We start from the raw sequence: 115560 nt of genomic DNA, 5'->3' as shown, positions 1-115560 counted from the left end.
AATTGACAGTGTGGATGGCTTAAATAGGTTTGAAATTTGTGCTTTTAGTAGCAAAGTTTGCTCGGAGTTTCCCTTCTACTGGGTCGGTGGCAGCTAACTTTTCAAGCTTGTTTTCCCCTCCTCCTCCTCTCAATCCTTCCCTTCTTACTCGGCTCCTGTGATGGCCTCCTTATTCGTCCTTAACTTGGGGATCGCCCCACTTTTTTCGGAAGGAGTGGATGGAGCACCATCTATGGGCCTTTTGTCTTTCCCCGCACTTGCGGTGGCCCCGTTTCCCTCCATGGAACGGTGGAGCAACCCACCATCTACGGGTAGTGTGGATGGAGTATTATCTCCAAGTCATTTGCCCATGGATCATGGTATTTTGATTTGGAGCTTTTGGGCGATTTGGGGCCCTGTGCTCAAGATCTTGCAAAACATCGAATCAAATTCCAAATTTGGTGGATCTCACCTCACCACTTGCTTGCTGCTTCTTTCGTGCTTCTCTCCGATTAAAGACAACTATATGTTGTCACCCCTACAAAGGTTTGGTATCTCTTCAGAATGGTGTTTACACCACTTGACCTTTTTGGTTACAGCTTGCTTTTGGGCATTTAGATGCCCTTTGTGTGTTTGGTATCGGCTGAGGGCTAGAAATGTGGTGTTCGGTATTGCTGTGGTTTCTTTAGATCTGAAGATTTGGCACTTTTTCCCCAACATAGTGACTACGATGGGTTCGAGCCGTGCACCTTGCGACAGTGTTTTCACGGATTTGGCCGCGTATGTGGCGGGCGAAGATTTGTTTAGGATTTTTAGGTTATTTTGTGTGGCCACTTTTAGGCCTCTACGATTGGACCTTGGCTTTTGGAATTCTATGTTTTTTTTTTTTTTTTGCTTTTGGTATAGATAGGAACCTTTACTCATGCATTGTGTGCATATGTGGCATCCTGTCTGTACCGTCCTCTTTTTTGGGCTGTTTTTATTTCTCGCTTTTACTTGCGGAGTCTTTGTAATTTGTCCCTCTGAACTTTGTTATAAAAATTCTCTTTTACCAAAAAAAATAAAAGATGTAGTGGGCCTAGTTTCTACACTAGCTAGCTAGTGGTTGCCAAGATTTTATGACTTTGATTTTTCAAACAGGGGCGGGCGATATATGACACGCCTCGACCCTGATATTCCCTGAATACCAGGATAGACACGTGTTGGCCGACACCCGAGGGTGACGAAAGCCAGTAATTGATACAAAAGCTAAGGATAAGAAGTAAATAAGGGTTAGAAATTTAAAATACAATGAAATAATAATTTAGGAACGTGTTCAGAGCATACAACTAAACCTAATCACTAAAATAATTAAGATAAAAATAAATGAAATAAAGAGATGGGTCGTACTCCGAGAGGACTTGAAGATACCGCTACGGAAGTGCCTTGATGCCGGGATTATGTGCCTTGATCCTAAGTCCTGAATGGGGGCGCAAAACAAAGGTGAGTGGACCAAGTTTATATATATAATAATAATAAAACAGTTATCAATGTACTAACCCCCACAGTTTATATATAATGAAAACTACTAGCATAATAAGTGATGGATTAGTAAAAAATCCTAGCATGACAAAAATATCTCAAAAGTCACATCGCGGAAACGCATTGCGGAAATCAAAACAGTAAACGTATCATAAATCGTCTCGTAGACGCGGTGTGCTGCTAGAAAGATCACTGAATAAATAATACTCCCGGCCCAATGCCTGCACCTCAGTTTCTGTGCCCGTAGCCAGAGATAACTCCTTCTCGGCCCAGTGCCTGTCACCGTGGCCCTCAACCTTTCGCTAGGGATTATTTCTCCTGGCCTAATTGCCAACACCAGATCCTCGCCCCAGGCGGCATAGTGTCTACTAGGTACGCACAAATAGTTACGTCTCTCATAAATAACCACTTCATACTATAAAGTCATCCATCGTCTATACTATAAAGAGAGGTTTCTAAAACATGTTCTAGCATCCTATTGTCATCCATCGGATAGTCTACCAGTTCATGGTTTTTATAGAAATTACGATATATATATATATATATATATATTAAAATACAGCTCAATATAAGCTAACAATTATTTCCTCACCAAAACACGAGACGAAATCCATAAATTCAGTAAACAAGATTGATATAAATCAATTCACAAAATTCATAGGCATGCTAATCATTTATGCAATTACGATAAAATCATGTAATTTTAGAAGGGGTCCACTCACAGTACTTAGTTGTCAAAAGCTGCGCCACTAGCGAATTAAATTGAATTTGAGAAAACGGACATTGGAAACGGATTCAGAATGTTGAATTACCCTAAGAAGGGTCCCGGACGAAAACCCGAAAAGTCAACCCTAAAGTCAACGTTGACCGGGGGTCAACGGTCAAATTAGGTCTAACGGGTTTTAGGTTTGAAATCCAGATTAGGGTTTAGGTTAAATAAAATAGGGGATTTGGGATTGGGTGGGTTTAGGGTTTTAAAGGACTTTAGGAACCTAGGGTTTTGGGTTAAAAGGGTATTAGGGTGAGAATTAGGGTTTGGGCTTTAGCCCAAACACACACACACCACAAACCCACACACACATGCACAACATGCACATGCACACGCACACACCTAAACACACACACACATACACGGGACAAGGCCTTAAGGCCTCACAAAAACAAACAGAGCTTTAAGCCCTTTGAATTAAACCGGCCCAAGGCCATTTTAAAATAAGGCCCGAAGCCTTTAGGGGTTTTAAAAACAAAATGAACAAAATTAAAAAAAAAAAAGGGGCTGGGGGTTTTGGGCTAAGACAACACGGGCTTAAGGCCTGAGGGGAGGAAATGAGAAAGGCCGGATGGCCTGGTGCCGAGGAAGAAGAAGGCCGGAGCTGCTACAACTCCGGTCACCTAAAAACGGGGGCTTCAAGCTCCGAACTAAGTACAAACATGAAGAATAAAGAGAGAGGAAGAGGTTTCTACCTTCCAAACATCATAACTCGGTCGGAGGTGACCGGAAAAGCCCTCAGAGTGCACGGGTTCGTCGGAAAAATGGGTGTGCTCACCCACAACGATTCCGAAGCAAATCCTACGTAAAAATGGAAGGATCTAGTTCATAAAACACATCCAAGCATCAAGATAACCACGAGAATGAGAAATTCGACTTACCTAACGAAAAAAGAGAGAGAGAGTTCACTGGAGCTTTGCTCCGTGCCGTTGAACTCGCGGGCAGGGGGGTCCTGGGCTTGCTACGAGCCTCTCCTGAAGGTGCTAAGGTCCAAGTGAGTCCAGGGGGAGAGAGAGAGGTGCGAGAGGTTGAGGGAGAGGGATACGGGAGAGTTGAGAGAGCCACGGGAGGGAGAGATGAAGAAGAAGAAGAGAGAGATCAGAAAACATAAAAATAAAACAAGGTGGCCAATTAAGGCTTTAAAACAATTTTTAAATAAAATGGGGTTGGGTGTTTCAATATAGCTATTCACTATTGAGTACTGAATATATTGCAATTTGCATAAATAGACTGGTCACATGAGCATACACTATTGCTCACGAAGTATAGTTCTTATTCGCGCACACACACAAAAAGGAGCATATTACTTAAATTGAGGCCAGTGGCCACCAACATTTAGCCTTAAATTTCGTGAAATACTAATACTATTAAGGTAGAGATATACTTTTAAGTGATGCTCCAATTTCAGCATTATTAAGGTAGAGATACACTTTTAATGCGGCCAATGGCCATCTCCAACAAAAGATAGAGATATAAACATATTCAAGCACATTGATGCATTTTATTGATGAACCAAGTAAAATTACGGATACATTTCCACATACAATTAAACAATGGAATATTAATCCCACAAACTCGTACGTTTAAAAATTTGGAAAAGCCAGCATATCAATTGCATGGCTTCTGATCCAAATTATGCACTGGTACACATCGCATTAACTAAACACAAGGGCATGCATGAAAGCAGGCCATTCCACTATGAAATTATTTAATTACTTAACCATACTTTTTGATCAAGAAGAATACTCGATCTTAAACCCACCAATGGTGATAGGCGAGTTCGAAACCCTAGGCACCAACGTCACCAGCACACTGCTATCATCCTCCACACCCAAATCCTCCAACAAGTCCGTGATCCCCAGTTTTAAGTTCGTCTTTTTCTTCGTCCCAGTCTTCTGGTTATGCGGCACGTGCACAAAACTCCCAGCAAACTCGGATTTGTCCTTCCTACTGAGCGACTCAGCATCATCATTAATAAACACATCGAACTTCACCGCCTCGTTGCTCTCGAATTCGATGTCCTTAATGATCAGCACCTCCTCCTCGTCGATCTTCTCCTTCTTGGTCCTCTTCCGCGGCTTCGGCCTCGCCACCTCCACCGTCGTCTTCGAATCAAACGTGGCCGGGAACTTTGTCGTCAGCTGGGTAGCCCCCACCTTGGCTTTTGTCTTGCTCTTTGGCTTACGAGCGGTTGGCTTGGTGAACAGCCACGGAACACTAACAGGCTCGTAAGTATAACGAAGATCTTTCTCAGGTTTGAGGCTGTCCCGAACTTTACAGCTCACAAGCTCGGCGTTTTCATCGTAGAACAGAAACTCAGCGTCAAGCCAATCGGTGTCGGTGGGGTCCTTGCGCTTGCCTCCGAGGGTTTTCCAAACGTTCCACATGCGGTCCACGTTGCAATGGTGGGCGTAAAACAGGGGATCCCGACCGGCGGAGTAGAAGTTACCCATGTCTTCTTGGTGGGTCTGGTTCGGGTCACCGCACCAGAGATGGATGTTATTATGAGGACTGTTCTCAATGGTGCCGGCGTAAGTCCCTGTTGTTGTGTCTCCTGCCCGGTACTCATGGCCGAAAAATAGATGGGGAGTTTTGGCACCGGAAACCATTTGCCGGTACATGATGGCTAGATTCTCATCTATTCTTGTCTGGTCGTCCACGTCATCATCGGTTCCACCGTAGCTGAGATCCACCAGCACGGGGGGCTGGTGGTCGGCGTTTCGGTACTGATCATAGAGTGGGGAAGTTGTATCTGTGTAAATGTCGGGAATTGGAAAACCTGCACAACGGACAAGTATATTATGACATATTGTACACATACATCTTGAATATAATGCAGTTAAAAAAAAAAAGGTCGTACCCAGTGCACAAGGCTCCCGCTTTACGCAGGATCTGGGAGAGGTGAATGTCGACTAGCCTTACCCCCATTTATGGAGAGGCTGCTCCCAAGAATATAATGCAGTTATATTTTATCTAATCATTTGCTAGCTACATCATGGCCAAAGATATATGTTTACATACGTTGTTTGTCAAAAAACAAAAAATAATAAAAAAAAAAGGGTGGTCCATTAAAGAAACATATTTATGTTGTGAAATTTTAGCTCTGCAGCACAAATTATTAACATACCGTCAGGAGAGTCCCAATTCCAGTATGGGAGAGCGAAAGTTGGGTCATCAATGAGCTTGCCAAGGATTCTCTCGTAGAAATACAAGTACATGCGGTGGAAAGGAAAGAAAAGCCAGGAGAAGTGGATTTGGATGTCAATGTCCGGAAACCCTACTTGTGGATAAGCACCATTGCAGTAGGCACAGTGAACTTTAGCTTGTTGAACCATGCTACGCGGGTCGTCTTCGGGTAAGGCACGCATGAGGGCTTGAGCTTTCTTGAACTTGGCCAAGTACTCGTCCGTGACCAAATGGGCGGCAGGCCTCGTCCGCAGTGGGATAGACCGATCCGGAGTGAAGGTTTTGATCTTTGTGGAGACCGGTGGACAGCATTCCACAGTTTCACCTCCGGTGGTGATTTCGGCCGGCTTACATTTGGTTAGGTCGGGTGGAGCCAGCGGGTTGGCAAAGGCCAACGGCTTTGGGGCGAGGGTGGTGGCCCCGTAGAGGCCGCCCAGGCCAATTAGGACATTTCTCCTGTCCAATTTTCCCAACAAATTAGAAGATTGTTGTTGATCTTGCTCATTATTATAATTAGGGTTTGTGGCTTTGCAAGAGATTGATGATCTACGTGCAATGTAGTGCTTGCTTTTTCCAGAGAAGGAAAGTTGGGATTTGTTTGGGAGGAAGGCAGAGAAGGAATTGGTGGAGATGATCAAAGAAGAGTAAGTGCCCATGGTGGTGGTGGTAGCAGTAGCGGGAGAGGATGCAGAAGCCATATGGTTTTGCTTGTGTCAATTGTTTGACGTGTTTGCTCATGTTTATAATGGCCAAAATGTTAAGGATAATAATCCAATGGTTTTATAAGCTGCCACTTGTCAATAGATCAGTGAGTTTCTTTTAATAGATAGTTATGAGATTACTTGGTTAATAATTTGGGAGTTTTAAGCGGTACTGTTCACTTTAACGAAAAACCACATTTTTACACTAAAAAATCAAAATTGGTACTATTCATTTTACCCTTTATTTTGTCCTTATCGTTAAAACTCAAAGTTCTCAAACCTTTTTCATTAGTTTTCCTTAATAATTTTCTATAACTATATATAGTATATAAGGGAGACTGAACCATTGTATTGTGAATCATCATTAATCACTCATTTTTCTCCCAAAGCTAAGCGCTCTCTCTATTTCGTTATCTCTCTCTCTCAAGAAATTTTTAATTGTGACGGGAATGCAGATAGTACATCACTTGTTTTTATGCAAGTGGTGGAAAGTTTTAATTTTTAAGTTATTAACCTTTTAACACACATAACCCACCATTTATATAGGGACATGTGGTATACCACTTCGTGTGACAGTTACACTGAATAATCTCTCCTCTCTATCTCTTCTCTGTAATTCTGGTTAGGTTTACATGGTACCTTCGCCGGTATAGCTAATTGCTCGGTAAAATTCTTCGATCTTGGTTGCTTCCGCTCTCAATCTCTGATCTTTGATCTTGAATCTTTTTCTTCTTGATTCTTGGAGATCTTTCTCTTCTCCAATCTTCATCTTCTCGGTATAGCTAAACCACTATACAAAGACTGAAGATGTTAAAATAAATAAATAAACTAATTAATTTTTAAAAACCAACTATTGATTTGATTGTTCGCCTGAGTATGATATGCAGCTGGCAATATTCTTGCCTTGGTAAAGGTAGAGCTTTTCCTCTTTATATCTATCCGAATGTTCTTATCCATTTTCACCTTGCTACTTAGACTAATTGCTCATTTTATTTTATCTTCTATGGACTGATCAGTAAGAGAACTTTGAGTATCATTGGTAAGTTGTGATAGAAAATAGAAGCATCATAATTTTTGTGAAGACAAACAGAAAGAAAATAGATTATGGGCATGATCATGGTCTCAAGAATCTCAGTGTTCGTTCGAATTGGAATATCTGCAGCATTACTATTGTTATGAAAAAAGTATTAAGTATGACAAAACTTGATTGTCTGGATTAATTAAGTATCGACACCAAGGTTACGTTGACCCATTACCCTTTTGTGCTGTAGTTATTAGGTACCAATCTCACAATTTGCATTCGAATCCACAGAGAGATTTTTAAGTGGTTTTGGTCTTGTGTTTAATCCTGCGTGGAATTTTAGAAATATGCCCTAGCTATCCCGATTATGCAATTCACATCTGTGAGCAAGGCAGAGGGTATTCATGGCATATTCAAGGTACGTAGAAGTAATGAGCTTTTATTTTGAGAGAATTAGATATGGAAAGAAATGATCGAAATAAGAATTCATTTTTTACTTTCAAGTTGAGCACAATATTTTTTATATATTTTTTACTTCTACTCTTGATACATCATACAGTGGATTATCCGATTCTAACACTAAACGAACCCAATGGGTGGGTATACTCCGTGATTTTTTCTACACCCGAGGGATGGCCAGATGGCTCGTTTTAGCCCTCTGGCCCTCCAAGATTCCCCAAGATATTAATATTTTAATGAACAGTACAATGCCATATTTGCCTCCGTCTCCAACCGAGGGCCAAAGGGCCAGAGGGCTTGTTTTAGCCCTGTCACAAAAAACCGTCTCTAACCGAGGGCCAAAGGGCCATAAGGCCAAACATAATTTATTATTTAAAAACTACAACTAAAATGTTGTTTAAGTTTCATGTTGTATAATTTTTATGTTGGTTAATGTTATTTAATGTTGTTTCATAATGTTTAATGTTGTTTCATGTTACTTAATTTAATTTAATGTTGTATAATGACTTAGGAAGTTATAGGAAAAAAAATAGAATTTAAAAAAAATATGAAACAAATTTTGTGAAATAGAAGTTATAGGAAAAAAATGGAATTTTAAAAAAAATATATGAAACAAATTTTGTGAAATAGAAGTTATAGGAAAAAAATGGAATTTAAAAAACAATATGAAATAAATTTTGTGAAATAGAAGTTATAGGAAAAAAATGGAATTTTTAAAAAATATGAAATAAATTTTGTGAAATAGAAGTTATAGGAAAAAAATGGAATTTTTAAAAAATATGAAATAAATTTTGTGAAATAGAAGTTATAGGGAAAAAAAATATGAAACAAATTTTGTGAAATAGAAGTTATAGGAAAAAAAATGGAATTTAAAAAAAAATATGAAACAAATTTTGTGAAATAGAAGTTATAGGAAAAAAATGGAATTTAAAAAAAATATGAACCAAATTTTGTGAAATAGAAGTTATATGAAAATTTTTGTAAATAAAAAAAATAATAATAATGTAAAAAAAAATCAAATCAAATGCAACGGCTAGTAGCCGTTTCATTTGAATTTTTTTTTTTTAAATCCTATCGGTTATAACCGACAGGAATAACAAAACTATAAAAAAAAATAGCCAGCCCGGGGCTGGCTGGCTGGTCGAAAGCAGCCAGCCCTTTGGCCCTTTGAAATTCCATGGGGCCCTCCCAGATTCTCGAGCCCTCTGGCCTAGCCCTCGGTTGGAGACGGTTTTAGGGCTATTTTCTGCACTCTGGCCCTCTGGATCATTCGGTTAGAGATGGCCTTATATACTTCACTCCTTTATGAAGTTTAGAAAAATATTTAATTTTAGTCTCTAGACTCTATTTAATGTCATATGCATTCAAGGTCTTTTTTTTTTTTTTTAAGTTATAGTTTTATGGTGCCAATGAATTAAACTTTATAAAAATATTGTAAATTTTAATACTCATTTGAATTCAAATGAATTAGCTTTTATTTATTGACATTTTGCATCACCAATTTATGGTAAGTATCTTATATAAGAAAATACTTTGGTAGAGACTTTCCGGTACATTTTATGTTTTTGCATATTTTCTTATGTGCCACTAATTTATTACAATATATTTGGGTACGGACATTTCGGTACACTAGTTTAGTATAATTTGTATAGGTGCGGACATTTTGGTATACTAATTTAGTACAATATATTTAGGTATAGACATTTCAGTACACTAGTTTAGTATAATATGTTTAGATACAAACTTTTCGATACACTTATGTTTTTGCATATTTTCTTATGTGTCACTAATTCATTATAATATATTTAGGTACGGACATTTCAATAAAATATATTACGGTACGGATGTTTAATTACACTAATTAGAAGAAGCTAGACAAACTAATCAATTAAAATGTGTATAATAATAAATTTAAAATTAATATGAAGACATTAAATAAGATATCCATCAAATATTGAAACATAAATATAATATAAATTTGAATTAAGTACATATTAAGGGACTAAAATCAATGTGTAATCTAATGGTAGATTTTTATTAAATTTTAATATTCTTTAAGAATTAAAGTTCAAAAAGTTCTTTTAAAAATTATTAATACTAAAGGGAGGGGGAGATTCGAAATTGTTTCATTAAGGGAGGAGATACTAAATCACATGCAATTATAGTCTAAATATATCATTTTCAAACATTTTTCTAAAGTATTTGATCCACTCTGATACGCAGACCAGCTGGTCGTCACAAGGATGAAGAATGGTAGTAGTTAGTTACTATCAGGTGAAGGACCACAGAATAATCCATGACACTTTTGTCAGTCGAAATAGTTGAGTTGAGGGTTTTGCTGGTACTTAATTTAAAATAAGTCAACAATCTTTGTATTATTGTGGCTAATAACAAATTAATTACAAGTAATTATGTCTTACTAGAATGATTTTTCAGTGTGACCGTCACATGAGATGATACACCACATGTTATTACATAAATAGTAGAATATGTGTATCAAAAAGTTAATAACTTAAAAAATATATTTTTTTACTACTTACATAAAAACACTTGATGTACCATCGGTGTTCCATCACAATTAAAAATTTCTTATCTTACTGGCTCAGTGAATTAGGCCATCTCCAACCGAAGGGTCCAGAGGGCCAGAGGGCCGAAAATAGCCCTAAAACCGTCTCCAACCGAGGGCTAGGCCAGAGGGCTCGGGAATTTGGGAGGGCCCCACGGGATCGGAGAGGGCTGGAGGGCTGGCTGCTTTCGGCCAGCCAGCCAGCCCCAGGCTGGCTATTTTTTTTTAATGTTTCTTATTTCTGTCGGTTATAACCGACAGAAATAATATAATATATATTATTTCTGTCGGTTACAACCGACAGAAATAACATTTTCAATTCAAACTTCCAACGGCTAGCGCCACTAGCCGTTGTAAATCCTTTTTTTTTATGAATTTAAACCTTTTTTTTCTTTTTTTTTCTATAACTTCCTATAACTTCTATTTTACAAAATTTGTTTCAATTTTTTTTAATTCTATTTTTTTCCTATAACTTATATTTTACAAAATTTGGTTCATATTTTTTTCATATAACTTCTATTTTACAAAATTTGTTTCATATTTTTTTTTTTAAATTCCATTTTTTCCTATAACTTCTATTTCACAAAATTTGTTTCATATTTTTTTTAAATTCTAATTTTTTCCTATAACTTCCTAAGTCATTATACAACATTAAATTAAATTAAGTAACATGAAACAACATTAAACAATATGAAACAACATTAAATAACATTAACCGACATAAAAATTATACAACACTAACCAACATGATTTTTAAATAAAATTAAGTTGTAGTTTTTAAATAATAAATTATGTTTGGCCCTATGGCCCTTTGGCCCTCGGTTGGAGACGGTTTTTTTTGACAGGGCTAAAACGAGCCCTCTGGCCCTCTGGCCCTCGGTTGGAGACGGAGTCAAATATGGCCATGTACTGTTCATTAAAATATTAATATCTTGGAGAATCTTGGAGGGCCAGAGGACTAAAACGAGCCCTCTGGCCAGCCATCGGTTGGAGATGGCCTTAGTAACTTGACAATATTCTCGTACAGTATCTTATTCCTTTTCCGCGTTGGCGCATTCACCAGTACCACTCCCACCTTTATCTGTACGTTTTGGACACACCATATAAACGGTAAAAGGAAAAGACTTCTCTTCGCTGTCGTTTTATCATGAAAGCCTGGCAGGGTTGTACTAGTATGAACCCAATCACTTCGATGTCTACCTCATCTGCAGAATCTAACATGTGGTTTAATATCGACATTTCGTTCATCATTTCGTGTTTTGTTTTTTGTTCTAGAAATATGGTTACGTTAAAATTGAGTAACGTTACTCTTAACATAATTTTACACCGAAATTTACTACAATTTTAAGTGGCCTATGAGTTGGACCTGCCTAATTAAGTTTTCAAATTTCATATATTTTTAATTGAAAATCTAAATCTAAATTAAATTGATTGCCTTTTTTTTGGGTTTTCTTCTCCCACTCTATATCCGTTCATATCTCGAGCTGATCCTCGCGGCCCCAATCCCACCCCTCATTACCCTTTAATTATTCCCTTTCCCATCTCCACTCTCACACAGTCACACTCCACCCAAACTCTAATGACAAAAATTGAAAAAAAACAAAAAGCCTAGAACCATGGATTTTCATCTCGTGATTTTTCATTTTTTTTCCGACAATTTGTTTTCAAATATTTGTTGTTTTTATCATGCAAAACGCATTGAAAGCCAATGTTGCTGATCATGTTTACGATGAGAAACACTTTATAGCAACTTTAAAAGCATGCTTGTTCAAAGACATAAGCTATAATCAAACCAAACAGAAAAATTAAATCTATTTCTAACAACAGCAACCATAATCTCCTACCAAAAATAACACATCTCAACATATATGTTAGGAAATGATTCATAGTGCATCATATCATTCATATGTGAATGAACAAAAACCAGACATATACTGTATTTTAGAGGGATAAAAAAACTGAGTATTTGATTCACAAGGTCAGCACAACAACAAATAATAGGGTAATGAAAAAAAAGGGGCAAATTGCATACAGTTTGATTTATGCAAAGAACCTATAACACTGAAAAACCAACACAACACGAAGAAAAAGGGAAATGAAGAGGAAGTGGTATTATCAGACAATGAAGAAAGCAACACAAAATATATGTTTTGTCCCAATTTAATAATTTAAAAACAAATCTTGCACTCCCAACTAAAAGTTGAATAACCGAACCAGAACCAGACAGAAAACAAAGCAGAAAAAAGCAAGTTTCTAAGCAGCACTAGTAAAAAAAAACGCTTTGTGCAATGCAGGTCCTTCGTCGCGCAAAGTAAAAAAACCATTGCGCAAACATTAGAACATTAGCGCAAGAACCTTCATTGCGCGCCAACCGTTACGGCAAGGTAGTGACAGAAAGGTTTGCACGACGAAGAAGTAACCTGTGTCGCACAAACCTACTTTGCGCGATGTATGTTACGTCTTCGTCGCGTAAACTTACTTTGCGCCACGCAGCCCTACGTCGCGCAAGATGTATGTTACTTCTTCATCGCGCAAACCTTTTTTTTTTTTTTGCAATTTTTTTTATTTACTTTTTAATAAATATTAGAATTAAATTCTAAACAATAATTAATAAACCAAGAAAAAGTATTTAATTATAAAATATATGAAAATGTACATACAAGATGTCCGAATAAAAAAGAAAAATCTACAACAAGTAGTCGTCTAGGTTTGATGCTTACTGTTTTCTTCTATTACAAATTCTCTCCAGGTAAGATTAATTGGTTAAACTGAATTATCAATTAAATTGTACTTTTATTGATAATTTCAGGGTGTAACACGATCATCGGCATGCCATGCATGAGTTAATTCAGCTTTAAACTCATGCAAATTTTTCTGGATCTTCCAGTTCCTCCAAATGCAAACTTATCGAAGATTTCTCATGTGCTGTAAATTCATATCAGTAAAACAAATCAAAGTGACTATCATAGCTGCTCTAGTTGGGCAACAAAAATACTTGTGAAAAGAATACTTGTTCCAAAAAATTATAGGATCAAAGCAAAGGAGGCTGACATATTTTTCCTGCCTTTCGTCACATCGGACATATGTAAGTAATGAGAAAAAGGAAAATAAAATGTTAGCAGATAGGTTACAGCTTTCAATGAGAAACTTAAGGAAGTAAATAGCTTTCAATGAAGGTTCAGAAAAAGATATGTCCATGAGCAACGTTGCTAAATTACAAAATTTGAAAAATTAAAATAAATTGGCATTCAATTGATAGATTGAAGACATATTTAGTAGATCCATCCCCAACAAGCGAAAGAAAGCCATATTTTTTCGCAAAAAAGGCCCAGCGATTCAAAATCTGATCCGCAGTACCAACCATCACAACAGGTCTCAAAATGGTGGCCTATTGATGAAAGTGAATGTTAGACACTGCTCCTTAAATAAGCATGCCAACGTACAAGAAGGAAAGGAAATAACTCTACCTCAAGCAATTCACTTAAAACAGTTTCCTCTGCAGCAACTTTAGTCCTTAGGAATCTGGAGGGAGACGAGGAAGATGCCCCCAAGCAAGAAACTTGAATAAATCTCATGATAACCCCATGTTCTTTGGAAATCTGCAGAAATATAGAGATTAAAAAGAAGACCGATATGTGTCTAACAACAAAACCTGAATAAATGACATCTAACTTTTATATCTCCACCAATTGGATATTGAACAAAATTTCAGATCCCGAAAGACACTTCTATCTATCTTGAAATAAAAGTCCAATTGCAAGCAGGCTAAATAGCTGCATCGCAGACTGCAACCTGTGTGTAGAAGTGTATGATACACACCAAACTATCGTAACTGTGGCAAAATAATCTTGTTAAACACTTTTTTACTATTTTTGTTAAGGATGATGCTTTGGGAACCAACTTTTAAGAGAAGTAGATGGCAGTAGGATCAGAAGCAGCACATGAACGAAAATAATGTCATGAATGTCAATGCAGGATACCTACCGTTGCCAGTTGTTGCGCCATGGAATGATTCACTTCCTCAAAGCTAAAGTTTCTTGTCTTCTAGAGGTATAATTTGACGGTCGTTGGTGATCGGGGGACGGTGGTGTTGTTGTGTGCAGAAGAAGGGGGAGAAAGAGGATACAAGCGGGGGAAAGGAAGGTGGCTGAGGACAAGGAGAGTTTGAGAGAGAGGGGCATTAAGTAGAGTAAAAGTAAATGTAAAGGATAAAAAAAATAATATTTATTTAAATATATTAAATTAGAGGGCACAAAACCCTTTTATTGCTTGTTTGTAAATTAATAAATAATATCTATCTCTGACATTAAAAAGACACATGCAAGCTGGACACAAAATTTTGTGTTCAAACTTTAGTAGGCACAAATACACAACATAAACTAATGTGCTTTTTAGTTAGAGGGCACAATTAAGATATTTGGGTGTTCAATGGACCATATAAAGCACAATTATGTATTTGTGCTCAATGAAAATGAGAAGGGCACAAATCAATTGTGTTATTTGCCCATTTTTCTTGTAGTGATAATATCTAATTAAATGTAAAAGTTAACTATGATTAGTGTTTAGACATGTGACACGACTCTATACGAGATAACACTACACCATGGTTAGAGGATATGAGAAAAACGAACTTAATTATATTTTGTTTCCCAGATATTAATAGTAGTTCGTCCCCAGCTGTCTAGATTACTCAGGACCAGTTAGTCGTTGTCACATTTCTCCATGTTGGAAATTACCTATTTGTGATTCAACAATTTAAACTCCTATTTCCTGCATTTCCTTTAAAAAGAGGAGTGCGTACAGCATGCACTGCAGTACCACCGTGTCTTGAAAGTGTACTAAATGTACTTCAACGGGGTAATATTGGCATTGTACCGAATAAATCTGACTACTAAAACCCTAATCAGCTTAATTTGCATACACACATCGCCATTTATTTAATGTATCATCTCTCTCCTCTTCATGGCCGTTGGCCTCCTCAATCACTACAAGAAAAATGGACTAAGAACACAATTCATTTGTGCCCTTTTCATTATTATTGAGCACAAATACATATATGTGCTTTTTAAATATCAATGAGCACCAAAACCATCTCAAATGTGCCCTCTAAACAAAGGGCATATTGGTTGGTGTCCTGCATTTGTGCCCATTAAAATGTTTGCACCAAAATTTGTGTCATTGTTTATAAATATCAGTAATCATAATTTTTTATTAATTTACGTACACACATAAATATTTTTTGTGCCCTTTCATTTAGTATATTTAAATTATTTAATTTTAGACACATAAGTATCTTGTCTTACTTCAACAATCTGAAGACAAAATCTTATTTTAATATATTTTTATTGATCAAAACCCACCATACACCCCCCTTTCTTTCCCTTTACTCTCTCATCTCTCTCTTCATCTCTCTCATTTCTCTTTTCATGTCTCTCATATTTCCTTCTCTTTTACTTTCCTTATCTCTCTCTTTCATCTCTGCTTCCCCAGATTCAGTTTAACCACCCTTTATATATTTTTATAGATGTATGATTTGGTTATTCATTTTTGAATGATTATGTGGAACTCGTTGGAAAACAAATAAGTTGGTGGGTAATTTCGTCTTTTGTGGGGCCTTCGAGTTCAAGACACTTGGTGATAAATATTATATTTTATTTAAATAATACTTATCGTAATGAACGCGTGGTCACAAACAGATGTGAATTCGAAGTTAAAACGAGTAAGTTACAAAATTTTAAAGTTAGAATGCAAAATGGTAATTTTGGGACTGAGAGTATTCTAGAAGCCAAAGACTTCTCCCATTTTACTTTCCCGGTAGGCAGAAGCAGCAGGGACCCACTCACGTGGGTCTTCACCCTTCCCATGTATATATAATTATTTGTTAAGTATTAATCCAACAGTCTTCCGTCTCCTTCCTAGTTATGTATATAATTATGTTATTAATTTTCTAATGGGTTTTTGTGTCCCGTGGGACCCACCCACGTGCATCTTCACCCTTCCCCGTGCTTCTACTCCTCTCTGCACGCCATCACTCTTTCCATCTCCCTCCTTCACACAATCATCTATCTCACTTTCTCTCTCTACCTCTTCACACTTTTCTCTGTCATCTCCCTCCGCATCTCTGCGTGCTCACTACATAAAAAACCGCAGCATCCATCTCCATTTAACTAGCCACTCCGGCGAACCTTGCCACCACCCAAACACTACACTGCCACCCTTGCTCTCTCACAATCTTTCTGTCTCTCCCTCTCGGCTTCTTCCTTGACACAAAGAAGCACATAAGCAATGACGACATCGGAGTTGGCGATATCCGGCGAGGCAACCACCAGCGGCACCTTCCTCTCCTCACTGGAGACTCCCCATTACCTTTTTCTTTTTGTAAATTGAAACCGACATGACGAAATGACAAGCTCTGTTGCGGCTTGACTCCCCGGTGAGATTTTCCGTCGAATCCAGTATGGGTGAGTCTCGAAAACACCTTAGTTAGGTTCTTTAAGTTGTTTAGAGACGTTTTCGTGCACTGCATTCCTGATTTGGTTAAGTCTGGAAGCAGTTTCAACTCGGGACAAATTCCCCAGATTTCCAGCGAGGGCTATGATTTTCAAGCCGATTTTAGGTTATCACCGGCCACCCAATGGTCCTGAAGAAGGTAAATTTCGAATACTTACCTTTGTAGCTTTGTTTTAGCTTTTGAATTGTTGAAAATGGTTATGTTTTGGACCAAAACAGACTCTGAAACCCCTGGCGTGGCTGCAGGTCGCACTGTTGCTGGTTGTGGTACTGTTATGGATGGCGCGTGGAGCACAGACGCCTCCACCGGAAGGATGACTGCCTTTCAAGGATGAATATACGTTTTCAAATGTTTGTTTCAGATTGTGGAGTATTTCGAATTTGTTATTTTTATTTATTTTTTTTAATTTAATTGATAGGGCACAATTACAAAAATTGTGCTAACATGAATCTGAAATGGCATCTGACACAAGTGTCAGAACAGGGCACAATAAAAACCTTATTTGTGCTTAACTCTTTGAGCACACATGGTCTTATCGTGCCCTCTAATCAATGGTGACGCCCATAGAGGGCACATACTTAAATATAGTAGCTGCACTGTTGCTATTGGTCTATGGGCACAATTGTTGGTGCTCTTTGGTCTCAAAGAGCACATATAATTTATTGTGTGCAGTGCCCATATTTTTTGTAGTGAATCTTCTGCTACTTGGTGCTATTTCTAATTGATTCACTGTCTCCCTTATTTAACACATGATGAAGTATTTCCACGATATCCTAGCTAATTAGTATTTCTCAGTAATCTTATGTAGGAATGCTGTGATTATTAACAAGAGCTAGCTAGGATGGAAATAGAACTGACTAGCCAGTAAGGATATAGATAGTGGCTAGGATTATGCCATGTGTTAAAACAAGACTGAATGTTTAGTTAGTCAGTTAGAAAGGTAGTCTTTTATATAAATAGATCATTGTAATGGCTTAGAGGTTAAGAAAGATTAATACAACAAGTCTTTGCAGCTTCTCTCTCTAAACCTTTCTCTCTCTCTAGTTCTTGAATCCTTATCTTCTCATTCGTTCTTCCTCTGTCTACATTAACATAGCCTACCTCAAATTGATAAGGGAAATGATTTATTTTTCTTTTCATGTTTATTTGTGGCGTTTGGATCAAATCAAATAAATGAGAACAAGGGATCAATGTTAAACAGGGATGCAAAAGGAAAAAATTGGCATACATAAATCATGCCAACGTTGCAGGTATGTATGTTCTATTCCGTATGCAGTTCCAAGAGAAAATCTTAACAGTGATGCAGTGTCATGATAAATTGCTGAGCTTATGTTCCCGAGGAAGCTCAACTGCTCAAGGAAGTAATTTGTCAATCTTACAGTTTATGTTTGGAACTATAAGTTTGATAAATTGGCTTAATCTGACTGGTGTATTTCTCTTCAATCCAAGCTTCCAGGCTTGAGTAGCATATAATACGGTTCGTGGTGATCATGATTCAGCATATAATACAAGCATACATATGGAAAATTTACTCTACACATACAGGTACACAGTTCATTTATTTTTGGGTTCTTTAGAGAAAGGCCCTTGAAACTCCTATTTTCCAAATAAAAACCCACCTAATAGTAAATATTCAAATAAAACCCAAAATTCAAATAGACTACCATATAGACAAATATGTAACCAATTATTACAACATATTTACAACTTATGCCACAAAACTCCTAATTATGTTAATAAATATTATTACTCACCCTAATTATGATTAGCAATTAACCCCATATGGAAAATTTTCCTTTCTTGTATCATAAATATTAGTAACATGCATGTATGTATGTATATATAATTATATATATATACTAATTTATCCATATTCATAAACAATTATGGGCACATTTTTCGTATGAAAAAAGAAAATCCTTTGTATAATAAGTTATTTTCCATCACATAATATTGTTTGATAAAAAAACAAACCAATTAATATTCATTATGTTGTAGGTAAATTATTTTACATAGAGTATTACATAAATTAGACATTTTTTTATTTGTTATTATATATGCGTGTTAAAAATAATTTATCTATATATATGTGTAAAATATATGTAAATTAATTTTGAATCAAATAGCATTTATTTTGTAGGTAAATTAAAATAGTAGTTACATTATTTTGGTCAAGTTAAATAGTGCCTAAATTATTTCGTAAAAACTAAACCAAGACAAATTATCGCCATTAAAATGAAACAGTAGATACATTATTTTTTTATTTGATTAAACAATAGGTAAATTATATTGTAGGTACATAATGTTTGTAAAAAAAAGGAAAATTGAAAGTAGTAGATATATTATTTTTAACCAAATTTCCTTTATTTGTAGGTGAATTATTTGCATGCATTATATATATATTGGGCACATTTTATTCCTAATATATATTTGTGCAATGATTCACCTATATTATTATATAAAATATAGAAAAATTTATGTTGAATCAAATAACATTTCTTTAACTTTATAAGTAAATTATTTTGCATGTATTATTACTGGACAAATTTTATAGTGCCCTTTCAGATTTTCATTTGGGTAAGAAATTGACAAGATTAAATTAAAATTGTCAAATTTTATGCAAATTTGAAAGACAATTACGAAATCTTAAGGAAAGTATAACATTAGTGATTTTTTTTCCATAAGCATTAACATACAATTTGTTATGATATATTAATATGCAATGATTTTAAACGTTAATGCATTTTTTTTTCATTAATCCCTCCCTTCAAATATACATATAATTTAATGTATATATTAAAACTGTGATTAGGAGTGTTTTAGGCATCTAAAATATGCAAAATGTGTAAAGGCAAATATAATTAATGAATTTGGTTATGTGGAGCCTAGTCATTGGGTTTTATTCAGGTAAAAAGACTATGTCAAGTTTTATGTAAAGAAACTTGAATTTTAAGGGCTAAAGTCACATCCCTACATACATATATGTTGTTAAAAGAAATTTTCACTCAAGCATACCTAGTTAAGATCAAATTTTACTCCAAGTGAAATAGGTAATATGCATTTATAGTGATGCGCATAGGCTTTTATGGTACCAACAATCAAGATAAGAGATTAGGAGCAAAGAAATAAAAAATTGAAGCATATTGCTCCAATTATTTGCTTTAGTAATGGCCTTTTATCCATTTCCCAACCTCTCGTTTTACCAAACCAGCAATCCATAAATTAAAAGTGCAGCACCTCATTTGGGATAAACTGTGAACTCTTCATTGTGGCATAGTGGATTAGGTCAACCCTCAATCATCCTATACTTTGTCAACAATATTGCTTTGAAGAGTTCACAGTGCACCCTTGTTTCAAACTCATTGCCACAATCTTATGCTTGGCTGCTGCAATTAACGATCGATGGATGTTCCGTATAATTAAGAGTTGAGATTGTAAGTGGATTCAGTGGTTGGGATTGTAACTTGTACGTGTAAGTGACGGAGGGGTTCAGTTAGGCTGAGTTGTTAGAGAGAGTTGAGATTGTAATGAATGTTTATGTAATTATTAATCTGCAAAATAAATACAAACTTGATCTTCTTCTCTTTGTAAGCAGTTCAATCTTGTTAATGAAAATTCAGTTTTATTGCTCCTCGCTATATCTCTCTTAATACCAGCTAATGTAAACTTATTCAACAATGTTACTTTTACCATATGTTTACCAGCTCTCTAATATGATGGGACACACATGTGTTGGTAGACCCTCCTTCTATATTATAGAGATGGTAGAAATATGTGGTAAGTGTAGCATTACTCAAACTTATTATCACTAAGCATGACTAGTTTAGTAAAGAGTAATGTTATTCATATCATGTTTTTGTATCACATTTTCATACCATCTTAGGTGGAATTTGATGTGCCACGTCATTTGAAAAAGAGTAACATTATGAGAGAAAGACTCAAAGATATAAACATATTCCAACACATTGACCTTAAATTTTATTGATGAACCAAATACAATTACGTACGAATTCCACATACAAGTAAGTACAGTGGAATATTAATTAAACAAACTTGTACGACGTGTTTGGAAAAGCCAGGAAATACAATTGCATGGCTTCCGATCCAAATCACTGGTACACATCACATTAAATAACACAAGGACAACGCATGCATGCATGCATGAACGTAGGCCATGATTCTGGAAACACATTAACATACCGACATTATTTAATTAATTAATCAGGTGCCGGGATACTTAACGATCAAGAAGAATACTCGATCTTAAACCCACCAACGGTGATTGGCGAGTTGGAAACCCTAGGTACCAACGTCACCAGCACACTGCTATCATCCTCCACACCCAAATCCTCCAATAAGTCCGTGATCCCCAGTTTCAGATTCGTCTTCGTCTTCGTACCAGTCTTCTGGTTATGCGGCACGTGCACAAAACTACCGGCAAATTCTGACTTGTCCTTTCGACTCAGCGACTCAGCATCGTCATTAATAAACACATCGAACTTCACAGCCTCGTTGCTTTCAAACTCAATATCCTTGATGATCAGCACCTCCTCCTCGTTGCTCTTCTCCTTCTTGGTCCTCTTCCTCGGCTTTGGCCTCGCTACCTCCACTGTCGTCTTCGAGTCAAACGTTGCAGGGAACTTGGTTGTCAGCTGAGTAGCCGACACCTTGGCTTTGGTTTTGTTCCTCGGCTTACGAGCTGTTGGCTTCGAGAACAGCCACGGAACACTAACAGGCTCGTAAGTATAGCGAAGATCTTTCGCAGGATGGATGCTGTCCCGAACCTTACAGCTCACAAGCTCGGCGTTTTCGTCGTAGAACAGAAACTCAGCATCGAGCCAATCGGTGTCGGTAGGGTCCTTGCGCTTGCCTCCGAGGGTTTTCCAAATGTTCCACATGCGGTCCACGTTGCAATGGTGGGCGTAAAACAGAGGATCCCGACCGGCTGAGTAGAAGTTGCCCATGTCCTCCTTGTTGGGCTGGTTCGGGTCACCGCACCAAAGATGGATGTTATTGTGAGGATTGTTCTCAATGGTGCCAGCGTATTTCCCTGTCGTTGTTTCCCCTGCCCTGTATTCGTGGCCGAAAAATAGATCCGGTGTTTTGGCACCGGAAACCATTTGCCGGTACATGATGGCTAGATTCTCATCTATTCTTGTCTGGTCGTCCACGTCATCATCGGTTCCACCGTAGCTGAGGTCCACCAGCACAGGGGGCTGGTGTCCGGCGTGACGGTACTGATCGTAAAGTGGGGAGGTGGTGTCAGTATAAATGTCGGGAATTGGAAAGCCTGCACATCGGTCAAGTGTATTGTGATAAATTGTACATCAGCAAGTATTTTGAATATAATGCATTTTAATTTTATCTAATAATTTGCTACATTATGTTCACCAATATATATGTTTATGTTGTTTGTTATAAAGAAACATATGTTGTAAACAATTTATCTCTGCACCGAACATTAATAAAGTAACAACATTAACATTTTAAGTTCATGACAACATAAACATACCATCGGGAGAGTCCCAATTCCAGTATGGGAGAGCAAAAGTTGGGTCATCAATGAGCTTGCCAAGGATTCTCTCGTAGAAATACAAGTACATGCGGTGGAAGGGAAAGAAAAGCCAGGAGAAATGGACTTGGATGTCAATGTCCGGAAACCCTACTTGTGGATAAGCACCATTGCAGTAAGCACAGTGAACTTTGGCTTGTTGAACCATGCTACGCGGGTCGTCTTCGGGTAAGGCACGCATGAGGGCTTGAGCTTTCTTGAACTTGGCCAAGTACTCGTCCGTGACCAGATGGGCGGCAGGCCTCGTCCGCAGTGGGATAGACTGGTCCAGAGTGAAGGTTTTGATCTTTGTGGAGACCGGTGGACAGCATGCCACAGTTTCACCTCCGGTGGTGATTTCGGCCAGTGTGCACTTGGTTAGGTCAGGTGGGGCCAGCGGGGTGGCGAAGGCCAATGGTTTCTGGGCAAGGGTGGTGGCGCCGTAGAGGCCGCCGAGGCCAATTAGGACATTTCTCCTGTCCAACTTTCCCAACAAATTAGATGATTGCTCTGGTTGGTTCTGTTTCTCATTATTATTAGGGTTTGTGGCTTTGCACGAGATTGATGATCTACGGGAAATGTAGTGCTTTCTTTTTCCAGAGAAGGAAAGTTGGGATTTGTTTGGGAGGAACGCGGAGTAGGAATTGGTGGAGATAATCAGAGAAGAGTAAGTGCCCATTGTGGTGGTAGAACCAGTGGGAGATGGTGCAGTAGCCATGGCTTTGCTGGTGTTCAGCTCTGAACTGTTAGCTCCTGTTTTATAACGGGTAACTGTGGGTCCAAAGTCTGCAAAATTAGATTATTTTTATATTTATTATTTTTTAAAAAGGAGTCATGGTTGGGAGATCAGGTTTTTGGATTCTGTATCGTATCATCTCCTACTTAAAATTAATAGAGCTTACATCTATTATACCATCTCCAAAGTGAGCATAATTTTTCTTTAAAATGAACTGACAAGGTACTTAATTAAATAAAGACATCAAATTAAGAAGAGCAATGTAGTCCAAATATTTTCATACATCAAATTAAGAAGAGTTTTCATGATCAATTCATCCAACTCATTACATAAAAAATAATCCTCAAGAAATTAAAAAATTCGAATACAAATGTCATATAGATCTGAAGGTAGACTAAAGTTTATGTATATAAAGCTTTTTCGATCAGCCACCCAATTTGCACCACGACTTCTTTTATAAACAGCAAGTCGAAGAAACTCATGATATTTTATTAATATTTTTTAATGCAAAGGATGTTTTATCTACACTAAGGATTTCAACCGTAGTTTGAGTAAGTCTTATACTTATATATAAGAATCATACAATCTCAGCTTGATACCTATAATACTTGTATTCCATTAGTGTGAGTTTAATATGTTAGTACAACACTCATGAATATAGTATATTAAACCAAGTTTGATATATTGGGCTCATGAGTTTAATATTTTTATATCATACTAATTTTTTAGCTCATTGTAGGAGTATGATTCTTATATGAGTTCGATATATTAGTTTCACACTCACTTTTTTCCAACCTACTGTAAAAAGCCTAATAAGACATGTGAGAGTTTAAACATAGAATGAAGTTGGTTGAAAGAAAAACCTAACCACCATGTCAATCCAATTACACAAACAAATATATTCTAGGAAAACTTGATATTAGTCCATTTTTGTTAGCCACAATTAGGGTCTAGTCCAATTACATTTTATTATTGAATTAGGTTCCATGACCGTGATTTAAAGTCACATCCAAGCATCTTCCTTGGAGATAGCAAAGTGGTACCAGTGTGGCCTTCCTAATATTAATCATTTAATGAAATTATGACCCAATAATATTCATTTCTATTGGACCAATTCATACAGTTATTCATCAGGTAGGTCTATGACAGTACTGCAACTACATGCATGCATGCATGAATATGAATGATCATTATTTCTATGTGTGAATAACATTACTATTAACAAAGGATCTTGTTTGTATAATTACTTGCATGTAAAGAGCCATTTCAACATTCATCAGTAGATGATGACAGGGTATTATCTAACTATATACATGTTATAATCTAAACCGTATGTTTACTTTATGATCATTTGAAATCCATCACTGACAATAAGAAGTTTTTTTTCTTCTCTGAATTGTTAATTATAAATGCTGAAGAATTCCTTGTATTTTTTTTTTCTTCCAAACAATTTGATTACTTGCTATGTTAAATATGTAATGTTTATGGGTTACCCCAAAGTCCTTTGGATGAGTCAATGTTTGTCATAAAAGACATGTTTTCTATTTCTCTATTCTTTGCGCAATTATGTTTGCCGTATTAAAACATCTCACTGTTACTGTTGTTTAAAAAAAAGTAACAAATTAATATGGCAACTTGATTGAAACAGAACAAGGAAAATTTATACACGATTTTGGTGAGGTCAATAGGACTATAAGTCCGCTCAAAATAGTTAGAGCTCATAAAGAGTCTTGTTTGTGTTTTGCTTGTTGAAGCTCAGCTTGTAAAAGAATCAAGCCAAGTTAGTTCAACTTGATTAAGAAACAAGCCAAGCTTAAATAATAGTATGTTTGGCTCATAAAGTTCGTGAACAACTCAAATTTTTTTACGAAACAGCTCGAAGTAAGCTTGACCTCGGCTTGATCATTTAACTAATATATAACTCTTGTCCAATACATATTTGAAGGTCCAAATCCCACTAATTTAATTAACCAAACAAAAATAAAAAACGAAAAAGGATATTTTATAAGGAAACTAATGAAAATGACTTGAAAATTTTGAGTTTTAACGACAACAACAAATTAAAGGGTTAGGTGAATAGTACAAAGATTGACTTTTTAGTGTAAAAATGTGGTTTTTCGTTAAAGTGTACATTACCGCGGGAGCTTTTCGTTAAAGTTCCTTATTTTATACCCTAGAAAAGGATTAGTTAATGGGCTTTTCTATCAATAAAAATAGTAAAATAAGAGTTCAAAAAAGGTAATGTTAACTAGAGAGATTAAATTTGTAGATAAAATGTACAAACTAAACGATTTGTCATCAATATAAATAAGTACGTCTATCAATGTTTAGCTAATAATCTAATCCTCAATTTTTATGTTATTTAGCTTATAAAATTTTATCTATAAATTTAGTCTTACTGCCAAAAAACCATAGCTCATACCGTCAAAGTTTTATTTGCCGAATTGTTGATTGTTCTTGTGCTACAGTATCTACTTCAAAACTTTTTACGTTTGACTTTTGACAAATTTTAGTTTGACTGTTTTTACGACATTACGTCCTCTGTATTCTTTTAGTTCGAAAGACCCTATAGGAGTGATGGTCTAGCTTTTCACCGGGTTTCAGCCATCAAAAAAGAAAGAAAAAAAAAGTTTTATGTTTTCTATCTTAAAGCAGTGTGTTTGAAAATTCTGTGTTGCTTTGTTTAATTATATTTCATATATTATTTTCACATGCATTGGTAAGTTACAAAAAAAAAAAAAAAAAAAAATTACAACCGAAGCAACTTATTATAAGAAATTGTTCGAAACAGTTTGATTAGTATCAGACTCGAAATTTTTAAGCAAGCTCGAGCTGGGCTCGTATAAGAACAAGTCAAGCCTAGGTCGAGCTCAAAAAAAAAAAATTAAACAAGACGAACTTAAGCACAATAATATTTAGTTGGACTCGGCTCGTTTATAGCTCTAGAGATCAGTCTAACCATACACGTCATAAGCAAATTAACAAACTTAAGGAAGCTTGTGCATTTGCATCAAACCTCTTTGTAGTTGCAGCTGTGCTAGACCTAGAGCTATTAGGTTACAAAAAAAGCGTTTTGTACAAGTTAATTATAATAATTAAATACATCTTAACGACCTAAAGTGGTTTTAATCTTCTTAACCTCGTTTCGTTGTCTTGTATTTAGCTTGAATATGATAAACCATAGTATTGAATAAATGTTGATGAAGAAATGGGTATTCACTTGTATTTTTTATCTAAGTGAAGGTAGAAGATAGAAATTTAACGTTTATAAGAGATAAAGCTGAAAATTTAACTAAGAGTACCATAAACAATTCAATCCTTTGTTTCGCGACAAATCAAGTTGATTTGTTAAATTTGTTGCAAAAACCTAATTTTGTCAGTCTTTTTCCCTTATATTTCTGTACTTGCTATATTAATAATCTAAGCACTCATTCGTACTAACAAGGATATATGCAACTCTAACATGGTTTTAGATAAAACAAAAATGAGAGGAGGGACACTTAAGAATTTTGTAAATACTTTAACAAAGATTAATACCAAAAGTTTCAAATAAAAAGGGTGAGAGGGGTACCAGCTGCTCTTTGGACCTGTGCTCCATCCGCCCTAGACACTCGTCGAGTATATTGAATCATCCAATCAAGTTAATTTTTAACAATAATTGTTAGAGACCTTAATCCGGTAGTTAATGTTAATGAAAGTTTTGATTCACATATTGTTGATAATGAATCTCACATTGACGAGAGAAATGACATCACATATGCTTATAAGTATTTGAGCTACTTTTCATCTTGCTAATTGGTTTTACAGTAAAACCTTAACTTGTTTCATGATATCATAGAGCAAGGTTGTCCCACGTTTGAAGCCCATTAGTCACACGTGCTCCACGTCACTCGAGTTGTGTTATCCACACGTTAGACATGAAAATTCGTCAACGCATTAGACTTGAAAATTCATCACACGTGAGGAGCGTGTGCTGAGAATGAATTAATCTCACATTGATGAGAGAATAGACCTTGTATGTGTTTATAAGTAGTTGAAATACTCTTTATATTGCCAATTAATTTTATGATGAAACCTCATCTTTTTTCCGATCAGAATTATTTATAGAAGATATGGTAAGGTATGGAGTCATCAATATCATCTCCATCAACTCGAAGCGATAACCCCATATGCGGTATAATCTTTAATCTAGTATGTGAAGCCTGCAAGTCATAAGTGCTGGGCTGACCAACTATGCAGCATTTATTTATCCATGCTGGACTGGATTAGGCTGTTAGGTAAAGTCATAAGTATCATGGGTCTCACTCTCGTATAATATTAATTGCCGCTTTATTTATTTTATTTCTGTACAATTTTTTATTTCATTTTTTTTCTCGAATACGACGACTGGACTTAGACTAATTTATACAATAATTTTTTTTTTTGAGGCTACAAAATGATGTTTGCAGTGTTCCTCGGGTATATGCGTGATGGTAATTTACCGTGACTTTAAGTGTATCAAAATATTAATAACGTAGATGAAGGTGACAAAATTATTTCTTTAAATCATACTAGTTCATTTCACATTACACAAGATAAAATGTAATAATTACAAATTTTCCAATATTTATGATTTTATAGAAACAGTATTTAACTCCTTACATATTACGTCATTTCATTTAATCCTTAAATTATAATTTGAGACACATGCGAAAATCATTCATTAAAACGACTGAAGTAACAGTTGTTGCAAAGTATGGATGAGGAAGTGCCGATATCAGCATTCAAGTGGGAAGATCACACCAACATGTGGAAGGTAGAACCGTAGAAGTCTCCATTATAGCATTTAAATTGTGACGATAGGATGGGAAACCAGTCACGTTGGCAACAATTTAAGACCATTCCATTTTCACGTATAGATTTGGATGAGAAGAGGAGAAGAGAGCCTGAGAAAAGAAAAGAAAGTGTCTTGATTTATCATTTACAACTACCTAGTTTAATTAAAATTGGAAAATGTTACTCACACACTCAATTTTATCTCTTACACATATTTATTAAATTATTTATCATTGATCTTTTTCAATTCATTTGATTACGTTGAAATATCCCACATCGACTGTATCTCTGAAAAAAGAAGAGTTTAAATATCCTAACACTACTCCAACAATACCGAGGCTTTTTGTGATAAAACTCCACACTTGGTAGATTGTACATATAGTAATTTCCAAGTTGGGGACAACACCAGTGTTATTGGAAGTGAGTCTTTGGCCCGTTTATCTAATAATTCTACATAGTATCAGAGCGAGGAAGTGGGCTCGTACTATATTGCCACGTGATGGGTGGGTCCTCTTAGCCACTAGCGATGATGGTGGGTCCCTTGACCTCACATGTAGGGTGAGTACCCTTTGGCTCCACGTGGCTACCGATGTGTGGATCTCCTATGTGTGACGCACTACTTGGGTCATACGTGAGAGGGCGTGTTGAAATATCCTACATTGACCCTATCTTTGATAAAAGAAGAGTTTAAATATCTCACCCCACTCCTACTAATATCGAGGCCTTTGTGATAAAACCTCACACCCTACGGATTGTACAGGTGGTAATTACTAAGTCGGGGACAATATCGGTATTGTTGGAAGTAGGCATTTGACCCGTCTCTTTGATAATTCTACAAATCCAATGGCTCAAAATTAATAAGGTTGTGTGAAAGTAAAACGGGCGTCTTGATATCACTACCCTATCTTATGTATTGTATACCCTATATCTATGGTAGCTAATTTTTTGTGTTAATCATGTATGAATGGTGGATATTGTTATTTAAACATTCAATAATTTGAACAATAAGTCCATAATTTAACGGCTAAATAGTGATTAAATTAGCACAAACTCTCTTTCATTATTCTATGAAAACATAGCCCTCTTATATTTGCAATGCCTTCAATCATCTGAAGGTAGTTAAGCGATGAATTATCTTGGTGGTTAGGGTTTTCTCCTTAATTCATTGTGCTCCTTTTTATGCAGCTAGCATTGGATCCACGTGGTTTAACACTGACGTTTTATTTGAGCTAAATATGTTTTACACCATCAACATTTCGGATCAGTTTTAAAATCAGCCATGAAGTTTTAATTTTGGCCCAATACACCATATCCTTCTGAAAAATTTCAAATTTATACCCTTTGTTAGGATGATTGTATGGTCGATTATTAACAATCAAAGCATGACTCGTCCTCCAAAGTTCCAAACCCACTAACCAAAATACAAAAAACAACTCGAGGACATTTTAGGTTAACTCCGCACTTTCAAGTCATTAGTTAATAGCGGTTTGACCTATCAAAAAGTATAAATTTAGTAAATATCAAAATATTCGGGTGTAATTTTTAAAATAAAAAAAAAATTAGAACCTGACCCATTTTAAAACTGACTCCATACCAAACCATCTCTGGGTGCAAAGCTTCTCGGCCTTTTCCTTGCTCAGTGACAAATTGGTGCTCTCTGTTGATTAAATAAAAAATGGTAATCTTGGTCAGGCCCGTTTGATCCAAATTACCGGGCTAGCCCAATCTGCTCTGATAACAATGTTGGGTTGGGCCTGCACAAGAATGAAATTTTCTGTAATAAATGATTTATTTTGAACGATGAGAAATGATAATAGGGGAATGCTATCCACAATTTCACACGCCCTTTTTAACTCCTCTCACTCACTTCGTTAATTTTTTGTCATTTTAATTTTTTTCAATTCATCAAATCCAACCGTCGAAAATTAGAAAAGTGTGTGAGAAGTAAAAAAGAATATGTGAATATCACACTCTATAACAATATTTATTTTAATACCAATGTAAATCATTTCTGATGTGAGTGGTGCTATTCACACATTTATTTTTATCTCTCACGCACTCATCTTAACTTTCAACTGTTGGAGTCGTTGAATCGGATGGATTAAAAAAGATCAATGATAAAATTAACAAAGGGTGTGAGAGTGGATAACGCTACCTTCTGAGTTCTTATATTTGTTGTTAATTAGCAAAAGAGAACAGAAATACAGAATTCATTAAGAATAGAAAATACAATGCAAGCAACTAATTAAATACATAAAAACATAATAAAACTTAGTTTAAGTGCTTTTTAATTTTTGCAAGTCTGCATTGTTTTGCACGGGAAATCATCTCAGCACACCCGAATATCTCTCTGCGCACCCCTATTTCAGAAACTCGATCTTGATCTGACGGACGGTAACGGGCCGTTTGATATACTTAGGCACCAAGGTAACCTTAATGCTGTCGTCGCCGTCAGCGCCCAAGTCCTCCAGCAAGTCCGTTATCCCAAGGCGGAGGCTCGTCCTCACCTCCTTCCGCTTGTGCGGCAAATACACGAAGCTCCCGGCGAACTCGGCCTTGTCGGGTCGACTCAGCGCGTCCTCGTCATCGTTCACGTGAACGTCGAACTTCACGGTGTCGTCCGCTACGAACTCGATCCCCTGAATCGCCAGCACCTCCTCTTCCGCTTCCTTTTCCGCCTTGGTCCTAGACTTCTTTGGCCGCGGCACGATCACGCTGATAACCGAGTCCAGAGTGATCGGTAACTCACTGAGTTCGACGACCCTGTTTGGAGTAGTCTCGGCGGCCGCCGATTCGCCGGAATTCCCTGTGATTTCGCTCATCTTTGATCCGCCGTATATTCCTAGCCCTCCGATGAGAAGGTCTCGCCTTGCAAATTGTGGGTTGTTCGACGACGCTTTGGATGCAAAGCAAGGATTGGGATTTCGAAGGAAGGAAATTTGGGAGTGGGTTTTGGAGATGGGGGAGATTGAAGAAATGGGTCGGCTAGGAATTGGTGTGGAATGCAGGGGCAGTGAGAAAGAAGCCATGGATGATAGCTCGGTTTTATTAGTTAATTGTTTTCGCCGACCAAGTGTTTGTAGAAATGTTTGACTACTTGATGTCGGTATTAGATAGAAAACAGATTTACTTAAAATGGCATCCTTGGCCACTCGTCACGAAAATGTTAATTAATTGAATACTTTGCTCTGCTACTAAGTTATGTCGGGATTGGGGTTTATATAAACTGCAGATATTTTAAAAATAATTCATTGGAACTTTGCGTGCACATAATGTAGTGAAATTATACGTTTATTTGTGCATATGTATGTATATTGATTTTCAACTTTCTATGTTCGTGAAATTATTCATACTTATAAGACGCACAAATCATAAACATAAGAAGTAAGTCAATTATGTTATTGTAATCATTTATTCTTGTGAAATCCATAAATTATAAGCAACTAAAATCAACATCTTTATGAGGGGGCTAATTCTGACTATTTACATGGAACTTGTAAGTTTATAATGGTTGAAATCACTTTAATAATACGCACATGTGCGACTGATCCTACCACTTCTTCGTAATTAAATTTTTATGTATGGAATGAAATAATCTCTTGTTTTGTGGCGAGTGGCAACTTCTGAACCACTTATTTGTTGCTTTTAGGTTTCTAGCTCTCTCATTTTGTTATTGAGTGTGAGCGAGAACACTCACCAAATACCACAGCAGGAAGCAACGTAAGCCTTCACCGCCACCTTTTTCTAGGCTCAACAACTTTGGGTTACTTCTGACTCTTTAATGCGTGTTAGTATTAATTAATAACGTGACACATGTGAGTTAAGCATGTAAGTAACGTGTGATAAACTTAAGGAAATTTAAGGGATGCAGAGATTTTTTTAGTGTGACGGAACACGAAGTAATACACGATGTGTTATTATACAAATTGTGAGATATGTATGTTAAAAAGATAATAACTTAGAAAATAAAATTTCTCACTACTTATATAAAACACTTTATGTATCATCCGTGTTTTGGTTATAATGAAAAAATTCCTAGAGAGATGGGAGGGATTGAAGAAGTTGATCGGTTAGGAATTGAGGTGGAATGCAGGAGCAGTTAAGGGGAAGCCCTGGCAGAAGGCTTGGTTTTAATACTTAATTTGTCTCGCCTACCGGAAATGTTTGACTAGTTGGTGTCGGTAACGTTAACAGAAAGGGAAACAAAGATTACTTAGCTTGCAAGGACGAAGGGGCGACTTCTTTTTACATGATTGTGTGCTGCTTCCCAACATAATTTCAAACTTTCTTGTGGCAACTTCTAGCCCATTATCTGTTGCCTAAGTTTCTAGTCTTTTCTCATATTTTAGCGAATGATCAGATCAGTGACTTAAATGTCATTTTAACGGTCTCATTTCTAATTTTTTTTTTATTGATCGTTTTCTGCGTCTCATAAGTGATGATGAAAATCACATTCTACGTGCTACTCTAGTCTAGTGTTCATGGATCCAATGAACACGGGGAAATTCATTTCCTTGTCCGAGCAACCTCTGGCCCCCAAAGCATGCAACTTCTCTTTGAGCTTCCTCCCTTGTTATCAAGGTCCTGTCAAGTCACAAGATTATGAACCAGTTGTGGTAGGAGTATATTATGACTTTGTTTTATGTTGCGCAACATGTTTCGTCAATGTGATTGCTATATACATTTGCGATCCATACGCTAAGCTGTGGGATGCTCTTCCTCCCCCTCCTCAGTGTCACAAGGAAATATGTGTAGGATTCGTCTGTGAAAATAAGGAATGCAAGGAAGATGACAAGCCGAATAAAAGAAGAAAGTGGTGGTAGTAGCGGTAGTTAAACATTATTCCAGTTTGATGTTGAGTCTAGGCACAGGGTTCTGCGGATTTTTTTCTGAATTTTTATAAGACTCCTTCCAGTTCAAAGCAGAGATCTTCTCTTCTGAACTCGTAAATGGACAAGCATGAAGCTTTTGTTTTGATAGCTTGACTTTCGAAGCAGGGGTTGCTTACAGAGGAAAGTTGTACCGGGGAAGCATGTACGATGGACATATATGGGGCTGGATCCCAACTCCATTAGTAATAACACAGCAAGCATCACTAGTAATAGCACTGGTGATACGAATGTCAATTGTCGCTTCATTGATATGCCGAAACATGATCAGTTCACTCACACAGCTACAAGATTTGAATTCCTAGGTGTGTGTAACAAAGCTAGATGAGGTGCGTGTCTGCGAATGTGCCAGTTAGCTCAGAATTGGGCGAATGATCTGAGTGTTTGGGAGTTGAAAGATGATGATCAGGTTGACAACTGTGCAGGCAAATGGTGTTTGGCAGGCAGCGCTTCGGTATCCAGAATGGTTATGCGAAATGCATTGATCAACAAAGTAGGGTTGCTTGCTTTCGACCCAAATAATGAAGATATCTTGTATCTAGAACTCAGTGCACACATTGTCATGTGCAACATTCGTGCAAGAAAGGCAAGGAAGACTAGTAGGATCACTCCGGTTAATTATGCTGCAATTGGTAACTCCATGATGGCTGTCTTCCCATACATGCTTCCATGGTGGCCGACACCAGTTACTAGACTCAAATCAGGCTCCAGTACTTCAAATCATGTTGCGGGAGCAGGTAAGAAGAGGAAAGCCAATGACGAAGACACGAAAGTGGACAACAAGCAAAGCACAGCAGCAGATTTGTTGATGAGAACAAGGTACAACTTCCATGCGGACAAATTATTCAAGAGTGGCGTGTTTAGCAGTACTGCTAGTACTCGTACTATAACAGGTGGAGAAGAGCAAAAGAGGAGGCCGCACGATGTAAAAGGTAGTTCAGCCGGCAGTCATCATGGCTACTTGGTATGAAATTCTGAATCTGGATGATCGATATGTAGGTATACTATTGTATTTTGATCCTTGATGATCATCTTCCACAACGTTGTATTACTAACACGAATAATTTACAATAATTTACAAGTGAAGCAAGAAAATTATTGGCATAATGAATACTCATGTTTACCTATATATCAACAAATCAAGATGTATTCAATCCGTGCTCAGTTACACACAAACTGTTTGAAAAGTTGGAACGGAAATTATAAAAATAAAAAACAAAAAACGACCCCATGATTTATCATGTACGCTCTTAATTATCTAGGCAAAATAGTCGATCTTGACCCGACCAATGGTGACAGGCCGCTGGACATTCCTTGGCACCAAAGTTACCATAATACTGCCATCGTCGTCAGCTCCCAAGTCCTCCAACAAGTCCGTAATCCCAAGATGCAGGCTGGTTTTAACCTTCTTCTGGAACTGTGGCAAATACACCAAGCTCCCTGCAAACTCGGACATGTCGGGTGGGCTCAGCAAGTCCTCGTCATCGTTCACATGCACGTCGAACTAGAGAGTCTTATCCGCCAGAAACTCAATCCCTTCAATCACCAACACCTCCTCTTCCTCCTCCTTGTCCTTCTTGCTCCTCGACCTCCTCGGCCGCGGCACGATCACACTCACCACCGAGTCCAAAGCTATTGGCAACTTACTACTCTCAACCAAAACTACCTAAACAAATATAGTGCATAATTGCTATATTTTAATCACACACATAATTCAACAAACTAAAAATATGCAATTTAATTTATGCCCATGAGAAAAACAATGTTAAATAATACAACAAAATAGGCTAGAGAAACATGAAAAATGTTTGACATTCTGTTCTTAAGACATTTCACTACCTTCTTTCACGCCTCTGCCGCATTTGCTGGCCCTGTTTTGTTATTAGTCGCCAAGGCAAGTCCTCCTAGACCAAGGAAAAAGATTTCTCCTATCCAATTTTACTAGACAAATTTGCGGATCACGATTAGGGTTTTGGTCACTATTGATTGTTGTTGCTTTACATGAACCTCTAAGATTTCTGACTAAGGAAATCTGGGATTTGTTTGGGAAGATGTGAGGGATTGAAGGGGCGGTGGAGTAGGTGGTAATCATGGTGTTGGAGGATATAGTGGTGGAGGAGAAGCCACAACTTTGTTTCCATTTTGTAAAGAGCTATGTATCCGGATCCCTTTCTATAAAAGAAAACTAATGAAAATGAAACTAATGAAAACTATTTTGGAAACTTTGAGTTTTAATGATAATGACAAAATAAAGGGTAAAATAAATAATACCAGGTTTGATTTATTAGTGTAAAAATATGATTTTTCGTTAAAATGAACAGTACCGCGGACTTTTCGTTAAAACTCCTTCCTATCAAATCCATCTAGTTCGAGATCAGAATTATTGAATATTGATCAAATAACTACAATTATTATAACTTTTAAAAGATTTTTTATTTGTAACCTTCAGACTAGATTGATTTGGTGGAAAGGGGTATGTATGAACAATTTACGTCATTTGGAGTGATGACTAATTACATTTGCAGCCACACGTTCTATGTTACTATGCTTTAGTCAAGATAAGGACAAGACTTTTGTTAACAGGGCCTACACTTGTCAAAATCACACCTACTTCAATGATTCATTTACCTTGTGTACAGCACTCTTTATGTTAATATGTTCACTTAAGAAATGTAACGGTGGCCTCTTGCATTCGAGTCTTACATGAGCCCAATTTGGTGGATCATCATCCTCGTATATATATTTAATGGACGAGTAAAGTTACGCGTACGACTATACCAGAGTATTTCTACTTCTTTAGGCTATAGTTTTTTTTTTTTTTAGTAAAAACTTGCATACTCTAAATTGCTTAATCACTGAACTACTTTTTTAGCAATTAAAAGCATATTCTAGCCGTCTTTAGGACGAAATCTAAAAGTGATCTTAAATTTTAAGCACATTAAATATTTCCCGTGGGTCTTTTCTAAATAAGCACTTTTAACTGTAAACAAAAAATTGTTATATATATATATATATAAACGGACCCTAACTCATACCAGCAAATTGGGCAGATATAAAAAGTTTGAGCTGCCCCAAATTTTTAACGGAATATGATTCTCTTTCCTTTGTTTTTTTTTTCCTCCTCTTCTTTCCGTTCCTATTTAAACGATTACGGTTAAACCACGTCAACATCTTATATTATTTTTTTATAAACAGAGAAAGATAAATTTTAGAATATAAGAGGAGTGGACGGAAAGAGGATGAGAGAGAATCCTAATTCATTTTTAACATGATTATGTTTCATCAAAGTTATGCTGCCCCAACTCTTCTGTGGAAAGTATTCGGTTTGTTGAATCTTTGATGCAAACGCCATTTCATTTGTTGCCATTTGTTCTTTTATTTTCTCACTCGTACTACATTGCACTGCACGACAATTTGTACTACATCTTACATGTACCTGTACTAAATTCCAGTACTCCACAACCTTGCCTATCTGATTCAGAAATATATTAAATATATATACGTGTGTGTATATGGAACATCAGATATGGATCATTGCAGCAGAAATCTGGCAGTTTTACAGGAGAATCACACAGGCGCTCCTCTACTTCAACTTCAAGTAAGTTATTGCAGTCTCTCTCTTTTCACCCTCTCGTTTTTTCAATCTTCACGCGATTCGATCCTCGTTTGATTTACTCAATTCAATTTCTAGAAAAAAGGAGAGGAGTGCATAGGAGAAAAGTTCGCACTCCCGTTTTCTCTTTATGCACTTTTTTGTTTCCGTCATTTGATTCTTCTTTTTTGATTATATATGAAACTATTGCCGTCGCATTTGTTAATTTGAGCATTTGTTGTCAGGAATTGGAGGCGATCCAATCCATTCTTATGGAGTGAGTTCATCTTTACTCTTCGATCTACATGAATCTGCATGAGTTTATGGCATCCATAATTGGCACCAAATTCATCACCAGAGTGCTACCTTTCTCACCTTCAGCTTCGAAGTCCTCCAACAAGTCCCTTTGTCCTTGACCTCATGCTACTACTTCGATCTCGTTTCTTTTGTTAGTTATATGCAGGCTATGCATAAACAAAGCCGGGCCGGCCATTTTTCATACCTTGGCACCAAAGTCACCACCCGACTGTTATTGTATTCAATTCATCCTCCAACAAGTCCGTGATCTCTATGCGCAATCTCTTAATTTATGATAAAATTAACAAAGAAATGCTATGAAAAGAAAGTAGTTTGCGGATAGAGATAACGGACTTGTTGTACGATGAGCTGAAGATGATAACAGTCTGGTGGTTACTTTGGTGCCAAGGCATACAAGATGGTCACCTTATTTTACTTTTTTTTTTTTAGGACTAGAAATCAAAGATCTTATGTAACATATGGAATTGATTAATTGAGGATGAAGCTTGACAAATGAACTAAAAATGCAAATATTTGATTTATCTACTCACTTTCTAATGTTCGTCTTATATATATATATATTGTGAAAAATATTTATGTGTATATTGAAATGTATCAGCATCATCTTATGGCAATATCAGCCAATAATAAGGTTTTTCAATTGTATAAGAAACCATCTACAATCAAGACGAAGTTGCAATGATAATGATTTAATCCATGACATTAGGATAACTATCAACGCAATTAAGGGTCTTTGCCAGTACTCTTGTAACTTGTTGATTTTTTAGAACTAGTAAACGTTAACAGATAGTTTCCATTACAATTGACTTCATGGTAAAAGTAAATGTCCAAAGAGATTCAGCTAGCAACCAAATGGACCAGCACATCACTTATAAAAAAAAGGATAGTGCTATTCACACTATTTTTTTTTACCTTCTATACACCTTTGTAATTTTTTTTCATTTATCATTTTCAATTCATTCAGTTTGATGACTGTAAATTTAGAAGATATGCGAAAAGTAAAAATAAGTGTTTAGATATAACTACTTATATAAAAAAATATATTAAAAAAAATAAAAACCTTGCTCCCCGGTCCTACAATTTACTGTTAAGCATGACAAGGATTTCGTGATAAACTTGGCAACAAAACCTTTTTTATTTAGAAAAACTAATGAAAATAGTTTGAAAACTTTGAGTTTTAACGATCAGGACAAAATAAAGGGTAAAGTGAATAGTATCATAATTGACTTTTTAATGTAAAAATGTGATTTTTTATTACAGTGAACAGTACCGGGAACTTTTCGTTAAAAAACGTTTTTTATTTTGCATTTTTGGTCAAACTAGCAAGATTGCCAAGTACAACAACGTTTTAACTCGCCATCCAAACTCAAAGCTAATGTCAAATTGTAAAAGCACAATTCACTAATCAGAAAATCATAAATTATATTATTTTAACAGCATGTCAATTTCTTATTAACTAAGGATATTGATATCGATGCATTATCAACTAAACTTTGAGTAGCCGGATGCAAAAGTTTCACCTTTGTAAGAGAGTCCAAATCCCCTTTATTTGCTCGGGAGTGGCGAAGGTTATTAATTTTGGTTTTGTTAATAATATTTGAGCTCCTTTTCTCCTTTTCACCTTTTTCATGTTCTCTTCACCATGAAGTAAATAAATAAAAGTTTAAAAGAGAAAGATAAAGTCACACTTAAAAAATATAAAAGAAGGAAAGTGTTATTCATCATTTTAATTTTACTTTTCACATTTTTATTAATCTTTTGTCAATAAATTTTTTTCAGTTTGTTCAATTTGTTCAATTTGATGATCAAGAATCGAGAGCTAACGTTTAGATAACACGGATCAGGATCCTCTCCTGAGCAAAATGTGAGGATCCTCCTGACCAAGCTCATCGGGACGTTGAAATTTTATCCAACGGTTACAAACAGGAGCCCCTCTAAAAGTTATAATAATTGTAACCGTTGGATAAAATTTCAACAGCCCGATGAGCTTGATCAAGAGGATCCTCACATTTTGCTTAGGAAAGGATCCTGATCCCTGTTAGCACCATTGAAAAAAAAGAAAAGAGAAAGGTCAAAAAAAAAGTTAGGTGCTTTTAACTTTGGGAACTTTAACGAAAAGCTTCTATATTGTTCACTTTAACGAAAAATCATATTTTTACACTAAAAAATCAATCATGATACTATTCGCTTTACCGTTTATTTTATCTTTATTGTTAAAACTTAAAGTTTTCAAACAATTTTTCATTAATTTTCCTTTTAACTTTTACATAGAGAAGCGCGTGCCTTTTGTGCGAGTGGGTATCGACTCTTGATTTGCAACAACGTTATTTAATCTGTTTGATTGTAACTGCAAAGGATAAGGATTGTCTGCCCTTCTTATTCCCGTGTTTTTCCATGCCTTCCTGTTTGTATGGTCACGGTTAAATCACGTCAACATTTTATATTACAATTTATTTTTATCTTATTATCTCTATAAAATAACAATATAAAATGTTGACGTGGTTTAATTATGATTACATAAAACAAGAGAGCACAAAAGGGCACGGAAATAAGGAGAGTAGACTGTTGAGAATTGTCCCACATTGGTGAGGGACACGGTTTGTTATGTGTTTATATGGTCTTGGGCTACTCCCTATATTGCCAATTAGTTTTATGGTGGAACCTCAATTTCATCATGGTATCAGAACGGGTTATCCTCGTGCGAAGCCAAACGGTCACACGCGCTCCACGTCACCCGGTTGTTGTCCATACGTGCTCCACGTCACCCGGTTGTTGTCCATGTGTAGGCTTGAACGTCACCCGGTTGTTGTCCACGTGTAGGCTTGAAAATCCGCTACACGTGCGGGGGCATATTGAGAGTTGTCCCACATTGGTGAGGAATACGGTTTGCTATGTGCTTATATGATCTTAGACCACTCCCTATGTTACCAATTGGTTTTACGGTGGATCGTACAACCCTTGTCCAACTGCAAACGCTTTTATCTTCTTTTTCGTGTCTGTCTGTCTGTCTGTCTCTGCGATTTGTGCTGGGGTTTTTGACGAAATTCGAGTTCGAGAGAAAGAGGTTTTGTGGGATGGCTTCAACGCTGCTTTTAGTTGTCGTTTTTGTGTTCGATCTGGTTGCTTTTGCGCTCGCTGTTGCCGCTGAGCAGCGAAGGTCCACTGTAAGTGTGTGTGTCTTTCTCTTCTTTCTTGGGAGGACTAATATCATATGATTCTTAACTTAGAGTTCTTCAAGTTTTGATCTTTTTTATTTATATATATGTTCCACCATTTTTTTTTCAGAATTAGAGATTGATTACAGCAATATATACTTTAATTTTGCATTCAGACAGAAATAGTCGATTTATTGCTATTTAAAAAAAAATAGTGGGAAATATGAAACAGAGTTTTTAAAGCAAAATAAGGATTGATTAGATTTATAAAGGATTTAGAAAACCTTACAAAAATCCATAAATCAGTGTGTAAATTTTATTTAATTATTGGTGAGGACATAATTTTTCTGTGGAGATTAAACCAATAATACTGCCTTTGAATGGCTATTTAGTTTGGATGGTGCTATTAACCCATCAATTTCTACCTCTCACTCACTCACCTCTTGTTAATTTCTGTCATTTTATCTTCTTCAATCCGACGATCGAAAATTAGAAGCGGCGTGTGAAATGTAAGAAGGGTGTGTAGGTAGCACCATCCTTTAGTTTTTTATTAGACCGTTGGTTTAATTTTTGGCGTTTCTCAAACGAAAAAGTCCAAACCGTAGGGCGTATTTATATTTGTTCAATATTTTGTATGCTAATAAACCATTGTTAGAATACAAAAGTAGGGTTTATCAGATTTATTACATGTCAATTTTGCTGGGAGAGGCAACAAATTTTCAAGATTGTTAATCAACATAACACTGATAGATCAAGCAAGATGAGAGAGGTAAACCTGTCTGGTAGGAATTTTGAGTTGAGACTTGAGATTCACCCTCAAATTCTTGATATTAAAAATCTCAAAAGCCGAAGTAAAGGGGAGAGGTGTGTGTGTCACTGACGTTCTACACGAATCGCAGGGACAGTTCCATTTCTAATTTTTGAATTTGACGTTAACTGGAACGAGGAGGAACACACACTAATAGCTTAAGTTATTAGAATCAGCGGTTTCTTCTACAATTAGACACATTGTTAGTTGACCTGTCGGGCAATTTCAGTCGAAATGATGCACATGTTACTTTATCTAGTATCTCTCCCTTGCAGGCCAAGATTCAAACCGAAGCAGATTCGAGCTATTGTGTATATGATTCTGACATTGCAACTGGCTTAGGTGTGGGATCGTTTCTGTTCTTATTGGCAAGTCAAGCTCTGATAATGGTGGCAAGTCGATGTTTGTGCTGTGGAAGGGCTTTGAGACCCAGCGGTTCTCGGTCGTGGGCAATTATGCTCTTCGTTACCAGCTGGTATGTGCTCCTCATATAATCCGGGCATTCTCAGATATTATAGTTGTTAACACTGGTTGATTATATAAGGTCAATATCATGTGTTGTCGAAAGATATATGCTATTCTTATATTTCAAAACTTCAGGGTGCTTTTTGTCATTGCTGAGGCATGCCTTCTCGCGGGTTCAGTGAGAAATGCATACCACACAAAGTACAGGGCTTCGTTTATGGAAGACCCTTCATGTGAGACATTGAGGAAAGGAATCTTCGGAGCTGGGGCTGCATTTGTCGTCCTCACAGGCATATTCTCGGAGCTTTACTATGTTAGCTATTCCAGGGCTAACGAATCCCCGGCTCCCTACAGCAGAGACGCCGGTGTGAGGATGCAGAACCTTTAGAATAGAGAAACCAATTGGAGGGAAGTGAGAGTGATCTTGTATTGTCACATGTAGTTGGTTGACTAGTAACTGACATGTCTATATGAGTATGGAGTAACTTAACAGGACATATGATTGAATATTTGAAATGCTCATGAGTTATGTATGTTTCGAATATTAGTGATTTATGTATGATATTTGGGGTTTTATGTTTCGTGAAATGTAAGTTCAATTACCATGAGGCTTGTTCGGTGGATGGAACTGGATGAGATTGGAATCGAGTCCAAGTCAGTCTTGTAGAGAGTCTCACTCCTCTTAGTACATTGGATCGTTGTCCAGTGTAACAAGTCCAGTTCCAGTTCCAGCGTTTATAAGCTCGCCGAACAACGGCCAAGACAATAGTCCACTAGCCCGCATCAGACAGCTGACGGGGTAGCCGTAACTGAGTTTCCGTTCTAGATCATTGATCCGGGAAAGGTGCCGCTCCACGCATCCGTTTTCCGTTCGAAAATGGGTAGTCCGTTCGTTCCAACCGAGCCCCCAAACTAATATCTGGCATATGTCCGGTGCCTCAGCCCATTCCTAGATTAGTTTTGCTCACTCGCTTTACAGCTCTAGCATTGGACTGGTGCTTTTGGAGCCATCCATCGATTACAATTTGCTTCAAGGTCCTAATTTTTTACACATGGATCTGAGGAAAATGTAGGCCTGAAGCATCTAAAATATGATTTATATTTAATAAAAAGAAAACAAAAATGTCTCACAATTGTGGCCCCAAAATGGACGTCCTGAATCCGTAGTCTTTAGAACTGGAGTAAGAGGGTGAGAATAGGGATTGAGGTGAGAATAGGGATTGAGAGATCATCTTACTCTCTGGAGCCGACATACTCAACAATCTGGATCATTAAATTTAAATCATGCTGCCCACCTCACACTCAAAATCATGCCCTCATTTCTCTCCAACACCCTCATCTATCTCTTTCTTAAATGGTCCGAATTGCTAGATTCAACGGCTCCCGAGGGTGAAATCCAGAGAGGATCTTAATTATGAGAATATGGCCACTTTGAGACAAGCTAAATTTGGGCTCAATCCAAGAAATTTAAGAATGATCAAATACACAACACTAGAATGGGGAAAATAGTATTACATATGAAACACGTCGTGAATTTTTCACTCTCGTTTTCTTCTCGTGTCGTGCACTTCTTTCTGTGTTCTTTGATTCTCTTTTAATTCATTTAATCGAGATACAATGCGAAATACTTCACTACGATTAAGAACATTAAAAAAAAAGTTGTTAAGAATTTATTTACTTTACAACCCAAAATTTGTCGGGACTAGAACCAGTGGCCATAAAATATGGGGAAACAAATCTGTGCAATCTTATTCAGATGTCCAAATATACATACATATCCACAAGAATCTTCCATCACATTCTTTCAGTGAGCCCTGTTGGTAGTAGGAGTCCCCATTTCTATCCCTATCACAAACCACTCACCAAAATTGAAAATTCTATGACATAAAAAATAAAAAAAATAAACCAATTAATTCTATTCAATTGAACAAAGAAACCGTAATATAAACCTCCTTTACATGCATGTAATTGCATCTTCCATCAAGTTAAATAAAAACCAGGAGATACAAACTTACAAATTAATAAATATATATATTTTTCAAAAATAAAATATCTGGAAGCTGAAACCGAAGGACAAAGATAGCTTCGAACAGTCTACATCTCTGTTTGGAAATTACAAGTTGAGAGAGCAAACTAACAGAAATTATATCACCTGAAGATCGGCACAAGTAGAAAAACTGTGACAAACTTGACAGTGACACATGAGAGAACTGGGATACTGTTTCTGCGTCGTAAAAGTCTCACACACACGCAATCCAAAATTAACATACTGCTAATGAAGATGGCTAATTCATTATTTTACAGATGTATGTGATCAGAAGAATCATCCCAATGAAGCAGGTTGAGATCAGTAGAAACGAGGGTTTCGATGTCTTCCCAATTCCAGTCGTTCGAGTACACATCCACGGCGTTGCTTGGAGAGGGGGCTTTCCAGTTAGGCTGCTGGGGAAGAATATTTGGCATGATGCTTGTGATGGTTGGCTCCTCTACGGTGGCTTTGAACTGATCTTCGGCGCCAGCGTAGTTATAAACGTTTGAGGATTGCAAAGATGTTGAGATTGAAGAGAGGTTTGTGTCAAAGGAACTTGAAGTAGTAGTACTAATTGAGCTTGAGAAGGGATCGAAGGTTATTAGATTTCTACTTTGATGAAGAAAAGGCAAAGTAGTACTACTACTTAAACCTGCTGACGAAAATATGATTGTGTTGTCCAAATTCTGTTGCGGAAGCGAAGATTGGGGACCGATAAGTGCGTGATAGAGAGCATCCGCAGCAGTTTCCCGCTTATGGTGATCATCAATCGCCGCAGTGTTTGCAACGGTTGTGGCAGCTGCTTCTGAGGGAGAAGTGTTTGATGACTTTTTGAGGCGCTTGTTTTTACGGACGCCACCAACCGGGACGTTTCGAAGAGTCCCGCCTTTTGTCCAGTGCCTCTTGCAAGCTCTGCAGAAGTGCCTTGGCTGCGACTTGTTGTAGTTGTTGTAGTAACAAAACTTTGTGTTCGTTGATTCACATCTCGGACACTTTAATGGCTCAGCTTGCTGCTGCTGATTTTGTTGAAGCTGCCTCCTCACGGCGGTTGGTGGTTTTGGCAGCTGGAACGTCTGAGCTTGCAGCAAGCTGGTCTGACTCCAATCCAGCCCGTCACTGTTGACCTGCTTAGTACTCAATCCCATCTCCTCAACTCAAAACCCGAAACAACGAATGGATTGCGAGTAACCCGAATGAAGATGAGGATCAAGGAATAAGTGTGTTTGATTTTTCTTTTCTTCTTCGGGTATTTTTCTAGCCCCTGAAACACGGTCGTCGAAAAGAGAAAGCGGTCTGAAGAAGTTGACGAGGACGAGACTAAGGTTGTTTATAAGCAAAAGGGTAACGTGTTCGTCGGAGGAAATGAGTGATTGTATGGCTTCAGGTGCAATGAAATGCCTAGGAAACTCATGAGAAGTGAGCACGTCTAAGTTGAGTCTCCTTATCTTAATAATTTTAATATATATATAATATAAATAGTAATGATAATTAGTGTAAGAAGAATATTAAGAAATTATGATGGAAGATGAAAGGTTTTGTATGGCCGAGGATAGTTGTGATTGATAGATGTGTGGGGCTTGGCACTGGTGTGTGGTGGCAACCATATAAAAATTGTGCAAACTTAGGTGACAATCAATAGTACCATGCTCTTATTCCTTACTCATCATCCCTACAATTTTATAGAATGAAAACATTCAAATACTAAAGTAAATTAAGAGAAGAAACAACGTGGACAAGACAGAGAGAGAGAGAGAGAGAGTTACTTAACGTCGAAGGTCAAGGGGGGTTGGTGACATGTGGCTACCTTCAACACCACTGATAGTGCTTCATACGTTGGCTATGTAAAAGGAACATATATAAGGTCGAGTGCATTTCTGTTCACTATCTTTAAGTAGTAAAACTTTATTTATTATCATTGTTAAGTTTAAATTTTAAGATTTGTATTTATTTAATACTCAGGTTTTAAAATTTAAGTTCATCTAATAATGATAAATAAGATGATGAACCTTATTATTACTTAAAAGTGGTGAGCAAAAATATTTCCTATTACGCGGTATGTGCAAGCAATGCTACATATAAGAGTTTTAACAAGAGTCTACAGTAAAATACAATAAGGTATGTGATGCATCGATTTTACAAAAGAAAAATTAATGAAAATGACTTGAAATTTTCGAGTTTTAACGAAAATAACAAAAAGATGTTGTAAGTGAATAGTACCAAAATTGACTTTTTAGAGTAAATATGTGATTTTTTGTTAAAGTAAACATTACCGGAGCTTTTCGTTAAAGTTTTATTTTGCAAATGGCTAGATTAGAATGTTAGGATTAAATCAAGCAAATTCAGCCAACTACTAAAGCACTTGTAAAATTTTGGTTTTAACATTTATGCTTTTTTATAGTTTAATTTATCACATTAATACGAGTGACCAGAACTAAATGAGGGTATATAGCTCGAAGACGCAGAACAAAAACTTGTTTATATGCATCAACCTTTCGAGCGGCTCATTCAAGAATTGGTCTAAACATGAACATATAAAACACTACCATATCAATCGATATATCACAAAAATGAGATAATAAGTTGGCTAGTGTCTTCAGTACTGCTCTTATTGTTATCACATCATGTCATCAGACTAGTAGTGTCTCAAGTACTGTTCTTATTATTATAACATCACACCATCGAACTAGCTACTATTATCACATCACGTCATCGGACTACTATTGTTTTCCTAAAATTAAGCTCACTAGTTCTAGATGACATTGTGTGCGGCAATACCATTTACAATAACAATTAGGGAAAATTTGGGAATAAAATTATATGAACATAAATAGGAATCAAGTACACTAGTATCCACGGACTAACTAGCTAGCTCGTCTTGTTGTGCGATCAAAGTGTCGCAGAGGGGGTGTCGGGTAGACCCAATTTTGTAGGGATAAAATTGCACAGTCGAGCATCACGTAGTCACAAGTGGGGCTTTTGTATTACAGTATTTGGAGGGTTTTGATGATCCCATGGTCCTATATATATACATGTGATTACATGTTACAGGTTGGCCTTATGTGTTTTAATCACATCCATGCACCATGCAAATATGTGCAATGTAGCTAGAATGAAGGGTACGTGATCCTTGCAAAGGGAAATAGTTAATCTCTAAACCCTAAATTCTAATTTATGTGAATCTTTATTCGTTGATTTGTTCAATTATAAGGTCCCAAATAAATGTGTATGTAAAAGAAGAAAATGAGCGTGCGATAATCACTTCCCCACAAAATTCATATTTTACGGCTGTTTGTCATTCTTGATCTTTGAACTCAGTGTGTTTTTAATTTGTAACAAAATAGAGACTGAATTTCACTAGATCATTTGATTATGTCTATGTGCATATTGACATGATTCTTAACTTCTTAATTTTGAGCAAAATTATAATATAATAACAAGAAAGTTTTCATCATAAGTACTAGTATTTGCCTACACACTTTGTATGTATGAACACATTTTTTTAGAAAATGAGAAGGAGAGAGGGAGAGAGAGAGAGAGAGAGAGAGAGAACGTGGGGGGTGGGGGGGGTGGAGTGGAAGGTTTTTGTTTTTGGTTTTTTTTATAATTTTTTTATTTATTAATATTGGAGGTATTTTAACATTATTTGTAGGTGAGGGTTCAATAAAAAACAGTAAAATTTGGACCTGTAAAATTACATTATTGCCCTTCATTTTTTTTGTGTGATAGAAGACTAATTTGTCTTTTCATCATCTTTTAGTTGACAAATAGGGTTTTATTAATTAGTAGAGAAGAGATAATAACAAGAAAGTTTTCATCATAAATAATAGTATTTGCCTACACACTTTGTGTGTATGAACACATTTTTTAGAAAATGAGAAGGGGAGAGAGAGAACGTGGGGGGGGGGGGAGTGGGAGGTTTTTGTTTTCGTTTTTTTTTTAATATTGGAGGTATTTTAACATTACCTGTAGGTGAGGTTTCAATAAAAAACAACAAAATTTGAACCTGTAAAATTACATTATTGCCCATCATTTTTTTTGTGTGATAGAAAACTAATTTGTCTATTCACCCTCTTTTGGTTGACAAATAGGGTTTTATTAATTAGTAGAGATATTTATGTTCATCATAAATATGTGGCCAAATCGGATAAATGATCCTTGTGGTCATAAGGTATTCGGAAGATAGCCCATGTACTAAAAAAACTTGGATTTAAACCCCTGTAGTTTACTCCGTTAGCAAATTTAGTCCAAAAGTGATTTTTCCGTTAACTATCTGTTAATACATGGGTAAAATTGTACTTTAACATGTGCACCTTCTTCTTCCTCGTCTTAATATAATCAAAGCTACATTTTCGGGTCTACTCTCCACCTAGGTAACGATGGCATTTGCAGAGTCTGAGACCGAACCCATGATTAAGAAAACATTTTTCATAATTCATCATACATATAAAGTTAACGAAATAACAAATATTAACATGCACAAATGGCATTGATCATACAAATTACTTATTCATCTCAAAAATTATCAAATGGGCAAGCGAACATAAGAAAGGATTAACTTACGACAGCCTCGACATCTTTTGAGGTAAGAACAACAAGAATAGCTCCAGGTATCACCTTCCTCTTGTTAGTTCTCAACTGATTAGCCCAAAGCCTGTTATTGAAACTCCCTCTAACCCTCTCCCCCCAAAACCCATAACCACCATCGCATAAACCACTTGGTCTTCTCAAATGGGTGTTTTTCAAAGCCACACAGCAAGAATCCATTCATGTTGCCTGCCAACTCTAATAGAATTCTAACCGATCAGAAATTGAAAACTCAGATAGCATTTAAACCAAAATCCCAGTGAAAATGTCAAAGTACAATTTTACCCATGTATTAACAAATAGTTAACTGAAAAAATCACTTTTGGACTAAATTTGCTAACGGAGTACACCACAGGGGTTTAAATCCGAGTTTTTTAGCACATGGACTATCTTTCGAATACCTTATGACCACATGGATCACTTATCCGATTTGGCCTAAATATGTTTATGTGTAAAGAGCGAATGAATTAATTATATGATGAGTTTATATTATCGGAGTAGGATTCTCTTTCTTTCAAATTTCCTCATATTCCTTCTCTTCTCTCTCAGTTTTCTCGTTTTCTTTTCTCTCTATAAAGAAATCATTAAAAGATATTGATGTGATTTAATCGTAACCTTTCAAATAAAAAAAAACCGAAAAGGAGAAAATTTAAAAGAAAGAGAATCGTTGTCCTATATTATCATCATTAATGGATCGAGGTTTGGCCGTCAAATTGGTAAGAACTGGGGATCCACGTGCATGAATATGATTAAGGCACCAAACGAAGTGGAAACTCATTAAATAAATAATTTGAAACAAATTCCAATCTTTGTTAGATGCTGATCAAATTAATTAAGATCAAAGACAGGGTGTGAAAGGAATTGAAATCGAACTTGTTGATCGAATTGGTTTGGTTAGGTAAAGGTTCTTGTCTACATGGTCAGTCTCACACACGTTTTAGTTAATTAACTAAAATGTATATGACAGAATATATGTCGTCAACGAATTAAACTAAAAATTGATAAGGAGAACTAATAAAAAATTCTTCACAAAACTTCTTTGGGAAATTTTATTTGAACCCTAAAATCTTCTTTCCACACCCAACCTAAATATTTTTGCCAATAAACTCTCCACTTTACCCTTAAATTAATGTGAGAGAAGAAGAATATATTGAAGGGAGATGAACCCATATCAGCCTTACCAACGTCCGCTGCTTTCCGACGTCTTCTTCATTGATGCAGGTAATTTTTTTTTTGTCAGCGTCTTCTCTTTTTAGGCTCTTTTTTGTTCTCTCTGTTTCCATCCTATATTTTCCTCCTCCTCCTCCTCCTCCTCTTCTTTATTGCTTACTTCCTTCAACTGACAAATGCCGAAAGCAAATCGGGGCCTACACAGTTTTCGAGTGTTACAGAGTCGGCGACGTGGAGAATCACGACCAAGGGTACCTTTGTGTTGTGTGGAAGGCGTTAGATGTCAAATCTTGTGAAAGGTAAATGGGCTGTCATGGAAGACAAAAGTTGCCTTGAAAAATCACCAGCAAATCTTTGGTGGGGTTTGAGGTGGAAGTGCCAATGGGTGTAAAAAGGCATTTTGATTTTGTTTTTTGTTTTTCAGTTTTATGCAAGGGTGAACTAGGAATTTGAATAAAATATTTTTAGAATTGGATGTAAAAAGAGGTTGAATGAGTTTTAATAAAATTTCCCAACTTCTTTTTATCAAAAAAAAAAAAAACACTTAAACAACTTTTCTTATTATAAAGGACAATTTTTGCATTATAAGAACACAAAATAAAAAAGAGTCACACTTCACAAGAATTTTGAATTAAAGAAAATATTTTTAATAATAAACAAGTGTCTTCAATAATAATAAAAAGTCTCTTAATTATAAAGAAAGTTGTCTAAGAGTTTTTGTCACATCCCGACCCGGGATCCCACCACATCCCAGGCTCGACTCCACCGTAACACGGTATTGTCCACTTTGGGCCTCGACCACGCCCTCACGGTTTTGTTTTTGGGAACTCACACGAGAACTTCCCAGTGGGTCACCACTCATGAGATTGCTCTCACGCGAACTCACTTAACTTCGAAGTTCCGATGGAACCAGAAGCTAGTGAGCTCCCAAAAGACCTCATGCTAGGTAGAGATGAGAATATACATTAAGGCTTATAGGATCCACTCCCCTGGGCGATGTGGGATGACACAATAAATTGTCACATCTCAGCTTGGGCCCTCATCACATCCCGGGCTCAACTCCGCCATAGCACGATATTGTCCGCTTTGGGGCTCGACCACACTCTCGCGGTTTTGTTTCTAGGAACTCACACAAGAACTTCCCAATGGGTCACCCATCATGGGATTGCTCTCGCGTGAACTTGCTTAACTTCGAAGTTCTGATGGAACCCGAAGCCAGTGAGCTCCCAAAAAGCCTCGTGCTAGGTAGAGATGAGAATATACATATAAGGCTTACAGGATTCACTCCTCTGGGCGATGTGGGATGTCACAATCCACCCCTCTTAGAGGCCCGATACCCTCGTCGGCACACTTTCGACCAAGAATTGGCTTTGATACCAAATTGTCACATCCCGACCGGGGCCCCACCACATCTAGGGTTTATATTCATTGTAGCACGATATTGTCCATTTTAGGCCCCGACCACACCCTCACGGTTTTGTTTATGGGAACTCACATAAGAACTTTCCAGTGGGTCACCCATCATGGGATTGCTCTCGCGCGAACTCGCTTAACTTCGAAGTTCCGATGGAACCCGAAGCCAGTGAGCTCCCAAAAGGCCTCGTGCTAAGTAGAGATGAGAATATACATATAAGGTTTACAGGATCTACTCCCATGTGCGATGTGGGATGTCACAATAAATTGTCACATCTCGACCCGAGCCTCCACCACATCCCGGGCTTGACTCCACCGTAGCACGATATTGTTCGCTTTGGGCTCCGACCACGCCTTCACGATTTTGTTTCTGGGAACTCACATGAAAACTTCCCAGTAGGTCACCCATCATGGGATTGCTCTCGTGCGAACTCGATTAACTTCGAAGTTCCGATGGAACCCGAAGCCAGTGAACTCCCAAAAAGCCTCAAGTTAGGTAGAGATGAGAATATACATATAAGGTTTACATAATCCACTCCCCTGGGCGATGTGGGATGTCACAATCCACCCTCTTAGGGGCTCGACATCCTCGTCGGTACACTCCCAGCTAAGGATTGATTCTGATACCAAATTGTCACATCCCGGCCTAGGCTGGACTCCGCCGTAGCACGATATTGTCCGCTTTGGGCCCCGACCACGTCTTCATGGTTTTGTTTCTAGGAACTCATACGAGAACTTCCCAGTGGGTCACCCATCATGGGATTGCTCTCGCGCGAACTCACTTAACTTCGAAGTTCCGATGGAACTCGAAGCCAATGAGCTCCCAAAATGCCTCGTACTAGGTAGATATGAGAATACATATAAGGCTTATAGGATCCACTTCCTTAGGCGATGTGGAATGTCACAGTTTTTAAATAAAAAATTTTATGAGGAATTTTTATTAACTTTCTAGACAAATTTTATATAACTTAAGCAAAAGAATAGTCTTAATAAGTTAACCAAAGAAACGAGGGCATCATACCACATTATACATACTTAAATAATAAAATAGTACAGTGAATGATACTTACATTCTCTTTTTAGGAATGAGTTCATTATATCCTTACGAATAACGTATCTTGACGGTACAAATTTCACAATCGGAGTCGTTCATACAAAAAAATCATTTCAAGTAGATATCATTTAGTCATATGAATGTATTGAACAAATTGATAGTGTATGTACCAAATAACATATTCATGATAAACCGTTTATTATTTTGATATATTTAATTAATTAAACAATCTTCAACTCAAATAATTTTTCGTAATAAAAATTAATAAATTGAACAATTTTGATTTGGTATCATTCGTAAATGAGGGAATATATGCATCTCCACGTAGGGATGCAAGTATTATCTTTTAAGAATTCAATCTCACTGATCAAACGAAGAATTCCAAAGGCTTAAAACGCATGCCAACACTTTGGTGGGGTTGCAAAGGAAGCAATCCTTTGTTTTATTGTATACTATCGTTGTCAGTTGTCACACTAATTAAATTATTAAGATGGATTATTATATTTTCCATGTGGGAGTAAGGAACTAGGGTAGGAAGGGTCCAAATATGATTGTTCCATGTGTCGTGATGTCATTGGTACAATAAAAGGGCCTCGTGTTGGACCATGTATGTAATTGATGATGGTAACTATAGGTGTTTAGGTTTGTGCATGTGGAACCGGATCTCTTTCGAATCCAAAAGAACTGAGGTTACTCATCAAATGATCTAGGTCATTGATATTTGATTAAATGGTTATAAATAGGAGGTCATATAAAAATTATAATAATTGTAACCGTTTAATCAAATTTCAATGATTCGGATAATTTGATTCTTAGACTCAGTTCCTTTGAGTTCGAAGAGGATCCGATTCCTGTGCATGTAACACTAATTATGGCTACTTTGATTAATTTGACTAATTAATATGTTTGGAAATCAGGCAAGTTGCCAGCAAGTTACTTTGTCAAATCAGAATTGCTATTGGCTTTTCGAGTTTCTGTTTTTACAGTTATGTTAAGATTCGTGTTGTCCCGTGTCATAAATTTTCAAATGAAATCTGAAACTTCGGTAAAATGGTAGGAAGATACGTGAATAAAACAATGTGATGAGTGATGACCAAGAACCTCCGCATTGACGAAAGGGTGGGACAGGAGAATTCGTGGGTAACTATCTACAAGTCAAGGTCAAATGACATGAAGGGTCAACAAAGTAATTGTGACACCCAAGAAATGAGTGTGGAATATTAAGATTGATAATGGATGGGCCTATGCCCTATTCATCTATAGTTGTACAGGGATCGAGATTCTCTTTAGATTTCACACTTCAGATCCTACATATTAGACAATTCAGACGAAATTGTGTGTAAAGTTGGCCAGTAATATAAGTTAATAGGATAACACAATTTAAATTAAACAGTTTGGATTACTCGACGAAGAAAAATAATTTGGAATGCCTTTGTGAATAATTGAGCCGACTAAAGGCCTTCAACAATGTCCCCCACTTTGCCCTAATAATACTCTTAATGCAAATGTAATCATAATACCGAATATCAGTTCCCTACAAACTAAACTAGAACTCAACTCCATGGAAGAATACAAATACCAGAGGTCCATAGGTCACATCCTATGCCTACTCTGCTGCAATATCTGCATGCAATATCAACTGTCATATATTTTATTCATAAAATTTGAATTTAATATTTTTTTTAATAAAAAAATATATCACTAAACTGAATAATCGTAATTATTCATACATTAAAAAAAAAATGAAAGAGTAACACTTAGAATTGGTCATAAAATTCGAGAAGCAATTTTTGCGGTCCGTATTTTCGATCCTAGTAGTACTCATTTATATTTTCTAACATCTAAATTGAAGAAATTACAATAAATTTAAGTGCAGTGGAGAAAAAGAAAACGGGAGTGAAAGAGGGAAACGCAACATCATTTCTTAGTGGCGAAGATGTCTGTAAAATAAAGTTTATCATCTTCGTGAGACATGACTCAGTTTTCACTTTTGAGATTCCCTTTTCCTTTTTAGCCTTTTTTGGCATAGGATGGGATCCTTTCTCAAATGGTGAACGAATCTTACACAAAACGAAACTGCTAAGGTCTTCATTTTTAAGGATTTAAGGTTATTTTCAATCAAATGGGTTATGTTTAGCTTCTATTCAGATTATAGCTCTGTAAGAAATTATTTTTTAATGAACAATGACATACCATATCTATATACAATCTTCAACTGAAGGTTGCTATTTTTTAGCCCCCTCAATAATTTATTATTATTTTTTTCTTTAATTTTATCGTTTAATTGAATTAAACTACTATATTAAAATAAGGTTGTCGGACATATTTTGAGAGTCACTTGTCGCTAAATGTTACTTTAAATTTCATGTTATTAAATATTTTAATTTTACTTGCATGTTAACAACTTAGACATTCAAATGAGGTAAGATAGTATGGAAGGATGAAAAAGAGGTGAGAAAATGGCTTAGGTATTTATAGGAAAAAAATTAGAATTTTTTTTTTTTTTAAATTACATCTTAAAAAAATGTTACATGACATCAGCTAGTAGCACAACTAGGCCTAACTTTTAGGGTTGGTTGGTTGGCTATGTTTGCCTAGCCCTCTGGCCATTTGGTTATATTTTGGCCTGGTGGATTCCAAATTTTTTTGGCCCAACCCTCCATTGGAGATGGGTTTTATGTCAGATCGGACTATGCTTTTGGCCTGTAACCCTTTGGTTGGCCTGGTTGGAGATGGCCTAAGAGGTCCTTTCTTTTTTACCAGCCCCCATATTAATCTTGTTAATTAAGCTATTAACTTAAATAATTCATGTTACATAAAAACAAAATACTAATTGTCAAAAAAATAAAAAAAAAGAATAATAGAAAAGAACGTTTCACATCACATCGAATTCCTTCCACTTGCAAAACCTAATCTCTTCATTGAATATCTTAAACCCAAGAGAAGAGCAATGGAGCGAGCAATAGAGAGGGGGATGGAGGAAGGGAATGTGGAGGAGAAAGACAATAAAGGAAGAAGACAGGATGTTTCACGCGAGACCAGTATATTAAAAACGCTTTATTAGTAAGTACATTTTTTTAAAGGAAATCTAATGAAAATGATTTGAAAACTGAGTTTTAATCAAAATGACGAAAATATGTTATAAGTGAATAGTACCAGAAATGACTTTTTAAAGTAAAACTGTTATTTTTGTTAAAAATGAACACTACTGAAAGTGTTTCGTTAAAACTCTATTTTTTTATTCAAACCCCTCATGAGGTGTGATTCTTTTGTTTTTTGTCCTTGTAATACAAAAATTGTCCTCATTAATAAAAAAAGTTGTCTAAAATGTTTTTCGATAAAATAAGTTTTGTGAGGAACATTTTATGAGTTCTTCCTAGATTTGTTTTGGAATTGATTTACTCTGAACGGTTACAAATTAACATGAAACAAAGTGAGTATTTGTATTACGACATAGATCACTAAGTGTGTATCAAAAGCGGTACAAGCAGATCAAACATATCATATTTCTCGGAAAAACACCGGCACCAAAATCTTAACGTCAGGAGGGTGGGTGGCTTCCCATCCAGCAATAGCTTGGTAATAACAACGGAGATAGAGCCTAAAACTTGAAGTCCCTCTTCTTGTTTTTCCCTTCCTTGTCTTGCTTACGTTTCCTCTTCTTCTCGTTCTGCACCAAAAACCCGACTCATTACAGTTTCTTAAACGCGTCGAGTAAAGGAAAAAAACAACAACAAAGGTATAGAAGAGGCACGCACCTCTGCGACCATGTCACTGAAATCTTCCTTCTGACTTCGCAGCTTCTCCTCCTCCCTTGCTTCTTCGTACCTGTTAAATGCGACACACTAGTTATAAGCTCTGTTGCTGCCAAGGTACATTGTAAAAGTTCAAAATTTTCATGTCTCGGACTTACTTTGCAGGCAAAACGGTCTCCATATCATCCAATTCTTCGGGTTGTATAGTGACCTCCACTTTATCTGCTTTCTGACCTCTAAGCAGCTCAACCTAAGAGAACAATGACAAATCAATCAATAATACACAATCAAGAAGGAGATTATAGTACGAAGGTATGGATACATCGGACTTGCTTATAGAGCTCACAAAGCGAAAAATTCATGCAGTCTTTCTTACCTTTTTGGGCCCTGCTTTGTCTTGGGTGCCACTCAAATTATACCTGCACGTGGAAAAGACATGCTTAGAAACTAATCAAATTGAAAATTAATATTTAAAAGAAACAGGCAGATTGCATACGTGTGTCCCGTTGCAAGAAGTGTCCCCGGAGCAATTCTTTCCTCTTTTTGTTCAAGTACCTTTGCAAGACAAGTCAGAAGAAGAATTAGATTCTTTTGTTAATCAAACATACTACACAAATTGACAAATGTCTCTAATCACTGAGCTTACTTGGTATAGAGGCTTTTCAGATTCTTTTTTCTGATCCTTGCGCAGTTCAATTTGAGCAGGTGTCTCAACGCCGGTGGGAGTACTGAGGAAAAAAGGTGAAAAATTAGTAAAGCGAAAACAAAGATTTTACATTACAATCTTCAGAGGAAGGAAAAGGTAAAACAACCAATCTGGAAAAATGAAAAAGAAAAAACCTAAGAAACTGACCACCAAAAAAGCATATGTTAAAAACAAAATAAATATGGGAAATGCCGGAAATAAGATACCTTGAGAGGCTGTCTACAGATTGAATGCCATCATCTAAATCTTCTTCCTCAGGCTGTTCTTCCTCTTCCTCCTCCTCTTCTTCTTCCTCCTCCTCCTCTTCCTCCAAATCACCCCAATGCTTTGTCTTGTCAACAGGCTCCTCCTGAATTTAAATGAAAATGTTATTGCAATATAAAATGAAAGGATATGGTCTGATGACAATGCAATGAAGTAAATAACAATAATACAAGTCAATCATAAATATACCTCCTAGTATTTAATGTAGTACTCTAAAGGCTCATTAGACAAATAGAAATTATGTACAATGTTAAATCTAATGGTCAAAAGTGGTACCTCATAATTGGGCTGATCTTGTTGCTGAACGCCAAATACATCCCCATACAACGGTTGGCCATACTGTTAAATGACCAAAGTTAAATGGTTAAAAGACGAATACTTATACAAAGAAGTTTGAATTTAGAATTAAACAAAGGAAACAATACCAAGAATTTAAAACTTACTTCATCAACAGGTGGCTTTCCCCAGCCACCAGGATGGTAACCAAAGCTAGCACCCGGAGGGATTGGAGCATTCAGCCCGGGAATTTTCAGATGTGGATATGATGGTGGAGGACCATATCTCTACAAGAAAAAAAATAAAAAATATAAGGCAATACCCAACATTAATACAAATACACCACAGAGTTGAAAACCAAACACAATATTTTTGCAAACTCACCTGCATATTGATGAGCCACGGGGGAGGAGCACCATCTGGCATACCCAGAGCTTCTTTTAGTTCATGTGAAAGCATGCCTGGTTTCATCTCCCTCAATTTCACCTGAACACAAAACCAGAAAACAAGACAAACAAAAATTAAGTTACACCTTCACACAAGATAAAATATTCAAGCGACCAAGAGCATAAAGATGCTTATGAATAAATGCTGGAATAATATACCTCAAACTCCTTCCCTTCATGGTACAGATCACCAAGAGTCGTCAACTTTGGCTTAGTCTGGTACTTGAAAAATGCATCATGGAGAACCTAACAAACAGAAACCAATCTCATCAGTAAAACAAGATATAATCATTACAGATGCGTGTCCTCTGGAATTACATTAAAACACAAGATTAAAAAGTCTGAATTATAATAAATGAGTACCTGATAATCAATATCCATTTTCCCCATCTTTGGTTGCATACGCTCTCGTTGTTTTTGCTTCAACTTCTTACTATCTTCTTTTTCAATGTATGCCTGCATAAGACAACCAAATAACAACCAACAGGCAACACCGTCAGCAAAGCGAAAAGACAAGGCAGAAAGAACCATAAATATAATTATGCATAAGCAACAAAAAAATTGATGCACGTTTCTTAGTTACAACTTAATTAGCTTCATGAACAAAAGAAATATTTTACTTATATTATGAGCCAAACTTTAACAAACAAGCTGTGCTTGAACAAAACTTGAGATGTTTCAACATAATAATCTTACGAATAATTTACCTGTCTAATTTTCTCAATTCCAGTAGCAGCAATGAAGTCGGGAAGCTGAAACGGTTGTTTCTCAATACCACGTTTACCCTGTAAAATCAATCCAGTCTCGATGAGATATAAGTAATAATTTTTACAATCAGTGGCATAGTTTTCTACATCAAATCAGCAGTAAAATAAATGTTTTTTAGCAGAGTTGGGCCCAATGGCTAAGCATTATGGGAAGGCATCTGAAATTCAAAACAGATATATCAGCGTTTTTAAAGTGAATAAAATCCTAAAATCCATCATGCATACTCAAAATATCCCCCAATAATAGCACTAAATTAGGCCTAGATCCCGAACCCACTAGGAGATAAATAAAGATAAAACATTCAAGGTGTAATTTTCCAAACACCTACAAGTCCAGGCTCCATGGTTGTCACAGCCGCTCCCCTGCAAGAACCACATGTATACATATAAGAGAAACCTCATCGACGTGATCTTCCCTCACTCTATTCCCTAATCCAATCATGTTAATAATACCCATTAATCATGCAACCACCTTTTATTCAACAGTTTGAAAATAAGGGGGATCGCTAACCTGCAGAAATTTCCTTTTTTGACACCAATGTCTTGGCACAGGTACAGTATTGCGATATGATTTTAGAAACACCAGCAGCTTAGGATCAGCTGCAGTTGCATCCCACACCTGAGAACATGTAGCAAGACAATCTTAATTGAACATACATAAACAGACAATAACAAACAACAAATTCAACATATAAATAAAACAAAGCATCCACACCTCAACAACATCAGGCCTTTGGCAGATCTGTTTCAATTCGGCAATCTTCATTCTCCGTTGAAGCTGAAAGATAACAAAACGTTTATTTCAGCCTGAACGAACAAAATGCTTCCAGTAATAATGTTAACAACTTAACAATAAGAAAATATTTACAAACCTTTTTCTTCTTGTTTGATATGCCTTTCTCTTTTTGTTCATTATCCTGCTCTTCCTCTTCAGAATCTGAGTCAGCCTTCTTTTTCGGGGCTCCTTCAGACTCATCCTTCTTATCCTCCTGGATGGATAAAACAATCAATGCATCATTGCATAGTCTCGCAAAGAAAAACTAGTTCAATATAATTCAGATGTTAAACAAAATGCTTTTTTACCTCAACACCCACGGAGTCCTGAAAGCAGAATTTCTCGAAAATTTTTCTGAATTCCTCATCCATGCCATCACTTAGCTCAGGTTTCTCTGGAACATATTCAATTTGAACTTGCTCAATAATCTACACAGTTCAAAAATTACATTAATACACATGATATGATAATAGACCAAAAATAGCAGATTAGAAAATTTTCAACACTATTACAAACTCTTATTCGGTTGTCACATGCTACAGGAAAAAATACATATCTATAAGAAAAAACACTTGAACAACTTTCAAAATGGGTTTTCAACACTAGCATGTACAAAACTGATTAGGAATGCTAAAATATGATTAAGAAAGAACAAATACATAGTTTCGAGTTACTCTTTCCTCGCCACTGAGAAACAGGGTAAAAATGCTATAAAAGAACCTAATGCTAAGCACACTACACCTTCACTGCAAAATAAGAGGTTACAGGGTAACAATTACTTTTCTGAGATTTAATCGAGGGTGTACTTCAATTACTGTCTTGGCATGACAAAAACCCTTCACATTGTTCTTTGTTTTTGTTACATATCTAGCCGCTTCTACACAACTATGGTTTCAAACCCCAAGCTAATTAGGTAAAGGAATTGAACACAAAACCCCAAAACCACCGTTCTACAACGAAATAATCTACCAAACAGAATAGCAACCAAATTAGGGTACAACACTTGATCAAAACCCTTATATCTACCATACAGAATGGCATCCAAATCAGAGCACAAGACTTCTCTAAAACCATAGAAATCAATCAGCAACGAACAATTAGGCACAATGAATCGAACGCAAAACCCTAAAACCACCAATCTACAACAAAACTAAACTACTACACAGAATGGCATCCAAATCAGACCACAACACTTCGTTAAAACCCTAAAATCTACCAAACGAACGGCATCCAAATCAGAACACAATACTTCGTTAAGACACTAGAAATCAATCGGCAAACTAAACAAACATCTCACAAACGAGTCAGATGGAGAGGGACGTGAAGAACCTGTTGAGGATCGTTGTTCTCCTTGACGTCATCGTCGGTCTCGCCGGCGCTGGACTCCGGTGCCTGAGAGGCCTTGTTGTTCTTCTTCTGCTTTCTCCTGCGACGACGTCGCTCGCTCTCCCTCGACTTCTTGGCGGCGGTGGCGTTGTTGGTAGGGATTGCGTTCAGGTCGCCATTCGCGACGACGCCGTTTGGCTGCGAGAGAACCTCCGCAGTCATGGTTCGGGATCGGAAGTGCAGAGCGAAAACCAAATCGAGAGGAAAGAGACTCTCACAGAGAGTCAGAGTGGCTGTGATTTGGGAAAATAATTAGTGGCGGATAATGGGAATGATATTTATAGATTCCAAGAATTGGCACGTGACTCATCACGTGAGAGGCTACTATAATTGGGCCTTTTATTTTGTTAATGAGGCCCATAGCAAAGTTTGTGAGTGCGTAGGTTTTAAAATGGGCTGGACCCTAATCAAGTCCAATTAGGCGAGATAATCTGTCAGTATAGAAAAATTCTTCATTGTAACACTACCCATACATCAAGTATCATAATACAATTAAATAAAAATTTATTTTTCAAGTTTTCAACTAATTGTATTATTACACTTATTTACTAAAGTGGGCCTGAATCTGCACCGATACGTGGTCTGGTTGCCGAACTCTAAAATTTTCTTTTTCCATTCGATGCTGGTGGTCTTTCAATAGTGGTGCAACTGAATTGATGAAGGTTGCTTCAATTTTGTAGGGAATACATCGTCAATACGGCTCCTGCGCAAACAAAGCGCACAACTCAAGTGCATATGAGCATTTATGTCGACTTAAGAGGCTATTATAACGCAAGTGGTCATTTACCACAGTAGTATAAAGGTGTTGAACGTGTACATGATGGCGTGGGTAGGTTACTATAACAATTTGGCATTAAATTTCAGGCCTATATGATAGTTTGTGTGATAAGCCCAAAGTATAATGATTTGTTTGGATGCGCTTTTAAAATGATTAAAATCGCTTTTAGAGAAAATGTTTTTGAGTTCTAACAAGAAGCACTTGTGTTTCTTGCAGGAAGCATTTAAGTGTTTTTTTAAGATTTACTTGCATTTTTACCAAGGATTTGTTCTAAAAATATTTTTAACAAAAACGTTTTTAGTTATTTTAACATTAAGAGAACTTGGCTCAGTTACAAAGCGACATCCAACGCGTGTCCCCACTTTGCTGGCCAGCACAACATCCTCACCAGAATATGATGTGGAAAATGGACCTAATTCAATCTTTTGATATTTATGGTCAACGTTATTTTTTATGGAATGGAAATGGTATTCTCTGTGTTTTTACAGATTTTTGTACTTAAAATATATTTAACGACGTCACTTTCAGAATGCTCATACTTTTCCAATGCATCAGTAGAAATACTGAAAGAATGAATTTACACTTCGGTAGATTTCTGGAAGGATATATTCCGAAGAAGATTGCCTACCAATAAAAGAAGGTTTTAATATTGATGCGGGACGAAGTTAGAAATTTTTTTGCCGGTGGGCTATAACTGTAGGCTACATAACTTGCTAAAGAACCTCCTAATATTGTTTTTTATATTCTCAGTTAAAATACATACAATGCATAAATAAAATCTCAATGAACAAAAAATGATAGCACGAGTGAATTTTATTAATTAATAACTAATATATACCTAATTAGGAGGATATAATGAGCCTTCGGTCGCAGCCCAAGTTTACCCTCAAAAGTTAAAAAAATTCAAGAATCCTTTAATTTGCTTAAGAAAAAAAGGAAAAGACGCATACTGCATAAAGAAAAAAATTATTTAAAAAAAATTATCTACTTAAATCATATAACGTGACAATTAAAAAAAATTCAACCAACAATCGTCATATTATATCATACACAAAATATAATCTAAAAATATAATTTCGTATTTCGTAAAAGAAAAAAAAAAAAAAAACGCGTCGGTCCTCTACCTTATTTCTCACCACTTTCCCTTGTTGTCTTCGTATAACCTCCCTCCTCTCCTCTGCTTCTCAGTTTTTTGTCCAAGTCAAAAAATAAAAAATAAAAAAACATAACCAAAAATAACCAAAAACCCCTCTTCCTCTGTTCCAGATCTGGTACAAAACCCACAAAAATTCTTTTGTTTTTGTCCAATAACTGAGTTCGATCGGATTAAGAACTCGAAAAGACAGCTGCCCACGTAAAAAAGTCCCTTCCTTTCTCTTCCTCCTTGCCAGAACGGAGGGGAGAGAGAGAGAGAGTTAGAGAGAGACGATGATGGGGTTGCTGGGTGGACAGCAAAACGGAAATGCAGCTGAGAATGGGATTGCCGGGTCCGAATTTCAACTCGGAGGGAGCAAGAACAAGTACCAGAGAATGGAGTCCGAGGTCGGAGAGACAGCGGAAGATGTTCCATTGACCGACAAAAATAGCAGGAGATATGTCTTGGCCTGCGCAATCTTTGCCTCCCTCAATTCCGTGCTTCTTGGATACGGTTTGTATTTCTCTTTCTTTCCTTGATCTATGTTTTTCTCGCTTGATCTGCCCGACCATTTTGCTTTTTGTGCATTTTTCTGATTTTTTTGTTATTTTTTATATTTAATATGTTTCTGTAATTCTGTTTGATCTGCTTATCGGGATTTAATGGTTGGAAATATACATATAATTATTTATTTATTTAATAATTGAAATAAACAAGACAACTATATTTAGATGGAGGACAGAGATACTGCAACTTGTGTTTTTTAGTGCATTTTTTGCAAGTGGTATGGAATTGTTAAGGATTTTTTTCCGACTTAATTGTTAAAAAACATTCGTCTGGTTGTCTTGTTGGATACAATGTTACAATCCAAGCGTATAAATGTATCCAATTTTGAGTTAAGTTCCAGAATTTTTGCGTTACAAATTTTACCAGTGGGAAGTTTAATGTGTCATATTTAGTGTTTAAAATATCCACAAAATTGTCGATCTTTCCGTCGAAATAACTGAAATATCAAGGATTGGTATGAAAAGGGGGTGAAATGCAAACTTCAAGCTATATCGGCGAGATATAGGAAAATCAATGAATATCGGTGACATTCACTGATTCACTACAGAAATGAGTTGACCTATATATCGGTATTTTAAACCCTAGTCATATTGCAATTGCAATATCCTTTTTCAATTCTTTGAGCAGTTGAAAATGGTGTAACGAAATAAAGAATCTTGTTTGACTCTTACATTATATGGCTTTTCGAAAAGGGTAGAGATTTAAATACTCCTGTTTTCTACTACTCTGCAGCTCTTCCCTTCGAAAAATGCAGTCACATTTCGTGTTTTTATTTTTTCCCTTGGCTTGGTTCGTTGTGATTTTGGTCTTGTGTAAGAGGAAACTTTAAATCCTTCTTCGTTTATAACCCTTTACTTAGCCGGTAACTTTTATGCAGTACAACTACCTGGTTTATAATGTGTGTTTTTATCACAATGCAGATGTGGGTGTTATGAGTGGAGCAATTATATTCATCCAAGAGGATCTGAAACTCACCAATGTACAACTAGAACTTCTTGTTGGAATTTTGAGTATAGTCTCCCTATTGGGAAGCTTAGCCGGCGGAAAAACTTCTGATGTCATTGGTAGAAAGTGGACAATTGCGTTGGCATCAATTGTCTTTCAGTCTGGTGCTCTTATAATGGCCCTTGCTCCTAATTTCACAGTACTGATGATTGGTAGACTCTTTGCAGGGGTGGGGATAGGATTCGGGGTCATGATTGCGCCTGTTTACATTGCTGAGATTTCTTCTGCAACAGCACGAGGATCTCTTACATCTCTTCCTGAGATTTTTGTAAATTTTGGGATCCTGCTTGGATATATATCAAATTATGTTTTTTCAGGACTTCCCGCACATATAAGTTGGAGAGTCATGCTTGGTGTGGGGCTCATACCTTCCATCTTTCTTGGATTTTCTCTTTTTGTGATCCCGGAGTCCCCGAGGTGGTTGGTGATGCAGAATAGGATGGAAGATGCAAGGATGGTATTGATAAAGACTAATGAGAGTGAAAAAGATGTTGCGGACAGATTGGCAGAAATACAGCAAGCCGCAGGGATGGCCAATGATGAAAACTATGAAGCAAAAGCTATATGGCGCGAAATTGTTAATCCTAATCCTGCTGTTCGACGAATGCTGATTACTGGTTGTGGAATCCAATGTTTCCAACAGATTACTGGTATTGATGCACTTGTGTATTATAGTCCTACGATTTTCAAAGATGCTGGAATTAAAGGCAACACTGAAGTTCTTGCTGCAACTGTTGTTGTTGGGTTTACCAAAACTGTGTTCATCTTGGTAGCCATCTTTCTGATTGACAGAGTGGGGAGAAAGCCTTTGCTTTACGTGGGCACTATAGGAATGACTGCTTGTTTATTTGTTCTGAGCGTCGCTCTAGCATTGCCAGGACAGGGGGAAGTGGGGATTGGAGTGGCAATATTAGCTGTTTGTGGGAATGTAGCTTTCTTCTCAGTAGGAATTGGCCCAATTTGTTGGGTATTGTCATCGGAAGTCTTCCCTCTAAAGCTTCGAGCTCAAGCATCTGCCCTTGGGGCCGTTGGTAGTAGGGTTAGTAGTGGTGTCATTACCATGTCGTTCCTCTCCGTGTCTGGGGCAATAACAGTGGCAGGAACCTTCTTTATTTTTTCATTGATTTCAGGTCTTTCTGTTGCTTTTGTCCACACATGTGTTCCAGAAACAAAAGGAAAGACTTTGGAAGAAATTGAAATGCTTTTCCAAGACAAAGGAGAATGGCAAGGCGGTGGTGAGGTTGAAATGGGAGATGCAGAACGTCTGGTGGAGAACAAACTTCCAACGATAGAGCCTGTAACAAGTCTGGAGCCATATAGGCAGGTTGCACGCTACATAAATTAGTTTTTGTATACTTACGTTTCCTCGATTTGTTTGAGTATTAAATGTACGCGATTGCACATATTACAGCAGAACCAAAAGAGAAATATTTTGCCAGCCATCTTGTTCTTCGCTCACATGTACTTGAAACCTATTTAGAGCTTCCATGGACTTCACTTTGAAGGTTCATCGAGATCGAAATCAGATTGTATTGATTTAGTTGAACAATAAGGACTACATTTCCGGTCTTCTGCATTTATAACCATTATGCTCGCTGATTATTTGAATCGAGGGTTAGTCAAAGGCTTTGTTCTACTCAATTTTCCTACAGAAGTTATCGTATCTACTTCTGTTTATAGTCGTCTTATTAAGCTTGTTCCCTTCTCTGTTTAATTCCTCAAAGGGCACTTCGACTTCTATTAAGGTTGTTACTAGCATCTCCGCACACGCTCTCAAAGACCACATCACTGCAGACCAATCTCTGCCTTTCTTGCTCTCAAATTCCACATCACTCATGACCCTCAACTATGTCTTGGCAAAAAACTGGTATACAATGCTTCTATTTGCGAATGGATTGGTGTCACATGCAATGCTCCTCCAACAAAGTCCATGCCCTGAACCCTTCTTACATGGCGTTGGTAGGCACCATCCCTCCACACCTCAGGGAACCTCTTGTTCCTCGGACAGCTCCGTCTCCAAAACAACAGCTTTTGCGGCTCTCTGCCTATCAGATGGTTCGTTTGCGAAGATTGAAGTTCGTAACTTTTGCATACAACCGATTAAGCAGGGAGTTCCCATCATTTTTCGGGTCACTGCCAAACTCGAGTACTTGCATTTGGGTGGCAATGAACTTTCGGGTTCTATAATTACCTGCAAGCCTATTCAATGCATTCTCCTCGTCACTGCAAGAGCTTGTTCTTCCTGACAATGCGCTATTTGGGTTCGATGCCCTCTACCATTTTCAACATGTCCTCACTGCAGGCCATTGATCTCCCTAACTCCAGCCTATCTGATGAACTTCCAGCTCCAGGGAACATTTTTAGTCAGCTTCCTAATTTGTACGTGATTTATTTGTCACTTGAACATTTTTCAGGCCAAGTCCCAACCAGTTTATTCAGTTGCTCCTAACTCCAACTGTTATCTCTATCCTATAGTAACTTCACCAGAAGCATACCTGCCGGCATTCCAAATCTTGCCGTGCTTACCGAGTTACATTAGGGCTATAACAGCTTAAGACTATATTTTAAATACCCTAATCGATGTTGGAGGACATGTTGTCCCAACCAACTGGCCTAACTCAAGTGTTAAATTACGATGTACATAAATTATACAAAGAAGAAGATATTGCTTGATCTTAGATCAATCAGCTTCATTATCTCTTTGCCAATATTCTATTCACTTGTGCAACAGGAGGTTGAGGTGTTTGGTTGACTTCTACAAATTTAACACCAAGACAAAACTATTAAACACAATTAGTGACACTGAAAGTCAATCGTGGGTTCCATAAACTATTAAGAGATATCTTCATATATTTTAGTCTAATTATAGAACAGACGTCAGCACGGAGAATTTATAATCATCGTTTTATCTTTATATATTTTAGTTTAATTCAACTGTGAACACGTCTAATGTTTTGACTTGTGAAAGAAATGAAAATGCAGAGTACAAATTTCTTTATCTGCAGATGATACACCTAACTTTCAATGCAATATTAATCTGTTTGAATAAATTTCCCCCTTGCCTGGACTTGTTGAGGGAGGCATGTATTTGATTTCAAAGCTTTGGTACTCGAATACATGCCTAACGGGAAACTCGAGAAATGGTTGCACTTGCACTCTCACCACTATTTTTCTGATATGCTGCAGAGACTGAACATAATGGTGGATGTTGCATTAGCATTGGAGTATCTGCACCACGGTTATTCAACACTGATCGTTCATTGCGACATATGGTTGCGCATGTGTCTGATTTTGGTATTTCCAAACTCTTGGGGGAAGGGGAATCCACAACACGAGCCAAGACCCTCGTGACAATCGGGTATATGGCACCAGGTGATCATGTCTTTTTCATTAGCTACATTATTAGTTCACATATAACTTTTTCTTTCTTGTTTACATAATTTTTTTTTTTCGCTTTATGAGCAGAAGGAATTGTATCTACATGAAGTGATGTTTATAGTTATGGCATTCTGTTGATGGAAACATTTACAAGAAAGGAGCCTACTGATGCAAGAGCTTGAAGAGTTGGGTGATCGATGCTTTAAATGGTTCGATAATCGAAGCTGTGGACGGGGATCTGCTTGGACGAGGAGACGAAAACTATGCTGACAAGGAGCAATGCTTGTATTCAATCTTCAGCTTATCCACAAAGTGTACCCTAGATTTGCTGAGGATAAGATTGATATGAAATATGTGGTGGCAAAGTTCCAAATGATAGAAGAAACGTTTCTTGCAAATATCAGCACTTGACCTACTTGGAAGCTTTATATATCGTGAATACTTTAGAAGCATTTGAAGGGCACTGGAAATTGTAATTTGGTATTCAGTATTCAAGCTCCGGTTAGAAGATGCGACTATGAGACGAAAGTTAAGGACAAAAGAGGTAGAAAAAAACTTATGATGACTTTGAAAGAGACGGTAAGAAAAGATACGGAATACTTTGACTTAACCAAAAACTTGGTGCAAAACCGAATGCAATGACGTTATAGGATTCTTACAGGCTTACAGCCGACCCCATTTAATGGAATAAGACTTAGTTTTTTTTGTTATTGTTGTTGAATTTTGTATTAAGTTATCTTGCTCTTTGATTGAATATTCGTCGTCTCAGAAGCAGTCTCGAATATACTCTTTTATCTGTACTGTAAAATATGCATTTGATAAGTACGAACACACTGAAAATGAAAGAAGATATGAAGGCCACATGTGGTGGAGACCAACAAGACCACACAATCCAATAAAGGTTGTAGTTATAGATGTCTAAACATATATAACTTCTAGTACGGATATTTGCCCTTTGGTGAAAACTGGTCCCCATCTAATCCCTTCCTTTTGTAGCCAAGTACATTCAAGAGTTACAATTTACTTCAATCTAATTTACCGTTTAACGAAACTGTCTATCTTTGTCCCAGTTTTAATATCACTCTCTTTCTATCTCTCTCCTCGTGTGATATATGAGAGGTAATAAAACCGGAGCAAAGAAGTTTTGCTCATACCTCAAATCATGAATGCACGTTATTAACAATAGGAGTATGATTTTCTCTCCTCTCTTATTTGGAACTTTAAAATTTATTAGCAAACATGATTTAGAGATTCACAATTTCACTCCCCCATGATACAGAGATTAATTGGAACTCATTAATGTTTGAGATCCGAGGTTAATATTATTACATTAGGAGTGGACACGTGACACTATTTTTTTATACAATTTTTTACACACGTTTTGTGGAGCCTATTCCGTAATACATTTTAGTGATCTGAACCGTCTATCTTTTAGAACATCATTCATAGATCATTCTTGCTAAAAATTAGACAAATTCAAAACTATTAAGACATTCATTGGTAGTAAATAACATGGACGAATACAGGTTTACAAACAAACCCAAAACCCTTAATTTAACAGTCATATGATTTTAGATTTTGGTGATTCTTTGTAAACATGATCTTTAAGGGAAGACCTAAAAGATAGACGGTTTGAATCATTGAAATACATTACGAAATGGACTCCACAAAAACGTGTGTAAAAAAGTAGTATCATAGATTTGTCACCTCTTACATTGGTTAGTTTTATTCATCATGTTCTAATATATATTTTCAGAATTCCGTCAGAAAAAATATATATTTTATATATTAAACAAAGAAACAAGAACATAGAGTCAATAATTTGTTTTTATTATTTTTTTTTTTTTTTTTTCTGATGTCAAATGGCAGATAAAGCATGATAAGGCAGATATGCGGCATGTCTTGTGTGGCTTGTTGCTCTGAACAATTAGCAAGAAGTAGGTGTTTAACCTAAATTAGATGCTTACTCCAATTTAGATAGATCACCAACATTGTTAGTGCTTAACCTCCTCAAACACACATGCCAGACAATTACCCCTTAAACACATTTGCACATGGAAGATTAATCACTTAAACATATTTTAATTAAGTCAAACGAATGACAAGAACATAAACAATTGTAATAGGATGTTTTAAAATAGTGGTTACCTCAACTAGACGCCATGAATTACATAGAATTGATCTTTGTTTTCGACGTTGAAGGGTGAAAATAGAAAATTTGTGTACAAATGATAATGGATGAGAATGAAACCAAACGCGTGATTTCAGATGCAATGATAAAAACAGATTAAAAGTTATTATTTTTATATCTAACTTAGGAGAAACATTAAATTAAACGTTTGATTATGTATCTTGTTCGACCATCTAAAATGTTGTTAAATTGCCATTGACTTTCTATATGGGCTTCCACTAACAAGTATAATTATTTAATTGAAATATAGGCCATATTAAATATATAAACGACCCTTCAATAATAAATAACATTCTAACATGCTCATTAATATTGAATAGTCATACATGTAATGTAATGAGATGTTCTAATGGGGACTAGCGTCTCACGGCATTTTATTTTTTCGAGTTGACATGTATTCAGATGTCTCGACATTCTACTTTTTCGGATGCCGCAAAAACTCATAGAAGTATTTGAATTTTTTCCTGACAATTATCGTGTGATTCACTCGCGTCAAGAATCGAACACAGGACGTACGGTGTGAAATACAGAACTAAAATTCTATCGAGTCACTCCGTTTTGGTTAGGTACCTACATTGATTGAAATCTTATATACCACTTTCACAATAATGTAATCAGAATGGACTTCAAAGATTACAATAAAAAATTTCTTCCCACAATTTGCTTCCCCTGACTACTTCCGTAGTTTTGACTCGTCACTTCTTTCCATAGAAGGGATAAATGAGAAGAAAAGAAAAGAATCCAAACTTAACTGCAGAGAGATATACGATAAGTTTTTCGATCTTAAGCAATGATAAATATTTCTCTTATTCCTTCTCAGTCATAACTCCAAATCCGAATGAACTGAGATGGTAAATTTGAAACATATTCTACGTACAAGTGTGACAATGAACAAATTATCAACCTTATACTACACTGACAAAGCTTGATGCTGAAGAGTTTGAAAACACCGAAAATTCCGACATTATATGATCCATAATGCTGCCCTTCTCAACCTTCAACCGCCGGCTCTGGCTGTTCCACAAGTGAACTCCAAAGCTCTGAGTACACAAATTCCTCAACTTCTCCAGCCGCCACTTCGAGTGAACTTCGTCTGTTGGAGCTCGAAAAAGGCTCCGAATTCGACTCCAGTTCACCGGATAGAACGCCGAGGGCGTCAAGACTGTGAAATTAGAACCCGGGTTTTGCTGATTTCCGATCACTCTTGAGACCACCCTCGAGACCAAGTAAGGGCCGTTGTGTCCCCACTTGTTGCCATCGAATGTGAGGGCGAATTCTTGGATGAACTTGAAGAGCAATGTGTGGTTCTTGTCGAAAACCAACACTGCGTTGTTTAGTCTACTCCATTTCTTCGTTATGGGATCAATTGTCTGAGCTCCAATCACGTTCCTGAGCTTCGACAAGCTCTTTAAAACTACGAAATCCGTGTCTAAGTAAATCCCACCAAACTTGTACAGCAATGCAAGCCTGAGGAGATTGGAGAGATTCTGGCCTATAGAAACTCCACCCGGATTCACAGTCCCTTTCCGGAGTTCGAAATACCAAGATTCTGCAGGTGTGTCCTTCAACAAGTACTCGAAATCGGGAGAGATTGCAATTGCTCTAAAACCCAAATCTTGAAATGGCCTCAGCATTCGGATTCCCTTATCGGAATCCAATGATTTCGACACGATGGCCAGGCAGGTATTCGGATGGGACTTGAACAAGCTCTCCACGGAAAGCAATTCCCTGCTTCCGAAGGACTTGGAGGAAATCCAAGTCATAAAGACTCTGACATTACAGGGAGAGGTGGAGTTTCCGGCGAAGAATGATCGAATTCGTGTCGAAAACAGAGGGGGTTTTGGCTCGGTAGGAACGGATTTGAGCTTCCGCTTGTGCTTCCTCAGACGCCGCCGCCTGTGTGTCGATAATGTCGAGATGGGTACCGTCGGATTCCTCTGGTTTTGCAGAGCAGACAAATGGGGGTTCAAGAACATTGGCGCGTTTTCTTCTTTCACAACGTACATTACAGGCAAAGAAGAAGAAAGCTTTGAGCTTGAGGTGGAAGAAGAAGACGTAAAATGAGGAGGAACCCATTTGGGAACGGAGTCTCCGGCGACTTTTTCAGGAGGGAAAATGGCGCGCTCCGGCGGGGAATCGGGGAGGAAAGGGAGGTGGAAGCAGAAGATGTAGAAGCCGTTGTAGGCTAAGAGGAGGAGGAGGAGGAGAGCGAGAAGGGAAGTGGGGAGGCAGAGAAGAAGAGAGAGAATCTGCCTCTTTAATTCTTGGATATGGTGGATGAGGACATGGAGTGGATTGGGAAGTTTGGAGCTTTCACAATCAAACATGGTTTTTGTGAATTTTGGTTGGTGGGTTTTGAGTTTTGGGTTTAATGGAGTAGAGAGAGACAGAGAGAAAGAGAGAGAGTGAGGAGAGAGAGGGGGGCAGGTGAGAGTTGCAGAGGAAGTTGGAGACGAGTTTAATGGCGGAGGGCGGCAAAAGATTGGAAGAGAAATCTGAAATGTTTTGGGTTTTGCATTGGGAACCAAAAATATATACCGGGTAGTGGAACTGTGGAAGCTCCCACCACTCTCTCTCTCCCTCTCTCTCTAGAGTCAGAGGTGGTGAGAGAGGTGAGAGAGGAGAGAGAAGAGAGAGAGAAAGTAAAGTCTTGGACTCTTGAGCTTTGGCTCGACCGCTCCACTTGGCTCGCTTTTACCGCGTAATATCACATGGTTTTATTTGTTAATATTTTTTATTTAATTACTTCTTCAATTATTAATTTTTATTCAATGACAACAAAAAAAAAAGATTATAAATTTTTTTATCCTTAAATGGGAAATAATCGTTTGCCGCCCTAGAGTATAAAAATTTATAATTCAACAAATAATTAAATAAAAAATATCAACAAATAAGGATTAAGCTTACTAATGACACGATAATAATACTTCCATTCTTCATTATACTTTGGCTCAAGTTGGTACTCATTTTCTCAAATCTCAACATGAGACGTGCTTTTTGTTTGTAATTATTAAGGTTATGGGGATAAGTTTGAGATTTGACAAAAATTAGCTACTCTAGTAAAAAAAAAAAGTTTATTTTTGATGTAGGACAAATGGCTGAATTTAAACAATCACAACCTGAAATCTCATAATTACAATCTTTTTTTTTCGATGGGCTATACAAAATAGGGCCCGACCTATAAGTGCAGACTCTTGTGGTCTGTTACTCTGAGTGTTAGAACGCCACCCTCCAGCCGAAGAGTGGCGTAGGCACAATATGTACAGAGGAGGGCCTTGGTCTAATCCATATGATATGGGTCCTCAAGATGATAACCCCAAGCTATGCAATTCTTCAGACCCACCTGATTCCGGATCTTCAGAGAGTTGGGCTATTTATTATGGAGCCCATGGCCTATTGCCAAGGAAGCACATGATGTCTGAAAGAGATGCAACTCGATTTTGCAAGTCTGGGGGCGTATATGGCGTATCTTGGTATAATGGGATCACAGAGAGAAATTGTTACGCATTTCATTTAATTACAATTGATTTTGCAAGTGGTGTATTATTCTGGTGAATATAATATTTATGTCTAACTATGTTCGTTTCAAATTTATTTCTTCTATTCTCTTAATATAGCTTAACTAAGTAATATCGATTGTGAAAAAATGTACATTTGAAGTTAATAGATCAGTTGTTTTGATACAATTTGAATTTTCAACATTCTAAAGTATGAGCACAAGTAAATCCAATGTGGTTGGGCATATGTCATAGTCATTCTTCAACTATTAAGGTCATCTCCAACCGAAATGGCTAAACATAGTTCTACCCAGAATTATACCTTGCAAAAAAATTGTTTTTAAATAAACAGTGTCATGCCATATTCATATATCATCTCCAACCCCTTCGGTAATTTATTAGTTTTTAACTTTATATTTTAAATTTATTGTTTAATTTAATCGATCTATCGTTTGATGCTTTCAAATCTAGTCATTGAGTTTGAATCAATTATTGCAATTGAGGAGTTGAGCCCCTATAAATAGGCTAAGAGGAGGGCTACATTTGACTAGCCTAATGTCCCTTTTGCGAAATAATAGTCTGGTGGGCTCTATAGAATTATACTCCAGTCATCGGTTGGAGATGAGTTTTTTGACAAATCAAACCATTTTTTAGCCTTTGGACCCTTAGTGCCCTTCAATACAGACCTAAGGCCATCTCCAATGGAGAAAGCTAAAGGTTCAAAAACTAAAAAATGATCTGATTTGCCCAAAAACTCATCTCCGACCAATGACTAGGCTATAATTATGTAGAATCCACAAGACCATTATTTGGCCACATGGGCATCAGGTTGGCCTAACATAACCCCCTCTTAGCCTTTTTTTGGGGCACAACTCCTCAAATGCAATAATTAATTCAAATTTAACGACTTGAATTTGAAAACATCTAAAGGTAGTTTAATTAAATTAACCAATAAATTTAAAGTACAAACTTAAAACTAATAAATTATTGAATGTGCTATATGTAGTCCATTCGGTTGGAGATTGTATATGAGTATGACTTGATACTGTTTATTTAAAAGTAAATTTTTGCAGAGCTATAATTCTGGACTGTGCTATATTTAGCTTTTTCCATTGGAGATAGCGATAATAACAATACTGAAAGACAAGGCCACTAATTAAACTACCAATTTAGATGTCCTTGATGCCATTTTCCACAACTTTGATTGTTTTATACCAAATTCTATATAAATATATAAAGACGGTAGGTTCAACAACATTCATTATTTTATACCAAGTTGTACATACATATACATTTTTACTTGGAAAGGGATCCTCTCCGGATCATTTCCTTCTAATCCACCAAGTCCGAGGATCCGGGCCGTTGAAATTTGATCAAACGGCTAAAATTATTATAACTTTTAAAATGGGTACCTGTTTGTAGCCGTTTGCTCAAATTTCAACGGTTCGGATCCCCGGACTTGGTAAATTAGGAGGAAGAGATTTGGAGAGGATCCATTTCCTTTTTCCTTGATATTTAACCATACTAAAAGTGAGAGCCTTGTAAATATGCATTTGGCACTGTACCAAAGTTGTCAAGTTGAATTAAAAAAAGAGAATTGTTATTAATACTCCAAAAATCTCATTCTACACTCTTCACAATTGTATTTTTCTTTCTAATTATAGAAAGTTTGGAGTGCCAAATAAGATTTTTAGAGTGCTAACAATTTCCTAAAAAATATTGACCAGGAAGACACGTCGTCATAATCCAGGATTTTGCAATAGGATACTTTCAAACTATCCCTCGTGATGCAAAAACTGTCAATCAAAACTCTTGTAGTAAAATCCGTTAACAGTTTTGGTCCATATATATATATATATATATATATATATATATATATATATATTAGAGAAACTTTCAGTTTAATTTCCATGGTGTTTTTATAGGAGAAATGTTATTCACACCCTAATGTCTTATCTTCCCACCCACCTTTTAATGAATTTTTTAATTACAAATTTGTTCACTTGCAAAAAGACTGATAAGGACATTAATTATCTTTTTTTTTAAATTTAAAAATAAATAAAAAAAAGGTTGGGTGTGGGAGACGATTTGTCTACCTTAAAACCCTAACTCATATTTTCATCTCCTTTAATTCAAAGAAAACAAAAAAATATCAATGGACTTAGAAGATGACTTTTTCATTGAACATGTGGAAGATGACTCTTCTACGGAAGAGGTAGAAGATTATGTTTCCATTGAAAAGGTAGAAGAATAATTTGTGTGTATGTCATTTGAATTTGTCCATCGTATTTTTGAATTTGTTGTTGTTGAATTCTTTCGAATTTGGATACCTATGTCATTTCCATATAAATTTGCAAACCTTAGTGTGATTTTCATTTACATATTTTTTGATATATTTTTTAAGGGACAATTTTATAATTTCATATGTATGTATATATTAAAGGTTATTTTGAGAATAATAGTGGGTGAGAAAATAACATTTTAATTTTTTAACTTTTTAAGGTGGGTAAGATTATAATGTCGGTGGAAAAATAAGATAATGAAATGGGTCTAGCAGCTATCTTTTATAGGCTCAAAACACTGTTACTTCTACAATATTATTCTGTTTTTGCCCTCACTTATTTTTTGTTATTTCATGTGTGCCGGTGCTATCCACGTGTTGATGGTGGATGTCTCTCAATCTCTCCAGTCCTGCGTGCTTTGATTTCGATCTCCTCTGCTTGCACAAGGAGCTCAAGCTCCTCCTCACTGACCCTCCACCTCTTCCTTTATGCACCACTTCAAATCGAATACCGCAGCCGCACTATAAACCCATCTGGACGGAAAACACATGAAGAAATCTTGGTCGTTGGCCGACAACCGGACTGCAACATTGTCTTGACTCACTCCAGCATCAGCAGATTCCAGCTTCAAACCCTCTCGACCCTTTTTGCCAAAATCGTTCTCACCGATTTGTCATCAGGTAAGATCCTGGAGTTTTTATTTGGCACTCTAGACCTCATCTTTCTTGCCACTGATCCTTAAAACTTTCATATCGGTACATCAACTCAACTCTCATTTATTTCAACAGCTCAACTCTCTTTCTATTTCAAACCCAAAGATTGATTATTTTCCTTTTTTCTCTGTTTTTATTTTCCAAGGAAAAACACCATCTTAGCCGAAAAAGTTTGAATTTTTCTCGGGAATTCTTGCCCATCTCTGAGATTTTCTTTGTGGGTTTTGGTTCTCGGGTTACGAATTTAAAAGGGTTTTGTCTTTGGAAGGAGATGGATATCGGTGGCGATGATCGGTGTTCGTTGTTGTGTGGATGATCCCAGTGGAGCGTTGGTTTTCAGCTTTGGTGATTTCTACGGTTTTTGTTGCGTGAATTTTTGGGGATTTGGTTTGGGTTTCTGGGTAAGCAGCTGTCACTCTATTCAACTTAAATTTAGTTCACTTTTTTTTTCCCTCAAATTTGTTTGATGGCATGGTTGTTTGATCCTTTACTAAATAGTCATCAAGAAATGTTGGAATTTTTAGTAGTTTTGATTTCTTTTCAATTTTTATTTCAAGCCCTGAGTTTTGTAAGAACCGTCTACCCTGTGCATACACCAGATACTCTTGACATTTCAAATAAACTAACTTCCCAAACACTGGTATTTAGGTTTTTTATTGGTATACATAATGCTACCAGCAAGTTCTATAACTTTACTAATATTTATTTGCAATGCAAGTTAAATTCTTGGTTTTCTGTTTGTCAATGCGTTAGCTTTTCTATTCTCTACCTTGCATTAGAGGTTGCCATGTCAGGTGAGTTCAAGTTCTGCTTAATACACAAGGGTTGTTTTTAGCTTAGTCTCTAATCTGTGTGCTCTTCAGAATGTCTTTAATTTTGGTGGCAGTTAGGTGTCATTAATATGAAGTGTGAGCTGGTTGATCCAAATGGTCTACTAAAGCAGCTAATGGTATTGAAATCAGTTTATGTAGATGGCGTTTATGGTTGATTGGGGAATGGTAGAGGGACATGCTCCACAGAAGTATAATTGGAATGGATACAAGAGGCTCTTTCAGATGGTGTGTGAGCAGCGACTAAAGTGACATGTTTGTTTTATATAAATACGTTTTTTCAATTGCAGAAGCTTTTTCCTCTCATTGGGCATATAAACAACATGTGTGGTTAATTGTTTGCCATCTTTGTGGTCATTTTTATTCTTTCTATGCATGTTTTTGGTTGCAATTTAACAACTGATTGTAGAAACTTTTGTCTTTGTATGTTGATGCTTCTTAATAGTGGTGGTGCCATGCATGTTGCTTCTTAATAGTGGTGGTGCCGTGCATGTTGTTAAATTAATCGAGTACATCCGTAATTTGGAATGGTTCTTTTCTAAATTGGCAGGAACTTTTTCAGTCGAGGAGGTTGTTGGATACTTCTGCTAATTGGATCAATGGAAGCGATAGCCAGTGATTGGGGGTATCTTTTGGCAGGATTACAAGGACTTTGTTGCGGATGGGATTCAAACAGAACCTTTCAACTTGAATGAGGAGAGGGAAGAAGGTTATTTTAATGCAGATGGAAAGTTTATTAAATATGCCATTAAAAATGAAGTCAAGGTAAACATGTTTATCATTTTTGGCAATAAGCATGTTTATCATTCTTGGGTAGTTAGGGCTGGTTTGGTATTGTTGTGCTTTGAAAAAAAGCTGTTTCTGCTGTGCTGTGAGAATAAGCGGCTGTGAAATAAAGCTGTAGAGTGCTTGGTAAACTTTTTTGTAAAAATGCTTTTGAAAAAAAAAACAGAGGACATGACACAAAACCGAGCGTAATGGCGTTCTAGGATTCATATAGCCGACCCCACTTAGTGGGAAAAGGCTTTGTTGTTGTTGTATTATAGTGTTTGGTAAACTTTTATGTAAAACAGATGTGAAAAAAAGCCAGTTTTTCAAAGTTAGGTTTTGCAGCTTCATGTTTTTGGCTTTTTTCACCCAAAACTGTGAAAAAAAATTGAGGCTGAATGTTTACCAAACACAAAAAAGATCCCAGCTTTTTTCAGAATCATCTCAGTACCAAACCAAGCCTTAATGCTAGAGCGTTTATCGTACAATTAGATTCTTGGAGTTTACTGATGATTTGCTATGCGTGTAGAGCATAAAACATTTTTTATATTGAAGCTTTCATCTCTTTGATTAAATTCAGTTGAATTAAGTAATTCAGTCGATTACTTAATTCAGTAAAAGAGACAACCAAAGAACAACATGGAGGTGGAGTCAAATGCAAAATCATAGAATCAGAAATTAAGGTAATCTTATACATTTCGTTTGATTTCTTTGAATAGGATGATTTATAACTGTTTCAGTATTATGTTTCTTCGTATGCAGATTACCATATGTATTTGAGAGCACATCTGAAAAGGATGATTTATAAAAGTTTATTAAACATGTTTACCTTGACTTCATTTTTAAAAGTTAGGTTTTGCAGCTTCATGTTTTTGGCTTTTTTCACCCAAAACTGTGAAAAAAAGTTGAAGCTGAATGTTTACCAAACACAAAAAAACTCCCCTTTCCCCGATTCGTCCTTATCTCGGCCAATCCTACTCCTACCAGGATTCTGAACTCAACCCGTCATTAGGCCATATTCAAACTCCTTATCCTGTTGAGACTCCTTCTCGTAATAAGACTCACCCGCATCCCCTGGAGTCCTAATGGGATACGGTTAGTCATGACTATGCGGCCCATGAACCGGATAACCTCCCGTCAACTTCTACGCACGGCCTCTGGGCCGAGAACAATTCTAAACTCGGCCCAAACTAATATTTTTGGGCCCAAACAGTTCTAAATTAAAATTCTTATATTTTCTTAAGTAATATCAATTGTAAAAAAATAAACATTTAAAGTCAATCAATCAGTTGTTTTAATGCAGTTTGAATTTTCAACATTCTAATCTAAGAGCACAAATAAATCCAAAATGATTGGTCATATGTCACAGTCATTCTTCAACTACCACGGATGGTAACGATAGTGAAAGATAAGGCCACTAATTAAACTACAAATCCTAAAGTCCTTGACGCCATTTTCCACAACAACTTCGATTATTTTACACCAAATTGTATATTAATATATATTTTTCCTTGATATTTGGCCATACTGAAAGTGAGAGCCCGGCAAATATGCATTTGGCACTCTCTACCAAAGTTGTAAGTTGACCCCAAAAAAAAAGTTGTAAGTTGGATTAAAAATTTGACTTGGAAGACGGGTGGAGGTCATCATAATCCGTGATTTTGTAATAGGGTGCTTTCAAATTAACTCTTGTAGTGAAGTCCTGCAGAAGAAAGAAAATCAATATCGCCAAAAACCTTTAATTTGCCTAAAGAAAATGAAGGAAATGGATACCTGGTCGAGCTTAGGGAAGCTGTTAACTTTGGTGCTGGTGTTAGTGTCCTATCACTTTGCGGCTCGCAATTCCGGTCTTGTCTTTGATGTCGTCATCTTCCTCCTCTGCTCCTTTAGCCACGTCTTTCGCCAAATGAATGTCTCAGTCCCCGATAAAGCCTCATCGTCCTCCTCCTTGCCCGGATCCTCATCCTCGTCCTCATCCTCATCGTCCTCCTTCACCTCCTCGCTCTCATCCTCATCCTCATTGTCCTCCTCCGCCTCCTTGTCCTCGTCCTCCTTCTCAAAAGGTTCGCTCTACGATGTGTTCATAAGCTTTAGAGGCGAAGACACACGTAAAAACTTCACGGGCCACCTCTATGAAGCATTAACAAAGGCCGGAATCAATGCTTTTATTGACGACGAAGAACTAAAAAAGGGAGAAGAATTAACAATCGCATTTGAGAGGGCAATCCAAGGTTCTAAGATCTCTATCATCGTCTTCTCTAGACAGTATGCGAACTCCAGCTGGTGCCTCGAGGAGCTGGTAAAGATCATGGAGTGTAGAAGAACGCTGGGGCAGTTAGTTTTGCCGATATTCTATGACATTGATCCTTCGCATGTCAGGAAACAGATTGACTGTTTTGGACAATTGCTTCGGGACCATATAGATGAAAAGAAGGTAGAGAGTTGTAAGGTAGAGAGGTGGAGAACTGCTCTTACTAAAGCTTCGAATTTGTCTGGCGGGGATCTCCAAGACGGGTACTTACTAATTTCTTCTCTTATGAATTTAGGCTTTAACGTTCCTTTGCTTATTAATTTGGAAGCATGCGATTTCTTAGACCTCTTTTAATAAAATCATACAATAAAGCTTCAACTGTTAAGCTTACACTAATCATAGCAGGGGAGCCGCCGGCGAATGGCTGCAGAGGGAAGGGATGCTGGTTTTGTTTGCTTGTGTTTCTATTTTGAATTTTTAATTGATGTTTGCTAAGTTTAAACACAACACCTCAAAGAAAATTGTCTTAAATAAAATCTCTAGTCATGAAAAGTAATTTTGTGTATTAGTTCAATTTCGTCTTGTAGTTGTATAACAATCTTCATTTTGCTTCTCAACTTGACCAATGGCAGGCATGAAGCAAAGTTTATCAGGAGGATTACTGAGGAAGTCACTAGAAAGCTGAACAACACATACTTAGACGTAGCACCCTACCAAGTCGGAATAGATTCTCGAGTGCAAAATATCAGTACTTATTTATGCATCGGAGATTCAGATGATGTTCGGGTGATTGGAATTTTGGGCATGGGTGGAATAGGTAAAACAACGCTTGCTAAAGCCGTTTATAATCGATTTTCTGACAGGTTTCAAGGTAAAAGTTTCCTTGAAAAAGTGAGGGAAAAGAAACTTGAAAAATTGCAAAAACAACTTCTTTCTGATATCTTGCAAACCACCAAGACAAAAGTAAGCAATGTTGCTGCAGGGACTGCCCTGGTAGGGGAAAGATTTCGACGCTTAAAGGTACTTGTCATAGTTGATGATGTAGACAATGTGAAGCAGCTACGCGAATTAGCTGGAAATTGCCACTCTTTTGGCCCGGGGAGCAGAATCATCATCACAACTAGAAATGAACGTGTGCTAAAAGAATTTGGAGTTGATAAGATATATCAGGCAGAAGGAATGGGCCGAGAAGAGGCTCTTGAGCTCCTAAGTTGGCATGCTTTCAGAAGTAGTTGTTGTCCTAGTCAATATCTTGTGCTCGCAAGCGAAGTTGTCAATTACTGTGGAAGACTGCCGCTGGCTCTTGAAGTTTTAGGATCTACTCTTTTCAAACGAAGTGTAGATGAATGGAGAAGTATATTGGATGAATTGAAAATGATTCCTCATGGAGAAATTCAGGCACAACTCAAAATAAGCTACGACGGGCTAAATGATAATTACAAGAGGCGGATGTTCCTCGATATAGCTTTTTTTTTTATCGGAATGGACAAGAACTATGTCATACAAATCTTGGATGGTTGTGGCTTTTATGCAACTACAGGAATCGAGGTCCTCCTTGACCGGTGCCTTGTAACTATTGGTAGAAAAAACAAGATTATGATGCATGATTTGCTTCGGGATATGGGCAGAGATATTGTGCATGCAGAAAATCCCGATTTCCCTGGAGGACGGAGTAGATTGTGGCGTTCTGAAGATGTAAATGATGTATTGATAGACAAATCTGTAAGTACTTTCCCAATTGAACTTTATATTAAACATGTAAGCATATGTAAGTTAGTAATCTAACTTTTTTTCATGCAAAGCCTTCTCTTATTTGGAGTTTGTTTTTTATGATAGCAGGGAACTGAAAAAATTGAAGGTCTTGCTTTGAATTTGCCGAGTCTTGTAGAGACTAGTTTCAGTACTGAGGCGTTTAGAAATATGAAGAGACTGAGATTGCTCCAACTGAACTATGTTCGGCTTGCTAGGGGATACCAATGTCTTTCCAAAAAATTAAGATGGCTGTGCTGGCATGGATTCCCATTGGAGATCATACCAATAGAACTGTGTCAACCAAACATAGTCGCTATCGACATGCAGTACAGCAGCCTCAAACAAGTTCTTTGTGAGTATTCTGGGGTAAGTACAATGTGTGACCTGAACCAAGTTCGGAATTATTTTTATGCTCTCTGTATCTTTTTTTTGGATTTAAATTTTTTATTTAAATTTGATTTTTCTTAACAGTTGCTTGGTAAGTTGAAGATTTTGAATCTCAGCCACTCCCACGATCTAACACAATCGCCAGACTTTTCGAAATTCCCAAATCTTGAGAAATTGATACTCAAAGATTGTAAGAGGTTGGCTAAAGTTCACAAGTCCATCGGAGATCTCAAGAGTCTTGTGTTGGTGAATTTGAAAGACTGTGAAACGCTTAAGGCTCTCCCGAGGAGTTTCTACAAGTCGAAATCTGTCAAAACTCTTGTTCTCAATGGTTGTTCAGGATTCCGAAGCTTGTCCGAGCACTTGGGGAAAATGGCATCATTGGTCACTCTTTTTGCTGATGGGACGGCCATAAAAAAAGTACCAGCTTCCATCGTATGACTGGAGAAGCTCGATTGCTTATCTTTGAGTTACTTGAAGTGTCCTTTGCAGCTACCTTCCTTACGAGGCTTACACTTTTTAACAGATTTACAATTGGTAGACAGCAATTTAATGGAAGTGCCTAATGATGTTGGGAGTAGTCTACCTTGTTTAGTGTACTTATTTCTAGATAACAATAATTTTCGGAGCCTTCCAAGCCTCAGTGACCTCTCCATGCTTCATGCACTAAAATTGAATGGCTGCAGAAACCTTGTCGAGATCACAGATTTACCAAAAAGTTTGGATATCCTGGAGATGGACGACTGCTCTGCATTAGAAAGAATGCCAGATTTTTCAGGCATGTCGACATCCGTGTCTCTTGGTTCCCCCAAACTCATTGAGTTTCCAGGCTTGGATAGCGCGTTAAACTCGGGCCTCAAACTTCATATGTTCACACACAACAATGTCATAGATTTCCTTCTTAAGGATAACACGCTACAGGTACTCTCTCTCTCTTCCACACCACCACCCCCCTCCTCCCTCCCTCGCAAATATGTGTGTTATTTGTTATGTATGTATTACTCACACAAATCTTGTTCAACATGGTATAGGGATGGACAGGAAGTGGATATATGAATCTTGTAGGAAGACAAATTCCCACTTGGTTCAATTATGTCAACGAAGGTACCCAAGTCTCTTTTGAAGTGCCTAATGAAATTGGTTGTAATGCAAAAACGTTAGCTGTGTGCCTGGCTTTGGTTCCTTATGATGACGTTAGCTCGATTGATTTTGAGCGGGCGTCTTTTATTTATGTTATTAATCACACCAAGGGTACTAGTTTTTATGTCTGTATAGGACATGTTTTTTCCTTTCAAGAAATCCTTTGCCTTGGAAATTTTTCGTTGTCGGAAACTGAGTTCAATTTGGAAGAAGGCGATTTGGTTCATGTTATTGTACATTGTCCAACTACCGTGGTGAAGAAAATAGGGGTACGTTTAGTATGCGACAAACTTATGACTTTCGAAGGTTCGTTATTTCTTTACCATTCTATCCCTTACGAACGGGCCATAGAAGAAGCTTTTACTGAAGTTGATGATTTTGATGATGAATATGAAGATGATTTTGATGAGGATGATGACAACGACAATGAGGATTTTGATGAGGAGGACCAAGACGGTGATGCTAATGATGAGGATGATGACGACGACGACGACTGTGTAAGCTAGTAAACTTTCTGGTTTTATCAGCTAGTTTGTAGATAGAGTCTGTATTTTTTTGCGTGCCTTGATCTGTTTGTAATATGTTCTCTTTGTTTGAACTTTCTTGTTTCTGTGGTGATTTAATTCAACTTTTTAACGCATTTAAGGTTATAATATGTTTAGAGAAGCCCTAATTTTCTCATGTAGTCGCCAACTGTAAGCGTCAGCGCATGCCTCATCCCGTCTTCTCCAGGAACCCTTTCTGAGCACCCTATGGCCTGCCAAACTTCTGAAGAGCAACCAATGATATTGGCAGCTCAAAATTATGCTTTAGAAACTTCGACTGCTTGAACTTCCTCCTCTAGAAGCATCTTTCAACTTGTGGTGAGCCTCAGGGGTCCTGCTGCTTCAAACGTTTTGCTCGTAACTCATTCAATGCATCATCCTTGGCAGCTGCCCTGTCAGCAGATCTAGCTGATGAACGCACCCGAGAGGATGGAAGAGGTGGAGTCTCTTTCCGGGACTGTAGGGTCTTCCCTTTATCCCACTTTGGTCGGAACTTCTCCTTTAAGCTCTTGTCATCTTTCTTCTGTGCTCTTTCAGACAAAATTAGCTCTTTGAAGTTCAGACATCTCTGCAAGCTTCCGCCTATCATCTTCATCCTTGAAAAGATCACTGCCAACATCAAATTCATTGTTGTCCCCCCCACGATCCGAACCACTATCGTTATAACCACATTCTTCCTGGCTACCCTGTTCATCGTCTATTTCTGTTGGGTCCAGCCTCTTCTTCAAGTGAACTTGAGGTCCAGAGGGCTTCCCGCTTGCATAGCCACAACCATCGTCAAAATCATCACCTCTGGAGTCACTTCCTCCATCAGAATATGAACCTCCATGTCTCCTCCTAGCTGATGAATGTGAGTGTCGGTTTTTCCCCGATGAACTTGTTCTTCCCGCGGCCTCCAAGAGCAAATTTTCTAATTCTGCCATTATCCCATGTCCCTTGTGGTATGTTTTGGTGTTTTACTCGCATTCCTGAATAACTCATAATGTCAGCATTCGAAAAGAAGATAAAATCATCAACATATTATTACCATCTGTTGGTTCAAAACTACTTCAACTTGATAGTGAACACATTAGTTTGTAACAAAAATTTTGAAACCTAAAAATTCTAATCTGCTACTAACAATTTTGATGACGGCTAATAATTCACAATTTCACACTGAAGAAACACAAGATATATCAGGTGCTCAACTTCATCCTCTATGAACCCATCTAAGTCATTCCTCGAAAACAACATCTCCTTTTAACCCTAACACTGTATATGGAACACCCATTGCTTAAACTCCCTAAATTCCCAGCTCAAAACCGACTCACACAATGGCAACAAATCGAAAAAATTTCCCCCAAAAAAAACCTCCTTTCAACCCTAAGATTGTACATGGAACACCCACTTCTTTAATTATCAAAATTTCCAGCTCAAAACTAACCCCAAGACATTGGTAACGTGTCGAAAACCTTCTTGAAACCAATATCCCCTTTCAAACCCTAGGACTGTATTGAACACCCATTGCTCAAATTCCCAAAATTTCTAGCTCAAACAACCAAATCCCAGAATTACAATTTCTGAATTTCAGACAATATTAATTCTTAATCTCTGCACATTACAACAGATCTCGCTCAAAACCCAAAATGGTATTTAGTATTAACCGATTTTAATTCTTAAAACCAACCAAAAAAAACAAAAAATCTCAGCAAGAAATACAAAGAAAGTAGTCAAATTTGTGGTATTCGAACAAACAAAGGGCAACTACAAGAAGAATAAATCAATCACCTGAAAAAATCTGAGGGCTTCGGCAGTCAAATCTCTCTGGATAATCCAATTGCGGCAGACAAAAGCATGAAAAGCCGCTGAATTTAAAGAGCTTGCACAATTTGAAACAGTTTTGCCTATTTTAGGAAAGTTAGTGAACTCGCTGAGTCGACTCGCTGATTTTTTTTTAGGTTTTTGAGAAACTGCATGGAAACAACATGATTTCCCTGAAATTTGGTACTCGTGGCGGCACCAAATGATTGGTCTCGCCCACTCCAGCTTCCGAGCCATTGCTCCCGACTATCGCGGACACGAACTCTCCGACCCGCCTTCCCAACCAGACAAAGCCTCCTACCGCGACCTCATCAGTGGCGTCTTTGGAATTATCGATTCCCTTGCTATTCCTAAGGTACAAAATTTTCAGATACACTTTTTTGTTTTTAATTTTTGGCCTTTTTTTTTTTAAATTTTGGCTAGAAAATGAGCTTCAAATTTGAAAGTTGGTTCTTTTTTTCATTAATCATTGTTTGGTTGTTATTACAAGTTTGATTGAAAAAGCAATTTGTTGTAAAGATGACATTTGTGATTTCCAAACTCCCATTTTTTGCGCGCATTTGTTCATAATGGATTGAATAAATCAAAGAAGAGTTCAAGGATACAAAAAACAGGAGAGTGTAGTAGGAGAATGAGAGTGTAAAATCACTACAACGTGCATTTATTTGCTTTGTTGTTTATCCGGCAAATGAAAAGCTTATTGTTTGAAGGATTATAACACTTATATTTCCTTATGTGCTAATCATATTATGCAGTAAAAGCTTAAGAGAATTGCAATGTAACACGTTTGATCATAAATTTTACGTAGGTTTTCCTCGTGGGAAAAGAATTTTGGAGGTCGGCCAACGTACTTATTTGCCCTTGCGTACCTAGATAGGGTCTTGGGAGTTATAACAATCGGAGTGCCAATCGTGCCACTAGGCCTTCTAAAATTCGTTAAAAAGCTCCCTGAGGGCTTATACATTTCAAGATGGCAGGTGTGTATTTTCTTGGTCTTGTTGTCCATATCTATGCCATGACTAGCTTGCTTACAAGTTACAACTTACTGTTACCACTACTATAGGAACCTGGCCGGGCAGAGGCTGATTTCAGGCGCTTTGATGCGAAAACAGTTGTTTGGAACATTTACATCCTTTTCTCCAGAAGCAAAATACCAATAGCTGTAGAAAACCAGGAGATCATGGACTTGGTGGATCCATTTGACCCTCTTCCCCCTTGGTTCACCAAGGAAGATCTTGCTGCATATGGAGCTCTGTATGAGAAATCGGGCTTCCAAACTGCACTGCACATTCCGTATAGGTAACGCATTTGATCTTCGAATCACTACTACTTCCGCATACTAGAAGAGTTAATGAAAAAAACATTATTATCGAATCATCAGACTTATCATTTGAAATTAGTTTAACCCTGCTAACTTGGATTCAAGTGGTAAGTACATGTTAATGATTTCTTGAACTTTACGTTATGTATTGGTAGGGCACTTAGAGAAGAATTCGGCTTGACGAATCTAATTGTTAAAGTTCCGTCACTTTATATAATGGGAGGCAAGGATTATGTAAACAAATTTCCAGGGATAGATTACTACATCGACATTGGGAGGGTGAAAAGTTTGTCCCCAATTTGGAGATTCAATTCATGTCCTAAAGATCGCATTTCGTTCAAGAACAGTCGCCGAACAAGGTTAATTAGCTTATCATTACCTTCCTTGAAAAGCACGTTTGATTGCTAATGCTTGTGTGAAGATTGCCAGAGACGAAGTGTTATTTATAGAAGGCTTTGCTGAGGTTTTATATGAATCACTGGGAAATTATGCATGTGATTCGATAATCTGAACAATATTTTATCTTAATTTATACAAAAGATTGCTTTGTAATTTTAACATATAATGTTTCTCAAATACTACAGTAAGACTTGATTTGTTGCACGCTTTATTGAGATATGAATTTGCGGTTAAAGACACGCAATAAGAAAGTAATAACTGAATATCAAACTTGTCATTTATATGAGTTAAACATAACTCTCTCACTGACATGTGGACAAGAGAATCACAAATTATAAAAAAGGTGAAAACTCATACTTTTTAAACATTATTTAGCCAAAAGTCAAAAAGACCAAGAGATAGAAATCAGTGAGAGATAGAAAGGGAGAGTGAAATGAGCTAAAGAAGTGAAGGAGAAGAACTGACTTGTATTGAGTTGGAGAACCGGAAAAGACAAAAAGGTACTCTATCTTTTGACACATGGATGACACGTTAACGTGAGCCGACATTGAAGAAAAACTTACTGAAACCAACAATATACGATAAAATGAGACACATTTACATATTTTAAAAAGTAAGTAAATTGGATCAAAATAAGTTTCAAGAGGCAGGATGAGATTTTTTTCACACTTTCAAAGGTGCACTAGTAATTGAGCCCTTTGATTATTGTCTATATAAATTTGAAACAGATATATGAGTGAGAATTTTTTTTTTTTTTTTTAAGATGCTTATAGATTTTCATGACAATTAGGACCCTCATATGCAGGTATGTTTGTATTTCCAAAAATACCACTCATGCATGATGATGGAGTTGCATGGTTTATGCTCTTCCTTGTTAATAATGCTGCTAAACTCAATGCCTGCAACTTTATTCAGTCAGAGGATTAACTTTCTTGTTAACTGGTTGCTTAAAATTCTACACATTCGTTTTAGTTAATTTGTTAGTGTTAATCACAACCTGAAATCTCATATAGTTACAATCTCTTTTTTTTCGATGGGCTATACAAAATATGCCCCGGCCTATATGTGCAGATGTTGGTGGTTTGTTAATCCAAGTGTTTGAACTCCATTCTCCAGCCGAAAAGTGGCATAGGCTCAATATGTACGGTGGGCGTTGGCCTTGGTCTGATCCAGATGATATGGGTCCTCAAGATGATAACCCAAGCTATGCAATTCTTTAGACCCACTTGATTCCGGATCTTGGAAAGTTGGGCTGTTTATTATAGAGCCATTCAATACTAATCTTAAATTGACAGCTATCTTGGTACAAACACGAACTCATAAAAATAAAATAAAGATATAAGCAAAAGCATATGATTCACTGTCATATAAACTATACATATGCAAGCTGTTTGTCACAGCCCGTGCCGGAATTTTTAATTCCGAGGACATGAAATTACGGAAATGTCCCTAATACGTGACTAAGGTATAATTTTCACGTTCGTTATATCTAAGCTCCAAAAAAATTTGGTAATTGGAGTGGAGACTTAGACTTAAATTTTATGATGGAATTTTATGAAATTGGGATTGGTTTGGACATGTGAGATCCCCACACCTCAAAACCCTCCCCATTTCCCGTATACTGTCCTTCATACTCTCTCTCTTCCTCAGAAACTCTCATTCTCTCTCTTCTTCTCGAACGCACGGGCAACCACCAAAACCACCTAAAACCTATACCAACGTCCAAGTTAAGACTACCATTGCAACCCTGAGGACTTCACGATCACGTAGGTACCATTTTCAGGTAAGTTTCATTTCGAAAAACCCTAGTTCTAAAGACCCCGTGAATGTGTACTGTTCATGATCTTTGAAGTGGTTGTGTTTTAGGCCAAAATAAGATCATAGCAAGCTTAGTGAGGTCCCAAGGAAGCTCGGAGTGCTTTCGTTGGAAGTTTTTGGACGTAAGAACACGGAGATCGACAAGTTCAAAGTTTGGCCGGAGCTTTCGAGGCGTTTTCCGGCGAATCCCCGGCGAGTTAGGAGTCGAAGTAGGTATCAATCTCTTCGTCTCGTCAATTACTACACCTTTCCTTTTTGTTTCACTCAATTTCGTTGAGTATTGAAGAAGTTATACTCATTTGAAAAATACCCAGTTTCCGGCGACCTCCGAGGCTTTCGAGGCAGTTTCCGGCCAAACCACGGCGAAATAGGTGTTGTGCAAGGTACCATTCTCTTTGTCTCTTCAAGGGCTACAACTTTTGTTTTTGAATCACTTGATTTCGTTGAGAAATGACAAAGTTATGGCAATTTGAAAAACTGCCCGGAAAACGGCCGCCGGAAAAACCAGTCCGGCGACCCAAGGAGGAAGAAGGTGCTACAGTAAAAATAAAAATAAAATAAAAATAAAATTATTTTAAAAATATGTCGACGTCCGTGACGTCGAGTAGATCACTGTGGTATATTCATATACCTAAATTGAACACCGTATGAGAAAGTTATTGAGGATTGTTGGTTAGGTGTTCAAATAACGTTTTATAGTTTTCACATTTAGGTGAAAATGTGAATTGATGATCCGACCGTTGGATCGTCACCAAACTTTGATACGTTGTAATACGTAATATTTGAGGATTATTGGAACTTACGGATTGGGAATCCGAGTTACGGATCTTCCGGAATTGGAATTGTAAGTCCATAATATAAAATGTTAACCGTCACTTAGTTTTGGAAATTGACGGAGATCCGACCGTTGGATGGTAATGAAATTTTAGGATGTTATCCTAGAGATATATTGTGGACCTCTGGAAGTTATGGATTTAAAATCTGAGTGGCAGATCTTCCGGATCGAACTACGTAGTGACGTATTTTATATAAGTTATATATTCTATCGATATGAATTCTGAGGTTGGATTTGATTACTATTCTAGGCGGCGATCGTCGTGACGCCTTGATGTGTGGTGCTAGGGAGTTGTTGGACGAACTCCAGGTGAGTGGGCAGTTTTGTTTTCCGTATATATATATATACTTAACGTTTTCCCAGAAATTGAAAATGCATGAAATTATGTTTAAAATGAAATGCATATGAGTTATGTGGAAAAACGGGAAGTGAAATACCATGCATAGAATTGATATGAAAAGTATATAAAAATGTGAGTTGAAATGCCATGCATGAATTAATATATGATGCATATGTATGAATTGGTGCGGTGGACGCACAGGTAAGAATTGATTTATGATGCATATGTATGAATTGGTGCGGTGGACGCACATGTAAGAATTGATTTATGATGCATATGTATGAAATGGTGCGGTGGACGCACAGATGAGTATTTAATTACTGTTATGATGATGATGATATATATTGAGCTCAAATCCTGCACCATGGTTTAGTGCTTATAGTATTCACCGCATCGCACGCTCGCCTTGGATCCAAGTAGATGCTAGTCGTACAGTCCACGCGGAGTGGGTACGACAGACCAGTCGCGAGAGTGTTAGTGAGATTCCGACTGGTGGGTGACCTTAGATTATGTGCACAGATGATTTATGAGAAGCACTAGAGCGTAACTTGTGTGCAGAAGGCCGGACGGGTCACAGAGGTGACTCCGGTAGAGTGATAATGATAGATTTTGAGCTCTAGGTTCAACCGTATAGGGCTATTAGAGGGCCTACGGTTGATTACTTTCTTGCACCTGATATGATTATGTTGATGCATTCATACCTTATTACTGTTGAGATGATGTGGCATGGCATAATTAATATGAGAAATGTTGAGATGACATGGCATGGCATGATTGATAAAGAGATAATGTTGAGATAGTAAAAATGAAGTTTTGAGAATATATATGTATATTTATATTTTACATTTCTGGGAAAGTATACAGGTTTTACGGAGAGGGGTTACAACGTTTTGAGAAATGTTTGGATTTGGAAAAGAATTGTTTTACTGACCCACTCAATTTTGGTTTTGCGCCCCTCCAGGTTCAGGAATCACAAAGGTGTGGTGACTACGAGGAATACAGCGGGGTTCTGACAGATTGGACAAAATTAGGACTCACCTTCGGGTGTATCAACTTATAAATTGTATAATTAAAGCTTCCGTACTGTGCAAATGGTTACGTCACTCTCACGTGACGGCCAGCATGCCCTCCTTCGGGACGGGGTGTGTCACTGTTGCTCTTTCCTATCATTTTCTTTGATCTTGATTTTTTTATTTATTTTTTATTGTTTTAGCCGAAAAAAACAAAAGCAAAGTTGGTATTCTTAATTTTGTATTATGGCTAGGGAAATTATTCCAACAAAACTAAAGATAGTTGGAATTCATAATCTTGCTAGCAGGGAAAATAAAATTATATGGGACCAAATCAAGTGGGAATTCTCTAATAATATCTTGGACCAAATTAAGGGTTAAGGTTTATGTCCATTGATTAAGTATATTTTTTTTCATGTTAATAAAATTTTCTAATACCGCCAACATTATCTATAAAGAAATCCATAAAAAAAACAACTGATTTGTTCATTTCCAAAGTAGATTTTAAATTTGAAAGCTTATGTGGCACTTTGATTTTTTTTTAAAATTTTATTCTTCATCTGATATGTCAAATTTAAACCACTTTTTATTATATTATTTATTTTTCATGATTTTAATAAGTATTTAGAACAAAAAGTAAGAATAAAAGTTTGAACCACATTATTATTAGCTTATTGTGAGACATTCCTGATAATATCGTTTGTTAAAAAAAAATTGAAGTTGCTGACACTAATGCTGTATTTTTTTACTGTTATTGCTGATGTGGACATTTTAACTCATCTTTTAAATATGCTTAGTTATCCCTTCCAAGCTAATCCTCTTTAAAAAATGCACTTAATCCTTAAATCCTTTAAACTAACAGAATTTCTGCTTGCAGTTGAACATCAGAGAAAAAAAAAATGTCCGCTTGGTTATAAATTTTTTCCAGCCGTTTGGCGATCACCCAACATGCATAGTCCTCCGTCCAATGAAAACGCACATGATTGACCAAAAGTGAAGGAAAATCGCCAAAAAAGAAGAAAAAAGTAAAGGAAAAAGGAAAAGGCTGAGGGAAATGGGGCCCAGCCTCATGGGCTGACGGGTTTATTAATCATAAGAAGAAGAAAGTAGTTCCGGCAGAACGGAAAGAAAATCAATATCGCCAAAAACCTTGGGAGAGGATCCTCTCCGGACCCAAACCCACCGGAGCATCCGGATCCGTCTTCGTCGGCATCTTGGGCTTTCCCGGAGCCGGCGTCGTGCTTTCCCGAAGCCGGCGTCGTGACTTCCTCGGAGCTGGTTGTCGGAGAAGATGCAGAAGATGCATAATTGAAGAAGAAAGTTTTCCGATACACAAACAAAGAAGGAAGAAGGAAGTGAAGAAGAAGATGCATAATTGAAGAAGAAGAATTGAAGAAGAAGCAGAACCAAATCTGCAGAGAAGAAGGAAGAAGGAAATCTGCAGAGAAGAAGGAAGAAGGAGGAAGATCCGGAGGCTCCGGTGGGTTTGGGTCCGGAGAGGATCCTCTCCAAAAACCTTCAATTTGCCTAAAGAAAATGAAGGAAATGGATACCTGGTCGAGCTTAGGGAAGCTGTTAACTTTGGTGCTGGTGTTGGTGTCCTACCACTTTGCGGCTCGCAATTCCGGTCTTGTCTTTGATGTCCTCATCTTCCTCCTCTGCTCCCTCGGCCTCGTCTTTCACCAAGTGAATGCCTCAGTCCCCAATAAAGCCTCGTCGTCCTCCTCCTCCTCACCCGGATCCTCATCCTCATCGTCCACCTCCGCCTCCTTGTCCTCGTCCTCCTTCTCAAAAGGTTCGCTCTACGACGTGTTCATAAGCTTCAGAGGCGAAGACACACGTAAAAACTTCACGGGCCACCTCTATGAAGCATTAACAAAGGCTGGAATCAATGCTTTTATTGACGACGAAGAACTAAAAAGGGGAGAAGAATTAACAACCGCATTTGAGCGGGCAATCCAAGGTTCCAAGATCTCTATCATCGTCTTCTCTAGACAATATGCGAACTCCAGCTGGTGCCTCGAGGAGCTGGTTAAGATCATGGAGTGTAGAAGAACGCTGGGGCAATTAGTTTTGCCGGCATTCTATGACATTGATCCTTCGCATGTCAGGAAGCAGATTGACAGTTTTGGACAATTGTTTCTGAAACATATAGATGAAAAGAAGGTAGCGAGATGGAAGGAAGAGAGGTGGAGAACTGCTCTTACTGAAGCTTCGAATTTGTCTGGCTGGGATCTCCAAAACACTTTGGGCGGGTACTTACTAATTTCTTCTCTTATGAATTTAGGCTTTAACGTGCCTTTTCTTATTAATTTGGAAGCATGAGATTTCTTAAACCTCTTTTAATAAAATCATACAATAAAGCTTCAACTGTTAAGCTTACACTAACACAGCAGGAGAGCCGCCGTCGAATGGCTGCAGAGGGAAGAGATGCTGGTTTTGTTTGTTTGTGTTTCTAATTTGAATTTTTAATTGATGTTTGCTAAGTTTAAACACAACACCTCAAAGAAGATTGTCTTAAATAAAATCTCTAGTCATAATAAGTAATTTTGTGTATTAGTTCAATTTCGTCTTGTAGTTGTATAATAATCTTCGTTTTGCTTCTCAACTTGACTAATGCCAGGCATGAAGCCAAGTTTATCAGGATGATTACTGAGGAAGTCACTAGGAAGCTGAACAACACATACTTAGACGTAGCGCCCTACCAAGTCGGAATAGATTCTCGAGTGCAAGATATTAGTAATTATTTATGCATCGGAGATTCAGATGATGTTCGGGTGATTGGAATTTTGGGCATGGGTGGAATAGGTAAAACAACGCTTGCTAAAGCCATTTATAATCAATTTTCTGACAAGTTTCGAGGTAAAAGTTTCCTTGAAAAAGTGAGGGAAAAGAAACTAGAAAAATTGCAAAAACAACTTCTTTTTGATATCTTGCAAACCACCAAGACAAAAGTAAGCAGTGTTGCTGCAGGGACCGCCTTGGTAGGGGAAAGATTTCGACGCTTAAAGGTACTTTTCATATTTGATGATGTAGACGATGTGAAGCAGCTACAGGAATTAGTTAGAAATCGCCATTCTTTTGGCTCGGGGAGCAGAATTATCATCACAACAAGAAACGAACATGTGTTAAAAGAATTTGCAGTTGATATGGTATATCCGGCGATAGAAATGAAACGAGAAGAAGCTCTTGAGCTCCTAAATTGGCATGCTTTCAGAAGTAGTTGTTGTCCTAGTCAATATCTTGAGCTTGCAAGAGAAGTTGTCAATTACTGTGGAGGAGTGCCATTGGCTCTTCAAGTTTTAGGTTCTAACCTGTTCAACCGAAGCATAGGAGATTGGAAAAGTACATTGGATAAATTGAAAGAAATTCCTCTTGATAACATTCAGGAACAGCTGAAAATAAGTTACAAAGGGTTGAATGATGACTACGAGAGGGAGATATTCCGCGATATATCTTGGTTGAGCTTAGGGAAGTTGTTAACTCTGGTGCTGGTGTTAGTGCCCTACCACTTTGTGGCTCGCAATTCCAGTCTTGTCTTTGATGTCCTCATCTTCCTCCTCTGCTCCCTCGGCCTCGTCTTTCGCCAAATGAATATCTCCATCCCCGATAAAGCCTCGTCCTCGTCCTCCTCCTTGCCCTCATCCTCATCGTCCTTCTCCGCCTCCTCGCCCTCACCCTCATCCTCATCTTCCTCCTCTGCCTCCTCCACCTCCTTGCCCTCATCCTCATCCTCATCGTTCTCCTCTGCCTCCTCGTCATCGTCCTCCTCAAAAGGCTCGCTTTACGAAGTGTTCATAAGCTTCAGAGGCGAAGACACACGTAAAAACTTCACGGGCCACCTCCACGAAGCATTGACAAAGGCCGGAATCAACGCCTTTATTGACGACGAAGAACTAAGAAGAGGAGAAGATATAACTACCGAACTTGTGCGGGCAATCCAGGGTTCTAGGATCTCTATCATCGTCTTCTCAAAATGGTACGCGGACTCCAGTTGGTGTCTCGAGGAGCTGGTTAAGATCATGGAATGTAGAAGAACGCTAGGGCAATTAGTTTTGCCAATATTCTATGACGTTGATCCTTCCCATGTCAGGAAACAGAATGGTAGTTTTGCACAATCGTTTCTGAAACATACAGATGAAAAGAAGGTAGAGAGGTGGAAGTTAGAGAGGTGGAGAACCGCTCTTAATGAAGCTTCGAATTTGTCTGGCTGGGATCTCAGAAACACTTTGGACGGGTACTTACTAATTTCTTTTCTTATGAATTAAGGCTTTAACGTACCTTTGCTTATTAATTTGGAAGCATGCGATTTCTTAGACCTCTTTTAATAAAATCATACAATAAAGCTTAAACTGTTAAGGCTACACTAGTCACAGCTGGGAAGCCGCCGGCGAATGCCTGCGGTGGGGATGTTGGTTTTGTTTGTTTGTGTTTCTTATTTAATTTTAAGTTTAATTGATGTCTGCTAAGTTTAAGCACAACACCTCAAAGAAAATTGTCTTAATTAAAATCTCTAATCATGATAAATAATTTTGTGTATTAGTTCAATTTCGTCTTGTAGTTGTATAACAATCTTCGTTTTGCTTCTCAACTTCACTAATGCCAGGCATGAAGCAAAGTTTATCAGGATGATTACTAATGAAGTCACTACGAAGCTGAACAACAAATATTTAGACGTAGCGCCCTACCCAGTCGGAATAGATTCTCGAGTGCTAGATATCAGTAAATGTTTAGGCATCGGATGTTCGGATGATGTTCGCGTGATTGGAATTACAGGTATGGGTGGAATAGGTAAAACAACGATTGCAAAAGCCATTTATAACAAATTTTATGAAATGTTTGAAGGTAAAAGTTTCCTTGAAAAAGTGAGGGAAAAGAAACTAGAAAAATTGCAAAAACAACTTCTTTTTGATATCTTGCAAACGACCAAGACAAAGGTAAGCAGTGTTGCTGCAGGGACCGCCTTGGTAGGGGAAAGATTTCAATGCTTAAAGGTACTTGTCATATTTGATGATGTAGACGATGTGAAGCAGCTACACGAATTAGCTGGAAATCGCCACTCTTTTGGCCCGGGGAGCAGAATTATCATCACAACAAGAAACAAACATATACTGAAACAATTAGCAGTTGATATGATATTTCCGGCAAAAAGAATGGATCGAAAAGAAGCTCTTGAGCTCCTAAGTTGGCATGCTTTCAGAAGTAGTTGTTGTCCTAGTAAATATCTCGAGCTTGCAAAAGAAGTTGTCAATTACTGTGGAGGACTGCCGTTGGCTCTTCAAATTTTAGGATCTACTCTTTTCGAAGGAAGTGTAGTAGAATGGAAAAGTATATTGGATAAATTGAAAATAATTCCTCCTGGAAAAATTCAGGCACAGCTGAAAATAAGCTACGACGGGCTAAATGATGATTACGAGAGGGGGATATTCCTTGATATAGCTTGTTTTTTTATCGGAATGGACAAGAATGATGTCATACAAATCTTGGATGGTTGTGGCCTTTATGCAACAGCAGGAATCAAGGTCCTCCTTGATCGGTGCCTTGTAACTATTAATGGCAAAAACAAGATGATGATGCATGATTTGCTTCGCGATATGGGCAGAGATATCGTGCATGCAGAAAATCCTGATTTCGCTGGAGAACGAAGTAGATTGTGGCATCCTGAAGATGTAAATGCTGTGTTGATAGACAAATCTGTAAGTACTTTCCCAATTGAACTTTATGTTAAACGTGTACGTAATGAAAGAGAAGTATAAGTAATCGAACTTTTTTTCATGCAAAGCCTTCTCTTATTTAGAGTCTGTTTTTCGGATAGCAGGGAACTGAAAAAATTGGTGGTCTGGCTTTGAACATGCTGAGCCTTGAAGAGACTAGTTTCAGTACTGAGGCATTTAGAAATATGAAGGGACTGAGATTGCTCCAACTAAACTACGTTCGGCTTGCTGGGGGATACCAATGTCTTTCCAAAAAATTAAGATGGTTGTGCTGGCATGGATTCCCATTGGAGTTCATACCTATAGAACTATGTCAACCAAACATAGTCGCTATCGACATGCGGTACAGCAGCCTCAAACAAGTTCTTTGTGAGTATTCTGGGGTAAGTACAATGCGTAACCTGAACAAAATTATGAATTATTTTTATGCTCTCTGTATCTTCTTTTTGGATTTAAATTTTTTATTTAAATTTGATTTTTCGTAACAGTTGCTTGGTAAGTTGAAGATTCTGAATCTCAGCCACTCCCACGATTTAACACAATCGCCAGACTTTTCAAAATTCCCAAATCTTGAGAAATTGATACTCAAAGACTGTAAGAGGTTGGCTAAAGTTCACAAGTCCATCGGAGATCTCAAGAGTCTTGTGTTGGTGAATTTGAAAGACTGCGAAACGCTTAAGGCTCTCCCGAGGAATTTCTACAAGTCGAAATCTGTCAAAACTCTTGTTCTCGATGGTTGTTCAAGATTCCGAAGCTTGTCTGAGCACTTGGGAAAAATGGCATCATTGGTCACTCTTTTTGCTGATGGGACGGCCATAAAAAAAGTACCACCTTCCATCGTACGACTGGAGAAGCTCGAGTGCCTATCTTTGAGTTACTTGAAGTGTCCTTTGCAGCTACCTTCCTTACGAGGCTTAGGCTCTTTAACAGAGTTATCTTTGAGACACTGCAATTTAATGGAAGTGCCTAATGATATTGGGAGTAGTCTACCTTGTTTAGAGTACTTATTTCTAGGCAACAATAATTTTCGGAGCCTTCCAAGCCTCGGTGACCTGTCCATGCTTATTGAACTACGCTTGGATAGTTGCAGAAACCTTGTCGAGATCACAGATTTACCAAAAAGTTTGGGTATCTTGGAGATGAAGGACTGCTCTGCATTAGAAAGAATGTCAGATTTTTCAGGCATGTCGACAATCGTGTATCTCGGTTCCCCCAAACTCATTGAGTTTCCAGGCTTGGAGAGTGCGTTAAACTCGGGCCTCAGACTTGATATGTTAACACACAACAATGTCATGGATTTCCTTCTTAAGGATAGCACGCTACAGGTTCTCTCTCTCTTCCACAGCACCCCCTCTCCTCCTTCCCTCGCATATGTGTGTTATGCATGTATTACTCACACAAATCTTGTTCAACATGGTATAGGGATGGACAGGAGATGGATACATGAGACTTGTAGGAAGACAAATTCCCACTTGGTTCAATCATGTCAACGAGGGTACCCAAGTCTCTTTTGAAGTGCCTAAGGAAATTGGTTGTAATGCAAAAGCATTGGCTGTGTGCCTGGCTTGTGTTGCTCGTGATGACAGCTCGTCTGATCCTTGGGGGTATTATGATATTTATGTTATTAATCACACCAAGGGTACTAGTTTTTATGTCAGTATAAGAAATGATATTGTCAAACAAGAGTACCTTTGCCTGGGAAATATATCGTTGTTGGAAACTGAGTTCAATTTGGAAGAAGGCGATTTGGTCCATGTTATTGCAAAATTTCCAGATACTGTGGTAAAAATAGGGGTACGTTTACTATGCAACAAACTTACGACTTTCGAAGGGTGGTCCTTTTTTTACTATTCTATCCCTTACAAACGGGCCTTGGAAAAAATTTCTACCGAAGTTGATGATTCTGATGAGGATTATGAAGATGATGATTTTGATGAGGATGATGACAATGACGATGAGGATGATGATGATGAGGAGGAGGACCAAGACGATGATGAAGATGATGATGAGGAGGACCAAGACGGTGATGCTAATGATGACGATGATGACAACCATGATGACAAACCAAGACGACTAAGCTAGGAAACTTTCTGGTTTAATCATCTAGTTTGCAGATACAGTCTGTATTTTTTTGCATGCCTTTGATCTGTTTTTAATATGTTCTCTCTTTTTGAACTTTCTTGTTTCTGTGGTGGTTTAATTTAACTTATAAATGCATTTAAGGTTTTTAATATGTTCAGAGAAGCCCTCTTCTTCTCATGTAGTCGCCAACTGTAAACGTCAACGCATATCTCCTCCCATCATTCTCCGGGACTCGGCACCCAACTGTTTGCTTCTATTCGCTGCTTTCTTGCCAGGAACCCTTTCTATCATCAAAAGTTAGTCCCTTTGACCTTTCATCATCAGTGTCAATCATTTTTTCATGACAAATAGGACCTCACATGCAGGTCTAGTTGTACTTCCTAAAATACCACTCATGCATGATGATGGAGTTGCATGGTTTCTGCTCTTGTTAATAATGCCGCTAAAACTCAACGCCTGCAACTTTATTCTGTCAAAGAGGATTAACTTTCTTGTTAACTGGTTGCTAAAAATTCTATACAGTAGTTTTAGTTAATTTTTGGTGTCAATCACAATCTGAAATCTCATAGTTACAATCTCTTTTTCGGATGGGCTATACAGAATATGCCCCGGCCTAGAGGTGCAGATGCTGCTGGTCTGTCACTCCAAGAGTTAGAACTCCGCCCTCCAGACGAAGAGTGGAGCAATATGTACGGAGGAGGGCCTTGGTCTGATCCAGATGATATGGGTCCTCAAGATGATACCCCAAGCTATGTAATTCTTCAAGATCCACCAGATGATATGGCCAAGGAAGTGCAAGGTGGCTGATGCATCGGTCAGAGGGTTGTTGGGGGGAGGAGAGGAGGGGGACAGAGGGACTGACAGATTGGAGAGAGATGGGAGCTACGGGCTTCGACTGAGTGAGAGAGAGATTTAGCTAGGTCTTCTGCCAGGACCTATGGGATTTTCTCCAATTTTAGAGAGAGAGATGGACAGGGGGAGAGAGAGAGAGGAGAAAGCATGGCTGTGTGCATTTTTTGGGGTTAATGGGTTACCGCACAAGGTTGTTGAGGAGAGAATGGCAGAGGGAGGTATGGGAGGGTAGGGGTTTTCAGTTTTTTCCTCTGATTCAACAGGTAATGCACTGTTTTAAATTCATTGTTTATTGTTTGGTTTGCCATTTGCTTCGTTAAAAGTTACCGTCATTGAAATTTTGTTGTTTAGCTCTCGAATTCTCTCTCTCTCTCTCTCTCGCAGTTCCTCCGCTTCTTCTCATCAAGCTTCAATTCGCCATAAGTTTGCCATACAACGATGAAATCGAGCAAGGTTTCGTCGATTTCGGTCAACTTGGGCTACCCCCAACGTCCGGTAAGGTATCAATCTCTTCATATCCTCACGACTGTAGCTTCTCTGGTTTTCGCTTTGATTTTTATGGAAGGTATGAGATTTCTTTAATTTTTTGCTTGGTTTATGATTTTTTTTTGTGGATTGGACCAGTTGGGGGCTATGGGTTTCTTGAAGCTCAAAAGCGTCGGATTTTATGGAACAAATGGGTCTCAGAGAAGCAGATTACACTGCAGTGGTAGCGCATGACCTGGTGGGCCCGGATTTGGTAGTGTTCTTACCTCTGTTTCTTCAATTTTTTAGTTTCTCTTATATGTAATTTCTGCGCTTTCTGTTGAAATGAATATTCTGGTGGAAACTCCTCTCCCACTGCCTCAAGCCAAAACCAAACCCAGCTCCGGTCCTCTACAAATCAAACCTCACAAAGTAAAGCACACCGATTTTGTTTTGTATTTCTGGTCCAGTAACCGTAGGTAAAGCGAAGAACTGTATATGTGGCTGAGAGAATAAGAGCAAAATTATCAAGTGCTTCCATGTAGATTCATCCATGCTTCTGATGAATCTGGTTGTGGTCTCTGTGTATTTGCGCATCCATATATCTCTGATTTGTCCAACATGCTCATGGATTTTTCCGTATGATTTTGCAGGGCAAATTACTATATTGCCTATTTTCCTTTCAAATCCAACGGGTCGAAGCAGGCTAGAGCTGGTATAGATTACGAATATTTGTTTTGCATAGCACTGTAATTTTGATTGGTGAGGTCGGCCTAATTTAAAAAAAGAACATCCATCTTTCAATTCAATAGTAAGGGCCCTCATTCAAATATAATTTTGCATAGCACTATAAACAGTATGTGTAGTTACAAAATAGCTATTTTGATTGGTAGCTCTGTTGATTTTTGCTAAGTTAATTTGAATTTATACCGACTTTACTTTATTTTTAGTACAATTATTTGCTTTCTGGTATTTCGAATCTTTTGATAGAGTTAGAAAAGAAAGGATTGTAATTTTTCAACTTTAGGCTTGACAAATGATTGATATTTTGAAACTTTAGGCGCTTGGGACGCGTTTGATTTGAGTTTCCACATCTGATTCAGTATGTGGTATACATGACTGATTATGTTTTTGGATAAGGATTAGGGGATTTGGGTGATTAGGTTTTAGTTTCTAGCTTTTGGGTATATTTTGAGAGTGAGAGAGAGAGAGAGAGAGAGAGAGAGAGAGAGAGAGAGAGATTTTGTTTTTTGTAATTTTGTGTAAAATTTATAATTACATCATGTTATGGGTTCTCATGAGGGATTGGATTGGCTTTTGGGGAGAGGGATAGGGAGAAGGAGATTTTGTTTATATTTTGGGTAAAGTTTTTAGTTACATCAGGTTATGGGTTCTCATGAGGGATTGGATTGGCTTTGAGAGGTAGGGAGTATACAGTCAGAGAGAGAGGTAGGTGATTTGCAGAAATGGAGATTAGGGTGAGAGAAAAACCGAACAGAATGGGTGAAAGAGAGATTTAGGGTTGGAGTTAGGAAGGCAGAGGAATGGAAGGGAAGGGGAGGATGAGAGAGAGACAGGCTGGGCCCTTTTGTCCTATTTTTTTGTAATTGATTTGGGGTTTTGTTTGGGTTTGGGTTCTGATTGGTGTGAAGAGGCTTGTTTACAGAGAGTATATGTTTTATGCTAATTTGTGCCCTGCTTCTGCAATTTTGTGCGTCAGGGTTTCTGAGGTTATCATTTATCATTTTTTTTGGTTGGTTGGTTTATTTTGCAGGTTCCATTTACACAGGGACGAAGACATCTTGGCCATCTTCCATGATTTTGGTACACTTGAGGGTGAGATTAGTTCCACGATTTTGCAGGTTCCCCTTTGCATCTATAGCTACCAGTCTCAGCATGTTCGATTCCATCCTGCTGAGTAAGATTAGTTAAACCCTCTCTACTAATTCATTCTATTTTGGTTTTGGTTTTGAAGGAAATCTGTGTAAATTAGTTTGGGAATTTTTCAGGTTCTAATGGCCGCCCCTAACAATGCGCCTACTTTTTTGGACAAGGAACAGGTAAGTGCCGTTTTGCTTCATTATTCCAAAGTTTCTACTTTTTTCTGCAAAAACAAATTCAAGTTTTAGATTAGATTTAATGCATGCCCAAGATTGGATTTTGGGGAAAGTTTTTGGAAGTTAATGGTTAGATTGCTCAATGGGTGTTGGGAATTTGGGTGTTCTGTCAGTTTGGGTGTAATGGAACTGGGTCTTATTTGTCTAATTGGTCAATGATGGCGGTGTTTTGACATTAGTGAAAGTTAAACCTAGGCATTTCCTGAGAGATTGGAAGCAACGAGATGGTTAATTTTTACTTTGAGTAATGAATATTCTCTTCTTTGGTTTTGAGTTATTGTTCTAAATTTGTGTTTTCAAATAATTCAGGCGGGTTTTGGAAAGACCTGAATTTGGATTTAAACATTTGTGCACATTTTCGGTATGGTTGATAAGGAGATGGAATACAGGGTTGAGTTGTCCAACGAGTAAGTTTTCTGCATGGCATTGTTAATTTGTTGTATGACTGTTTACTCTTCGTTTTAATTATTCACTCAACATCATCAATATGGTTAAAAGTTATAATACTAGACTAACATAGATTTCATATACAGCTTTCATTTGATCCCATAAGGAACTGTAGAGTTCGTTTTGGTGGAATTAGAGTTTAACAACTTAACTGTAGACGATTCATATGTAAACATTTTAAATTCGACCGGGTGCATAGACTTGAATTGCAAGTTTACATTTCCACTGTAATTTATAATTGCACCATAGAGTAACACTATAATTGTAAATGTTCTATTAATTTAATGCTTAATAAATTTTGTAAAAGAAAAAAAAAATTGTGTATGGTTCCCACAGAGTTAGAATGTGCAAGAAGCTAGGAAAAGGAATTTGTATACATTGTTCGTTCGTTTGATTTTGCTAAATATTAATTTTTCTGTAACTTTTTGCTTTGTGTTTTAGGTTTTTGGAATTTTGATGTTTGGTGGTTATTTTGTGTTTCGATTAAAGCACTTAGTAATCTGTGACTGTGTTGGTGCATGATCTCAGGATTCCAAATATAGTTCTCAAACTATATTTTGGGATCCCACTTCACATGCCAATACATTTTGTAATTAGGATCAAAGAAATTAATTGTTAATTTTTGGGGTTTTGCATAATCTGATTTCTGAGTTCGACTCTGCAAATAATTATAAAATACAGTATAACCTGATTTCTTAGTGGTTTGGATTTATGTGATCTCATCATCTCATGGTTTCTTTGTGTTTGAGCAGAAAGCTTGGGAAGTTGCACAGGTCCCATTCAAGAATTTGGCGATGATGGTTCATGATGTGGATGGCTGGGAGTATGGTGCATTTGTGTAGCATTGGAATCACATTTTCTGCTCTTTGGCAACCCATAAGCACCTTACATGGTGTAGGGAAGGGTAAATGATTCTATTCTGTTAATTGGTCTGTATGTGTTTCATTCTCCACATCAACTCCTTTGTTTGGTAGTGTTATATATTGTATTCATGCAGTGTAGACTAATGCTTAAATTAGATGTTGCTAAAAAAAGATCTTTATCTTCTAAATCCTTAGCTTGCTCTACCTTGAATACGTTTCGAGTTGTTTTATATAAGATTATCCCTTATGAAGAAGTGAAGCAAATAGGGTGATTCTTATATTTCTTAAGATTTGGTTCCCCAAAATGATTGTGACGATGATGAAAAATGTTTATTCTGTGATTTTAAGAAAAAGTGTCGGATAATTTCGTAATTTTACATTTTTTGAGTTTGTCAAATCTTTTACCTTAAATTTAGATGGGGTTTCCCTTGAACAGAAATTTGAGAAAAAAAGGATAAGATTTAGACATTTTATTGCTTTGAGATGCTACTTCTGAATGCATACGAGATACTCAATTTAATATGGACTTCACATGTATATAAATTTAGGTCTGTTAAGTTTTTTTCTTTAATTGTTTTTCTGATTTTTAACCGTTAGATTTGTACTCCGCAGTACTTTATGCTCTGAATTTTGGTAGTTCCGTAGTTGGGCCATTAAGAAGCAGTAGTTGTTCAGAAGATGCATATCCATTTTTGGAATATGTGTAATTCAATTCTCTCTTTTTTCTGTAGCAGACTTGCATATTTCTAAATCGGAAAGGAAAAATAAGCACTTTAGTGGTTCATGCAGAAGGAGCATGTAAAAGAAAAGCACAGGTAAAGGTTTCCATGAGTGAGTTTATAGTGCATCAATTTTTAATCTCTGGTTGTGCATCAATTTCTCTGCTGCTTTATTTCAACGCATTCAACAGCTGGTTTGGTTTATTGTGAGTTTATAGTGTTCAAGTTTATTTTTGCTTGCATGTTTTGATCAGTTAGTGAGAAAACAAAAATGAGAAGATTTTCTGTTCGACATCCTGCAATCAATGATTAAGGGTTTTTGTGCCATATTGGTGTATACATGGTTAAGGCATTGGAATTCCATCGTTAATAATTTGAAAAGGCCAGCAAATTGCTTTTTAGCAAATTCATCTAAAAAAATGTATAGAAATTTCTATCGGTTGCAGCAAGAAAGTGGTATTATTTGAAAAGCTCTGAATTGCTGATTGATTTACTATTTTGGGAATTTTCAGAATTTTGGGTCGTTGGAGGCAGAAGTTGGTTGCTTGCTTGACATTATGAGGTGTATAATTATACGCCCAATTGACTTTGATTTTTATGTTTTTAATAATTTAGAAAGAGTAGTGTTGATAATTGAGAAATCTGTGTTAAACATGTTTACATGACAATTTCATCTTTAGAGATTAGTTTGGTTTTGAAATTCCGTAAAAAACTATGGATTTTGTGCAATTGATTTTGTGACGGAGATAAAGCACAACCTTCTCCATTGGTGGATTATTATCTATCCTTAGACTGAATGCATCAGTAAACATTGTTTGATTCACCACCAAGTACGATTACTGAAAAAATATATAACAGAGAATTTATTTACTTTTTGATGAACATACTAGAGAATTCGTAAACGTGCTAATAGAAAACACTCTTGATAAGCACTAGAGAATGATGTGATAGATATTCAAGGTCCTATACGAATAGTTACTTGCTAGTGATTTTGTCACCAGAAAACTCAGTGGGTGACATCTTGGCTTGCCAATGGACATGTGATAGACTTTTTTAAAGTATGTTCTTATTTATGGTTGGGAGCATTAGGAGTGGTTTTATCTAATTTTAAAGGATCCTTTGTTTGGATGAAACCTTATCCATGTGGTGCTAGGTCATGGTGGATACAAGAAACGAAATACAGTTGTTTCTTCCTTATGTATAAGTGTGCTGACTTAAGATATTGTTCTTTGTTTTGCCACGCCAACCTGGAAATCTGCAATTCTTTGTGATGGTTTAGTTACAAATTTTGATTCCCAGTTGAGTGGATTTGTTTGTGATGGTTCAATTTCAATTTTTTGTAATTGTTTGTTTTGCAACATCTTTTGTAATCAGCTTGGTTGAATGGTATATAAAAACCAAGCTACTTATCTTACCAACACCGAACACTCATCTATTCCTTTGTTCATTCATGATTATGTTGAATTTTTTCCTGGTTAATTTATATTCCGATTCCAGAACATTTAAGTAAACAGCTTCAACAGGAATCTAAGATATGTTCCCTATTTTACTGCCAAAGCCTCTCCCTTTCATGTAAGTTTCTATTGTATTTTAAAATATATATGATTTTATTAAAATAAAATTCTACTTTTTTCACCCAATTGGCCTAGTATCCATATAAAAATTGGAACACAAAACTAAAATCTGAAAATTTCTCTCCTCCTTTACTTTCTCATCATCCAAACAAGCATTAGGAAATAAGTTGAAGTAAATTCGAAGAGAAATGCTAAGGAGACTCTCTCTCTCAAAGTGGGACACTCCATAAACTCTATGTCACTACACACTTTAATGTTAATTTCTGCGATAATATTATAAAATATTGTGCTAAAAATAATTTAAGAGATCGTTAGCATTCCTCATAAAAAAGGAGAGGCATACATTAAAATTTTCAATTGATTAAAGGCTATTGGTCTATGGGGCACATATGTTGGTGCTCTTTGACCTCAAAGGGCACATATAATTTATTGTGTGCAGTGCTCATATTTGTTGTAGTGCTAGTAGGGAAGTCTTGGTAGCCTTCAACTTGGACAAAACATGGAAGTTTCTCATTTTATTCATGTAGTTAAGGCTAGTGCATTCAAGTCCCACAACATCGCGCATTCCAATTTACTAGTTTAGCCTAAAACACTTCTGTGGGTCTGGGGGCATATGGAAGAGTGGTCTAGGAGGGGTTTGGTACAAGGTTTGATATGTAAAGTGGTGGATTGTCCTAGTGGATAGATAATTTTTATTTAACTTAAGTTCGATCTAAATTAAAATCCTTCTATTCTCTTAATTTAGCTTAAAAATAAGTAATATTGATTGTGAAAAAATAAACATTTAAAGCCAATCGATCCGTTCTTTTGATGCAGTTTGAATTTTCAACGTTATGAAGTAAGAGCACAAGTAAATCCGAAGTGGTTGATCATATGTCAGTCATTCTTCAACTACTACGGATGGTAACAATAGTCAAAGATAAGGCCACTAATTAAACTACCAATCGAAACGTCCTTGATGCCATTTTCCACAACAACTTCGATTATTTTATACCAAATTGTATATAAATATATATTTTTCCTTGATATTTAGCCATACTGAAAGTGAGAGCCCTGCAAATATGCATTTGGCACTCTCTACGAAAGTTGCAAGTTGAATTAAAAAATTGACAAGGAAGACTGGTAGAGGTTGTCATAATCCGGGATTTTTGGGGCACTTTCAAATTAACTCTTGTAGTGAAGTCCTGCAGAAGAAAGAAAATCAATATCGCCAAAAACCTTCAATTTGCCTAAAGAAAATGAAGGAAATGGATCCCTGGTCGAGCTTAGGGAAGCTGTTAACTCTGGTGCTGGTGTTAGTGTCCTACCACTTCGCGGCTCGCAATTCCGGTCTTGTCCTTGATGTCCTCATCTTCCTCCTCTGCTCCCTCGGCCTCGTCTTTCGCCAAATGAATATCTCTGTCCCCGATAAAGCCTCGTCGTCCACCTCGTCCTCGCCCGCATCCTCATCCTCATCCTCATCCTCCGCCTCCTCGCCCTCATCCTCATCCTCATCCTCATCGTCCTCCTCCACCTCCTCGCCCTCATCCTCATCCTCATCGTCCTCCTCCGCCTCCTTGTCCTCGTCCTCCTTCTCAAAAGGTTCGCTCTACGATGTGTTCATAAGCTTCAGAGGTGAAGACACACGTAAAAACTTCACAGGCCACCTCTATGAAGCATTAACAAAGGCCGGAATCAATGCTTTTCTTGACGACGAAGAACTAAAAAGGGGAGAAGAATTAACAACCGCATTTGAGCGGGCAATCCAAGGTTCTAAGATCTCTGTCATAGTCTTCTCTAGACAGTATGCGAACTCCAGCTGGTGCCTCGAGGAGCTGGTTAAGATCATGGAGTGTAGAAGAACGCTGGGGCAGTTAGTTTTGTCAATATTCTATGACGTTGATCCTTCGCATGTCAGGAAACAGACTGGCAGTTTTGGACAATCGTTTCTGAACCATATAGATGAAAAGAAGGTAGAGAGTTGTAAGGTAGAGAGGTGGAGAACTGCTCTTACTAAAGCTTCGAATTTGTCTGGCTGGGATCTCCAAAACACTTTGGACGGGTACTTACTAATTTCTTCTCTTATGAATTTAGGCTTTAACGTACCTTTGCTCATTAATTTGCAAGCATGCGATTTCTTAGACCTCTTTTAATAAAATCATACAATAAAGCTTCAACTGTTAAGCTTACACTAATCACAGCAGGGGAGCCGCCCGCGAATGGCTGCAGAGAGAAGGGATACTGGTTTTGTTTGTTTGTGTTTGTAATTTGAATTTTTAATTGATGTTTGATAAGTTTAAACACAACACCTCAAAGAAAATTGTCTTAAATAAAATCTCTCGTCGTGATAAGTAACTTTGTGTATTAGTTCAATTTCGTCGTGTAGTTGTATAACAATCTTCGTTTTGCTTCTCAACTTGACTAATGTCAGGCATGAAGCAAAGTTTATCAGGATGATTACTGAGGAAGTCACTAGTAAGCTGAACAACACATACTTAGACGTAGCGCCCTACCAAGTCGGAATAGATTCTCGAGTGCAAGATATCAGTAATTATTTATGCATCGGAGATTCAGATGATGTTCGGGTGATTGGAATTTTGGGCATGGGTGGAATAGGTAAAACAACGCTTGCTAAAGCCGTTTATAATCAATTTTCTGACAGGTTTCAAGGTAAAAGTTTCCTTGAAAAAGTGAGGGAAAAGAAACTAGAAAAATTGCAAAAACAACTTCTTTATGATATCTTGCAAACCACCAAGACAAAAGTAAGCAGTGTTGCTGCAGGGACCGCCTTGGTAGGGGAAAGATTTCGACGCTTAAAGGTACTTGTCATATTTGATGATGTAGACGATGTGAAGCAGCTACACGAATTAGCTAGAAATCGCCACTCTTTTGGCCCGGGGAGCAGAATTATCATCACAACAAGAAACGAACATGTGCTAAAAGAATTCGCAGTTGATATGGTATATCCGGCGATAGAAATGAAAAGAGAAGAAGCTCTTGAGCTCCTAAGTTGGCATGCTTTCAGAAGTAGTTGTTGTCCTATTCAATATCTTGAGCTCGCAAGAGAAGTTGTCAATTATTGTGGAGGAGTGCCATTGGCTCTTCAAGTTTTAGGTTCTAACTTGTTCAACCAAAGCATAGGAGATTGGAAAAGTACATTAGATAAATTGAAAGAAATTCCTCTTGATAACATTCAGGAACAGTTGAAAATAAGTTACAAAGGGTTGAATGATGACTATGAGAGGGAGATATTCCGCGATATATCTTGTTTCTTTATCGGAATGGATAAGGATGATGTCATGCAAATCTTGGATGGTTGTGGATTTTATGCAACAGCAGGAATCAAGGTCCTCCTTGACCGGTGCCTTGTAACTGTTAATACAAAAAACAAGATAATGATGCATGATTTGCTTCGGGATATGGGCAGAGATATCGTGCGTGCAGAAAATTTTAAATTCCCAAGAGAACGGAGTAGATTGTGGCATCCTGAAGATGTAAAAGCTGTATTGATAGACAAATCTGTAAGCACTTTTCCAATCAAACTTTATGTTAAATGCGTAAGGAATAGAAGAGAATCATATGTAAGTAATCGAACTATTTTGCATGCAAACCTTTCTTATTTAGTCCCTTGTTTTGGTTAGCAGGGAACTGAAAAAATTGAAGGGCTGGTGTTGGATTTGCCAAGTGTTGAAGAGATTAGTTTCAGCACTGAGGCATTTACAAATATGAAGAGCCTCAGATTGCTCCAACTCAAGTATGTTCGGCTCACTGGGGGATACCGATGTCTTTCCAAAAAATTAAGATGGTTGTGCTATCATGGATTCCCATTGGAGTTCATACCGAAAGACCTGTGTCAACCAAACATAGTCGCTATCGACATGCGGTATAGCAACCTCAAACAAGTTCTTTGTGAGGATTCTGGGGTACGTACGATGTAACCTGAACCAAATTAGGAATTATGCTTTCTTTGTCTTCTTTTTGGATTTTTATTTATTATTTTAATATGGTTTTTCCTAACAGTTGCTTGAAAAGTTGAAGATTCTGAATCTCAGCCATTCCCATGATCTAACACAATCGCCAGACTTTTCAAAACTCCCAAATCTTGAGAAATTGATACTTAAAGACTGTAAGAGGTTGGCTAAGGTTCACAAGTCCATTGGAGATCTCAAGAGTCTTGTGTTGGTGAATTTGAAAGACTGTGAAACGCTTAAGGCTCTCCCGAGGAGTTTCTACAAGTCGAAATCTGTCAAAACTCTTGTTCTTCATGGTTGTTCAAGATTCCAAATCTTGTCTGAGCACTTGGGAAAAATGGCATCATTGATCACTCTTCTTGTAGATGGGACGGCCATAAAAGTACTACCACCTTCCATCGTACGACTGGAGAAGCTCGAGCGCTTATCTTTGAGTTGCTTGAAGTGTTTTTTGCAGCTACCTTCCTTACGGGGCTTACGCTCTTTAACAGAATTAAATTTGGAAAAGAGCAATTTCATGGAAGTGCCTAATGATTTTGGGAGTGGTCTACCTTGTTTAGTGAACTTAAATCTAAGCTGCAATGATTTTCATAGCCTTCCAAGCCTCAGTGGCATCTCCAAGCTTGGTCAACTATTATTGAATGGTTGCAGAAACCTTGTTGAGATCCCAGATTTACCACAAAGTTTGTATCTCCTGGACATATACAAATGCCCTGTAGTAGAAAGAATGCCAGATTTTTCAGGTATGTCGGCGCACATGGTTCTCTCTTCCCCCAAACTCATTGAGTTTCCAGGCTTGGATAGCGCGTTAAACTCAGGCCTCATACTTCATATGCCAGTACACAACAATCTCACAGATTACCTTCTTAAGGATAGCACGCTACAGGTTCCCTTTCTCTGATCATCCCTCCCCCCCCCCCCCCCAAAACAAAAAAAAAAACCCCTATTTGTCAAATATGTGCGTTATACTTGTATTGCTTACACAAATCTTGTTCAACATGGTATAGGGATGGACAGGACGTGGACACATAACTCTTGCAGGAGGACAAATACCCACTTGGTTCAATCATGTCAACGAGGGTGCCCAAGTCTCTTTCGAAGTGCCTAAGGAAATTGGTCGTAATCCAAAAGCGTTGGCTGTGTGCATGGCTTATCGTTCTTTTATTGATGTCGACAGCGTGTTTTTTGGTTCTTGTTTCATTTGTGTTATTAATCACACCAAGCGTACTAGTTTTTTTGTCGACCTAATGAGCCCACCAGCTTGCGGTGGAGAGTACCTTTGGCTGGGGCATATACCGTTATGGGAAGATAAGTTCAATTTCGAAGAAGGCGATTTGGTCCTCGTTATTGCAAAGATTCTACGTAGTGATCAGTTCATGGTGAAGAAAACAGGGGTACGTTTACGTAGTGAGTTCATGGTGAAGAAAACAGGGGTACGTTTAGTGTGTGACAAGACTTTCGAAGGTCGTTTGTACTATCGTTACTATCCTATCCCTTACGGTAGGGCCTTAGAAGAAATTCCCACCGAAAATGATGAAGATTTTCATGAGGATTATGAAAATGATGATGAGGATGATAGTGAGGATGACGACGACGATGATACTAATGACGAGGGTGATGACAACCAAGATGATGACGACGACCACGATGACCATGTAAGCTAGGAAACTTCCTGGTTTAATCAGCTAGTTTGCAGATACAGTTTGTCTTTTTGGTTAGGAAACTTCCTGCTTGATCTGTTTTTAACATGTTCTCTCTGTTTGAACTTTCTTGTTTCTGTGTTGGTTTGATTTTCCTTATTAATGCACTTTTAAAGGTTTGTTTTAAGGAAAAAAAAAGGAATTGAAGTACAAGCTCATATTTGATCATTCAGGATGGAGTTGCTCAGAGCTGGGGGCACTTGATTTACCTACATCCCGAGCCGTGTGTTTAATTTCTCCTCCCCAGTATTGCTTGTATGAAAAACATTAACCAAAAAAACTTTTGAACAAACGAACAGTAATGTCATTAAAACTTTTAGTTAAGAATTTGCGGTTTAAAATTAAAATCATGCAATGGAGTAGTAGTAATTGAATATTGAAGCTGTTTTTCGTACGAGTTAAACATTACCCACTCACTCACGGAGGGAGATGAGAACCATAAATTATTAAAAAAAGATGAAAACTCATATTTTTTAAAGATTATTTAGCCAAAAATCAATACCATCAAGAGATAGAAATCAGTGTGAGAGAGGGAGGCAGATTGTCTGCCCTCCTAGTTGTCCTAGTTGTGGTGCCCTTCCATGCTCTTTTATTTGTACGGTCACGGTTAAGTCACGTCAATATTTTATATTTTTATTATTTTTGTCTTATTATCTCTATTAAAAAATTAATATAAAATGTTGACGTGATTTAACCGTGACCGTACAAAATAAGAGGGCATGGAAGGACACCACAACTAAAAGGACAGACAAAAAGGGGAAAGACAAAAAGGTCCTCTTTTTTGACATGTCATCATAAGCGACATTGATAAAAAACTTAATGAAGCTAACGATATACGATAAAATAAAGCACATTTACACATTTTAAAAAATAAGTAAACTGAATCAAAAGAAGTTTTAAGAAACAGAATGAGACTGTCAAACATTTTCAAGGGCACACAAGTTATTAAATATTTTAATTAGATATACGAGCTACAATATCTAATTAGAATTAAAATATGAGTCAGAATATCATTTTTCTGAAACGAAACAAAAATTATAAGGAGAAGCCCCAAGGAAAACAACATAAAAATGACTAGTAATTATAAATAGTAAAATAAAAATGTAACTTGGGTTATGGACGTAAATGCCCTCCTATTTGATGCTAGCTGCTTCAATTTTTGGCAAGTCCAAACATTGTCTTGTCGGAACCAGAAGTGATCTCTCTCTCTCTCTCTCTCTCTATCTTTTTCGTACACTTTGTGATTGTCGTCTGAAAAACCACCTGAAATGGAGCAAATCCAGCACAAGTACATAACCGTACAAGGCCTGAAGCTCCACGTCGCCGACATCGGAACAGGTCAGATTATTTGCCTCCCCAATTCCTCGTCCGGCACCGTAGCGTATTTATTATTCTTAACACAACCGAACACAACCATAATCGATCGATCGCCGTCTTTTTTTGTTTATCATAGGTTCCAATGTGGTTGTGTTCCTGCACGGTTTCCCGGAAATTTGGTACTCGTGGCGGCACCAGATGGTTGCGGCGGCCAACGCCGGCTTCCGGGCCATCGCTCCCGACTACCGCGGATACGGACTATCCGACCCTCCTCCCCAATCCGAGAAGACCTCGTACCGTGACCTCGCCAGTGACATCCTTGGAATTCTCGATTCCCTTGCTATTCCCAAGGTACTTATTGGAAAGAATCATCGGATTTTTCTCCTTAATTATTATTAATTCCAATTAATTAACTTGCTTAAATTAACAAAAAAAAAATTCCTTTAACTCCATAGATATTTCTTGGAATCTCCAGTTTGTTTAGGTTGGTACATATGGTGAATAAAATACAAGTCTCCTTTTTCCTTTTGTTTTGGCATCCCTGAAGTTTTTCTTGTCATTAGTACTAATTTGATTAAAAGAAAATTAATTCATTTGGATAATCGGAGTGCGGATTCGAAGTAGAGAAATGCTAAGAGGACTCTCTCAAAGGTGGGACTCTCTATAGACCGTAGCACCTTACAGTTTAACGTCAATTCTTATGCCAACACTATAAAACATTGTGCAAAAAACATGAGGTGCAAAGAGTCTATGGAGAGCCCACTTTTGATAAGAGTCCCCTTTGCATTTCTCTTCGAAATATCACTAAACTTGAGAGCTAGTTGGTAATTGTATTCAACTTTTGGATGAACACTTTCTGATGTTAATGGCTATGAGGATTTAAGGCTTTGGAAATTGTATTCAAATTTGCATAGGTTTTCCTAATTGCAAAAGATTTTGGAGTTGGGGTGGCGACATTATTTTCTCTTCTGCACCCCGAGAGGGTCGTAGGCGTTGTAACAATGGGATTGCCAATCATGCCACCAGGCCCTCGTAAAACGGGCAACTACCTCCCAGAAGGTTTCTACATTTCAAGATGGCAGGTGTGCATTTACCTGGTCTTGTTATATGTTCAATACTATTGCAAGCATGAATTTCTTGCGAGTTTGCAACTAACTGTTGCCTATGTTACAGGAACCTGGACGTGCAGAGGCTGATTTTGGGCGCCTCGATGCGAAAACGGTTGTTCGGAATGTTTACATCCTTTTTTCCAGAAGCGAAATACCAATAGCTGCAGAAGACCAGGAGATCATGGACCTAGTGGATCCATCTACGCCTCTTCCCCCTTGGTTCTGTGAGGAAGATCTTGCCGCATATGGAGCTTTGTATGAGAAATCGGGTTTCCGAACTGCGCTGCAAGTTCCATACAGGTAATGTAGTTGACCAAGTGGTTTCATACTGTTACATACTCGAACTGTTAATGTAGACAGAACGATCACCCCTAGCAATATTTGACCAAGTTGTAAGCACATACTCGTTAATGACCGTTGAACTCTTTTTACACATCGATAGGGCAATTAGAGAAGAGTCCGATGTAGCAGATCCAATAGTTAAAGCTCCGGCGCTTTTTATAATGGGAGGCAAGGATTATGTTAACAAATTTCCAGGGATAGAGGATTACATAAACAGTGGAAAGATCAAAGAGTTTGTCCCTGATTTGGAGATTGTATTTCTTCCCGAAGGAACGCATTTTGTTCAAGAACAGTCGCCTGAAGAGGTCAATCAGCTGATCCTCACCTTCCTCGGAAAGCATATTTGAAACGCTAATGCTTTGCTCGAAGATTGCCAGTGACGAAGTGAGATTTGTCCCTTGGAAATAAGCATGTGATATGAAACTGCCAATAGTGTAGCGGTGACGAATCTTATGCAGAAGGCAAACTTTGTAATTCTGTTGTGGCATGTAATGTTTCTCTTTCAAATAATACATACAATTTGGCAATGCCATCATATGATTCAAATACGGTTATTTCAAGCGACAATGTACACGAAATTAATCTACAAACATTACTCAGAATCATAAACATTAATATCAAAGAAGTGAAACGGAAATAAATTAGGTCTGTCAAGACGTTCATGGTATGAATTGATATCTTGCCCCAAAAAAATAAAAATACTAGGAACTGATGGCTTCTGGTGGTGGTACCATTTTAGGGACTGGTGTCGGCCACCATGGGAGCGCAAATGGTAAAACACGTATCACCTCTCCGTCTGTAATTTTCAGTATCTTCCTTGCACAAATGTCATGAAAATCGATCTACTTGACTGTAGATACATGATATCCTCATCAAACGAGTCCAAAGGCAACAATCTCGTGGCCTCTCCTTCATCGTACAACTGACGCCACAGACCAGATCGTTCCATCCTTGGCAATAAGCAAACCCCCTGTCTAATAGTGAAACAACAGCCATCCTCAACATCTCCTTTCATCTCCCAGATACGAACATCTTCGTAAATGTGCTGAAACGCTACGAGGCATAACATGCCTCGACTCTCACATAAGAACTTGTCAAGGTGTACAGGCAGCTTAACCTCATCAAGACGAAATAACATTTATCAAAAACTTCACGACCATCACAAGCACTACTAGAGTTATTGTCGTTGTACGCCAACGGATCCAACCCCATAACGCCACCAGTGCCTGCCCAGTACAACTTTCCTTTGCAAGGAAAACCCGCACGAGGAAAGGAGTCATTGCAGTAGACACCGAATTCTCGTGGGGATACTACAACCAGCTCTTTCCATACACCGGTCTCAGAAGAGAACATGTCCATTTTGCATCGAAAGGGATCTGGCAAATATAAATGAAATCGCACAACCTTGCACCTATACTCAGCGTTAACGATATTATTTTGTTCACAAGATTTGTTATCATCTTCCGGAAACTTATAGTAGGGATCGCAAATCAATTCCGCTGGTAGAATATCATGCCATGCTGGGGCAGGAGGTAGAGCAACCCAGTGGCTGGTGTATGGATTGCAAATGATGTAGTAAATGCTCGAGTCATTAGGCGAATATCCCCAGTAGCATAAAACTAGGTCATTGTACACGGATAATACATCCTTCATCCAACCACATTTTGGATCAAAAGAAGGGATGAAACTCATAGTAGATAACCTACTTCTTAAAGATTCCGGGAATTGGGAACTCGGTGTAAAAAATGCGGCGACGCGATCTTTTTGTGCGAAAAACAGTGAAAACAGCATACCGCAGGTACTGGGATTTTTCTTATCCTTTTGGAGACATACAAAACGGCCAACAATGTCAGGATTGGAGAGGAGGAGGAACCACCGCTTGCACAAGAATTTGCATTGT

General features: G+C 37.5%; 13 protein-coding genes, 5 long non-coding RNA genes and 1 pseudogene across 37 annotated transcripts; 11 read left to right on the top strand and 8 right to left on the bottom strand.

Moving 5' to 3' along the window:
* Window positions 1-1228: 1228 nt before the first annotated feature.
* Window positions 1229-3062, bottom strand: LOC139195821 (uncharacterized). Its single transcript, XR_011580855.1, has 2 exons — window positions 2965-3062; window positions 1229-1438 (listed from the first exon to the last, which is right to left on the bottom strand). It is a non-coding gene; the product is annotated as an uncharacterized lncRNA (long non-coding RNA).
* A 686-nt stretch (window positions 3063-3748) lies between these two features.
* LOC103434755 (polyphenol oxidase latent form, chloroplastic) lies at window positions 3749-6296 on the bottom strand. The gene is made up of 2 exons (XM_008373111.4): window positions 5397-6296; window positions 3749-5048 (listed from the first exon to the last, which is right to left on the bottom strand). Exons 1-2 carry the CDS (start codon window positions 6151-6153, stop codon window positions 4003-4005), a joined length of 1803 nt encoding a protein of 600 aa, XP_008371333.2. The 5' UTR covers window positions 6154-6296; the 3' UTR covers window positions 3749-4002.
* Window positions 6297-15863: 9567 nt separating this feature from the next.
* LOC114825268 (uncharacterized) lies at window positions 15864-18156 on the top strand. The gene is made up of 3 exons (XR_003773911.2): window positions 15864-16663; window positions 16756-16851; window positions 16959-18156. It is a non-coding gene; the product is annotated as an uncharacterized lncRNA (long non-coding RNA).
* A 2504-nt stretch (window positions 18157-20660) lies between these two features.
* On the bottom strand, window positions 20661-22990 carry LOC103434757 (polyphenol oxidase latent form, chloroplastic). The gene is made up of 2 exons (XM_008373112.4): window positions 22226-22990; window positions 20661-22003 (listed from the first exon to the last, which is right to left on the bottom strand). Exons 1-2 carry the CDS (start codon window positions 22980-22982, stop codon window positions 20958-20960), a joined length of 1803 nt encoding a protein of 600 aa, XP_008371334.2. The 5' UTR covers window positions 22983-22990; the 3' UTR covers window positions 20661-20957.
* A 10823-nt stretch (window positions 22991-33813) lies between these two features.
* Window positions 33814-34906, bottom strand: LOC139195820 (uncharacterized). The gene is made up of 2 exons (XR_011580854.1): window positions 34544-34906; window positions 33814-34370 (listed from the first exon to the last, which is right to left on the bottom strand). It is a non-coding gene; the product is annotated as an uncharacterized lncRNA (long non-coding RNA).
* A 1041-nt stretch (window positions 34907-35947) lies between these two features.
* On the top strand, window positions 35948-37143 carry LOC103434759 (uncharacterized). The gene is made up of 2 exons (XR_529329.4): window positions 35948-36302; window positions 36542-37143. It is a non-coding gene; the product is annotated as an uncharacterized lncRNA (long non-coding RNA).
* Window positions 37144-39502: 2359 nt separating this feature from the next.
* On the top strand, window positions 39503-41630 carry LOC103434761 (uncharacterized). The gene is made up of 3 exons (XM_008373114.4): window positions 39503-39778; window positions 40853-41052; window positions 41178-41630. The coding sequence occupies exons 1-3, from the start codon at window positions 39506-39508 to the stop codon at window positions 41428-41430; spliced, it is 726 nt and encodes a 241-aa protein (XP_008371336.3). The 5' UTR covers window positions 39503-39505; the 3' UTR covers window positions 41431-41630.
* A 1313-nt stretch (window positions 41631-42943) lies between these two features.
* LOC103408842 (dof zinc finger protein DOF1.4-like) lies at window positions 42944-44800 on the bottom strand. Its single transcript, XM_008347658.4, has one exon. The coding sequence runs from the start codon at window positions 44214-44216 to the stop codon at window positions 43341-43343; it is 876 nt and encodes a 291-aa protein (XP_008345880.2). The 5' UTR covers window positions 44217-44800; the 3' UTR covers window positions 42944-43340.
* A 9916-nt stretch (window positions 44801-54716) lies between these two features.
* On the bottom strand, window positions 54717-59915 carry LOC103434763 (uncharacterized). The gene is made up of 18 exons (XM_008373115.4): window positions 59611-59915; window positions 58590-58709; window positions 58379-58495; window positions 58222-58284; window positions 58018-58125; window positions 57447-57524; window positions 57103-57195; window positions 56899-56985; window positions 56678-56779; window positions 56461-56580; window positions 56294-56356; window positions 55960-56102; window positions 55694-55775; window positions 55544-55602; window positions 55424-55466; window positions 55206-55297; window positions 55051-55120; window positions 54717-54962 (listed from the first exon to the last, which is right to left on the bottom strand). Exons 1-18 carry the CDS (start codon window positions 59827-59829, stop codon window positions 54894-54896), a joined length of 1728 nt encoding a protein of 575 aa, XP_008371337.1. The 5' UTR covers window positions 59830-59915; the 3' UTR covers window positions 54717-54893.
* A 1617-nt stretch (window positions 59916-61532) lies between these two features.
* On the top strand, window positions 61533-64721 carry LOC103434764 (probable polyol transporter 4). The gene is made up of 2 exons (XM_008373116.4): window positions 61533-62093; window positions 63068-64721. The coding sequence occupies exons 1-2, from the start codon at window positions 61874-61876 to the stop codon at window positions 64495-64497; spliced, it is 1650 nt and encodes a 549-aa protein (XP_008371338.1). The 5' UTR covers window positions 61533-61873; the 3' UTR covers window positions 64498-64721.
* A 4773-nt stretch (window positions 64722-69494) lies between these two features.
* LOC103434765 (uncharacterized) lies at window positions 69495-71382 on the bottom strand. Its single transcript, XM_008373117.4, has one exon. The coding sequence runs from the start codon at window positions 71046-71048 to the stop codon at window positions 69627-69629; it is 1422 nt and encodes a 473-aa protein (XP_008371339.3). The 5' UTR covers window positions 71049-71382; the 3' UTR covers window positions 69495-69626.
* A 3439-nt stretch (window positions 71383-74821) lies between these two features.
* On the top strand, window positions 74822-82981 carry LOC139187655 (disease resistance protein RUN1-like). Of its 11 annotated transcripts, none has more exons than XM_070821514.1 (10): window positions 74822-75180; window positions 75482-75614; window positions 76176-76271; window positions 76594-77494; window positions 77574-79325; window positions 79695-80784; window positions 80902-81180; window positions 81286-82122; window positions 82233-82647; window positions 82738-82981. In XM_070821514.1, exons 5-8 carry the CDS (start codon window positions 78568-78570, stop codon window positions 81640-81642), a joined length of 2484 nt encoding a protein of 827 aa, XP_070677615.1. In that variant the 5' UTR covers window positions 74822-75180; window positions 75482-75614; window positions 76176-76271; window positions 76594-77494; window positions 77574-78567; the 3' UTR covers window positions 81643-82122; window positions 82233-82647; window positions 82738-82981. The 11 variants fall into 11 exon arrangements, with proteins under 11 accessions (XP_070677615.1, XP_070677608.1, XP_070677616.1 ...); XM_070821515.1 differs by having other exon boundaries at window positions 74858-75180; window positions 76594-76808; window positions 77392-77494; window positions 79074-79325; window positions 82233-82981; XM_070821508.1 differs by having other exon boundaries at window positions 74858-75180; window positions 76594-76808; window positions 77392-77494; window positions 82233-82981.
* Window positions 81754-82847, top strand: LOC139196280 (uncharacterized). Its single transcript, XM_070821967.1, has 2 exons — window positions 81754-82122; window positions 82233-82847. Exons 1-2 carry the CDS (start codon window positions 81754-81756, stop codon window positions 82845-82847), a joined length of 984 nt encoding a protein of 327 aa, XP_070678068.1.
* Window positions 82912-84824, bottom strand: LOC114825017 (uncharacterized). Its single transcript, XR_011580853.1, has 2 exons — window positions 84654-84824; window positions 82912-83854 (listed from the first exon to the last, which is right to left on the bottom strand). It is a non-coding gene; the product is annotated as an uncharacterized lncRNA (long non-coding RNA).
* On the top strand, window positions 83688-86610 carry LOC103434766 (epoxide hydrolase 3-like; annotated as a pseudogene).
* A 1622-nt stretch (window positions 86611-88232) lies between these two features.
* On the top strand, window positions 88233-90491 carry LOC139196279 (uncharacterized). The gene is made up of 5 exons (XM_070821966.1): window positions 88233-88236; window positions 88284-88433; window positions 88539-88607; window positions 89310-89368; window positions 90361-90491. Exons 1-5 carry the CDS (start codon window positions 88233-88235, stop codon window positions 90457-90459), a joined length of 381 nt encoding a protein of 126 aa, XP_070678067.1. The 3' UTR covers window positions 90460-90491.
* Window positions 90492-91945: 1454 nt separating this feature from the next.
* On the top strand, window positions 91946-104491 carry LOC103408843 (TMV resistance protein N-like). 9 transcript variants are annotated; one of them, XM_070821495.1, is made up of 17 exons: window positions 91946-92664; window positions 93033-94646; window positions 95016-96105; window positions 96225-96506; window positions 96612-97448; window positions 97546-98242; window positions 98388-98501; window positions 98806-99320; window positions 99442-99557; window positions 99682-99796; window positions 100176-100237; window positions 101297-101440; window positions 101532-101582; window positions 101949-102046; window positions 102839-102990; window positions 103684-103764; window positions 104181-104491. In XM_070821495.1, the coding sequence occupies exons 1-6, from the start codon at window positions 91946-91948 to the stop codon at window positions 98203-98205; spliced, it is 5202 nt and encodes a 1733-aa protein (XP_070677596.1). In that variant the 3' UTR covers window positions 98206-98242; window positions 98388-98501; window positions 98806-99320; window positions 99442-99557; window positions 99682-99796; window positions 100176-100237; window positions 101297-101440; window positions 101532-101582; window positions 101949-102046; window positions 102839-102990; window positions 103684-103764; window positions 104181-104491. The 9 variants fall into 9 exon arrangements, with proteins under 9 accessions (XP_070677596.1, XP_070677599.1, XP_070677601.1 ...); XM_070821498.1 differs by having other exon boundaries at window positions 103681-103764; XM_070821500.1 differs by having other exon boundaries at window positions 96228-96506; window positions 97546-98501.
* A 1786-nt stretch (window positions 104492-106277) lies between these two features.
* Window positions 106278-111060, top strand: LOC139195819 (disease resistance protein RUN1-like). Of its 2 annotated transcripts, none has more exons than XM_070821503.1 (5): window positions 106278-107283; window positions 107653-108742; window positions 108866-109144; window positions 109242-110078; window positions 110200-111060. In XM_070821503.1, the coding sequence occupies exons 1-5, from the start codon at window positions 106481-106483 to the stop codon at window positions 110854-110856; spliced, it is 3666 nt and encodes a 1221-aa protein (XP_070677604.1). In that variant the 5' UTR covers window positions 106278-106480; the 3' UTR covers window positions 110857-111060. The 2 variants fall into 2 exon arrangements, with proteins under 2 accessions (XP_070677604.1, XP_070677603.1); XM_070821502.1 differs by having other exon boundaries at window positions 106300-107283; window positions 108863-109144.
* Window positions 111061-112007: 947 nt separating this feature from the next.
* Window positions 112008-114192, top strand: LOC103434767 (epoxide hydrolase 2-like). The gene is made up of 5 exons (XM_008373119.4): window positions 112008-112230; window positions 112346-112560; window positions 113124-113291; window positions 113383-113618; window positions 113761-114192. The coding sequence occupies exons 1-5, from the start codon at window positions 112161-112163 to the stop codon at window positions 114005-114007; spliced, it is 936 nt and encodes a 311-aa protein (XP_008371341.2). The 5' UTR covers window positions 112008-112160; the 3' UTR covers window positions 114008-114192.
* Window positions 114193-115560: the final 1368 nt, after the last annotated feature.

The sequence above is a fragment of the Malus domestica genome, chromosome 05 (genome assembly GCF_042453785.1).
Source record: "Malus domestica chromosome 05, GDT2T_hap1".
Lineage (NCBI taxonomy): Eukaryota > Viridiplantae > Streptophyta > Magnoliopsida > Rosales > Rosaceae > Malus > Malus domestica.
The sequence above is the reverse complement of the archived record's forward strand: the minus strand, read 5'-3'. Positions and strand labels throughout refer to the sequence as shown.

Excerpts from the sequence above, each read along its gene's own strand:
- LOC103434765 (XM_008373117.4), bottom strand. The coding sequence starts at position 71,048 with ATGTTTGATTGTGAAAGCTCCAAACTTCCCAATCCACTCCATGTCCTC.
- LOC103434755 (XM_008373111.4), bottom strand. The coding sequence starts at position 6,153 with ATGGCTTCTGCATCCTCTCCCGCTACTGCTACCACCACCACCATGGGC. Across the intron at positions 5,049-5,396 it reads GAATTGGGACTCTCCTGACG|GTTTTCCAATTCCCGACATT; the intron begins GTATGTTAATAA and ends TCCGTTGTGCAG.
- LOC103408843 (XM_070821495.1), top strand. The coding sequence starts at position 91,946 with ATGAAGGAAATGGATACCTGGTCGAGCTTAGGGAAGCTGTTAACTTTG. Across the intron at positions 94,647-95,015 it reads CTCAGAAACACTTTGGACGG|GCATGAAGCAAAGTTTATCA; the intron begins GTACTTACTAAT and ends CACTAATGCCAG. Across the intron at positions 96,106-96,224 it reads CTGTGTTGATAGACAAATCT|CAGGGAACTGAAAAAATTGG; the intron begins GTAAGTACTTTC and ends TTTTTCGGATAG.
- LOC139195819 (XM_070821502.1), top strand. The coding sequence starts at position 106,481 with ATGAAGGAAATGGATCCCTGGTCGAGCTTAGGGAAGCTGTTAACTCTG. Across the intron at positions 108,743-108,862 it reads CTGTATTGATAGACAAATCT|CAGGGAACTGAAAAAATTGA; the intron begins GTAAGCACTTTT and ends TGTTTTGGTTAG. Across the intron at positions 110,079-110,199 it reads TTAAGGATAGCACGCTACAG|GGATGGACAGGACGTGGACA; the intron begins GTTCCCTTTCTC and ends AACATGGTATAG.
- LOC139196279 (XM_070821966.1), top strand. Across the intron at positions 88,608-89,309 it reads CGAAATAGGTGTTGTGCAAG|GCGGCGATCGTCGTGACGCC; the intron begins GTACCATTCTCT and ends TTACTATTCTAG. Across the intron at positions 89,369-90,360 it reads AGTTGTTGGACGAACTCCAG|GTTCAGGAATCACAAAGGTG; the intron begins GTGAGTGGGCAG and ends GCGCCCCTCCAG.
- LOC139196280 (XM_070821967.1), top strand. The coding sequence starts at position 81,754 with ATGGAAGTGCCTAATGATGTTGGGAGTAGTCTACCTTGTTTAGTGTAC. Across the intron at positions 82,123-82,232 it reads TTAAGGATAACACGCTACAG|GGATGGACAGGAAGTGGATA; the intron begins GTACTCTCTCTC and ends AACATGGTATAG.
- LOC103434757 (XM_008373112.4), bottom strand. The coding sequence starts at position 22,982 with ATGGCTACTGCACCATCTCCCACTGGTTCTACCACCACAATGGGCACT. Across the intron at positions 22,004-22,225 it reads GAATTGGGACTCTCCCGATG|GCTTTCCAATTCCCGACATT; the intron begins GTATGTTTATGT and ends ACCGATGTGCAG.
- LOC139187655 (XM_070821506.1), top strand. The coding sequence starts at position 78,568 with ATGAAGGAAATGGATACCTGGTCGAGCTTAGGGAAGCTGTTAACTTTG. Across the intron at positions 79,326-79,694 it reads GGCGGGGATCTCCAAGACGG|GCATGAAGCAAAGTTTATCA; the intron begins GTACTTACTAAT and ends GACCAATGGCAG. Across the intron at positions 81,181-81,285 it reads TTCTTTGTGAGTATTCTGGG|TTGCTTGGTAAGTTGAAGAT; the intron begins GTAAGTACAATG and ends TTTTCTTAACAG.
- LOC103434763 (XM_008373115.4), bottom strand. The coding sequence starts at position 59,829 with ATGACTGCGGAGGTTCTCTCGCAGCCAAACGGCGTCGTCGCGAATGGC. Across the intron at positions 58,496-58,589 it reads AGGACTCCGTGGGTGTTGAG|GAGGATAAGAAGGATGAGTC; the intron begins GTAAAAAAGCAT and ends TTATCCATCCAG. Across the intron at positions 57,196-57,446 it reads GAATTGAGAAAATTAGACAG|GCATACATTGAAAAAGAAGA; the intron begins GTAAATTATTCG and ends TGTCTTATGCAG.
- LOC103408842 (XM_008347658.4), bottom strand. The coding sequence starts at position 44,216 with ATGGGATTGAGTACTAAGCAGGTCAACAGTGACGGGCTGGATTGGAGT.
- LOC103434767 (XM_008373119.4), top strand. The coding sequence starts at position 112,161 with ATGGAGCAAATCCAGCACAAGTACATAACCGTACAAGGCCTGAAGCTC. Across the intron at positions 112,561-113,123 it reads ATTCCCTTGCTATTCCCAAG|GTTTTCCTAATTGCAAAAGA; the intron begins GTACTTATTGGA and ends AAATTTGCATAG. Across the intron at positions 113,292-113,382 it reads TCTACATTTCAAGATGGCAG|GAACCTGGACGTGCAGAGGC; the intron begins GTGTGCATTTAC and ends CCTATGTTACAG.
- LOC103434761 (XM_008373114.4), top strand. The coding sequence starts at position 39,506 with ATGTGCTTATATGATCTTAGACCACTCCCTATGTTACCAATTGGTTTT. Across the intron at positions 39,779-40,852 it reads CTGAGCAGCGAAGGTCCACT|GCCAAGATTCAAACCGAAGC; the intron begins GTAAGTGTGTGT and ends TCTCCCTTGCAG. Across the intron at positions 41,053-41,177 it reads ATGCTCTTCGTTACCAGCTG|GGTGCTTTTTGTCATTGCTG; the intron begins GTATGTGCTCCT and ends TCAAAACTTCAG.
- LOC103434764 (XM_008373116.4), top strand. The coding sequence starts at position 61,874 with ATGATGGGGTTGCTGGGTGGACAGCAAAACGGAAATGCAGCTGAGAAT. Across the intron at positions 62,094-63,067 it reads TTCCGTGCTTCTTGGATACG|ATGTGGGTGTTATGAGTGGA; the intron begins GTTTGTATTTCT and ends ATCACAATGCAG.